General features: G+C 43.4%; 3 protein-coding genes across 18 annotated transcripts; all 3 read right to left on the reverse strand.

The window, feature by feature from the left end:
* Positions 1 to 297: 297 nt before the first annotated feature.
* On the reverse strand, positions 298 to 8099 carry LOC139406085 (interleukin-1 receptor type 2). The gene is made up of 10 exons (XM_071148551.1): positions 7150 to 8099; positions 4981 to 5068; positions 2796 to 3063; positions 2388 to 2559; positions 2075 to 2252; positions 1772 to 1864; positions 1504 to 1569; positions 1263 to 1398; positions 1032 to 1177; positions 298 to 611 (listed from the first exon to the last, which is right to left on the reverse strand). The coding sequence occupies exons 1-10, from the start codon at positions 7276 to 7278 to the stop codon at positions 451 to 453; spliced, it is 1437 nt and encodes a 478-aa protein (XP_071004652.1). The 5' UTR covers positions 7279 to 8099; the 3' UTR covers positions 298 to 450.
* A 1731-nt stretch (positions 8100 to 9830) lies between these two features.
* Positions 9831 to 108472, reverse strand: LOC139401847 (mitogen-activated protein kinase kinase kinase kinase 4). Of its 16 annotated transcripts, none has more exons than XM_071145842.1 (32): positions 108215 to 108472; positions 107845 to 107910; positions 56261 to 56317; positions 46615 to 46740; positions 44802 to 44912; positions 44625 to 44715; positions 44328 to 44458; positions 43925 to 43979; positions 43605 to 43683; positions 43264 to 43439; positions 43088 to 43160; positions 42758 to 42968; positions 41076 to 41237; positions 40889 to 40975; positions 39824 to 40036; positions 34717 to 34872; positions 33001 to 33252; positions 31158 to 31264; positions 28742 to 28890; positions 28365 to 28462; positions 27288 to 27466; positions 27026 to 27143; positions 26155 to 26451; positions 24416 to 24530; positions 23984 to 24151; positions 23741 to 23884; positions 19204 to 19338; positions 18210 to 18310; positions 17908 to 18057; positions 17591 to 17750; positions 17313 to 17452; positions 9831 to 12970 (listed from the first exon to the last, which is right to left on the reverse strand). In XM_071145842.1, the coding sequence occupies exons 1-32, from the start codon at positions 108269 to 108271 to the stop codon at positions 12887 to 12889; spliced, it is 4248 nt and encodes a 1415-aa protein (XP_071001943.1). In that variant the 5' UTR covers positions 108272 to 108472; the 3' UTR covers positions 9831 to 12886. The 16 variants fall into 16 exon arrangements, with proteins under 16 accessions (XP_071001943.1, XP_071001936.1, XP_071001966.1 ...); XM_071145835.1 differs by having other exon boundaries at positions 40874 to 40975; XM_071145865.1 differs by lacking the exon at positions 39824 to 40036.
* Positions 108473 to 117649: 9177 nt separating this feature from the next.
* Positions 117650 to 129767, reverse strand: LOC139402270 (LON peptidase N-terminal domain and RING finger protein 2-like). The gene is made up of 10 exons (XM_071146371.1): positions 128245 to 129767; positions 124689 to 124807; positions 121963 to 122085; positions 120978 to 121139; positions 120645 to 120904; positions 120408 to 120522; positions 119976 to 120097; positions 119473 to 119794; positions 119065 to 119214; positions 117650 to 118951 (listed from the first exon to the last, which is right to left on the reverse strand). The coding sequence occupies exons 1-10, from the start codon at positions 129002 to 129004 to the stop codon at positions 118793 to 118795; spliced, it is 2292 nt and encodes a 763-aa protein (XP_071002472.1). The 5' UTR covers positions 129005 to 129767; the 3' UTR covers positions 117650 to 118792.
* Between the last annotated feature and the right edge of the window lie 14412 nt (positions 129768 to 144179).

Here is a 144179-nt window from a genome sequence, read left to right on the forward strand (position 1 = left end):
ATTGGTCATATACCACACCCCCTCTGGCCTTATTGCTTAACCATAACATGGTTGAAGGGGTCTCATTTCATTCCACCAAAAATAATAATAAAAAAATAATTATTGTCATATGTAGGCCTATATGCTAAAATATAATTTTGTGATACTTCTTACTACCTTGGAATCCCTGTGTGACTGTTGCTGTTGTGGTTCACGGGTCACTGATGAACAGGAGTGAATGCTCTTATAGCCTACCAGAACCTTCTGTCGTTGTCACCTCAGCTCCTTATTCTTTATCAGAAATGGATCACATTCATATAAAAATGAAATATTTTATTTTTGATTTTCATTCAAAAATATGTTTAATAACAATAATACATTGTATACATTCTGTTTAAAGTAAGTCAACTTTTGTATACACTGTGTAACAAAACAACAGAAAAATAGCCATCGAGATCACTTGAGAGGTGTTTATGTGGAGCTAAAAGTAGAGCTAAAAGTGCTGTTCTGTCGAGCCAGGAAGTAGTCAGCCTTTCCTCTGGGTTTTAGGAGGAGGTAAAGGAAGACTGAGACCACAGTCAGGAAACAAACAGACCCTGCTACACCCACCATCAGCCATGTGGACCTGGGGTCTGAGAAAGGGAGAGAGCGAGTGAAACACACATTTCATGGCTTGCTTTGAGTTTCAATCACATAATCAATGGTACATTTAAGAAATAAGGCCTGAGGAGGTGTGGAATATGGCCAATATACCATGGCTAAGGGCTGTTCTTATACACAACGCAACGCGGAGTGCATGGATACAGCCATTAGCCGTGCATGGCGTATTGTCCATATACCACAAACTCCTGAGGTGCCTTATTGCTATTATAAACTGGTTACCAATGTAATTAGAGCAGTAAACAAGTAATTTTGTGTCAAACCTGTGGTATATTGTCTGATATACCACATGCTTTCAGCCAATCAACATCCAGGACCCAAATTGCCTGGTTAAAATTATCAATATGTACAGGTCTAGTGCATGTATCATATGTTAGTTGAGATGGGCCTACCTTCGACTCTGAACTGTGCAATGACCTCCTGTCTTCCTCCCTGGTTTTGAGTGACACACTTCAGCTCTGCCCTTGTATCCTCATCACACAGCTCAATGATGTACAGATTCACCTCAACATAACAACCCCCAGCCACTGTGGTTACCCTGGTAACAAAGCAATAATCTTCATTGAGCTTACTTGCACATTATATGTGTACACAATTAAAGAGACACATGCAATATGTATTACCTCCTCTGACTCATCAGAGCTCGTCCACCAAGGTTGGACGAATCCAATGAATGGCCGTCCACCAACCATGTGACCATTGTGGCGTCCGCTGATTGGCTCCCTGTGAAAACCTGGCAGGATATCTCCAAAACAGAGCCTGGATGTGGTTAGATAGAGGTGGTACAGTTAGAATACTGATGCAAGCCAAAATCAAAACATAGGTTTTCAAGTTAAACAGAGTATGCATATGTGATTCACCCACCCAATGGACTTTCAAAGATTGTTCCATTGGCAGGAGACACAATCTTGGGGGACACAACTGCTGGGGCTAAAAAAGGAAAGAAACAGGCATTAGACAAAGCCAGGACCAAGACTACTACACTAGCCTAAGCATAAGTACACAATCAACAACATAAAGTGATACACGCTAAGTAAGCAATTTATGCTTTTGAAGAGGTGAATTGGTCAAAAATAGAAAGTACTGTTATTGACATTTCTTTTCTGAGCTGCATAACGATAGATCCACTCACATTCCACAGTGCTGAGACCAGGGTTAGGGGTTAGGGTTGTGTCTGGGTCAAAGATGGGCCTGGTGGTCTGAATGTAGGGAACTGGGTCAGGCACTGGAGAGAGAGGTCCACAGAACACACCACCATTACAACACATAGTAGACCAATACAGCCGCACATAAGTCAAGAGCATCATAACTGTCAAAATGGTGGATTAAAAATATTGAGCAAATGATGGGACAACTATGGAGAGGTATTCACAGGATTCAGTCAGTGGGTTCTCAGATAAAGCCATAAAACTGTTGTCGTGCTATGGTATTCCACCTTTTACATTGAGGTTAATGGTCCTGCTGACTGTGTACTGGAGGTTGTTGACGTGGACTCTAAGCTGACAGGTGTAGAGGCCCTGGTCTGCTGGCCTCACGTCTGAGATGAGGATCACATCTTGTCTCTGTCTTTGGTAGCGACCACTGCCAACAGGAAGCACTGTCGGGCTGGAGTCCTATGTGAATGGAAACAGTTGAGTGAGGAAAACTCCAGACATGCTTTAGGTAGATGGTTCATAGCTAGACGCACAAACGACAAAACAAACCCTAAATGAAGTCTGCAATAAAGGTAGCCTATTGTTTGCACACACCTTATACCACTCTATTTCGTCAGTCCTGTTGAAGTCCTTTAAATGAGGACATCTGATTGACAATTTTTTTCCCACGGGTGTAGAGATGGGATAAGACAACTTCTCAATATCAGTTTGCTTGGTCTCATAAACTTGTAGAGTGAAGCTTCCAATTACACATAATGTGTCATTTCTGAAAATGACAGAAGAAAAAGCAATACATATTAAGCACTGATACCACAGGATATAACCTGTGCTTAGGATATGTTAGATATTCCATGACATTGTCCATGTCAAAATATAATAAAGTGTTCAACTGACAGACATCAATATACGACAGGTAGACATATTTACATACTGTACATACTACTGTTAAAGTAAGGAACTAAAGGGAAAGCCTTATGCAAATGGCTGTGATGATTTATCTACCTGTAGATGCAGGAGTACGCTCCGGAGTCAGAAGTTCGAGCTGGGAGGAGCCACAGCTGTCGCTCACGCTGCAGGACCCGCCCCTCTTTCCCCTCGTCAGGGTCAATGCCCTCCGTCCCATTTCCCTTGGCGATGACATAGGTGTAACCCGCCTTGGCCTGGGAGAATCGTCTGTAGAGGACCCTGTCAAACACAACGCAGCTTAGGACCACCGCTTCACCCTGCACACGGAACACCTCCGGCTCTGGAGACACCCTGAAACAGCCATCTGGGGAAACACATCAGTTACCATCAATAAATGTATACATACAGTGCCTTCGGAAAGTATTCAGACCCAATGACTTTTTCCGGTTTCTTTGCAATTTCTCGCATGGAATAGCCTTAATTTCTCAGAACAAGATTAGACTGACAAGATTCAGAAGAAAGTCCTTTGTTTCTGGCCATTTTGAGCCTGTAATCGAACCCACAAATACTGATGCTACACATACTCAACTAGTCTAAAGAAGGCCAGTTTTATTGCTTGTTTAATCAAGACAACAATTTTCAGCTGTGCTAACAAAATTGCAAGGGTTTTCTAATGATCAATTAGCCTTTTAAAATGAAAAACTTGGATTAGCTAACACAACGTGCCATTAGAACACAGGAGTGATGCTTGCTGATAATGGGCCTCTGTATGCCTATATAGATATTCAATTTTTTTTTTTATCAGCCGTTTCCAGCTACAATAGTCACTTACAACATTAACAATGTCTACACTGTATTTCTGATCAATTCGATGTTATTTTAATGGACAAAAAAATGTGCTTTCCTTTCAAAAACAAGGACATTTCTAAGTGAACCCAAACTTTTGAACGGTAGTATTTTTTTTTAAAAAGAAAAAAGAAATCCCTTATTTACATAAGTATTCAGACCCTTTTCTATGAGACTCGAAACTGAGCTCATGTGCATTTTGTTTCCATTGATCATCCTTGAGATGTTTCTACAACTTCATTGGAGTTCATCTGTGGTAAATTCAATTAAATTGACATTATTTGGAAAGGCACACACTATATAAGGTCCCACAGATGACAGTGCATATCAGAGCAAAAACCAAGCTATGAGGTCGAAGGAATTGTCCGTAGAGCTCCGAGACAGGATTGTGTCGAGGCACAGATCTGGGGAAGGGTACCAAAACATTTCTGCAGCATTGAAGGTCACCAAGAACACAGTGGCCTCCATCATTCTTAAATTGAAGAAGTTTGGAACCACCAACACTCTTCCAAGTCATGACAGCCCGCTTGGAGTTTGCCAAAAGGCACCTAAAGACTTTCAGACCATGAGAAACAAGATTCTCTGGTCTGATGAAACCAAGATTTTGGCCAAAATGCCAAGCGTCACATCTGGAGGAAACCTGGCATCATCCCTACGGCGCAGCATGGTGGTGGCAGCATCACGCATTGGGGATTTTTTTCAGCAGCAGGGACTGGAAGACTAGTCAGGATCGAGACAAAGATCAACGGAGCAAAGTACAGACAGATCCTTGAAAACCTGAACGCTCAGAACCTCAGATTAGGGGCGAAGGTTCACCTTCCAACAGGACAAGCACACAGCCAAGACAACGCAGGAGAGGCTTCGGGACAAGTCTCTGAATGTCCTTGAGTGGCCCAGCCAGAGCCCGGACTTGAACCCGATCGAACATCTCTGGAGAGACTTGAAAATAGCTGTGCAGCAACCCTCCCCATCCAACCTCACAGAGCTTGAGGTGAACTGCAGAGAATGGGACAAACTCCCCAAATACAGGTGTGCCAAGCTTGTAGCGTCATACCCAAGAAGACTCACGACTGTAATCACTGCCAAAAGTGCTTCCACAAAGTACTGAGTAAAGGGTCTGAATACTTATGTAAATGTAACATTTCCGTTTAAAATTAGCAAACATTTCTAAAAACCTGTTTTTGATTTGTCATTATGGGGTAATGTGTGTAGATTGATAAAAAAAAATGTCTCATACATTTTAGAATAAGGCTGTAACCTAACATAATTTGGAAAAGGTCAAGGGGTCTGAATACTTTTCCGGAGGCACTGTACATTCTTAGGAATAAGTCATAGACCAGTCACATTCATATATAGATGCAAATGTACGAGAGAGGGAGAGAGAGAGAGAGAAAGAGAGAGAGAAAGAGAGACAGATACACACACACACACTTACCTATCATAGGTAGCGGAGGTAGTCGTAGTCCACAGGCAGAGCGAGCGATGAACAATGCCAAGAGCAGATTGAGGATAACCATGGCATACTGGAGGAATAAGAACATATGTGTAGACCTTGCATCCAGAGTGTTGTTATAATCACATGCTAAATTTGTAATGTTGGAGTGTGTCTGTGAGATCAGGAGAGACACTTTTCACTTGTCTTAAAAATGTAATGTGACATAAAATCCTTTTTGACACACCCACACAGACAGAAGTCGCTGACAAAGGGGTAGCTCTGACGAAAAACAGAACTCCGAGGGTGAAACCCGATATCTATCTATACTGCTGGAAGTTATTAAAAAAAAGTGTGTTGTCAAAGTTTCAGTTCAGTAAATGATATAATAGCAAATGTTCAGCAGGAATGTGATTTGATATAATTCTGAAGTCAGCTGATCTAGTAGAAGAGTACCTGCTCTCTGCTTCTCATGGAGAGACTAATAATATCAGTAATATACATTTATTCTAGAGCTGCACCCAGGTAGACATGGTCTAATATAAATACACAGTGTACAAAATATTACAAACACCTTCATATTCAGTTTGCCTTTAGAACAGTCTCAATTCGTCGGGGCATGGACTCTACAAGTTGTCGAAAGCATTCTGCAGGGATGCTGGCCCATGTTGACTCCAATGCTTCCCACAGTTGTGTCAATATATCTTTCATCTTGCACATTCACCCTCTGAATGCCACACATTAACAATACGTCTCCAGGCTTAAAAATCATTATTTAACCTGTCTCCTCCCCTTCATCTACATGGATTGAAGTGGATTTAACAAGTGACATCAATAAAGGATCATAGCTTTCACCTGGATTCACCTGGTCAGTATATTTAATGTTTTGTACATTCAGTGTATATTGTAATGTAAAAATATTGAATATAGTGAGACAAGTCTTAACAGCAAATATCTAACTACACTAATAAAAACAACAGCAGAACAAACTAAAAGTTGAAATCAATATAGTATTGATGTATAGCATTGACAAAAGACAATTAAATATCTACCTACTATTCCCTTTTCTAAAATTCCTCAGGTGTTCTTTATTCTAAAGTTCCTAAAGTTGTCTTTATTCTAAAGTTCCTAAAGTTGTCTTTATTCTAAAGTTCCTAAAGTGTTCTTTATTCTAAAGTTCCTAAAGTTGTCTTTATTCTAAAGTTCCTAAGGTGTTCCTTATTCTAAAGTTCCTAAAGTGTTCCTTATTCTAAAGTTCCTAAAGTTTTCTTTATTCTACAGTTCCTAAGGTGTTCCTTATTCTAAAGTTCCTAAAGTGTTCTTTATTCTAAAGTTCCTAAAGTTGTCTTTATTCTAAAGTTCCTAAAGTTGTCTTTATTCTAAAGTTCCTAAAGTTTTCTTTATTCTACAGTTCCTAAGGTGTTCCTTATTCTACAGTTCCTAAGGTGTTCCTTATTCTACAGTTCCTAAGGTGTTCCTTATTCTAAAGTTCCTAAAGTGTTCCTTATTCTAAAGTTCCTAAAGTTGTCTTTATTCTAAAGTTCCTAAAGTTGTCTTTATTCTAAAGTTCCTAAGGTGTTCCTTATTCTAAAGTTCCTAAAGTGTTCTTTATTCTAAAGTTCCTAAAGTGTTCTTTATTCTAAAGTTCCTAAAGTGTTCCTTATTCTAAAGTTCCTAAAGTTGTCTTTATTCTAAAGTTCCTAAAGTGTTCTTTATTCTAAAGTTCCTAAGGTGTTCTTTATTCTAAAGTTCCTAAGGTGTTCCTTATTCTAAAGTTCCTAGTGTTCTTTATTCTAAAGTTCCTAAGGTGTTCCTTATTCTAAAGTTCCTAATGTTGTCTTTATTCTAAAGTTCCTAAGGTGTTCCTTATTCTAAAGTTCCTAAAGTTCTTTATTTTAAAGATCCTAAAGTTGTCTTTATTCTAAAGTTCCTAAGGTGTTCCTTATTCTAAAGTTCCTAAAGTTCTTTATTTTAAAGATCCTAAAGTGTTCTTTATTCTAAAGTTCCTAAAGTGTTCTTTATTCTAAAGTTCCTAAAGTGTTCTTTATTCTAAAGTTCCTAAAGTTTTCCTTATTCTAAAGTTCCTAAGGTGTTCCTTATTCTAAAGCGCTAACCCCAGCTTGCTCTATGTATTTCACACAGTTTCCACTACTGAATTGAATCAGTACTCACGTTTGCCCAGGTGACCATGATGGTGACAGTGATGAGGTAGTGACAGTGGCTCTGTTCCAGTAAATCCACACCACCAGAGTTAAGAAGACACAGTGGACCTCTGAGTGTGACATGTTCCTTCTTATACATATGTGACTGTCAGTCAAGACAAGCCGCTTCCGGGAAACTCTAATTCTTAAGATTTCCCTCCCAGCGTAGAAATTTCTGACGTTTCCCAATAAAATGGACAGCTCAGCTCATGATGAAGACATCTCACCACTTCCAAAACAAAAAACCCACACACACACTAACACACATGAGTACAAACATACACAAAGACAATAAGGTATGTTTGGCTTGTACTGTACAAATGTACTCGTATATATTTTCCCAACTTAACCCAATATTGGTTGACCTCAGTTTGATTAACTGCTTTGTAGTAGTAGACAGACATCGGGTATAACTGTTTACATCTGTTATTTTCCTCTTCCCTTAGACATCTTCTGTTTAAACATGTTTGCTTTATGAGAACACAGGCATGTTATACTGTCACACTGAGGAAATAAACAGCAGATTATGCAATCCAGTTCACTCACAAACTGCAAAGATTCAATGATATTCAAGACAGAAGGGATGAAAAGCAGTTGTGTCTGTCTGTGTGGATTGCTGTAATTGTAACTGAACTCCCATAGCTGTGGTGTGTGTGTGTCCGTGTGCATGAGTATGTGTGCAGCCATGTACATGTCCACCATGTGACTAAACTGTTTGTTTTCTTGGTGTTGGGTGTCATATGACCATCAAATTCCCCAGTATACTTACCAGGTGAGTGACAGCACGTATAGTTAGGCGTCTGACTCACTGCATGTCTCAATTCTGTAGTAATAAGCATTCCATTAACCAAGATTAGACTCATATTAGTCACCATGTTGGAAGATGGTAGCCGTCGCCACTGTGCTGATACTAAATGCCAACTAACTCTGCTCTATCTGCTCTAACAAATATTTGTTAACAATGGGGAGTGATGCATCATCTCTAGGGACGGCAGTAGGGTTCAGTGACTTGTATCGACCGTTGACTAAGCGTCATTGCATGTTTTGGGAACTCTCCAACTAGATTGGTTTTGATACGACTCGGCAACATTAACACTGAATCCTATTGAAGAGCAGGGGCTGATATCCCAGAAGCCGTGATGTCATAGATCAAGTCTATTTATTCCTATTCATGGAGGTCACCGGGTGCAGTTGGAGAAAATAGAGAGGGAATAATATATGAAAGAAAGAGGATGACGATGTGTCTCCAGACATAATGGTTTTTCTGAAACAGACAAAGCTACCTTACATAAGTCAAAGTTAAGTTACATTTTCTGTTAAGAAACATGACATTATCGTGACTTCTCCTTTCCATCTGAGCTTTCACACCCACACACCAATCCAGATTCATGTCTACCACCTACACACTCGCCTCAAACAAACCTTAAGAGATACACCGTTACACAATACTTATAACATAGATACTGTATATTAGAGAACAGCTACAGACCTTCATGACACTGGCTCTACCATCCCTAGTACCAAATCTATAAGTGCAGGTCTGGTATATTCCACCCAATTCCTTGCAGAAGTTATGGACAGATTAGTAAACACATAGAATTTATTTACGTGAACAAGGCCATCATAATATAAATAGACAAACAGTGAGCTGCCCCGGTCAATTGTAAGTGCTGTTATTGTGAAGTGGAAACATCTAGGAGCAACAACGGATCAGCCGCAATGGTAGGCCACACAAGCGCACAGAACGGGACCTCTGAGTGCTGAGGTGCGTAAAAATTGTCTGTCCTCGGTTGCAACACTCACTACCGAGTTCCAAACTGCCTCTGGAAGCAACGTCAGCAGAAGAACTGTTCGTCGGGAGCTTCATGAAATGCGTTTCCATGGCAGAGCAGCCGTACACAAGCCTAAGATCACCATGCGCAATGCCAAGTGTTGGCTGGAGTGGTGTAAAGCTTGCAGCCATTGAACTCTGGAGCAGTGGAAACATGTTCTCTGGAGTGATGAATCACGCTTCAAATCAAATCACATTTTATTGGTCACATACACATGTTTAGTAGATGTTATTGCGGGTGTAGTGAAATGCACCATCTGGCAGTCCGACGGACAAATCTGAGTTTGGCGAACGCTACCTGCCCCAATGCACAGTGCTAACTGTAAAGTTTGGTGGACAAGGAATAATGTTCTGGGGCTGTTTTTCATGGTTCGAGCTAGGCCCCTTAGTTCCAGTGAAGGGAAATCTTAACGCTACAGCATACAATTACATTCTAGACAATTATGTGCTTCCAACTTTGCGGCAACAGTTTGGGGAAAGCCCTTTCCTGTTTCAGCATGACAATGCCCCCATGCACAAAGCTTAGTCTATACAAAAATGGTTTGATGAGATCGGTGTGGAAGAACTTGACTGGCCTGCACAGAGCCCTGACCTCAACCCCATCAAACACCTTTGGGATGAATTGGAACGCAGACTGCGCGCCAGGCCCAATCACCCTACATCAGTGCCTGACCTCACTAATGCTCTTGTGGCTGTAAGAAAGTCCCCACAGCAATGTTCCAACATCTAGTGTAAAGCCTTCCCAGAAGAGTGGAGACTGTTATAGCTGCATAGGGGTGACCAACAGGGGAAAATGATGTAGAGAAATATACTCCAGAAAGTCTTTAAATTACTTTAGTTTATTCAAAGAAAAAAAACCTTCAGGAAAATACAGGACTTCCTGTCATACATAGAGAGGACATAAATTAGAGTAGCATGGCAGAAACACTGGATAAAAACACCCAAACCTGACTGACATCCAAGCCTGCAGGAAACGGACTGTACATCACTACAATGTCCCCACAACGCTGGATTAATGTTATGGGAACATCTGGAAAATTAAATATTGCAAGTGTATTCTTTATTGTGTTGTGAGTTGGTTATTTGAGCGAGAAAAACAATGGCATCATTTAGGATTATTGACTAAAATAACGTTCAATACAAAACAAGCAACAAAAAAAACTAAATATGATGCACATTAGTGTAACAAAACATTGCCTCTGTAAACGTTTCAATTTCCTCGACCTAACGTGAGCATTATAATATTGAACCACTGCAGAGTACATAAACTTACAGAAACCATTATTAAGCTTCTTAACCAAGTTAAAACTTAAGAATACAAAATGCTTCAAGTGAGATCAACGAAGTGGTTTTGTCATTTAAAGAAAAACATTTAATGTTGCCATCTTAGCAATTTAACGTTAAATCAGCAAGCGACTGCTTTTCAGATTGCAAAAATGTTAAATCTTTTTCCATTAATAAGAATATCAATAACCATAATCTTAATAAAATAACTTATGCCTCATGAAGGCCTTGATGCAACCAGAAAGACATAGTGGGTCAGCATTGGGAGGCTATTAAACACACACATACAGCATTGGGGTTCGCCCTTCAAACTGGTTTCTTTTTCCATATACAAGAAGTTGGCTCGTGAAACAATTCTGTGACATGTAATTTGCAATGCCTTTCCCACAGCTCTACACACATAATGACATGACTGTTAGTACGAGAAAGACCCAACTCAGAGATCATTGACCCACTGTCGGACACATAGTCAGTGTACAGAGTCTGTCCACTTGGGTGAAATAGCTTTGATCCATCACCACCATTAAAACACAGTTGTGTTCTGTGGGAAAACAAGATAATAGCCTGTTGTTTGTCACCATGGTCAACGAAGGTTAGATACACCACTGTTGTGGGAGAGCCGTAGCAGGGGATATTGCAGTTAATTGAATAGTCTTCTTTACATATCTGTACAGACTATAGCCTTTAACAGTGAAAAAAAGGATTCTGCCCAAAGTGGGTTTCCGTCATGAACACCGTCAGACGAGAGCTGTAGAATCACAATGGTCAGGTCACCTGTGTTCTGGCTCCTGGTGACCAGACTGCTCTCCTCTGATTTGAAACAAGTTGTTTTGTATTTTATTGCCTTCCATTGATTGATAAGCTGACATTGCACAAGATGGACAAATGTACCGTGCTCAAGACGACTTAGCTAAGCGTGGTCATGTTGTTTACAGTTACACTAAGGACTAAGCCCTGTTGGTGAATAAGGTTGATTAGGCTACTGTGAGCATACTGGCTCCACAGAAAACTACTATAGCCTAGCATCGTCTCAACTCAGAGCTGCTCCCTCTCCAGCTCTGATGCACTTTAAAACATTGAGTTTGTGAAAGGAAAATCAACATCTTTAATAGCGGAGTCTTCATTTAGTATTCACTTGTGTTACTTTGAAATTGAACATCGAAATCAATCACTTGTGACAAGGAACACAAATAAAAGTCTCATGCCTTTGACCACCACACAGTATACTTCTTTCTACATTCTTGACACTTAATGCACTGCATTCATGAAAATATACAAATTAAAAACAAAAAGCTGAAATATCAAAAGAACAATAAAACACCGTTTTGTTCTATCCACTGACTAGGAGTCCATTGAGTTGTGCTGACCATGTGTAACCTTTCTGCTACAAAAACATACATCAACACCCCTCCTCTCTCATCTATTGGCCCCTTTACAACCAACCAACCAACCACACACACACACACACAAAATACTATCACCTTACCCTTCTCCTCCACTCTCTTTTATTATATCTGTCTATTCACATCCGGACCATGTCCTCCATCCTGGACCCTCTGATGGTCCAAGCCGGATCACCGAGGGATCCACTACCATGACCACTGAAACTATGGATGAGATTAAATGACATTTTATTATACATAGACATGGTTTCCTTTTCTAACCCACCCACTCTCTCTAACTCCTAAAACACTTCAATGTGTTGTGGGTTGGAATAAAATCAAGCAAACTGGAGACTGTGCAAATGTGATTTTAGAAAATAAGGTAAAATAAATATTAACTCCACATAGTTTCACTTTTTTTAGGGAATTTATAATAAAAAATACTAGTCTGAAGTCCATCCGGATAAAATCATTTTCTTTGACCGCGCCCATTAAAATACTGTAGCTGTCTTAACTCTATCAACACACAGTCCAGCTGAGTCCTCTCAGATACTACCAGATTTACGGTAAAACGCCTTGGCCCCTTCCACCTTCTGTCATCATGGCATCGAACAAATTGGCTCCCTTGCTCGGCTTCTCTACTCCCGCCTCCTCCATGACTGACAGCTTCAACCCCCTCCGCCCCCTTGCAGTCAGCAATCATTGTACCAAACAGAAATACATTTACATACACTACTGTAGCATTAACACTGTATGCTCCACCCCTGCTCCTCCCTCGCTAAGGAAAAGGGTGGGGTGGAAGGGGGTTCCTGAAATACGAGCAGAAGATGCAGAAAGTAGTTAGTAAACTTCAAGCCCACAGCACAGTCAGTTACTAGGAACGACACACACAGAGGTCACAGGTGTTCAGGGCAACGACCCCGCACAGACGTGTCCACAATCAGTTGAGCACCACAGCGGGGCAAACCGTTCCCCCTTTTATTTTTGTTGTTTTATAATCAATTAACTTAATTTTGAACAATTCTCATATCTGGTATTCACGGCTGGGGAGACGGCATCTGGATGTTGTATGTATCCTCAATATAACATGATGCTCCGGGTCGAAGGTCGTAGCTAAGACGGAGATGGTTGGCTTTTGTCCGTTGGCATCACTGAACGTTGGGTAAAACGCGGTTGGTTGGTTTCCAGTGTAGAGGGGGCATGGTCTTTCTCTACCAGCTGAGCAGAGAGGTACGCCCCAGGGTCATAAAGTATACCTGGCTGGCTCCTCCGGACCGCACCGAGGCAAAGAACACCTGCGGATGGAAACACACACAAACACGTCAATAAATAACTAAACTAATAAGTGACACATCATCAGTGATACATCATAAAGGTAGGGGTGAACTTCTTACACAGAGATGCATACGACCATCATGTTTTTCTGATTGAGTCATTTACAATCACTGATCCATTGTAACAAAGGAAATCAAGACGTGTGTCGTAGTGTTAATACTTCGTACACAACGTGTAATGGCGGATGGTTGTAAAGTCCATAGAGGTTTGCTCAGGTGTTCCGCAAGGTTCTATTTTGGGCCCACTGTTGTTCATTTTGTATATCAACAACATTGGGGATCTTATTTAAACAGCGGATGTTAGTTTTTATGCAGATGACACTGTTCTTTATTCAAGTGGTAGTAGTTTATCTTTGGCTTTTGAAAATGCTCAAAGAGCATTTAACATCATACAACAGAATCCAGAATACCATTTGAATGGTATTTTCAAATGCCAGGCATGTTACTAATCATGTCATTGCTACATTGGCTGGACATACTACATGTTGACATGAGTACCCTGATATCGGGGAATTTGTGCCATTCTGAATTTTTTTTTAGATTTAAAGTGTACAAATATTTGGGTGTGTGGGTTGATGATAAGTGTATCATGCAGCCCTCAAGTTCATTACAAATCAAAAATGTCTAACACATCATTGTGATCTCTACAGCGCTGTTGGCTGGTCATCATTGACCTGGCGTAGGCTTAAAGACTGGTATACACTGATTTATAAGACCATATTGGGTAAAATACCATTTTATCGCTGTTGTTTTTTAGTCAGGTCAGTAAACAAATATCTATTACTGTCCCAGTCTCATTTGCTTCTAACAATACCAAAAATTAGAACAGGTCATGGTAGAAATAGTTTTAGTTACTTAGCTCCGTGGTCCTGGAATTCTCTCCTGAACATTTAAAAATTTGATGATCTAGTTCCGTTGGTGGAGTTTAAACACTTGATCGATGTATATATCATAGAAGAGTGTAATTGTTTTTAGGCCAGCTGTTTTTAGTCAAGACTTTCGTGTTTTTAACGTAAAAAAAAAAAATGGTACTGTATGTGTGTTTATAGTTTTGTTTAAATGTTGTGTTGGTGTATGTAAGTTGTTTAGTTGAAACATTGTTCCCCCTGCTGCTATTGGACCAGGTCTCTCTTGGAAAAGAGATGTTATCTCAATGAGAAAAACCTGTATAAATAAAAGGTACAAAATGAATCATAGGAAAACAATAGTGACAACCACCCAGAGAATTCCTGTATAAGCAGTCAGTAATACAACCCCAAACAATGTATGTTAAAGCCCTAGCTATATCAAACATCAAGAAGTCTAACAACTTCCCGAAAGTATTTACACTATAATACAAAGGTATGTGGACACTCCTTCAAATGAGTGGATTCAGCTTAAAAAATAAAAATGCGGGCCTGGGTGGCGCAGTGGTTAAGGGCGCTGTACTGCAGCGCCAGCTGTGCCATCAGAGTCCCTGGGTTCGCGCCCAGGCTCTTTCGTAACCGGCCGCGACCGGGAGGTCCGTGGGGCGGCGCACAATTGGCCTAGCGTCGTCCGGGTTAGGGAGGGATTGGTCGGTAGGGATCTCCTTGTCTCATCGCGCAGAGACTCCTGTGGTGGGACGGGCGCAGTGCGCGCTAGCCAAGGTTGCCAGGTGCACGGTGTAGCCTCCGACACATTTGTGCGGCTGGCTTCCGGGTTGGATGCGCGCTGTGTTAAGAAGCAGTACGGCTGGATGGGTTGTGTATCGGAGGACGCATGACATTCAGCCTTTGTCTCTCCCGAGCCCGTACGGGAGTTGTAGCAATGAGACAAGATAGTAGCTACTACAACAATTGGATACCACGAAATTGGGGAGAAAAAGGGGTAAAATTCTAAAAAAAAAAATAATAATTAAAAAAAAAATGCTACCCCCTTTTCTCCCCAATTTCGTGGTATCCAATTGATTCAGCTATTTCAACCACACCCATTGCTGACAGGTGTACAAAATCGAGCACCCAGCCACACAATCTCCATAGACAAACATTGGCAGTAGAATTTTTCAACAGGACAATGACCCAACGCTGGATTAATGTGTGAGGGCTTGTTGTTGATTCTTCACAAAAAAATACAGTTTTATATCTTTATGTTTGAAGCCTGTAATGTGGCAAAAGGTCGCAAAGTTCAAGGGGGCTGAATACTTTCGCAAGGCACTGTATATCTGATGGTCACAGATACCTTAAAAAAAAGTGGGCCTCAATCTCGTTGCAGTATTTTTGTGCATTTAAATTGCCAATAGATAAAACACTAGTGTGTTCATTGTCCCCAGTTTATGCCTGCCCATACCATAACCCCACCGCCACCATGGGGCACTCTGTTCACAAACCGCTCGCCCACAAGACACCATATACATGGTCTGTGGTTGGGAGGCCAGTTGGGCGTACTGCCAAATTCTCTAAAGCTACGTTGGAGGTGGCTTATGTTGGGGAATGAACATTCAATTCAAAGCTCAGGCGGACATTCCTGCAGTCAGCATGCCAATTGCACACTCACTCAAAAATGTAGAAATCTGTTGCATTGTGTTGTGTGACAAAACGGCACATTTTAGAGTGGCCTTTTATTGTCCCCAGCACAAGATGCACCTGTGTAATGATCATGCTGTTTAATCAGCTTCTTGATATGCCACACCTGTCAGGTGGATGGATTATCTTGGCAAAGGAGAAATGCTCATAACAGGAATGTAAACAAATTTGTGCACAAAATTTGAGAGAAATACGCTTTTCGTGCGTGTGGAATATTTCTGAGATATTTTATTTCAGCTCATGAAACATGGGACCAACACTTTACATGTTGAGTTTATATTTTTGTTAAGTGTAGTATTTGGTGATTCTCAGAAACACTATATTGGGCTCCCGAGTGGCGCAGCGGTCTAAGGCTACAGACACCCTGGTTCGAATACAGGCTGTATCACAACCGGCTATGATTGTCCCATAGGGCAGTCCCATAGGGCAGTGCACAATTGGCCCAGTGTTGCCTGGGTTTGTCCGGTGTAGGTCGTCATTGTAAATAAGAATTGTGCGACTTGCCTAGTTAAATAAAAGCTACAAAAATATTAATTTCTACCAGATAAAGAAGCTGAAAATTATATTGGGATTTTATAACTAACCAATGAGTTCCTTGGAGTTTTTTCAACCTCACATAATGTCTGTACATCTTTCCCATCATTGAGAGACTATAGGAAATGGGGAAACTACGGCTAGACTAGCTCTCTCCACCAGTTTAGCTGCTTCTGCTTTGTGGTTGGTCCCACTCATCTAACATACTAGCTAGTTCAGCTCTTAATTGGTGTGTATAACAGAAATCCAACAGAGGCTTAAAGGTTCCCGAACATGAAATACAAAAAAGGCACCAAAAACCTTATTTTGCCATTCTTAATGAAGCAGGGGGTATAGTTGGTGTATAGCTGTGCATTACTCTGCCTACTCCACTAGTTAACAAAGGAGAGTGAAGGGTCAGAAACTAGCTTTGATGGCCACTTTAGCCTAATTGCTGTCTGTCTAAAAATACCCTATGTTTCAATGGAATGATTGATCGATTGATACTCAGTGAATCGGGTCCCGAGTCTGCTTGGGACACAGGATGAGTCAGCGCTTTGTGACACAGTAACAGGAGACGGAGCTCTGAGAGGGACAGAGTTATTAGTGTAAACAGCCCTCAATCTAGGTAATTACCTCCAAATGTATGTGTGGTATGTGTGTGTGTGGTGTGTGTGTGTGTACGTGCCAGGGTTTCCGTTAGGAAAATGTGGCGCCGGACATTTGACAGGCAGCATTTTAATTTACCGGACATTTGAGAAATTTACCGGACCCTTACGCATTGGTGTGTAACCTGATTAGGGCGTCCACCCACAGGGCTCAGAATGACAGAAATCACATTTAGAATATGGTAATTCATCATAACAGAACATGCAAGTCGAGGATGCAACGATGTGCAGTCCTTACTGAATTCTTATGTGCACTTTGAACATTAGAATAACATATTTACTTTTCCACAGCCAACAAGATGAGTAACGAACAGCAAAATCACTAGCCTATGTCAATCTACTATACTAGAAACGTTTAGGCTACCGATTCTATTGGTCAGCTTGTCGAGAAAGAAATAGCCTATTCAAAACAGACTCTGGGACAGTTGTGGGACGGTAGATCCCAAATTCATACAACCAGTAGGTCTAAGTTACATTTTGACTTTATTTATCTGATTTTCCATTTTTTTGTATCGGATAAAAGCCGGTTATTACCGTCTTAAGGAAACACTGGTTTGTGTATGTGTCTAGGGGTCTAACCTTGTCATTTCTCTCACACAGGAACTTGAGTCTCTGGGCTCTCTTGTGCATGAAGACCCCGTCCAGGTGTCCGGTCTCCACAGACCTGATCTCTATGGCCTTCTCCCCCCAGCCCATAATCTGGTTAGAACGTATGTAGGCTACATAGAAAGACAAAGAGGGGGACAGGGGGGTGAGTGGCTGGTATGACAACCGAGTTAACATGTTCAAACACTTAATTTAAGGACCTATTGTATGAGTGTGTATGTGTATTTGTACGTGTGTGTGTCTCCACCTACCCACAGAAGTGGGCATCTCGCCCCACTGCAGCACCACGTCCTTGGTGATGCGTCCATAGGTGTTGACATAGACACCCTCGTCCTCGTAACACACTAGCAGCTCAATGCCATCTGTGTTGGGCAGGATGATGATGGCATGGGACTGGATACTGGTCTGGATCTACAGAGGGAGACAGAGGGAGAAGGGAGAGAGAAAGAGGGGGAACCATGTTAATTCAATAATGTTAATTCAATAGTGAAGTTATCCATGGAAAATAGAGGAAGAAAAGAAGGGGATGAGGGAGGAGAGGATACACAGACACTAGTGTTTCTTTTACATGGGTGGGCAGGTAGATGTCGTAGACTGCCCCCGAGTCCACGTCAACGGCATGAAATCCGTTACTGGAGCCATAGATGACCTTTAATCTCTGACCTTCCTCCACCGTCAGGTCAACCAGCAGGGGCTTATGCACCAGGTCACCAAACGACTGCAGGGGTCAACCAGGGGGCAAAGGTCATTCACATACAGTAGTGTGTGTCATTGTAAGATTGTCATAACAATTCACAATAGCTGCATAACTGATTGAATAGATGGAAGTGACTAGCTCCCATAGGCATCTTAGGTTTCCTTAATGTTCACCTTGAAAGCCATGAACTTGTGGTAGGGCTTCGGTGCCCATGCATAGACCTCCACCGAGTTCTTCAGGGCCAGAACCAAAAACTTGATCCTCTCGTATTTCACTGGGAAATAAAACAGTTGGGATACATGAGGAAGATGAGGAGCCAACTGACAGGGTTAATTCAGAGCATCCTCAAGACTTTTAAATGACAGTATCAAAATCAAATCAAATTTAATTTGCCACACGCTAAATGCAACCTTACTGTGAAATGTGTGCAAGCAATGCAATTTTAAGGTAATTTGATTAATTGTTCAGCAGACTTGTTTTTAAGTTCTCAGTCCCAGTACTATTATTAGTAGGAAATGTAATTCTACCAAAATACTTTTAGCTGACATAATATTACAGTCTTATTATCTTACTCAGAGAAGTGACAGAATTGGGACATGGAGTTCGCTGGGTAGACCGAGGGTATTTCGTATTAGGAAGCAGTTGTGTACTTTCCCACAAAAAAAGTATATACGATTCTAAGGCTTAAACTCATGGGCAGAACAGCTCTGACAGAGAGGCAGGGTTTCCAACAGCAAATTCAGGACTTTGCCCTGTGACATCACTAATCTGGGGAGATGGAACGTGAGACAGAACATTCTGGTCTCGTCTCTTCCAGGAAGTTCATGTACCTATCATTACAAAACTCTGGACTTTCTCTTCCATGTTGCAGTCATGACATGACGTGCTGTGCCAGTGTATTATGTACCCTACTCTGGCTGTCTTTAAGATAGTGATTCTAACATAGTGGATGAAGACCAACTGAGAGAAAACATTGTTTGGTTCATTTGGAGGGTCATATGAAAAATCAACAGGTCTTTGGTGGTTCCTAAACATGTTGTGCAGACATGACCATAACATCAATTTCTATGAAAAAACGGTCCTAAAAAAAATGCATTTTCTCCCCACATCATAACATCCCATCCTTTTGACCCTACTGGCCAGATGCATGTTGAAGATGGAACGTACCAACTTTGTAGTGCACAGCGCCCTCCAGGTCTCCCACAGTGACCCAGCCCTGTTTCTTCTCCACCTCAGGGTCGTTGTGCAGGATCTTGTTCCTCAGCCAGGACAGATAGTAAACACGCAGCTTGTTCTTCTTGCCTGCACGAGACAGGGTCAGACAAGGGGAATAGTCAAGGGTCTGGGTACCTACAATGCACCTACGATACAGTATCTAAATGTAATGGCACAGGGGTGAAGTTTCCCTTAGGTACAGATCTAGGATCAGCTTCCGCTCTCCAAATCTACCATTAGTGTGGGCCAAACTGACCCAAGATCAGTGTGTAGGGGGACCTTCATCCTACTTCCATATATATGGGTGGAGAGAGGTTGTTTTATTGTACAAACTTATTGCAATGAATGGAGGTATACAATATATACAAAAACTGTGTGGACACCCCTTCAAATTAGTGGATTCGGCTATTTCAGCCACACCCGTTGCTGACAGGTGTAGAAAACCGTGTACACAGCCATGCAATCTCCATAGACAAATATTGGCAGTAGAATGGCCTTACTGAAGAGCTCAGTGACTTTCAATTTGGCACCGTCATAGGATGCCACCTTTCCAATAAGTCAACTAGTCAAATTGACAGGCGTCGGCTGGAGTGGTGTAAAGCTTGCCGCTATTGGACTCTTGAGCAGTGGAAACGTGTTCTCTGGAGTGATGAATCACGCTTCACCATCTGGCAGTCCAACAGACGAATCGAAGTTTAGCGGATGCCAGGAAAATGCTACCTACCTGCCCGAATGTGTAGCACCAACTGTCAAGTTTAGTGGAGGAATAATGGTCTGGGGCTGTTTTCCATGGTTCGGGCTAAGCCCCTTAGTTTCAGTGAAGGGAAATCTTAACACTACAGCATACAGTGACATTCTAGATGGTTCTGTGCTTCCAACTTTGTGGCAACAGTTTGTGGAAGGCCCTTTCCTGTTTCAGTATGACAATGCCCCTGTGCACAAAGCTTGGTCCATACAGAATTTTTTTGTTGAGATCGGTGTGGAAGAACTTGACTTGCCTGCACAGAGCCATGACCTCAACCCCATCGAACACCTTTAGGATGAATTGGAATGCCGACTGCAAGCCTGACCTAATCGCCCAACATCGGTTCCCAACCTCACTAATGCTCGAGGCTGAATGGATGCAAGTCCCTGCAGCAATGTGTACAACATTAAAACCTATTCAGTCTGTCTACAAACAGGCTCTCAAAGTGCTTGATAGGAAGCCCAATAGCCATCATCATTTCACATCCTTAGAAAGCATGAGCTCTTGAGTTGGGAAAATCTTGTGCAATACACCGACGCATGTCTTGTATTCAAGATCCTTAATGGCCTGGCTCCCCCTCCACTCAATATTTTTGTTAAACAGAAAACCCAGACATATGGCAGCAGATCCACAAGGTCTGCCATGAGAGGTGACTGTATAGTTCCCCTAAGGAAAAGCACCTTTAGTAAATCTGCATTCTCTGTGAGAGCTTCCCATGTCTGGAATACACTGCCATCAGACACACATACTGTAACTGCACCACATATCACACTTTCACAAAATGCTTGAAGACATGGCTAAAGGTCAATCAGATTTGTGAACATGGTCCCTAGCTGTGTGTTGCCGCTTTCCATGTTGTCTGTTGTCTGTAGCTTGTGAGGTGTGGAAACACTTTGTTGCTTTTATGAATTTTGTCTTGCTGCTTTTTGTTTTATGTTGCTCTGTCTGTATGCTACGTCTTGCTTGTCCTATGTTGCTCTGTCTGTATGCTATGTCTTGCTTGTCCTATGTTGCTATGTCTTGCTTGTTCTATGCTGCTATTGTCTATATTGTAATTGTTTTTAATAACCTGCCCAGGGACTGCGGTTGAAAATTAGCCGGCTGGCTAAAACCGGCACTTTTACTGAAACGTTGATTAATGTGCACTGTCCCTGTAAAAATAAAAAATAAACTCAAACTCAATGTTTGAATTAGAGAATTGAATTATTTGTTTCAATTGTGATTGACATTATGGATACTAGAACAGAGGAACTGACAGGGTCTGTATTTTTGCACAACCTGTACTGTATATATTTGACAACACGTTGCAACATAATGGAAAACTGTGTTTGTGAATGTACATTGAGGTTGTGGAAATTTTAAAAGACAAATAACATTTTCGGTGAATTGACCAACAAGTCGTCACACACAACTTTCATATTCATCTACTGAGAATGATGCAGTACAACGACAATGGCTTGAAGGATAAAACGTAAGTATTTCTATCTACGCTAAAAATGGAAGAAGCAACGTCAAGTTGTCTCCACGTCTCATGAGCATGGACCCGTTCTTTCCTTCATTGCAATATGACATCAAACTGACAGATGACACTGCAATCAGACTGCAATCAGTGTTTCCATCATGGAAATCTTTGTGTGTGTATGTGTGTGTGTGTGTGTCAGTGGACATGCAATACATGTATACATTGAGTGTACAAAACATTATGAACACCTGCTCTTTCCATGACATAGAATGACCAGGTGAATCCAGGTGAAAAAGATAGGATCCCTTATTGATGTCACCTGTTAAATCCATTTCAATCAGTGTAGATGAAGGGGAGACATGGATTGTGCATGTGCCATTCAGAGGGTGATTGGGCAAGACAAAAGGCACACCGGTTTGCATCAACAACTTCAACCCTGCTGGGTTTTTCACACTCAACAGTTTCCCGTGTGTATCAAGAATGGTCCACCAGCCAACTTGACAGAGCTGTGGGAAGCGTTGGACTCAACATGTTCTTAACGTTTTGGACACTCAGTGTATGACGTCCTACACTAACTGGCCATTTACTCAATTTCCTCTGTTGTGACATCCGACGCAACACTGTGTGACACAGACCAGCGAGCGTTGGATGGTTGCTACAGTCAATTATGTGACCACAGCACAGGAAAGAGAAGCAGGAACCTACAGTCAGACACTATGTCTGCTTTGCACGAACGGTCTCAGAGAGATCACTTAGACCCCTTACATCTGTGTGCATGTCTGTTTTTCCATCAATCAATCAAATGTATTTATAAAGCCCTTTTTACATCAGCAGACGCCACAAGTGCTTATACAGAAACCCAGCCTAAAACCACAGATATAGAAGCAGGGTGGCTCCCTAGAAAGGCCAAAACTCCCATGAAAGGCCAGAACCTAGGAAGAAACCTAGAGAGGAACCAGGCTATGAGGGGTGGCCAGTCCTCTTCTGGCTGTGCCGGGTGGAGATTATAACAGAACATGGCCAAAATGTTCAAACGTTCATAGATGACCAGCAGGATCAAATAATAATAATCACAGTGGTTGTAGAGGGTGCAACAGGTCAGCACCTCGGGAGAAATGTCAGTTGGCTTTTCATAGCCGAGCATTCAGAGTTCGAGACAGCAGGTGCGGAAGAGAGAGTCGAAAACAGCAGGTCAGGAATAAGGTAGCACGTCCGATGAACAGGTCAGGGTACCATAGCCGCAGGCAGAACGGTTAAAACTGGAGCAGCAGCACAACCAGGTGGACTGGGGACAGCAAGGAGTCATCAGGACAGATAGTCCTGAGGCATGGTCCCAGGGCTTAGGTCCTCCGGGAGAGGAGAGAGAGAATTAAAGGGAGCATACTTAAATTCACACAGGACACCGGATAAGACAGGATAATTACTACATCAGATATAACAGACTGACCCTAGCCCTCCAACACCTAAACTATTGCAGCATAGATACTGGAGGCTGAGACAGGAGGGGTCGGGAGACACTGTGGCCCTGTCCAATGATACCCTCGGAAAGGGCCAACCAGGCAGGATATAACCCCATCCACTTTTCCGAAGCACAGCCCCCACACCACTAGAGGGATATCCGCAAACCACCAAGTTACTACCCTGAGACAAGGCTGAGTACAGCCCACGAAGATCTCCCCCACGGTACAAACACGAGGGGGGCCGCCAACCCGGACAGGAAGATCACGTCAGTGACTCAACCCACTCAAGTGACGCACCCCTCCTAGGGACGGCATGGAAGAGCACCAGTAAGCCAGTGACTCACCCCTCGTAATAGGGTTAGAGGCAGAAAATCCAAGTGGAGAGAGGGGATCCGGCCAGGCAGAGACCGCAAGGGCGGTTCGTCGCTCCAGTGCTTTTCCGTTCACCTTCGCTCCCCTGGGCCAGACTACACTCAATCATAGGACCTACTGAAGAGATGAGTCTTCAATAAAGAGACCAAATCTGCGTCTCTCACATGGGCAGGCAGACCATTCCATGAAAATTGAGCTCTATAGGAGAAAGCCCTGCCTCCAGCTGTTTGCTTAGAAATTCTAGGGACAATTAGGAGGCCTGCGTCTTGTGACAGTTGTGTACATGTAGGTATGTACGATGTATGTACATGTAATGCTTTGTAGGTTAGCAGTAAAACCTTGAAATCAGCCCTAGCCATGTACGTGTAGTAAATGTGTACAATAGTGTGTGTCGCGCACGTGTTTGAATGTCTGTATTCCCATCTATGTATAGTAACTGTGTGTGTGTACCTGATATAGTGACCAGGACGTTGAGTCCCTCTAGTACGTCCATCTGTTGGAAGCGGCGTCGGCTGATTAGGGGGTAGACCTTCCCCTGACCACTACGGTCCAGCAGCATCAGACCACTCTCTGTGCCCACCAGGAGGTTCACTCCTACACACACACAGTTTGGCATTTAGATTGCTGTCACCTGGTAGTGAAGACTAATATTACTGTGATAACTACATAGCAGAGATAATTGTGACCACTCACCCCAGAGTGCTGCACACAGGATCTCAGAGTTAAACCTCTTCTTATACTTGCGGATCTCTGGGGTGTCGCTTTGTGGTCGTGTGTTGACAGGGTTCACATTGACCACGGAGCCTTTACGTGACGGGTCCGCCCTCAGTGCCTCTGCCAGCCTGGCGTCGTTCCCAAAAGCTGCAGAGGACAAGGAAGGGATTCAGTTGGAAATACAAACTGATTATGTATTACTACCATATATATTCAGTTCTGTATATTTAGTATACGTTTCTATAAATGTTCTATATTTAGTATACATCTCTATAACGTTTGTTTGGAATAAACGGGTGTTCTCTGGTGTTGCCTCAGAAGCGAACACAAGGTTTGTTGACACTGGAGAGAACCCCTCAGATACTGCTGGTCGCCCAATAAGAGGGCTGGGAGCTGGTGGGAGGAGCTTACCCAGGTTATTGAGAGCGGCGCCGGATGGAGAGACCTGGAGGAGGCGTGGATCAATAAAGGGAGTGAAGGAGGAGGAGGACTTGTGCTTCTGCATGCTGTTGCTGGAAGAATGGCTCTAGAGAAGCAGGTAAATAGAATAACATATAGACATATATAATCATTATGTCATTGACTTACCAGCCAACTCCTAGACCAAGGCTACAATGGCAGCAGTTTGTGTACGTATAAACATGAAACGCCATTTCCCATAGCTCCATAAATACCACAAAACAAAAAAATAGAAATACAGAACCAAGAAACTGGGGCAGGTGTAAGGAGCATAGAGAAATCAGGTACAGGAAAAACAATTCACAAAATCACACAGTGAATTAAAGAGAAACAGGCAAAAACAAGAAGTATCTATAGTGGTGGGTAAAATAGATGGAATGTTCAGGTAATAACAAAAGTTGAGGAACAAAAACATATCTCAAGGAATGGCTTTTCATGGTAAAATAATTACCTGTGTTTATTCCTGAAATATGCTATGTTGTAGCCTAGTCCAACGAGGGTTTCTGGAATATGTCTTTAATCATCTGTGACTAAAAGCCACAAATAATAATCAAAATGTGCCTCCGAGGAGATGTAAGCCAGCACAAACCTAGTCTAAAACAAAAAGTATAAAAAATTATAAATTATGTAAAATTCCATAAACTTGGTCAAAATAAAATATGTTTTAGGGGGGAGAAACACCACACCTACAGAGCTTGGAGGAAACTAGAGTAGTTGTTGCACTCAGAAAAGGTGGCCAGAGAGAGATAACCACTAGGTGGCCAGAGAGAGATAACCACTAGGTGGCCAGAGAGCAGGAGAGATAGAGAACACCACTAGGTGGCCAGAGAGAGAGAGAGAGAGAGAGAGAGAGAACACCACTAGGTGGCCAGAGAGAGAGAGAGAGAGAACACCACTAGGTGGCCAGAGAGAGAGAGAGAGAGAGAGAGAGAGAACACCACTAGGTGGCCAGAGAGAGAGAGAGAGAGAGAGAGAGAGAGAGAGAACACCAGTAGGTGACCAGAGAGAGAGAGGGAGAGAACACCACTAGGTGGCCAGAGAGCGAGAGAGATAGAGAACACCACTAGGTGGCCAGAGAGAGAGAGAGAGAGAGAGAGAGAACACCACTAGGTGGCCAGAGAGAGAGAGAGAGAGAACACCACTAGGTGGCCAGAGAGAGAGAGAGAGAGCACCACTAGGTGGCCAGAGAGCGAGAGAGAACACCACTAGGTGGCCAGAGAGAGACAACCAGTGGCAGTTCTGGGGGGGGGGGGGGGGGGGCAGTGCCCCTGTGACAACAATTTTGGACCCCCTTGTGGCCCCCCTAAATGTGGAGTATGAAATCATTTTTACATAACAAATTTTTGCTATCGTTCTTTTTTTTTTTACATCCGTTACTGACCCCTCTAACAGTACAACTGGCCCCAGCTTGGCCCCCCCCAGTTGAAATGGTCTAGAACCGCCACTGGAGACAACACCAGATAGAGAGAGAGAAAGAGAGAGAGAGAAAGAGACCACCACCAGGTGACCAGAGACACCACCACTAGGTGGCCAGAGACACCACCACTAGGTGTCCAGAGAGAGAGAGAGAGAGAGAGACAACACCACCAGGTGGCCAGAGACAGAGAGAGCACCACCAGATGCAACCAGTTCCTAACAGACCCAGGCCTGAGGGAGGACCATGGGCCAGAAGGAGGCTAAGAGGGACATACCTCCAGTAGCATGCTGAGCTTGTCCAGGGGGCTCTGGGGGGACATTGACATGGTGGGGCTGGTCAGGCTGGAGGAGGAGGGGGAGGAGGAGGCAGAGGAGGAGGGGGAGTGGTGGCTCTGCTGGATCAGGTCAGGCAGGAGGTGAATGCGGCCTGCAAAGCCATTTCTCTCCTGGTGGCCTTGGAGAACGGGGTGGCCCTGGAGGGCAGGGTGAATTAGCCCGGGGCTGGGGACAAAGCCAAGGACAGGGCCTTGACCAGGGCTGGGGACAGGTCGCTTTTTGCTGTCACCTGCACTCTGGAAGTAAGAACAGGGGCACACTTTGGGTCTAAGTTTCTTTCCCTGAGGAGGAGGGATTCTATTGGCTACTTGTGTTAAGGGAAGGCTAGTCTACTGAAGTAGTCTACTGAAGCTACAGTCTACTACTGTAAGAGACTTCAGACTCATTCATTTGGGGATTAAGTAAAAGAGAATTGTCAATAACAGAGACCAACAGTGTAATTTTACTCTATATTATTTCTAGGACTTTAGGACTTTATTGGAGGCATTTTATGATGTTCAATCTGTTGCAGGACTATGCTGTCGTCCAATGGGCGAACCAGTGGTTAATACTGGGAGTGGGTGCATTTCTTCAGGTTAACAAAGCCCTTTCCATTCTAACCCTGACCCATTGGCTTCACCAGCAACACAAAGTAAACAATGAGAGAACAAATAACAAAGCAAGGTCCAACACAATATTAAACACAGTGGATAAACCATAAAAGGACAAATGAGTGAAATATCACAATAAAATAACTAAAAGGGTTTACAGTGTGTGACTGATGTGTTGTTATAAGAGAGGTGGATGGGGTGGCCTGGGTGTTGGCCTTACCGGTCTGACGATCAGAGTGCCATCTTTACAGGGTGTGGTTTTAGCGTCACTCTCGCCCTCCTCGTGAACGATCATAGTCTTCACGGACTCCGTCTCCCCGTTGCTCAGCCTCAAAGAGCTGGAGGTGGCATAAACAGAGAATCAGGAAGAGATTGTTCTAATCACATTCATTTTCCTTCACACGCTCAAATGTCATTGCAATATGATGTCATTGTGAGTAGGGATAGGGTTGGGGTTCAGGTACAGGTCCTCCAATACGTACACAGCCCGAGAGTCCTCTGGTCCTGAGGTAGACTCCTCCCCCCCCTCCTGGTCCACCTCTTCATCATCATCCTCATCTGTGGTGCCCGACTCTTCACTGGATGAGGAGTAGTCCGTCACCTTGTGGGGGCGTGGAACGTCCTCCACTGCACGCAGCTCTTTGGCCAGTGCCGTCAGGTCCTAGAAAGAAGGGTGGGGGTCAGAGGTTAGAGGTCAAATTCGGTTTCCTTCCCCTTCTCTCTCTCTTTCAGTCTCTCTCTCTCTCTTTTAGCTCTCGTTTTCCGGGTTGTGGATTTGTTGCCGGGTCATTCGCAGGGTTAAATGCAGGAGACAGGATGCAGGAAGCTGCTTGGGGAGGAAGTGAAGTCACAGGTGCTCCAGCCAATGAGGAGTGGGCCAGTAGCAAAGCCAACAGGAGATTTAACTAGGCAAGTCAGTTAAGAACAAATCCTTATTTTCAATGATGGCCTAGGAACAGTGGGTTAACTGTCTTGTTCAGCGGCAAAACAACAGATTTTTACCTTGTCAGCTCAGGGTACCCACTAGGGTACCTGCCGCCACATGAGTAATAACACACTGCTGCCATAATTCCAATCTGTCCACAAGGCTGGAAGAGGTTAGTGAGTCATCAGATGACAAGACCAGACCCGAGCATACAAGGAAGGAAGGGGCTGCAAGCATGAGAGAGATTGAATGATCCAATAGAAAGAAATATAAGAAGTATGGGGGAGGAGACGTTAAAAGGAGCATGAGTAAAATAGCACCAATCAGGAGAGAGGCAAGTCATTAGTACAGAACCCTTCAGCCAATGAGATTGTCAGTACAAACACACACTATTTCACTCTAGCTTACCATTTCCCCCTACAGAATTCACATGAGTACCAGTAATCCACAGCGCAAAGGGCGAAACACACAAAGAACTATGTCAGATCATTGTAAAACCATCATTCCCACTCAAAACTGTTATTTCCACCGCTTTTTGAATTGTCACAACACTTGGTCTCGTTCAACACCAGTTAGTACACTAGCTAGTACACTAGTCAGCTAGTCCAATAGTTTTACGGGGGTAAGATCTCACCACCGGTTGGTTAGGTCTGACCAATTCCTTCCTCTCCTCTGGGGTTTTCCCAGCATGCTCTGGGCGCTGAAGGGGAGAACCCTCAGACTTTGATGAGGCTGAGAGGGGGACAGCGGGGATACCGGTCAGTAAACTAAAGAGCTATGTGCAGAATTTTTTGTAGTGTATTCAATGGCTAATGTACTCTAATGAATCATATACTGTAATCCAATGCTGCAATGTGGTGCTAAATGTATTATCATTTGATTACCAATAATTGGGTACTTTGTATACAATAGTTATGTGTGTGTGTCTTGAGAGTGTGTATGTGAGAAACTCCTCATGAGACTATGCATGTGTGTGCGCGTGTGTGTGTATCAGGGGAACATAAGACTCACAGCGGGCTCTGAATCTCTCCCCTGAGCCGCTGTGAGAGCTGGAGTTACTGGAGCCAGAGGAACTGCCAGTACTACCACTACTACCACTGCCTGGCCTGGGGACCAGCTTCTCCACCCGCTCCCACAGCAGACGCGGCTCCGCTGCAGCACTGTGGAGAGAGATTATAGACACACATACTTTACATATAAGCAAAATATATACAATACCAGTCAAAAGTTTGGACACGCCTACTCATTCAAGGGTTTTAAGTTATTTGTACTATTTTCTATTTTCTCTCATTGTTGAAAAACAAATGATAGTCCGGCTAAGCACAAACCAGATGGGATGGCGTATCGCTGCAGAATGCCTTGAATTCAAATAAATCACCAACAATGTCACCAGCAAAGCACCCCCACACCTCCTCCTCCATGCTTCACAGTGGGAACCACACATGCGGAGATCATCCGTTCACCTACTCTGCGTCTCAAAAAGACACGGCGGTTAGAACCAAAAATCTCTCATTTGGACTCATCAAACCAAAGGACAGGTTTCCACCAGTCTGATGTCCATTGCTCGTGTTTCTTGACCCAAGCAAGTCTCTTCTTATCGGTGTCCTTTAGTAGTGGTTTCTTTGCAGCAATTCAACCATGATGACCTGATTCACACAGTCTCCTCTGAACAGTTGATGTTGAGATGTGTCTGTTACTTGAACTCTCTGAAGTATTTATTTTGGCTGCAATCTGAGGTGCAGTTAACTCTAATGAACTTATCCTCTGCAGCAGAGGTAACTCTGGGTCTTCCTTTCCTGTGGCGGTCCTCATGAGAGCCAGTTTCCTCATAGAGCTTGATGGGTTTTGCGACTGCACTTGAAGAAACTTTCAAAGTTTTACTGACCTTCATGTCTTAAAGTAATGATGGACTGTCGTTTCTCTTTGCTTATTTGAACTGTTCTTGCCATAATATGAACTTAGTCTTTAACCAAATAGGGCTATCTTCTGTATACCACCCCTACCTTGTCACAACACAACTGATTGGCTCAAACGCATTAAGGAGGAAAGAAATTTCACAAATTAACAATTAACAAAAGCACACCTGTTAATTGAAATGCATTCCAGGTGACTATCTCATGAAGCTGGTTGAGAGAATGTCAAGAGTGTGCAGATCTGTTATCAAGGCAAAGGGGTGGCTACTTTGAAGAATCTCAAATCTCAAATATATTTTATTTGGTTACTACCTAATTCCATATGTGTTATTTCATAGTTTTGTTGTCTTCACTATTATTCTACAATGTTGAAAATTGTAAAAAAATAAAGAAAAAACCTGTAGGTGTCCAAACTTTTGCCTGGTACAGTACATTTTAATAGGCAGACATATAGACGCATACATTTTCATAGACACAGACATGCACACAAAGTCTCACAGGAGATGAAGCTCAGCATTATAGAGAATTGCTAAGAGAGAAAAGGTGTACACACACACAAATAGGAGACAAGGATATGTATCACAAGGCAGAGCAGTGAGTAATGTTACATAAAAGCCTCCCACACAGTATCCACACACAGAGTAGACCAGGACTCCACAGAGAACAGACAGAATCCACACACAGAGAAGACCAGGAATCCACAGAGAACAGACAGAATCCACACACAGAGAAGACCAGGACTTCACAGAGAACAGACAGACACAGTATCCACACACAGAGAAGACCAGGACTCCACAGAGAAGAGACAGTATCCACACACAGAGAAGACCAGGACTTCACAGAGAACAGACAGACACAGTATCCACAGACAGAGAAGACCAGGACTCCACAGAGAACAGACAGACACAGTATCCACACACAGAGAAGACCAGGACTCCACAGAGAACAGACAGACACAGTATCCACACACAGAGAAGACCAGGACTCCACAGAGAAGAGACAGACACACAGTATCCACACACAGTAGACCAGGACTCCACAGAGAACAGACAGAATCCACACACAGAGAAGACCAGGACTTCACAGAGAACAGACAGACACAGTATCCACACACAGAGAAGACCAGGACTCCACAGAGAAGAGACAGACACAGTATCCACACACAGAGAAGACCAGGACTCCACAGAGAAGAGACAGACACAGTATCCACACACAGAGAAGACCTGGACTCCACAGAGAAGAGACAGACACAGTATCCACACACAGAGAAGACCAGGACTCCACAGAGAAGAGACAGACACAGTATCCACACACAGAGAAGACCAGGACTCCACAGAGAAGAGACAGACACACAGTGAAGAGGTTTTACATTACAGTACTGAACACTCGAAAAGAAGAGGAGAGGAGAGGGGGATGGTGAAATAGCACAATAGAGGGGGAGACAGACAGAGAGACGGACAGAGAAAGACAGAGAAAGGGCAGATAGAAAAAGAAAGAGGGACATGAAAAGGTACCTGCTTGCTTTCCTCTGGCTCACCGGGTTGCTAGGTGTGGCATTGCCATGGAAAGGGGAGTCCCTGCATGACAGTACTGGAGACCTGGACGTTGTCCTCACAGGAACCTTCCATACAGACAGATGCCAGCTCTCACACAAACTCTACGGACACACACACACTCGGAGCGCATGTATGCACGAGAGAGTGTGACATAGGGGTGCCAGGAGCACAAATGCTAGACACACTTTTAAGACATCCTTACAAGGTCCCGACAACGTTTCTACAATGTCCAAATGATGTTCCCCCCATACCCACACTGTGTAAAGTCACCCCACTGAAAGAGTTAGGTCTGATACACAGCAAAAGACAACATTATATCCACACTCTTCCCCTTATCAACCCCTGACTTAACACAAACACCGTTGTCAGGTTATATTATTGATTTGTTAGCATTCCTCTGTAGTAGTTTCCAGGGGACAGGAGGGAAAATAGCCTAAGAACAGGGTGCAGCATCCAAAGCAGAGCAGAACAAACAGCCACTCCATTCAGAAGGAATACTAACACTGACATTGATTTGAGACACTAACAGAGACTCGTTTGGGAAGTGGAGGGGGCAGAACAGGAAATTACATACTCATACCTCACCAGGGAAGAGGAAGTGATGTTTGATAGGTAGGCCCTATGTGAAGAGAGGACAATAATTCCACCTCTAATTTGTGCAGATGGGGGGGGGGGCAACGTCTAGATTTCAACATGATGAATATTTTCCTAGAACAGACAGAATCCTACCCCTCATTTGTGATAGCCTCCAGCGTCCCATTCATTTGGGAGCATTTCTAAAATGCTGAGATGTAAAAGCACTCAGCATTCAAGTGGTTGCTGCTGCAGCTTTCTTTCTCTGCTATTTTTAAAACAGTCTCCTTCTGAGGTCTGGGAGGCTGAACGAGGGAGGGTTCTGTGAGGAGAGACAATAGAGGGGGAATAGAGAACAAAAAATGGACCTCTAATCCTTTCATAACGTTCTGCTCTCTCTGAATCCTCTCAGCAGGCCAGGGTGAGGAGGTGGTAGAGCCCTGCACAGGCTTGAATTTTAAGTCAGAGCCCGAGCCATGTCCGCGACGTTAAGGTCCGATTGATTTTGACAAATTGAAGGCCCGGCCCTGCTCAAAACTCGAAATCAGAAATAACTTCCTCCATTAGTAAATCCATTAGCTGCTCCTCTCTGTCCGTCACTCGCTCATGCACTCTGTTCGCTCTGCATGTGCTTTTCTCATGGCGGCTCTGGGTCTGAGAGTATCCATAGCAACGGTTCCGCTTGGGCTGCTCTGCTCGGGCTGCTCTGCTCAATGACGAGACAGAGAGCAGTTAGCTGTTAGCTACTTTCATCACTCAAAACTCAAGCAACAATGATTTCCAGTGAAATAATCTCTCCTGTTTTATATTTTACTAGGTTGAAGCACTTCTGAAGCCATGTTATGATCTTAGTCAGATATGACTGTACAGCGCAGCAGAGCATGAGCAAATGGCTCAGCTTCAAAATGTTAGTGATCAATTTAGTGATACCCGAGCCCTGCCCGTACCCTAGTTACTGATGAAAAAATAAGCCTTACCCTGCCATAACCCGATGTATAATGTTGGGGCCCGTCGGGCTTGGGTCGGGCAGCAGAGCTCAAGGAAGAGGTCGCCCCATCTTAGTTATTACTGAGACAACGTCACTCTGCTCATTCCCTCCAGTATTGTCCTCTCCAGCATGGACATCTAGTGACTACCAGTCTACCTGTCTACAGTTCAGACTTCCTAGTAAAGTCGTCAAATGACTAACAGTCTACTCTCCTTTGCCAGGGGATAGGCCTGTTCTTACCCTGGGAGGGGAGTCGTCTGTGGGGGCCTTCTCGAGGGGAGTGGCTCTAGGCTGCGGGTGGGGCTGCAGGTCAGTGTGTGCGGGCGATGATGATGATGATGTTGATGGTGCAGGTTGATGGTGCTGCTCCTGAGAGCGTAGGTTGAGGTGTGCAAAACCAGGGATGATGGGCTCACTGAAGGAATGAGAGCGTGAGACAACAGGGGGAGTGGCGATGCTGCTCTTTAGAGCAGCCAGGTGGGACCATTGGACCTTCCAGAGACAGATAGACAGACGGGGTTCATCAGAGGGGAAGGACACATTGGTAGGAATGGGGGAGGAGGAGGGAGACACAACAAGAGAACAAGACCACAAACACAGGCGGCAGACAGTGATTGGATACGGAAGCTTCAGGAAGCATAAAAATGGGTGGAGCAGTCATGCAACCAATATGAAGTCTTAGGAAGACAGATTTGATTGGTTCACATCACAGACAGCCAATGACAGCTCTACCTGTTTTGGTGCTCATGATGCTTCAGTCTCATCACCAGTTGTGAGAATGAGCATGGATCATATAAACAAGGCATACACAGATGAGCTAGCATCATGCATGGACAGACACAATCACACATACTCACATATTCAAGGATACTTTTTTGGTGAAAAGTAACTGAGAAGAGTATCATCCAATAGGAACATATCAATACTAGGTTTATAGCTGAAATTATTCCATGTCCTATTACCTTCAAATATGTACTGAGAAGCCCTCAGACATGAAGCTCCTTAGAAAGAGACATATCCCTCAACAAATTAGTATTTTGTAACGAGCCCATGTCATCACGCTTCATATCTGTCTCTAATGACGTGTCACTAACGAGTGCAGTGACTAATGCATTCAAATGGCTCAGCTAAAAAATGTAGCAATCAATTACATCATCATCATTGCCACCAAATTCAACAATGTTTCATCTAATCACCATGACATTACCCAAAAAAAGAATGTTGCCCTGAATGGTGAACTGTAACAATGACTGTATTCATGCTGGGCTGGTTGAGTCTTTCTCCCTGAGCAGTTGAGATGAGAAATATACTGAGTCACTGTGAAAACAGAAAGATGAATTCTGGATGTGTTTGTGTTGTTTAGCACACAGTCCCAATGTAACAGCTATACTTTTATAAAGAATTCACCATCTCAATCAACAACCTGGCAATGCATACACTCACATACACACACACACTCACATAATACAGAAGGCAGTCAGAGGTAGAGTGAGTGTGTGAAGCTGGTATTGAACAGTGAGTGGCCAGATCAGAAGCAAGCAGCCTGGACTTCATACTAACACAGGGGTGGAGGATAGGCTGTCACCCAGGGAAGCATCAAAGACATTGGAGGAACCCATTAAGGGACCAGAAAGTTCATCTATGTCATCATTAAGGGACAGAGAACAACGCCCACATTTCTCCGCACAGTGAAAGAATTCAGCTAGAACGGAGGCTAGAACAAAGGGAGGGGGAGAACAGAAAGATAGTGAATACAAAAACAGTCATCTACTGTAGCTAGTTAGACACCACTACTGATACACAACCCGGAGAGAGAGTGAGAGAGAGGGAGAGAGACCGCCCTGTTAGACCTACTTGGAAAGAAGAAGGGATTGGAAAAATAATTAAGGAAAAGGACAGTGTAGCGAAAGGAGGAATAAGCTACTGCCGGTAGGCCATCTTGGTTGCCGTGGTTACCTGGGCTTCCATCGGTCTGTGCATGGCGGGCGGGGCGGCCACGGGGGCGTTTCCATTAGCGACGGTCTCTGCGGCGCGGGGAGGAACTGGGGGCTGGACCTTAACCTGGGCAGCCTGAGGAGATCCTTGGATGTTCTTACGGTACCTCTCATCAGCCTGGAGGGACATACAGCAAGGACAGAGAGAGGGACAGAGTCATTTACCGTCACCAGGCCAAAGAGGATTGAGCCACAGCAGCAGTGGGAGGGGTCAGTAGTTAGATCAGTTAGGACCACCATGAAGACAGGCACACTAGCAGGGACTAGAAAGCATTACCACAACATGACAACCAGAGAGAGATATTATGACATGAAGAACAACAGGGGAGGCTTGTTCATCATGTATTAGTGCATCAAAAGAGGCCTACTGGCAGAACACAGTCAACAAACAAGACCTGTTTAGTATTGCACCTGATGATAGGAGGGACAGGTTAGTTTCAACCATTCAGCTGACAAAAGCCAGACTCCAGACCACTGTCCTCCTGACTCTTTCCCTGCAGGTGATAATGTAAGCAGCAGGTCAGACCAGTAGAGGGTAGAACTAGGGATACACAGCAGAGCAAGGCAGAATGAGCTGCCTCTATATCAAACTGGGTCATTAGCTCTAGGATAGCGACAACAGCAGCATTTATTAGAACTGCTGAGGTGACCCCCCCCCCCCCGGAACAGAGTGGTCCATGTTACTATACCCTCGAAAGGGCTTCAATGAGGGGAAATAATACTTATGTAATCTTTATGTCTGTTAGGAAAACGTGGCAATCATGTTAACGACATTGTTTTACAAACCTCTGGGGCGGTGGGGAATGATGACTGAATAATGGCATTATGTGTGTAAAATGTTAAGAAGTGTGAGGTAGAGAAGAGTCTTCACAGTAGAGTCTTCACAGTAGCCTACTTGGTGTGGGAACTGCTGACTGATATTAACTTGCAGATGACTGTTGACACATTAACCAGGATTAAGTAGCAGGGCAATTTGTGACTGTTGCCGTTGTAATAAGTGGCTGTATTGGAGGGGGAGTGGTTTCTCCTCTCCTAGGCAATTAGCCATTTTTAAACTTGTTTTATTTCACTTTATTTAACCAGGTAGGCTAGTTGAGAACAAGCTCTCATTTGCAACTGCGATCTGGCCAAGATAAAGCATAGCAGTTCGACACATACAACAACACAGAGTTAAACATGGAATAAACAAAATATACAGTCAATAATACAGTCGAAAAAAAGAAAACACAAAGTATATATACAGTGAGTGCAAATGAGGTACGATATGGGAGTTAAGGCAATACATAGGCCATGGTGGCAAAGTAGTTACAATATAGCAAGTATACACTGGAATGGTAGATGTGCAAAAGATGAATGTGCAAGTAGAGATACTGGGGTGCAAAGGAGCAGGATAAATAAATAAATACATTATGGGGATGAGGTAGTTGGATGGGCTGTTCACAGATGGGCTATGTACAGGTGCAGTGATCTGTGAGCTGCTCTCACAGCTGGTGCTTAAAGCTAGTGAGGGAGATATGAGTCTCCAGCTTCAGTGATTTTTGCAGTTCGTTCCAGTCATTGGCAGCAGAGAACTGGAAGGAAAGGTGGCCAAAGGAGTAATTGGCTTTGGGGGTGACCAGTGAGAGATACCTGCTGGAGCACGTGCAACGAGTGGGTGCTGCTATGGTGACCAGTGAGCTGAGATAAGGCGGGGCTTTACCTAGCAGAGACTTGTAGATGACCTGGAGCCAGTGGGTTTGGCGACGAGTATGAAGCGAGGGCCAGCCAACGAGAGCGTATAGGTCGCAGTGGTGGGTAGTATATGGGGCTTTGGTGACAAAACGGATGGCACTGTGATAGACTGCATCCAATTTGGTACCGGCAACAGGTACCGGGAGGTGTGCTCTTTACCTCTACAAGGAAATTAGCAAGTGTTAGTACTTCAGGCTCCCATTTTTTAAGCGGGAGCTATCAGCGGCAGCTCGTTGCAAAATTAAGAGCGTCGACGAAAAAACAAGGATGGTTCTGCCGAGTTGTTCTGCATAGTCTTTTGTAGCTTTGACAACTATGTACTTTTCTATACCTATTTGCTCCTCTCCATGTAGGCTTTACAGACACTCCCCACCCCTTGGCTGTAACCCTTTTAATTTAGTGTACCATGGGCACAAAACCACAAAATTCCTGGTCTCTGGCAGCATTTGGAACTATGCTGCCATTCAGACCCTTGACTTTCTGGCCCTGACGGAGAAATGGATCACCCCAGAGAACACTGTTACTCCAGCTACTCTCTCTTCATCTGACTTCGTTTTCTCTCATAGTCCAAGAGCATCTGGTCATCGTGGAGGTGGCACAGGGCTATTAATTTCTCCTAAGTGGGGATTCTCTTTTCTCCCTCACTCACCCTCATTTAAATTCCATGCTGTCACTGTCACGTGTCCATTTCAAGCTTAACATTGTTGTCATCTATCGCTGCCTTTGATTCATTTCTTTCCAACTTCCTTTCCCCTCCTTGCCTCTTTTGAACGGACCCTTTCTCAGTCCCCTCCCACCCTTTCCCAGTCCCCTCCCCTCCCACCCTTTCCCAGTCCCCTCCCACCCTTTCCCAGTCCCCTCCCACAACTAGAGGCTGTTCGCCTACTAATCTCACTGCAACCAACCTCCAGGTCTCTCTGATCACTACTTTGTTTCTCCCTCTACTCCAACCCTAGCCACAGCCCCTACCCAGATGGTCATGCGCTATCACAATCTTTGCTCTCTCTCTCACTACTCTCTCCTCTTCTGTCCTCTCTCCCTTTAGATAAATCCTTCTCTCCTCCTGTCCCCTGATTCTGCCTCTTCAACCCTCCTCTCCTCCCTTTACGCATCCTATGACTCACGCTGTCCCCTTTCCTCCCAGCTGGCTCGGCCCTTCCCTCCTGCTCCGTGGCTGAGTGACTCATTGCGAGCTTACAGAACAGGGCTATGGGCAACTGAGCTTAAATGGAGGGAAACAAAACTTCCGGAGGACCTATCATCCTTTCACTCCCTCTATACCTTCTCTTCCTCTGTATCCGCTGCTAAAGCCACTCTCTATAACTCTAAATGTAAAGCTTCTGCTTTACTGTTTTAATCCCTAAATTCTCCACACCCTCCCTCTCCCTCTGTACCAATGACTTTGTCAACCTCTTTGTAAATAAGGTTGATGACATCCGCTCCTCATTCACTCAGCCTATTGTGTCCAATGGTCCAACTCACACAGAAGTACCCTTCGCCTTGACCTCTTTTTCCCCTCTCTCTTCAGATTAAATCCTGCAACTAGTTAGGTCTGGCAGTCTGACAAGCTTCCCTCTCGACCCCATCCCATCCTCCCTTCTCCAGACCATCTCTGGAGACCTTCTCCCATTCCTCGAATTCATCCCTGACCACTGGCTGCATCCCCTCTGACTTCAAAATGGCCAGAGTCACTCCCCTCAAGAAACCAACACTCGTCCTCTCTGACGTCAAACTACAGACTGGTATCCCTTTATTTTCAACACACTTGAGCATGCTGTCTCTGGCCAAATCTCTAACTAGATCGCTCAGAACGATTTTCTTGACCCTAACCAGTCAGGCTTCAAGACATCTGACTCAAAAGAAACGTCTCTTCTCCGTGTTACGGAGGCTCTCTGCACTGCCAAAGCTGACTCTGTCTCCTTTGTTCTCATCCTCCTAGATTTATCCGCTGCCTTCAAAAACAGTGAACCATCAGATCCTCCTCTCCACCCTCTCAGGGCTGGGAGGTCTCAGGCTCTGCACACTCTTGGATTGCATCCTACCTGGCAGGCAGCTCCTACCAAGTGACGTCGAGAGGATCTGTGTCTGCGCCACGTAGTCTCACAACTGGTGTCCCCCAAGGCTCGGTTTTAGGTCCTCTCCACTTTTCTCTATACACTAAGTCACTTGGCTCCGTCATATCCTCACATGGTCGCTCTTATCATTGCTATACAGATGACACTCAACTTCTTTTCTCCTTCCCCCTTCTGACACCCAGGTGGCGGCACGCATATCTGCGTGTCTGGCAGATATCTCAGCTTGGATGTCGGCCCACCACCTCAAGCACAACAAGATGAAGCTGCTCTTCAACCCGGGGAAAGCTTCCACACTCCAAGTCCTCTCCATCACAGTTGACAACTCCACGGTGTCCCCCAGAGTGCAAAGAACCTTGGTGTGACCCTGGACAACACCCTGTCGTTCTCTGCAAACATCAATGCAGTGACTCACTCCTGCTGGTTCATGTTCTTGAACATCCGTAGAGTACGACCCTACCTCACACAGGAAGCGGAGCAGGTCCTTAACCAGGCACTCCTCATCTCCCGTCTGGACTACTGCAACTCGCTGTCGGCTGGGCTCCCCACTTGTGCCATCAAACACCCCCCTTACTAGCGCTGACTTAGCTGATAGAGTATGTATTTTTCCTCAATAAAGTGATTGTGATGTGTGTGATGTGGTTGTCCCACATATCTATCTTAAGATGAATGCACTAACTGTAACTCGCTAAGAGTGTCTGCTAATGTAAATCCCAAACAGTACTCTTCACTGAATATTTGATTGGACAGATTGGGGAATGGTGAAATGCTAATAGACTGCCATTTGAATGTAGAACGAATATGGGTCAGTAGTTTAGACAGGGCTGTATCTGCATTTTCTACACTGAGTGTACAAAACATTAAGAATACCTTCCTAATATTGAGTTACTTACATCCTCCCCCCCCCACATTTTACCCTCAGAACAGCCTCAATTCGTCAGGGCATGGACTCGAAAGCGTTTCACAGCGATGCTGGCCCATGTTGAGTCCAATGCTTCCCACAGTTGTGTCAAGTTGGCTGGATGTCCTTTGGGTGGTAGAACATTCTTGATACACACAGGGAACTGTTGAGTGTTGTCTCATCCTGAGCAAGAATAGTAATATGACCAATAAAGTGAAAGTCCCTCACACCAGCAATCAAGCCACACACCCCACAGAGATGCACACCCTACAGTAGATAGTATTCTTAAAGCTGTTTATGTCAGCAGCAGCACAAGCAATGGTAGCATTCAGCAACAGTGTCATGGCAACGAAGCTGGGTTTCACCTCTCCGATTGTGGCGGGGCCTTTGGGGTCAGAAGTCAGTTGCTGTGGGGACTTGGTCTTCTCTTGAATCAACAGTTGCTGTGGGGACTGAGGCCTGTTGGTAGCTGGCGGCAGGGGTTTGGGCTGCTGTTGGAGAAGCAGTAGGTAGGACTGATCCTGCTGTTGGAGCTTCTGGGCCATACGCTGCTCCTCCAGCTCCTTCCACTTGTGCTCCTGAGTGCAGGGAGGTGTGGTGGTGCATCATCTAAACTTGCCATGGTGTGTGCTGTTCTATTTTAAGGAGTTCTGTAGAATGAGGGCTGGTGTCTTAATGGAAGAAGCTGTATCCATGTAACCAGGAAACTGATTAATGGGTTTGTATTTTCACCGGGGCCCAATTATTCTAAGAGTTTGAATGCTTTGAGAATATTGACTATTCCAGTATAGCCCAAATATTGGTTTAATATGTAAAGGAAAAATGACTGAGCTAAAAGTTGATGATGAGTAAGAAGACATGGTGGGGGACAGTAAGACCGTGTAACAGAATCAATGACACACAATGGTGGTGTGGAAGGATGTGAGTGATCATATCCTCACATTATCTAATGTCCTCTTCTCAAACCCCTGGAGGAACATAGGCCTTCAACAACATACACAACATAAACACGTTGCCACGCAGATCCGCTAACACACCGTCTCAGCAGAATTAGGAACATTGGGAAAGAAACAATGAAACCCCTCTCTTCCTGTAGATAGGACACATCCTGGTGACATCATCACTTAAGAACTGTAATAAACACTGACTTCCACAACTTGGCCCAGAGAATTCATAACCTCCAAGCTCAATAGTTAGCTTCCTTCAGATCTGCCATACTGTGACATACTCTAACCAGATTTTCTTGAGACAGTTAGAGTAGTGGTACTTCAATAAATCTAAAACTTGCTAGCCATTCTCCAACACCCTACTACAGAGCGAAACCCATACATTACAATCCAATGACTTAGAAGGCTAGAAGAACAGATGGATAATGGAAGATATCTAGATGGATAGAAGTAGATAGATAGGCTTACAGAGTTTGGTCTCACCAGCAGCATGGCCTGTTCGTGGAGCAGCTGCTGCTGCAGGATCTCCAGGTGCCTCTGCTCCTCCTCCAACTGGCGACGGATGTACTCCTGACAATAAAAACACACACACAGACACACAGGTCATCAAGTGTCAGGGAAGACTACATGTACTATGAAGGAGAGTGTTGTCAATGGAGAATTCTCCTACCTGCTCGCGGTCAGCCCTCCTCTTCTCCTCCTCTGCTCTCCTGCGCTCCTCCTCCTCTTTACGCCGGCGTTCAACCTCCTCCATACGCCTCTTGTCATCCTGCTCGCGTCGCCGCTGCTCACGCTCCTGCTGCCTCCTCATCTCCCGCTCGCGACGCTGTTGCTATGGACATCCACAGGGGGCGACAGAGAGCAGGTATCAGGAGCACTGACATCACTATCAGTTAACACACGGAGCTAGTTAGCGGTCTTGTTTATGGTCACCATATCTGGCCATTATGAGATAAGCTAGCCATTACTTGTTGTGCTGGTCTTGCTTCCCAGGGTTCACAGTTGGTTAACTACGCTATGGAGGTGCCAAGTTTTACCTGTAGGCTTATCATCACCATATCAAATTACAGTATGGCTGGCAGTCTCTTAAAAATGGGCTCATTAGCATTGATTTATTAAATCATCTCTATAAGTACAGTAAGTAGCTCTACGCCAGTAGAGTAAGACCTGCAGGACACTGTGTGTGTGGTCCCTAGTTTTATTAAGTACACTATGGTGGTCCCTGGCTGCATCCTGAAGTAGCATGTCTCCATTTTTAACCTTTCAACTTGCAGATGGGGATATCTAAAACAGGAGCACACATTCTCATGCCCCTTAGTCAACTAGCCCAAGAGGATTTCCTGAACCTACAGTATAATTCAGAAATGCATTTGCTCATTAATCATAAGAAAGCTTGAGGCTGTCAAGTTGTATGTGAAACTGTATGGGAACATGTGTGATTTTGACCTACTGTACATGGAAGGATATATTTTCTGACTCCATTTTACAGGTTGTGTGTCTTTTAAAGAGGTTCCAAGCTGAGACATTAGACATGGTAATATCATGGGGACTACTGCATTTAGGGCATAGGTCAGAGAATTGGTTGTGCTGATTTCTGCAGACTAAAACAACAGACAAGCAGAAGCTGTCTCCCTCCAACATGTTCTAAAGTCTCTCTGGCCCAGGTCTCCCAGAGAGGCTGAGATGGAGACAGAGCTCTCTGGTCTTCCTCTGGAAGAGATAACGGCCAATTAGGGAACACAACCCAGAGGCTGTACACAAACACACTAATCACTACTGAAAACACAACACAGAGCAGTGAAACGTCTGTGGGGAGTGTGTTGACTGTTCTAGCACGGTCACAGACATGTTATGCATACATGAACAATTTATGGGTGCAGCCTGCAAAGTAAAAGGAACAAACACACACACACACGCACCATTAAATGTAATGAAACAGCGGGGAGCAGGTCTCGAACCCTCGACCTTCGTCTGGCGCGCTATCGAATGCAGGGTTGATTTCCGCGCTTATAAACCCAGGGTCGCTACACTACTCCCTCCTTTCAAAGAGCGCGTCCTCGCGCTAGCTTGCGACTCTACGTCTTACAGGAACACGCTCACCGGCCAATCACACGCACTGTCGTGGATGCGAGGTCCGATCCCACTTCTGACACCAATGTAATGAAACAGCGGGGAGCAGGTCCCGAACCCTCGACGAGGTCCGGCGCGCTATCGACTGTGCCGCAAAAGCATGCTCGTGCGGCAGGGTCGATTTCCGCGCTTATAAACTCAGGGTCGCTACATAAACAGGGTGGAAGAACACACACATACACAAACTTAGACACACACAGACACACTCGCTCTCTCTCATACCTCCTCCAGCCTCCTCCTTTGCTCTTTCTGCTGCTCGATGCGTTTCTGCCTCTCTGCCAGTAGTTGGCGCTTGTACTCCTCCTGCTCCCGGAGCTGCTGCTCCTGCAAGAGCTGCTGTCTGCGCAGGGCCTCCGAGCGCTCCTTGTTCTCCTGCTGCAGACGGATGAAGTCCCTACGCAGGGTTGATTCCCCTGGCTGGTTCACTATAGAGCTACAGGACAAAGAGATATTTTAATATGGAGCGCTATGGACTGAAAAGACATGTTAGCTAACGCATTTGCTATTAGTATGTTGGCTAGTTTTTTGGATTGATCCATGTGGGTTAGTTACCTGGGCTCCCCCTCCTGCTCCTGAGCTTCCTCCTCTTCTTCTTCACTTCCACTGTACTCATACTCTGTATCATCTAGAGAAGAGAGGAAAGGGTGAGAATGTTTCAAATGTCTTCTGGAGATGTCTTAGAGAAGACTAGTAGTGTGTGTGTGTGTATTAGTATGTCTAAGACTCACCCTTCTCCCCTCTCTTCTTCTTGGTGCGGTCGATGTGGTCTTTGAGCTGGATGCGGACCTGCCTCTCGTTGGGCTGGTCCCTGATGAAGGGGTGTTTCAGCAGCTGGTCGGTGGGGGGGCGCTGGGTATAGTTCTTCACCAGGGAGCCTTCAATGAAGCTGCAAAACTTCTTAGACCTGAGGAGCGGAGAGAAGCCATTTGTTACTTTTATGAGCCTATCTACCAGGCAATGTCAGATGAGCTATTTAGATGAGCGTTTCACCAGTATCATTTTTCCCAGTGGGATTGTAAAATGGTGGTTTAAATGTCTGAAATCACAAGGGCATAGATTAGTTACATACCATTTCTTTGACTTGAGTCGAGGAGGAGGGTTTCTGGGGATGAGGAAGAGCGCTCTCATTGGATGCATATCACACAGTGCTGGAAGACAAGACAAAACAAACACCACCAATTTCAACCAGGTTAGCTCGCTGGAAAAAAATAGTACTGTAGAAGTCCAATAGTAATGTTTGGGGGGGATTTTTCATTTAACTAGGCAAGCCAGTTAAGAACAAATTCTTATTTTCAAAGACTGCCTAACCCGGCCAAACACTCCCCCCCTGGACGACGCTGGGCCAATTGTGCGCCGCCCTATGTGTGGTAATAGAGTGGCTGTACTTACGAGGAGCTCCCTCAGCCATCTCTATAGCTGTGATTCCAGTGGACCACAAGTCACTCTGCAGGAGAAAACACACTATGAGAGATATGGACACAGCTACCATTGTGTGTGTGTGTGTGTGTGTGTGTGTGTGTGTGTGTGTGTGTGTGTGTGTGTGTGTGTGTGTGTGTGTGTATGAATATATACGTGCATGCATCTATATAGGATGGTAATTACCACCCTCTCTGGTCATGACAACATCTACCCCAACCTGCTACTGTACTGTCTGTACTGTCCCATCAGCCTACACAGCCACATACAATGGCACAAACGCAAGCAGCTATCATTCAACTAACTTTACATACAACTGGACACTGACAGCCATTAGCAGATAGTGAGTGGTATGGTGTTATTGAGTGCATCTTACTCTGTAGTCGTACGTGGCGTCTGGGTTCTCGTCGCAGGCAATGACCTCCGGCGCCATCCAATAGGGTGTCCCAATGAAGGTGTTCCTCCTGCCCACTGTCCGGTCCAGCTGGGCGCTCACACCAAAGTCCACTGGAGGAGGGGGAGAAGACCAGTCAGAACCAGTTCAAACTAGTTTCGTCCCATGTATCATGTTTCAAACAAGCCTCAGTTTGAATCAGACTCATTTGAACCAGTTTAAACCATTCTAGCCTCTTGCATCAAATCATCTCAAACCAGTTGAAACCAGTGAACTCACCCAGTTTGACCTCAGCGTTCTCAGTCAGCAGCACGTTCTGGCCCTTGATGTCACGGTGGATCACATGGTGGGCGTGCAGGTGAGCCAAACCCTGAGGAGAAACACAGACCATCATGAGACCACAGATACCAGCATGCAACAGCAAGGGGAACGTGTAGGAAGTAAAAGTAGACTCACCCTGAGGATCTCACGGGAGATGTAGGCGATCCAGTCCTCCTTCAGTGTGTTGCCCTTGGTGTTCTTCACCAGGTCTGTGATAGAGCCTGCACCACAGAACTCCATCACCAGCTAGAGACCAATAGAGAGAGAGCGAGTTAGTCATGTACACATAAGCGTGTCGCGCACACACACACACACACTATGCAGCCATAACAGTGTAGATGTAAAAGGTTAGAGACGCAGCTGTGAAAACAATAGTCGTGGTACCAGTGGTGGAAAAAGTACCCAATTGTCATACTTGAGTAAAAGTAAAGATACCTTAATAGAAAATGACTCAAGTAAAAGTGAAAGTCACCCAGTAAAATACTACTTGAGTAAAAGTCTAAAAGTATTTGGTCTTAAATATACTTAAGTATAAAAAGTAAATGTAATTGCTAAAATATACTTAAGTATCCAAAGTAAAATTATGAATATTTTACAATTCCTTATATTAATTAAACCAGGCGGCACAATTTTCTTGTTTTTGTTATTTGCAGATAGCCAGGTGCACACTCCATCACTCAAACATAATTTACAAACAAAGCATGTGTATTTAGTGAGTCCGTCAGATCAGAGGCAGTAGGGATGACCAGGGATGTTCTCTTGATAAGTGTGTGAATTGAACAATTTTCCTGTCCTGATAACCATTCAAAATGTAATGAGTACTTTTGGGTGTCAGAGAAAATGTATGAAGGAAAAGTACATCATTTTTTAAAGAATGTAGTGAAGTAAAAATTGTCAAAAATATAAATAGTCAAGTAAAAAAATAAAACTGCTTAACTACTTTTAAGTATTTTTACTCAAGTCATTTACACCACTGCATGGTACTTGAGTCTAGCGAGAGAACCCCTCACTCCCTTTCCCTCCCTCTCTTTCTAAGTAAAGCAGAGATGGGTGGCAATAAACTGGGAGTAACCCTGTCCTGGAGAAACCTATAGTTAAATCCATCTCTCTCGCTCCATCCCTCCTCCTTCCCCTATCTTGCTGGTCGCTCGTTCTCCGCAGCACCTCTATCTCTGAGAGATAAAAAGCCCAGAGTCTGAAAGGGGCCATTAAAGGTAACACTAGCAGGCAAACACACAGGGACTGACCGGGGAAGGAGGGAGGAGAGAGATATTGTTGACCCAGAGAGAAAGGAGGAGAGGAAGGGGGAGTTCAAACCACCCAGCCTTTAGGGAAGACTGTTCATTTTTTAAATTGAACCTTGATTTAACGAGGCAAGTCAGTTAAGAACAAATTCTTATTTACAATGACGGCCTACCAAAAGGCCTCCTGCGGGGACAGGGATAAAAAAAACACACGTCACGACAAGAGAGACACCGCGATATTACATACAGAAAGACCTAGGACAACAACATAGCAAGGCAGAAACACATGACAACACAACATGGCAGAAACATTATTGGGCACAGACAACAGCACAAAGGGCAAGAAGGCAGAGACAACAATACATCACACGAAGCAGACAACTGTCAGTTAGTCCATGTTTGAGTCTTTGAATGAGATAGAGATAAAACGGTCCAGTTTGAGTGTTTGTTGCATCTCGTTGGAGGTGGAGGGAAGGGTGGTTTGAAGGGGATATATCTGTAGCCACTCATTCATAGATGGTTGTAGTGAGGAGGACTATGGATGGCGAGGTAGGTAGAGTGAGGATGGTACCTCCTATTTAACCTAACTAGCAATGTCATCCTATGACACCGGCCTTATGCTGGAGGTGTCTAAGTAGTTTAGGCTTGAGTTTTAGGTAGATGTATTTGGGACTGAGGGATAGACTAGGTAAATACACACTCACCCATAGCTGGTCGTCATGTCCTGGTGGGCTCTTCTTGATGAAGGCTCCGTAATAGGTGGCTATGTTTCTGTGGTGGGAGTACTTCTTCAGCATATTAATCTCCAGTTTAATCTCCTCTTCTTCATCCTAGACTCACACACACACACACACACACACACACACACACACACACACAGAGTAAGAGAGAGAGAAAAAGAGAGAGAGAGAGAGCGAGAGAGAGAAAGCGAGAAAGACCATTAATAGAGCTAATAAATTCCCATTGCCCTGGAGAAGGGGGGGGGGGGGGTAATTTTATGAAGTAATGGAGCGAATCATAACAAACAAAACAAATATTCATTGTTCTATTTGTCCCGGACAGGGAACACGTCCTAGAGACATGTGAACTGATAACAGTTCATCTGAGAGCCCCCGGTGACAAACAACCAACCACACACACACCCTAATGAGCTCTTTGTTTTGTGTATGATGGTCGATGAACTGACACTCCATAGGTTGTTTACCCCTCATGGCATTTCCAGAGGGGAAGTTTGTTGTAATCATGACAACAATAACAGAAACAGACTGCTATTTATTCAACCAGATTGAGCCTGGTAAATACCACCATTTATTGACTTTCAGTCACAACGAGAATGTTGACGAGCATGGAAGTGAAAATGGCACGTTCTATATCGTAAATGATAATGGAGCCAAATAAACCAATATTATCACACAGGCGCGCACACACACAGTGTATGATTCACTCATAAACCATTCTGGCTGGTAATGCATTGATTTAGCAGTGGTAAAGAATTGATTTAGCAGTGGTAAAGCATTGATTTAGCAGTAGTAAAACATTGATTTAGCAGTGGTAAAACATTGATTTAGCAGTGGTAAAACATTGATTTAGCAGTGGTAAAACATTGATTTAGCAGTGGTAAAACATTGATTTAGCAGTGGTAAAGCATTGATTTAGCAGTGGTAAAGCATTGATTTAGCAGTGGTAAAACATTGATTTAGCAGTGGTAAAACATTGATTTAGCAGTGGTAAAACATTGATTTAGCAGTGGTAAAACATTGATTAAGCAGTGGTAAAACATTGATTTAGCAGTGGTAAAACATTGATTTAGCAGTGGTAAAACATTGATTTAGCAGTGGTAAAGCATTGATTTAGCAGTGGTAAAGCATTGATTTAGCAGTGGTAAAACATTGATTTAGCAGTGGTAAAACATTGATTTAGCAGTGGTAAAACATTGATTTAGCAGTGGTAAAACATTGGTTTAGCAGTGGTAAAACATTGATTTAGCAGTGGTAAAGCATTGATTTAGCAGTGGTAAAGCATTGATTTAGCAGTGGTAAAACATTGATTTAGCAGTGGTAAAACATTGATTTAGCAGTGGTAAAACATTGATTTAGCAGTGGTAAAACATTGATTTAGCAGTGGTAAAACATTGATTTAGCAGCGGTAAAACATTGATTTAGCAGTGGTAAAGCATTGATTTAGCAGTGGTAAAGCATTGATTTAGCAGTGGTAAAACATTGATTTAGCAGTGGTAAAACATTGATTTAGCAGTGGTAAAACATTGATTTAGCAGTGGTAAAACATTGATTTAGCAGTGGTAAAACATTGATTTAGCAGTGGTAAAGCATTGATTTAGCAGTGGTAAAACATTGATTTAGCAGTGGTAAAACATTGATTTAGCAGTGGTAAAACATTGATTTAGCAGTGGTAAAACATTGATTTAGCAGTGGTAAAACATTGATTTAGCAGTGGTAAAACATTGATTTAGCGTCACTTTGTATAACGCTCCCTCAACATGTGGTCTTCCTGTTGCTGGGATGACCTGTCATTTTTTTTTACTCATTGTCTTATTAATGAAGTAAGCAGGAATGAGCAGGAATGAGGCAGGAATGAGGGAGGACAGAGGTCCTTACGGTCAGATTTGAAAAATGGAGGGCGAGCTTTGTAGGCGTCTCTGTGTGTGGAGTAAAGGTAGGTGGTCTAGATTTTTGTAGCCTCCACTTGCTTAGCTGACATTTCTGGTAGATTTAAGTTTTCCTGCATTAAAATCGCCGGCCACTAGGAGTGCCGCCTCTGGATGAGTATTTTTGTTGTTGTTGCTTATACAGCTTGTTGAGTGTGGTCTTGGTGCCAGCATCGGTTTGTGGCGTTAAATAGACGGCTATGGAAAACATAGATGAAAACTCCCTCGGTAAATAATATGGTCCATAGTTTATCATAAGGTATTCTAACTCAGGCGAGCAAAACCTTGAGACTTCCTTAATATTAGAGATTGCGCACCAGCTGATGTTAACAATAAGACACACATCCATTGAGCTTAACCGACGCTGCCGCTCTGTCCTGCCGGTGCATAGAAAAACCAGCTAGAATATTATCCGTGTCCTTGTTCAACCTAGATTCTGAGAAACATAGGATATTAGTTTTTCAGGTCCCGTTGATAGGATAGTTTCAAACGGAGAACAAACTGGATGAGCTCCGTTTGAAACTATCCTATCAACGGGACCTGAAAAACTGTAATATCCTATGTTTCTCAGAATCTTTTTTTGTGATTGTTGTACATTGGCCAATAGAACAGAAGGCAGAGGCAGATTATTTACTTTCTGCCGTAGCTTCATTAGGGTGCACGCGCATCGGCCTCTATATCGCTGTCTCTTTCTCTTCCGGATCAGGGCCAGGTTTCGGTCATAGGAAATGGAGGAGGAGACATGTACAAAAAAAGTTGAGCTCACAAAATAGCAGAATTGGTCAGGAGCATGTGAAACATCCGCTATGCATTTCAGTGCCATTCTTCTCTCAGTCTGCACTTTTCATAACCTCATATTTTCATCACCACATCTTCTATCCCCCAGTTCTCTCATAGTCCGGATGCCATTTTCACAACTCTAAATCATGTGTAGGAAGTGAGATAATGATGGTGGGAGGTGTTAACAAGGGTGGTTCATCTTACAGATAGTATCACACACAATGGAAAGAATAAGGGGGATGGGTCACCCTTTTTAATACCTCCCACCATCATTATCTCACTTTCTACAATAAAGATATTCAGCTAAGAGAGTGAGCCAAGACAGTGAGAAGAGATGAGTTGAGAGAGACAGTGCACGAGAGAGAGAAAGAAGAGAGAGCCAACAAGAGGGAGAGAGGAAAGATGGAGACTGTTTGAATCAGGGCGTTTGCTAATAACTTCTGACTCCTATTGAATCCCAGTGAATTAGCCTCCAAAAGCCGCCTCTCTGCTAGGTTAGCTTGAGGAGCAGGACTCTAGATACTACAGTCCTCTGCTCTAGTACACCTAATGTGATTAGAGGTTATACAGTCACAGAGGCAGGGAGAGGAGTGATAGGGAGAGAAAGAGCAAAAGGAAGGGAGAGAAGAGAGATGGGTAGTGATGGGAAGAGAGCAAGACAGAGAGAGGAGGAGCAAGAAAGAGGGCGGGAAAGCGAGCAATAGAAAAGTGGAGAGCAAGAGAGAGAAAGGAGACAGCAGGCAGGAGAGGTGATGAGAGACGAGTGGCTGAGCGATTTAAAACCCTCCCATTATCCCACTGCACTTCAAATGAACCTTCTGAGAGGAGGAAAGAAAAACAAACTCTTCCCCTTCTCTCTCTTCCACTCTTCTCTATTTCTCCCTCCCTCCCTCGCTCTATGCTGTATGTAGGACAGGAAGTGGTATCTGGGTCAGAGCACATATGCTGAAATGAGCCTGTAGAGTAGAGTGAAGCTAAAACTATACTGGAGCTGTCTGTAGCTCTACTGTAATATGTTATATTCACAGGAACACACGGAACACACATACATGGTAAGGAGCTTGGGCAGAAGTACTGGGTTTACAATACAATGATATGATATGACCCTATAACTGGTGTGCACCACCACTACACATACATAAATGATGCTACCTGGCTCTCTGCTTCTTCAAGTAGTACTATACCATTGTATACACAGTTAAATAGTACTGGGCAATTCCACTGTAACGGGAAAAATGAATGCCAAACAAAAAAACATTGATTTCAAGTTTAACAAACCATACAACTATATGCACAATGACTACTTTGAACAATTTACAAAGTAAATACAATTTAAAAAAATTACTGGAAAAACTCTGCAGATGCAGTAAAATCTTCTGTTACCAAACATTGTATCTGCACAGTTCTTCCTGTAAATGTGGAAATTGTTAAAAGTTGCCTTTTTACAAAGAGGTGTATGGTTTGTTTGTTTTTTAGGAATACATTTTCAAGTGAAAAATCTGGGTCTCTGTTTCCATGCTCTACAAACAGATGTTTTCTGCTGACCAGGAGTTCCTGGATGACGCATATCATATGTACTGAATCCTGTAAATCCACTAGACTAGCCTATCCCCCTGCAGGACAACGATAGAAGATCAAGATTTTCAAAAATAAACATGCTACCACAACCCAACTAATTCCCTCTCTTGGCAAACGCCTAAACCCCAACTGAAGTGTTTATTTTACAAAACAGCTGAACAGGGGAGAAAATTACCCCTTTCGAAAACTCTCTTCACAGAAAAGAGTTGATATGTGAAAGATCTGTAACAAGTGTAGATCACCAGTGGGACTGTATAAATACAAGCCACACGCCAATACTCAGACAGTCTGGCAAACAGAATCCATCTCTCATTCTCTGTCCTCCTACTCACTCCATCCATCCTTCTCCCTATCCTAATCGTTTTTTTCTTTTGCGTTATTGACATAAGAAATAAAAGGATGGTGCTTGGATGTTTTTTTTCTCAATCAGTAAAAGGGTAGGAATATGCTTTGTCATGTAGGCAAATACTGTCTGTAACATTTGCCTAGTGACAATAGTCTGAGTCTGTCTTTCTGTTCACACTTAGTATACACGCACGCAAACACACACACAAACTTCTTACATGCAGTATGCCAAGATAAGAGGAGTGTGTAACGCAAATAGCAATGACACACCAGTTCTTCTTCAACACGGAGTGTAAGAAACTGCTCACATCCAGTGTGTATTACTGTATTGAGCTCAGATTATTGACACCACCTTCACTCTCACTGTAGGAGCCGTTTTGGCCCGTTTATGTGCCATTTTATGTGTTGTGTACACAGTACCAGTCAAATGTTTGGACACACCTACTCATACTTTCTTTTTTTACTATTTTCCACATTGTAGAATAATAATAGAATAATAGTAAAGACATCAAAACTATGAAATAACACATATCATGTAGTAACCAAAAAAGTGTTAAATAAATCAAAATATAGATATCTTTTTTTTACCCCCTTTTCTCCCCAATTTCATGGTATCCAATTGTTAGTAGTTACAATATTGTCTCATTGCTACAACTCCCGTACGGGCTCGGGAGAGACAAAGGTCGAAAGCCATGCGTCCTCCGATACACAACCCAACCAAGCCGCACTGATTCTTAACACAGCGCGCATCCAACGGTTTGAAGCCACCAATGTGTCGGAGGAAACACCGTGCACCTGGAGACCTGGTTAGCGTGCACTGCGCCCGGCCCGCCACAGGAGTCGCTAGTGCGCGATTAGACAAGGATATCCCTACCGGCAAAACCCTCCCTAACCCGGAAGACGCTATGCCAATTGTGCGTCGCCCCACGGACCTCCCGGTCGCGGCCGGCTGCGACAGAGCCTGGGTGCGAACCCAGAGACTCTGGTGGCACAGCTAGCACTGCAATGCAGTGCCCTAGACCACTGCGCCACCCGGGAGGCCCATCAAAATATATTTTATATTCTTCAAAGTAGCCAACCTTTGCCTTGATGACAGCTTGCACTCTCTTTGCATTCTCTTAACCAGCTTCATGAGGAATGCTTTTCTAACAGTCATAAAGGAGTTCCCACATATCATGAGCACTTGTTGGCTGTTTTTCCTTCCCTCTGCGGTCCAACTCATCCAAAACCACCCCAATTGGGTTGAGGTCGGGTGATTGTGGAGGCCAGGTCATCTGATGCAGAACTCTCATCATTCTCCTTGGTCAAATAGCTCTTGCACATCCTGGAGGTGTGTTTAGTGTCATTTTCCTGTGGAAAAATAAATGATAGTGGGACTAAGCGCAAACCAGATGGGATGGCATATCGCTGCGGAATGCTGTGGTAGCCATGCTGGTTAAGTGTGACTTGAATTCTAAATAAATCACAGACAGTGTCACCAGCAAAGCACCTCCACACCATCACACCTCCTCCTCCATGCTTCACGGTGGGAACCACACATGGAGATCATCTGTTCACCTACTCTGCGTCTCACAAAGACACGGCGGTTGGAACCAAAAATCTCAGATTTGGACTCAAAGGACATATTTCCACTGGTCTAATGTACATTGCTCGTGTTTCTTGTTCCAAGCAAGTGTCTTCTTATTATTGGTGTCCTTTAGTATTGGTTTCTTTGCAGCAATTTGACCATGAACGCCTGATTCACGCAGTCTCCTCTGAACAGTTGATGTTGCAATGTGTCTGTTACTTGAACTCTGTGAACCATTTATTTGGGCTGCAATCGGAGGTGCAGTTAACTCTAATGAAGTTATCCTAAATAGCAGCGGTAACTCTGGGTCTTCCTTTCCTGTGGCGATCCTCATGAGACCAGGTTTCATCATAGCGCTTAATGTTTTTTGCGACTGCACTTGAAGAAACTTAAACATTTCTTGACATTTTCCATATTGACTGACCTTCATATCTTAAACTATTGATGGACTGTCATTTCTCTTAGCTTATTTGAACCGTTCTTGTCATAATATGGACTTGGTCTTTTACCAAATCGGGCTATCTTCTGTATACCACCCCTACCTTGTCACAACACAACTGATTGGCTCAAACACATTAAGAAGTAAAGAAATTCCCCATATTAACTTTTAACATGGCACACCTGTTAACTGAAATGCATTCCAGATGACTACCTCATGAAACTGGTTGAGAGAATGCCAAGAGTGTGCAAAGCTGCCATCAAGGCAAAGGGTGGCTACTTTGAAGAATCTCAAATAGAAAATATATTTTGATTTGTTTAACACTTTTTTGATTACTACATGATTCCATATGGGTTATTTCATCGTGTTGATGTCTTCACTATTATTCTATATGTCGAAAATAGTAAAAAATAAAGAAAAGGCCAGGAATGAGTAGGTATGTCCAAACCTTTGACTGGTATTGTATGTTGTCTGTCAAGGGTTATTTCTACTTGTTTTGTACACTAGGGGGCACTATATGTTGGGGTCATGGGTCACGTATATGGGTCTTTCTATAAATAATGGGGCCAATGTGTGACATTGGGATAAACATTTCAAAATGGTTTGAAACAAAAAATAAAAAATATTTTTATGCAGTTCCACGTGTGTACTTAGAGGAAATTGGCCCATAACTCCACCTATACAACAACATTGACCTAGGACTATACATTATTTAAGCAGGGTTCATATAGACATTGGCAAGTCAAATTCTAGGACTTTCAGGGACTTTTTCATGCACTTAATTGTTATTTTCACTGACCTCAGTGTTATACAACTGTATAATTTACATATGGTCTAATATTGAATAGCCCGCCTTCCCCCAAAAAGCATGCAATTAAAAAAATAATAATAATTAAGAATAATGCATTTTTTAGGCTTTGCCAATGCATTGATATTCAAAGTATTACATAAAAAAATGTGTGAGAACAATATGGACATTGCCTGACTAAATAGATTGGATGTATGCATGGCGATTTTTCTGTAGCCCAGTTGCCGACGCAGGTACACATAATAAACCCATGAATAGTGGTAGCATTAATCTCACTATTTGAATCTCACCATTGTTGTTTTTATATTGAGAAAGTGTCCAAAAACCCGGTTCCTTTTTCAATGAAAGGATTTGAATGGTAAAGCCAAGTTGAAGCAAACAGATGTTATCCTCATAATAAACGCACATGATTTTACCGAAACAGAGTACTGCAACACGCTTCAACGGAAGCGGCAGGAAACAATCGAAAGTGGCCACATCTCTCACAAAAACTGACACAAAATGTAATCACGGATAATTATAAAGGGAGCAGGAGGACTTTTCAAGCACCAAATTGAGGAAATGTCAAATGTTCAAGGTAGGCCTATTCCAGTACTTTCTGAGCTCCAAATTCAAGTTCAAGTGTCATTGGGAAAATTCCTTCCTGGGTCAGATGACGATATGTGAAAACATTACAACGTAACTAAATCAGTTGGACACCAAATGCGCATCCAACAAGTATTATGCAAGGTAAGGTGAACTCTTTCGGTTTGAAGCATTCGATTTTTCAATCGCATACATCATTTTGGATTTGTGTGCCCATGAAAACAGTTTTCACCCCGTAACATAAGACACAAAATGTTACGGAGTTAGACAGCATTTCTGAGATCTCTATACAAAAAACTGTCCAACAGCTAGATCCAGGATTGTTACAGGGTTCAAGTTGAATGTCTAATTTAACTGATTAATGCTTAATATACAATATAACGACAACTTACACTGCCATACATGCAAGGACAGAAAATTCATATTTGTCACACGATTGTTGGACAAATCCAGACACCAACCATAATAAACAGGTTAAACATAGGTTTTTAAATCAACTGGTGAAATGTATTGAATATAGCTATGACTCCCCCCCTTATCTTAATGTAATGACATGGAAAAAAATTGCTGATTATTATCAATGACTTAACAACAGCTGTAAAAAGTTGTCCAGTGTAGGAACACACACACACACACACACACACACACACACACACACACACACACACACACACACACACACACACACACACACACACACACACACACACACACACACAGAGAATACACAGTTCTAAAGTATGTCACGCTGCTTGCTTATCAAGTACCACTTCCTCCTGATTCAGTCCATACCTGGCACGAACTCCAGACCTCTGTCTTGCTAGCAGAAGTGACCACTCTCCTGAAGTGTCTTACCAGTCAGCGCCACATGAAAAGCTAGCGATTCACTCCATCCAGCTCCAAACACAAACTCAGCTTTGTGGCATGAAGAGGAAAAATACTACGGAGGTTGAAGCCCTACATTCATATTATAGCTATTTTAGGAGGGAAAATATTGACTAGGGGAATTGAGGAAAGGAGAGAGAGCAAGGGGGAGGTGGAGGTTAATCTTGGCAACTACTACTATCCAGCTATTTGTGTTTTGGTTATATTTAAGACATATCTAGGGCCTCAGATGCAATAAAAATCGACTTGGGGTATGTCACAAATCTACATGGGCTATAATGTGGGTGGCTATAGAGTATCAAACAATGATCAAACATAGCTGGAACCGTGAGTCAAGTACTATTCTGTGATCCCAGCTTCTTCTTTGGTCTTGAAACCAGGTCTGACATGAGTAAAATTACATCCATCTGGTTCTTAAAAAGGAAATGTTCCTCTGAGGAGCCTATTGGAGGGAATATAAAGTCTAGAATAAGTCCAAGGAAGGATTAGACAGTGATGTCATAAATCACTGGATTATTCAGGAAGTAGTAGTATATGAGCACTGGGAACCAACATGGAACTCCTAATGAATGGAAGTGAATATGTGGGAGACAAAGGACTACCAAGTAAAGGTGTGGAGACTGCCAAGTGAAACTGTCAGTCTAACCAGCGCTCTGTTATATCACACACAAAACTCTCCCAATCGAGCAAAGGCTTACCTCTGTGACATCCATGACCTTGATGGCCGCCAGTTGTCCTGTCTTGACATGTCGGCCCTGCAGAGAGAGACAGAGAAAGAGACACAAAGACAGAGAGAGAGACCGGGAGAGAGACAGAGAGTGAGATGAGTGAACAACATTTCAGCCCCGATATGCAAAGTATCCAAGTGACGTAGTTTCAGTCAGAAAGAGCTTGAGCGCTTCATTCCTAACCATGAGTGGACACTACACATGACAATCATGGAAACTATAACGGCAGATATCAGGTACGTAAGTAACAACCCTGTCAATCTTTACGACCCCATGCTAGTCTTTAGTTACCTCAGAATGTAAATCAATCTTCAATTACATAATATTTTCTGTTAACAGAGGAAGTAGTGGAATAGTAAGGGAGGGGGTTAATGAGGGGGTCACAGAGCTTTGCTGGACTGACTGGGAGCACAAGCAGACAAGAAGGATGACTAGAGCAAAGAAAGACATGGGTTCACAACCTTAATAAAAAACCTGCTTGCAAATCAGAATCAAATGCTGAACAGAATACAGTAAGCTAGATATAAGAGAGAGAGATGGAGAATGAAAAGACAGAGAATCCCAGAGTCATGACAGTTATATGGGCATATGTGACTGCTGAGTTTGGGGGTCTGTTTCCCAGCGCCAGTCTGCTTAGTCTTTTCAGTGCCCTGCATGGAACAGTCACCATGACAACGTGTCCTACCACGTTTTTAACGATAGGGATGAGAGAAGGCTGAAGGAAAGAAGGAGCGGAGTGACAGGTCTAGTATGTGTGTCCCTATCCTCAGCACTTGGCAACCCTGCCTGAGTCGAAATGTGTATTTAAAATTACTCAGGCACTGACAAAGACACCCCACTGAGGGCAGGGAACTCAACCAGGCAGCAGCAACACAGGACCGCACAGCACCCCAAGAGGACACTGCCAGCTACCAGACAGACTTTAACACTCCACCCTTGGCTGCCCAGGGATACACCAGACCAGAAATCTCAGCAAGGCCCCATAAATGAACTGCACACTCACAAACCCTCACAACCCCCAATCAAACAAAACTGGACTGCCTATTTGCCTGTTTAATGCCAGGCAGGGCGTAGGGCAGCTGTGGTCCTGAGGGATTCTGTCTGGGAGAGGGGGGTAATCTAATCTGGTGATCTGTCTAATGACTGTGGGGATTAAAGAATGTCTCACCAGTCCACATTCACACACAAACACACATAGGTACAACACAAGAGCAGCCTGTAAGCATAACAGGAAAAGTCCCATCACTGTTACATACCGGTACCTAGATAAAACTAAATTGCAGGTTTATAATTCCTATACTGTTCATATGATGTTCATGCCTTGAAATGGTCTTTCAACAATAATGCAGAATGGTCATCTAACAGCAATGTTATTACCTTGATGAAACCATCATAGTTAGGGATGCACAATATATCGGTGAACATATTGGAATCAGCCGATATTAGCGAAAAATGCCAACATTGGTATCGGCCAGAAATCTAGTTTAACGCTGATGTGCAAAACCAATGTCAAAGCTGACGTGCATACCTATATAACATGACGTAATGACGCCACGTCAAATGTTGCACTGCACTTGCAACACAGCATTCCTAACCTAGCCCACAATGTCTGCTGTGTGGATCGAGTAGTCAACAAGTCCAGCAGTCATTTGAAAGAGTAAGAAAATTTAATTGAGACAACTCAAAGGCGAAATCCATTAACACCAAGATAATGGAATTCATTGCTCTTGACAATCAACCGTTCTCTGTCGTGGGTGATGTTGGCTTTTGCGACTGGTCGAGCACCGGTACACACTAACGTTACCAAGATGTTGTTCAGATGTTGCCCTACCAGAGTTAGAGAGTAATAGAGTCAATGCTCTTAGCTTCCCGACATACTAGGGAACGCCGTTTGGGTCTTTGCGTGTCAAAAAAGATACACGTCAAATAACACTATTTGACATGTTAAATAAGCTTTTAATTTGACACATCAAATAACACAGTTCTATTATAGAATGTTGTGTGTTCTGTAGCACTGTCAAAGCTGAACAACTATCAGTAGCACTGTCAAAGCTGAACAAAAAAGTCTGCAAACAAGCAAACATCGGCCACGAATGTTGGTAATAAAGCATTATTTGTTTGACCGCAACTTCTGGGATAGCTAGCTAGCTTTAGCTTGGTACCTAGATAGCACCAATACAACCAGCCTGAAAACAGTAGAAACTGCAGTCATTTTCACTATTCTTAGCAATGATTTAGGAATCCTTGTGAGTAAGCATTAGCAAGGTAGCCACTTGTTTGCCTATTGAAATTGAACTTCAGTTCATGAAAATAAATAGCAGCCAGCAAGCTTCATCTGGCTAGTGAGGCTCGACCTGACCAGGTTATGTGTTGTGAAGCTAGCCACAATAAGGATTAGGCACAATAGTGGAATTTGCGGTTTGCCTTCAAAATAAAAAGTACCTCCTTGAAAGTGATGCAGAAGGTTACAATTGGTGGATTCATGCCATATTTAGACGAGATAATGTTAAACAAGGTTGAAATGTGAAGCAATGAAATGGGGTATCAGTCTACTCGGTGACACCCACAGAACACAACTGTGAAGAGTTTACGCAAATATTAGCATTGTAGCTCTTTTCGTGGGACTGTGACTGTGTGAAATCACCTCCCCAGTCAGCTTATTGTGTGTATTGACATTCATATTGTACTGTACAGCTTTACCTAAGGATTGGAGATCAATGAAATGGGGTAACAGTCTACTCAGAGTTATCAGACTCCAAAATATCCATGCGGCATTGTTTTTTCTCTGGATAGTGTTCAATACACATAGGTTGACAATAAATGTGGCTCAATTCACAGTTGTTTCAGAGTCCCGCAATAAGAGCTACGATGCTAATGTTCTCTGGGTGTAGACTGATACCCCATGTCATTGATCCACAATCCATAAGTAAGGATGTACAGTGAAATACGTATGCCCCCAACGCATTTGTAAAGTATAATACATCCAGTGTGATTTCAACAGATTTGTCAAATTAACAAATGATTGTCTTTTGTTGATTTTATATAACATTCTAACCTCGTTTAGCATGATCTATTAAACTATGGCATAATTCTACTATTTGTATCGCTATCAATGACATACTTTTGTTTTGAAGGCTAACCGCAAAGTCCACTGTTGTGGCTAATCCTTATTGTGGCTAGCTTCACATAGATGGGCCCGACCACCATTAATCAAATAATAACTGTCTGATAAATTAGGGTTATTGTAGATGATGACACCTAGCTATATAGTTAGCTAGCTAACTATAGCAACTGAAACAGATTGTCGCTTTGCTATATTTTTGGGGAAGAACATTGTTTGCTCCCATGAGCTAGCTAGCTTTTTTTATGACCAGCACTGTAGGTGCATGAGACAACTTTACCAGCACCATAGCATACGTATTGATTAATCGTTGTGACATGAAGTACAAGTGATAGTGTAATCAATGTGTAATAACTACGTAAAAAATGTATGAACGCATTAAATTATTATGGAACATGCAGTCATATTTAGGTCCTGATTGGTCAATAAGCTTATTTGACATGTCAAATAGTGTTATTTGACGTGTATCTTTTTTGACATGCAAAGACCCAAACGGCGTTCCATAGAAATCCTGGTTGAGAATGAAATGACTGAACAAATGAACAACGAAACAGCACAACAAGTAAGTGAAAGAAATAGGTTTTTATTGTGTTTTACTGGTAATGGGGACATACGTAAATGCCAACAAAATAACTTTAGTCAGTGTGTGTGTAACTTTTATTTAACTAGGAAAGTCAGTTAAGAACAAATACTTCTTTAACAATGAAGGCCTACCCCGGCCAAACCCGGACAATGCTGGGCCAATTGGGCGCAGCCCTATGGGACTCCCAATCACGGCTGGATGTGATACAGCCTGGATTTGAACCAGGGACTGTAGTGACGCCTCTTGTACTGAAATGCAGTGCCTTAGACAGCTGCGTCCATGTGTGTGTGTTAACTATTTAACTGTACTAGAATGCTTAAAAGGCCGCTAAAATTGTAAATATTGGTTATCAGTATTGGTTTTTTTTTGGCAAGGAAAATATTGGATATCGGTATCGGCCAAAAGTGTCATATCGGTGCATCACTAATCACAGTGTGAGAAGGGTTGGCTGAAGACCAGTAAATGGCTTCTATCACTCTCTTCTATCACTTCTATCAATGGCTTCTATCACTCTTAACAGCGTGCTGTGTTGCTTTCTGGGGACTGTAATGGACACACACCTGTGTGTGTGTGTGTGTGTGTGTGTGTGTGTGTGTGTGTGTGTGTGTGTGTGGTGTGTGTGTGTGTGTGTGTGTGTGTGTGTGTGTGTATGTATGTCAAGGGGTAATGGATGACTCAGCAGAGCTGGTGTAATGGCCACACATGCAGGAAGAAGATGGATGCTGCCGTTTAATGGAACCTGATAGAGGTTGACCACTGGGCCCTTTCACTCTGGGAAAACATCAGACACACACACATGTACAACAGATGAAGACACACACAATAAATATCCAGTGCTTATTGCCTAATCAGTCTAGACTTATTTCCTCACTTTGAGAATTTGTAGAACACATTTTCTCCCTTTTTAGCAATTTCAAGTACATGAGTGTGTGAGAGAGACGTGGGCGTGCAGAGGTGGCGTGGAAGAAGAAGGAGATAGAGGGAGATAGAGGGAGATGGGGAATAAGAGGGAGCAAAGAAAGAAAGAGGCTGAGGGCCAAGTATTTCTGCGGATCTTAGCGGTTATTCAGATTCTCACACACACACACACACACACACGACCTGAGGGTGACTCGGTGCATATGGTAAGGAGGGTTGGTTAACGTGCCCCTAACTGGAGATCAGAATTCATCACTACCTGTCATGATGTCTGTGTCAGCCTTTGGCTTGTCTCAATGAGTTGTCTCTCATTCACTCTCTTTTACTCCATCCCTCCATCGTGAGGTTTGTTTCAGACCTCTTTGAAGTTAAATAACCCACAAGTGATTGGCACCCAACCATTTCACTCTCAGAGCTGTGTATGTGCTTGCATGTGTGCGTTTGTGGACGTGTGTGTGTGTGTTTGTGTGTGTGTAGGAGTGTGTGTGTTTGTGTGTGTTTATGAGTATGTGTGTGTGTGTGTGTTTATGAGTATGTGCTTGCATGTGTGCGTTTGTGGACGTGTGTGTGTGTGTTTGTGTGTGTGTAGGAGTGTATGTGTTTGTGTGTGTTGGAGTGTGTGTGTTTGTGTGTGTTTAGAAGTATGTGTGTGTGTGTGTGTGTGTGTGTGTGTGTGTGTGTGTGTGTGTGTGCGTGCGTGTGTTCTCTCCAAGGTGAGAGAGGTGATATCGGCAGCACCCAAACCAATCACAGGAGGCCCTCTCCCCTATGACATCATCTGCTCAGGTTCCTCTACTCCACAGACACACAGCCTTGTGTCTCCCTCTATCTGCCTAACACACACAGGTGCACACACAAACAGACGCTCGCACACACACACACAAAGGACAATAATACCCCAGCCATGTGAGTATTTATTTTTTCCATGAGTTCACTTCCCCATCTGCATCTAGTCACAGTCAAATATAGTAAGTATATAAAATAAAATATAACAGATGGGCTTCTGCAGTGTTTCCCCCAGGATTGTTTTCAGCAGTGGTGGCAAAATTATGTTGACACCATCGGAAATATAACTGATTCACGCCACTGCACTGTAGGGAGATGATAAGGAACACAGTGGTTGTGCAATCCTGGCTCTCATTCGTACCACTGCTCACTCTGTTTGCTAAAGATATAGGTTGTAACTTGTCACTCTGATCTTAAAGGGATGGGCTTAACTGCCAAAATCTTGCACTGTTTTCTACTTACCAGCCGCTGCTAAATTAATATCGGGGAAACACTGGCTTCTGAAAAAAAATCCACCCTCAGTTGACTGTGGAAGACCTGCATCTTTGCCCACAAGCAGATCATTTTGGAGTGACTTCCTCCATAACAGTCTCGAAGGCCTCTTTTCCTTCAGCCTTCTTACCCCTTCACCTATCAGTAATCACCAGGGGAAGGAGATGTGGTAATGAAGCCTTCTAGGACTATGGGGACCAGTTCATAAGATAATACTTATGAGAATCTGACCTCTGCCCTCTGACCCCAGCACACATCTGGAGTCCTCATTAAAGGACCAGAGCACAATTTGGCTTCCTGTCTGGTCAACCTCCCAAACCAAAACCCAACCCCCATCCCCAACTATCTTACCTCACCTCTTGTTCTACAAATAGCAACAAATAGAGGAACATGAATTATGCTGATATGCAGTAAATAATCGTGACAGTCCAGGACTGACTGGGACTAGTTAGTACAGATGCTGTGAGAGGAGGACCTATGAGTGTTCTGTGAGACTATTTTTGATTTCTATTGTTGTGTTTGACTGGAGGCAGAGATGGGGGATGGGAGGGGTGTTTGTTCTGACTGTGAGCAGTAGAGAGGGGGGCAGCAGTGTGTCTTCACCAGAGTAGAGGAAAGGGACAGTTAAGGTGAACAAATGGAAAATAAGTGTAGTCATATTGGCAATGATGACAGTGCTGCTACTGATGACGACGATAGTGACGTTAAAAGTCATGGATGCAATGATATCAGTAATGGTGATGACAAGTAGCATTAATGTGTCAGTCTGTTGTTTATGAAGTAGCCAATAGAACGTGCCCATTAGGCTTGGAGTGGAACTACAAGAAACACACAGAAGCCAACACACAATAGGAGGAAATCAATACAAACAAAGAACGCAACAGAACACAAAAGCAGTGCTATCAAGTACAGAACACACCAAACTAGAAAACTGAAAAAGAGTTCAAAGTTGAAAAAGTATTAGAGCATTGGAAGTGTGTCGTTCAGCGTCTCGTGTCTGAGGAAGATGAAAGCAAGATTAGACGTAGCCCAGTGAGCCACTTCCCTCAGGAAATACCAGGAGAGTATAGTCATCCTGGACCAACACACACACACACACACACACACACACACACACACACACACACACACACGTGAAGGCTCTCGAACACGTATATATTAATATTTTTCTGTGTATATCAATAAGCCAATGCAAACAGACAACATTTTTACAAAAATGTAAAATAAAATAGATCATAAATTATGTTTAGTTTTAGTTTATTTATTCTAAACTTTGGGCAAAAAATGTAATCGTTTTCTAATGGGGTTTTTGAGCTTCTGAATCTGGCAGGTAAATGCTGCCAGTAGATGCCGGTGTTTCAAATATGCCTAGCAAGTGCATCAGTATCACTTGGTATCAGTAGCTAATAGGTAAGAAAATCTGAGGGCGAGCACAGAGTGTGACTGGTACAAGCTAGAGCAGCTTGTGAAGTTGCTGGAGTCGTTTGCAATCCACACCGACCAACTTCAAACTGACAGCCAGTTGCGGTGCCTTGCCTTCTCAACCTTGAGGCACACTTGCAGTCAACTACTGTTGTAAAACAGTTGGCACAGGTCCTCCTGAAGTCACTGTTTGAGCGCTTCGCATGCATACTGAATCATCTGGCAGCCAACTTCGATCCAAACCCTGCAGCAGCTTGCCTAATGGACCCAAGTCTGTCTCAACAGAGATGGAGCCACTGATGAGGGAAGCAGAGTATTTTGTACTTCAGCAAATTAGAGAGTACAGCAGTGGAACAGCAGGACACCAGCAAGATGCCAGCACGTTGAATCCAGCAAGCATCTCGACCAGTTCTTCAGAAATATAGCTTAATCACATCGAAGATTGTGTCTGAGGTCACTGTCCAGCCAGAAGCTCAACCTGGCAGGGCATTAAGTGCCCCGTGTGAGCTGCGGAAATACCTGGAAGAGGTAAAGGGGGGTATGTTTACAGAGTCACCGCTCCAGTTCTGCAAGGCAAGGATGGCTGTTTATCCAAAGTTGTGACACTGGATCTGGTTTCTTCCCCTGCATCCTGAGCGTTCGTGGAGAGAATATTAAGCTTGACATCAGGCTTGGCATACCGAATGACCACCTCTATGGAACGCAGTCTTCTTCAAGATAAACCAGAAAATCTTGGTTGGTTGAGGTACTTGATTCTTCTTACATCTACTACTAAAGTTAAAAAATCATTGGATTGGTGTAAACATGGGAAAGAGAGTTTCCTTTTACCATATTTCTTGCACCAGTCTAGGCGCTTATCCTTTAATCCAAGTCACATTAGGATTGTTTAAAAACTTAAACCAAACCTATGCCCTGGACATGGAATTGTATGGAGTCCTCGAGTAACCAAAAACCTAGACCCCTTTAGGGGTGCATGCACCTGGACCCCTTGTCCCATCCCCCAAGCCCAGAGGGTTGCAATAAAGAACCCCTTGTCCCAAAAGCTGGAGGCATAAACACACACACACACACACACAAACTAAGAGCTAACTGTCCATGCAGCTTACTAAGACTGCCTCATACTCTATCTCAGCAAGTAAATCTCTAGCATTATTAGCCCCACAGCGTTAACATGCTATTGCATCTACAATAAGGCTTTATTGATCGAACCAATAATGCATGTCATGATACTTATGTTAATTATGCTAATCATTGAGTTAGCAGAAACAACGATTCATCTCAGGATGATTTTTGGAATGTGATGTTATAACCATCCCTGTACGAGCTACAGTGCGTGCTCACAGACACACACACACACACACAGTGGGGTGACATACAGCAGCTGCATACCACTCCAGCCCACTCCCAGAGACACACACACACTAAGGGGGGAGAGAAGAGACAAGAGGACCAGCGCAGAGGAGGAATTAATGTAGAAGCACTGCATTCCAGATAACAGAACCAAACCAATTTCTATTCTCTTCCACCATCTCCACAACCCTTTCTCACTGGGAAGAAGTGCTATGAATTAGCCCACCATATGGTATGGTTGATTTTCTTACATGTAGACAAACGTATGTATGTATACATATACACAGTTGAAGTCAGAAGTTTACATACACTTAGGTTGGAGTCATTAAAACTCGTTTTTCAACCACTCCACAAATTTCTTGTTAACAAACTATAGTTTTGGCAAGTTAGGACATCTACTTTGTGCATGACACAAGTAATTTTTCCAACAATTGTTTACAGACAGATTTCACTTATAATTCACTGTATCACAATTACAGTGGGTCAGAAGTTAACATACACTAAGTTGACTGTGCCTTTACACAGCTTGGAAAATTCCAGAAAATTATCTCATGGCTTTAGAAGCTTCTGATAGGCTAATTGACATAATTTGAGTCAATTGGAGGTGTACCTGTGGATGTATTTCAAGGCATACCTTCAAACCCAGTGCATCTTTGCTTGACATCATGGAAAAACAAAAGAAATCAGCCAAGACTTCAGAAAAAAAATTGTAGACCTCCACAAGTCAGGTTCATCCTTGAGAGCAATTTCCAAACGCCTGAATGTACCATGTTCATCTGTACAAACGGTATGCAAGTATAACTGGTACGCAAGTATAAACACCATGGGACCATGCAGCCGTCATACCGCTCAGGAAGGAGACACATTCTGTCTCCTAGAGATGAATGTAATTTGGTGCAAAAAGTGCAAATGACCTTGTGAAGATGCTGGAAGAATAAGTAAAACGTAAAAGTAAAACGAGTGCTATATCGACATAACCTGAAAGGCTGCTCAGCAAGGAAGCCACTGAAGCCACTGCTCCAAAACCGCCATAAAAAGCCAGACTATGGTTTGCAACTGCACATGGGGACAAAGATCGTACTTTTTGGAGAAATGTCCTCTGGTCTGATGAAACAAAAATATAACTATTTAGCCATAATGACCATCGTTATGTTTGGAGGAAAAAGGGGAAGGCTTGCAGGCTGAAGAACACGATCCCAATCATGAAGCACGGGGGTGGCAGCATAATTTTGTGAGGGTGCTTTGCTGCAAGAGGGACTGGTGCACTTCACAAAATAGATGGCATCATGAGGTAGGAGAATTATGTAGAAATATTGAAGCAACATCTCAAGACGTCAGTCAGGAAGTTAAAGCTTGGTCGCAAATGGGTCTTCCAAATGGACAATGACCCCAAGCATACTTCCAAAGTTGTGGCAAAATAGCATAAGGACAACAAAGTCAAAGTATTGGAGTGGCCATCCCAAAGCCCTGACCTCAATACAATAGAACATTTGTGGGAAGAACTGAAAAAAAAATGTGTGAGCAAGGAGGCCTACAAACCTGACTCAGTTACACCAGCTGTCAGGAGGAATGGACCAAAATTCACTCAACTTATTGTGGGGAGCTTGTGGAAGGCTACCTGGAACGTTTGACCAAAGGTAAACAAAATTTGGCTAAGGTGTATGTAAACTTTCGACTTCAACTGTATATACAGTAAACTCAGTTTTTCACAATTCCTGACATTCTAAACAAATGATAGTCCCACTAAGCGGAAACTAGATGGGACGGCGTATCACTGCAGAATGCTATGGTAGCCATGCTGGTTAAGTGTTCCTTCAATTCTAAATAAATCACTGACAGCGTCACCAGCAAAGCATCTCCACACTATCACACCTCCTCCTCCTCCATGCTTCACTGTGGGAACCACACATGCGGATATCATCCGTTCATCTACTCTGCGTCTCACAAAGACACAGCGGTTGGAAGCAAACATCTCAAATTTGGTTCATCAGACCAAGGGACAGATTTCCACCGGTCTAATGTCCATTGCTCGTGTTTCTTGGCCCAAGCAAGTCTCTTCTTATTATTGTTGTCCTTCAGTAGTGGTTTCTTTGCAGGAATTTGACCACGAAGGCCTGATTCACAGTCTCCTCTGAACAGTTGATGTGTCTGTTACTTGAACTCTGTGAAGCATTTATTTGGGCTGCAATTTCTGAGGCTGGTAAGTCTAATGAACTTATCCTCTGATGCAGAGGTAACTCTGGGTCTTCCTATCCTGTGGCGGTCCTCATGAGAGCCAGTTTCATCATAGCGCTTGATGGTTTTTGCGACTGCACTTTTCTGTATTGACTGACCTTCATGTCTTAAAGTAATGATGGACTGTAGTTTCTCTTTGCTTATTTGATCTGTTCTTGCCATAATATGGGCTTGGTCTTTTACCAAATAGGGCTATCTTCTGTATACCCCCCTCCCCCCTACCTTGTCACAACACAACTGATTGGCTCAAATGCATTAAGAAGGAAAGAAATTCCCCATATTAACTTTTGACAAGGCACACCTGTTAATTGAAATGCATTCCAGGTGACTACCTCATGAAACTGGTTGAGAGAATGCCAAGAGTGTGCAAAGCTGTCATCAAGGCAAAGGGTGGCTACTTTGAAGAGTCTCAAATATTAAACATATTTTGATTTGTTTATTACTTTTTTGGTTACTACATGATTCCATATGTGTTATTTCATAGTTTGATGTCTTCACTATTATTTTGACAATGTATAAAATACAAAAAATATAGGAAAAACCTTGAATGAGTAGGTGTGTCCAAACTTTTGACTGGTACTGTATATTTATTTTCCGGACTCTGACATGTCTCGTTCTGATATTTCTAAATGTCTTTCTTTTTGGATTATGTGCATATGGTTGAGTTTTTTTAGGTATTATTACTATACTGCAATATTCCCTCTAAGCTGTGTGCGTGCAGCAGCGCCGAAATATCAGAGAAGCACGAGATTGAACTTCACTCAACTTTCTGGAGCAGTGGTCACCAACCGGTCTATCGGGATCGATTGGTCGACCTCCAAGGCATTCCTAGTCGACCACCAAACCTTTATGTAAAAAACCCAACATTAAAGCCTTGTGTTCTATTTTTTTTTATTCCTCTGGCCTGTTTGGCGGTAGGTGTACACAATTCAGCTGCTCTGTGTGCCAGTTAGGCAAAAGGTTGCGATTTTGAACCATTTCAGTTGTCTGAAGGTACAAACTCTGTCTTCCCGGTGGGCCCTGAGAGCAAAGTGTAAGCTTCCCGCAGGTCAATCGAATGCCTCAGAATACCGTGTCTGCAGTAACGTAGCAGGCATAAGAAATCTACACACAAATGAGATTTCAAAATGTTTAAAACAATGATTAGAGAGAGACTGTCAACAAATAGAGCAAAGAGCTGCTGTTGTTATGAGTGAGTTCATGCTTAAATTCTTACTCAGCACTGTCAACACTTTGTATTCAACACCTTTATAAGCCATAAAATGTGCGTTCTTCCCATTTCCACTCAGCGCCACAAGACTGCAGTTGGGTATTTTTTAATATCAAGGAATATTTCACTTTCTCTGTTCATAGGAGTAACAACATGAATTTGTGCATGAGGCAGAAATAATGCGGTGCGACTCGAGTTTCGCCATCAGCTGGAAGACAGAGGCCCTTTTGGTCAGTGTCAGTGGAGGAAAGGGAGAGTGGAGGGCTGTTGAGAGGCAGAACCTCAGTCTGCTGTTCTCCCTCCACTGAGACTGAGCATCAGATTCAGGCACCATCAGCCCAGTAAAATTGAAATAAAAAGATAATTATTTAAATGTATGCTCACTCAGCTGTGCCTCACAAGTAATACAACAACGGCTCTACCATCACATAGCCTACCTCAAATTTTGAAATATATATATTTTTAAACGACCTGAAGAACAATGAATTGGCACGGCAATTCAAGCAATATGCGCTGATAATGTATTGGGCCATAGCTTACTGCACAAACCTCACTGCTACAGTACTGTTTTAAATTGGTTAATGTTGCACAGGCTTACATTTTTTAAGTCATGTTAAAAAAACAATCGGAGCGGTAGATCTGAGTGGTAGATCTGAGTAGTAGATCTGAGTGGTAGATCTGAGTGGTAGATCTCGGCTTGCATTTTGACTCAAAAAGTGATCTTGACTCAGAAAAGGTTGGTGACCACTGTTCTAGAGTTCTCTGTTAACACTATCAACATTTATCTTTACTGTAGCCACTTTCAACGCAACAAAACAAACTATGCAAAAGATTTTGTTGTAGGCAGAATGCATCAGAGTAGGATTCTATTGCATTGACACACACTACTCAGCCCGTACTCTACACAGACCGGTGTGGCATAAACAAATCAAAGATGCAGTAGGCCTATATGGATCTGTGCCATTTACGTTGAACTGGACTGTGTTTACAGCATGAGCGGTTCTGAGTACATGCGCCTGTTCTGAGATCAAAGCGTGAGCTGCATGTAGCCACGTGTGCACATTTTGTTCATATCCTTTGCTAGTTAGTGAGTTATTAGCCCTGTTATAGATAATTTGTAGTCAGCAATAGGGGTGATTGCTTCCCACAAAAGCACAAAACATGTACATTTCTAGACATCTTTGAAAAGAGAGTCAGGTAAAGAGCTTTTTTTGTCTTAAAGGGGCTGTGTTGTATTTTGAGACAGACTTGAATAAGCTAAGTAGCCAATAGGCAGAGGGTAGCAAAATGTGTCTGATTCTCTGTAATAATGGTATGGGAATAATAATGCATTTTATTTTGTAAAGTGGTTTCTTGCGTCAAACAATACAACATTTTCAGTCACCTCCTTGCATAAAGAAGTTAATGTCAAGCCCTGTATGTTTTTTTCAAAAGTCTAATGGAATGTAAGCCTTCATTGAACACCACACATTGGCTGCTACTGTAGGCTGAATGATAGAACAGCTTTTTCCATGTTAAAATGATATGGGATGCATTCATTATGGTAGGCCTACATTATGATCAAATAGCCACAGTAGCCTATATGGTCATTGTTAAAACTGTAACTTAAAGCAGGTACAGCCTCAGTGTTCACAGTAAATGGCGCTGGAAGTTGCACAGAATTTTCACAACATTCAAGTTTGCGCTCAGCAGACCTGAAATGAGCTCAGTGACGAAAAAATGTGAGGGAACATTGCTACACTGCTGGAGCTGGAAACACAAGCATTTCGCTGCACCTGCGATAATATCTGCAAATCTGTGTATGCAACCAATTAATGTTGATTTGACTTGATTTACACACAAACACATGCAACCACCCTGCACTTTAGTGCAGCACCGGTCTATAAAGTCATGTAGAGTCATGTGCAAGAGACTCAGGGGATTACACCACTACCACTCTCCATTGAGGGAGATGGAGAGGTGTGTGGTGAACTGCTGAATGGCCCTGGTGATGAAAACAGGGATGTGGCGAAGCGAACGAATGCTGCTTTGAAATGGAGATGGTTAAAGAAAATGGTCTGAAATGAAGGCGGTTTTAGATGGAGAGATGCTGCTTGCTCTTCCAGCCACAGAGAGAGAGGTAGAAATGTGGAGGTTTGAGATGCAGAGAGTGATCTGGTCTGGTCTGCTGTGTCTTGGATGTTTGAACAGGGAGGTCTGTGTAAGTAGGCCAAGAAAACAGCCCTGCTCTGGGGGAGAGAGAGGCATGAGAGAGAGGCAAGGAGGGGTGTGGGAGTCCTCCAGGTCAATAATAAACCTCTATTGATCGTTGCAGTGCAGCTGCAACAAGCAAGGAGGAGTATCGGCTGGCCTGTAAACAGATAGAAATCTCTTAGTACTGCTGTTCCACTCCCACAGAGCGGCTGGGCTGCTGCTTCTGCTATTCAGGTAAGATCTGTGGAGTTAAAGAATGCAAAAGCATACCACTCTCAGACATACAATATCTATAATATGAGCTTGGGTGGGGAGAGGTAGTGAGGAGATAAATAGGCTATCTATTAGTTGAGGACAAAAATGTATGTTAATAAATTGCAAAAATTGACCAGAAAGAGGCATGGGAGGAGGGAGTGCATGCATGTGTGCATTGGTCTGTGTATGGTGAAAGTGTGTGTTGTGCATGCTATCAGGTCAAGTACTAACTAGTAAGTAAGAAGTTCAATTCTGGGCAGTGGCACAACTTTCCATCACCCAAGGATGCTCAGCCCATTTTTAGATACACTGGGGTTTGAGTTACACACACTGACACGGATACGGTTTATAAGCGGTGACAGACCACGACATGAAAGGTGTTCCAAAATCAGCACTCTGGATAGTGTGAAGTAAATCATCACGCTTCCACCAGACGTACCGCAGAGACACATTCTAAACACCTTCAAATCTAAACATAAGACCGTTTGGAGACGGAAATGGACATCCATTTTGCAGCAGCTTTAAATTATACACTATAACGTAGTGAGTTTACAGACTGGCTGACTGTACATACAGCTCAAATGGCTGTTTTGGTTTCCAAAGGCATGACTGGTATCTTCAACCCAGTGAATATGTTGGGCCCCGAGGCCCTGGTTGCTGCTTTGCTTTCCTATTTGTACTGCCTAGAACCTTATAGGGAAGCATTGCTTCAACCATCTACCAGCCATCAGGAGCGAGAAGCTAGGAAAAGACTGCAGCTCCACTATGCATTCCCTGCTCTATTGTGTGTAGCCTACAGACAGACAGACTGACAGACAGACAGACACACACACACACAAAAAGAGGACCCCCCCCAATCATCCACCCATCCCCATTTCACATTCCTCTTTTGAAGCAGGAGGATCACCAGTGAAAACAGCCAAAAGGGTGGAGCTGGAGAGGCAGGGGCAGTGCTGCTCTCTCTCCCCCCAGTCTCCCCCTCTCCCTCTGGGCCAGACCTGAGCCCTTGAATAAAGCCTGGTGAAGCCTTGAGCACACAGGAGGATTACCGCGCTGTCCAACACTATTATTCATGTTAATAAAGAATGCTATCGTCTGGAGCGCCGCCTCGCCCAGTCAGATCCACCTCGTCCAGAGAGAGAGAGACGGGGAATGTTTATGATTTTATTTCATAGACTCATTCAGAAAGTGTGGATCTGGGATGAGTGAATTATAGAGATAGGAATCAGAGAGAATTCATAAAACAAATGGACTCAAAGGAAAGCTTTCTTATATTAACACTAGGAAACAAAACAATGAGGATTTGGAAGCTGAGGAAGATGGCTACTAAAGCGGCTGCTAGATACAAATCAGATCCGTAGTCCAGAGTTCTTACTAATTACTGCAACAAACTGCCAAAGGAACAAATAGCGTTCCCAAACCACTATGGGCATCCAACTACTGTTCTACTAATCTACGACCTTTGACTCTATTCTCTATGCCGCAAATTAGAGTCTAGTTGGCATTCCTGTTATCCAATGCATGTATGGGTAGCCCAATACGGCGACCAGAGTATGGGGCAAGTAGGTGTGTCGAAAGGAGTGGGTGTATGGAAAGTGAATTGGGCGGATTTGTTGCCACTCAAGACCGTTTTGCGTGGCTGATTGGGCTGCACAACGAGTCGATAAGCTTGAAGTGCTTCCTACTCTGTATCACAATCGTGTCGCTAACGTGGCCATTTTTTTCTCTTACATGATTTTATTTTCGAGTAGGATAGCAGCCTACGCAACAAATAACTAATATCGATAACCATCTAGATGTCACCTTGATGCATACATAGTCTACTACTCAATGGGGAGGGAATGAACGGCAATGGTATGGAAAGTAGCAACCTAGTAGCCAATATCAGGGTGACAGCTGCACAACCATACAACGCAAGTACACCCATTATCAACACTTTTAATAAAAAATAAACAATCGTCAGTTTTATAACTAAAATTCTACAATTATTAGTAAAACTAACAGTGAAATACGACTTAGACTCATCCTATGGCTTAAAAACCGAAGTCCTAACTCACGGTACGGTAGCTCAACGTACGGTGAGTTGTGTCGTAAGAAACTAAAGAAAAAACACCACTCAAACAAAAATGTCTAACCTATAGCAGAGCACTTTCGACTCACCTACTCCTTTCCACATGCCCACTACTTTCCTTTCGACACACCCACCCATACTCCGGTCGCCATATTGGGATGCAGATACCCCCTTCTCATCCAGTGAGGGCTAACTATTATGGAGTCACTGGAGACGCCTATAGAAAGATTGTGTTCAACATTTACATCCTGTGCCTGGGAAAGGGTTATGATACAATAGTCTCAAAGAGCATGTTATCTCCTCCCATCCCATACTGCCCTCTGATCCAACATCAAACCAGATCAGCTGACCGTTTAAGTCACACTGGTAAACACAGTCAGGGTCAGTGAAGGGGCAGAGTATTTAGGTAAGAGGAAAGAGACAAAAAAAGCAGAAAGGAGAAGACAGAAAGGGAGAAAAATTGAGAGAATAGAGAAAGGGAGAGAAATTGAGAAAATAGAGAAAGGGAGAGAAATTGAGAGAATAGTGAAACCTGATTTTGCAATGGAATCTGTACCCTTAGGGGCCAGAAACGGATTCATTTAAACCTGGAACCAATATTAAAGGCTAATCAGAGAGGGGAGGGCAGGTGAAAGCGCTAACTTATCTGTTAGTTGATTGGTTGACTGGTGGTGATGTATTTAGGTTAGTGGCTAGATGGCATTAACACTAACCTACTGCACTGTTGAGCAACCCAAAATACATTACCACCAGTCAACCAATCAACTAACAGATAAACTCACAGCACCGTTAGCATGACCAGATAATGGAGTATCAGAAGAATTTTACACATCAACCATTTCAAGGACAGAAGCCCCATCGGATAGAGTGCAGCCAGCTAGTCATACAGGCAACCATTACGAAACAACACTGATGCATGTATGTTGTCTGACAGAGCTCTGTTTGACTACATGCATGTGCCAATAGTGGTCAGCTGTTCATCCTGCCTGCCTGCCTGCCTGGTATTTTTTGTTTCTGTCTGTGAGAAGCCAATGGCCTAGTTTCTCTGACTGGGTTGTGAAGCAAGAAGAGCACTGCTACCAGTACTGGAGTTATGGGCAAGCCTTGGGGGGCCTGGCCTGCCCTACCGTACCCTCCTTCGTCCAAATAAAATATTGAAATATTTATCATTTATTTGACAGAGACACGTGTCGACAGAAAAACGCATCAATCTCAGATAAAGCATCAGAGCTAGCGAAACAGCACCCCTATGTCTCAGTATGTGTAGACCATGTATCTGATGTTGTCTGGAGTATGGCATGTCATACTCTTTTTGGCCAGACAGCATCAGATATATGGGTTACATATAGTAAGACAGAGGGGCGCTGTTTTGCTCGCTCGGATGCTTTCTCCAGATGTGATAGTTTTAGCAGAGTAGAAGAGGTGAAGCGAGAGGGCTCATTCTGCCAAAATATGTCCAGAATAAGCCTGCCTTTCTGCCTTTGGGACAACAACTCCCATTGTTAGAGAGTGGAGACATGAGCATGTCATCATTATTTACAGATCTCTGGTTTCAGCCACTTGCGAATTGGAAAGGAAAGTTGGCAGGTGCACAGTGCACTGTTCGGATGCTGGCTTCCCCTAAAGTAAATTGATGTTATGCCAAAATTAAATCCTGTCTAAATAAAATCATTCAAAATACTTCACCAGAGAGCATGACTTAGCCACAGAGGATCATTAGCTGTTGATTGTAAATAGGCCTATGCCTATTCGGGTACGCCCACAATTTGGGCATCGCGCATGACAATAGGCCTAGGTGATTATTGAGTTGCAGCTGTCAGTGAAAAGCATCTAAAATGTGTGAAGGTAATGTGTTGAGTATAATTTTAAATGTTGAGACAAGAAGAAGGGGTGTGGGTGTGTGGCTAAGATATGTCTCTCTCCAGAATGCACTCAACTGTCTCCCTATAATCCCTGTGCATTCATTGTTTTATTGTGTTATCCGTTTGCCCCGATTACTTTTTATCAACTCCCCATTACATATGTCACCAGTAGTAAACGTACCGTTAATCCCCATCGTTTGGTTACATACATTTCTGTTAATGTATGTATTAATGACAGTAATTAACTTTTTTCCTTCTCGGAATGGAAACATTGTTCGCAGAGTTCACAACCTGCTACAGTTTGGGTTTATTTCATAGCCATCAATAACAAGTTTGGTAAATGTTTTAATTGTCTTTTGTGTGGAGTGCTCCATGTGATCAATGAGCATGTATCAGGTTTCTCTGCCTTGATAATGTTGAGGGAGTGTGCAAGCCTGAGCATGCATAGAAGTACCTGTCCTGCTGCTTGCAAATGTAGAAAAGTGCCCATTTGGGGAGGTCTATTGTCCCCCCTTTCATGAAAACGGAGAAGGGACTGTGGATCCATCTCCGTTCATACATTTATTTGTTTGTAGGTTAGTCACGTGTTCAGTGATTGGGTCTCAGTGTAGGCAGCAGTCTCACTGAGTTAGTGATGACGATTTGACAGTTTGATAGCTATTTTTCAGTTTCTCAGTCCCAGCCTTGATTCACCTGTACTGTCCTCGCCTTCTGGATGATACCGGTGTGAACAGACAGTAGCTCGGGTGGTTGTTGTCCTTGTGATGCGTCGTGCAGACTGCACCACCCTCTGAAGAGCCTTGCGGTTGAGAGCGGTGCAGTTGCCGTACCAGGCTGTGATACACAATCTAGAGCATCCTGGCGGGCTGTATCTGTAAAGGTTTGTCAGGGTTTTGGGTAACGGGGAAAATTTCTTCAGCCTCCTGAGGTTGAAGAGGCACTGTTGCGCCTTCTTCACCATACTGTCTGTGTGGGTGGACCATTTCAGTTTGTCTGTGATGTGTACGCCCAGGAACTTAAAACATTCCACCTTCTCCACTGCTGTCCCTTCGATGTGGATAGGGGGTGCTCACTCTGCTGTTTCCACGATCATCTTCTTTGTTTTGTTGACGAAGAGTGAGAGGTTTTTTTCCTGACCTCACTTTCCGAGTGCCCTCACCTCCTCCCTGTAGGCTGTCTCGTGGTTGTTGGTGATCAAGCCCACTACTGTTGTGTCGTCTGCAAACTTGATGACTGAGTTGGGGGTGTGCATGGCCATGCAGTCGTGGGAGAACAGGGAGTAGAGGAGAGGGCTGTGCACACACTCTTGTGGGGCCCCAGTGTTGAGGGTCAGAGAGGTGGAGATGTTGTTTCCTACATTCACCACCTGGGGGCGGCCAGTCAGAAAGTCCAGGACCCAGTTGCACAGGGAGGGGTTGAGACCCAGGGCCTCCAGCTTGATAATGAGCTTGGAGGGTACTATGGTGTTGAATGCTGAGCTGTAGACAATGAACAACATTCTTACATACAGTTGAAGTCGGAAGTCTACATACACTTAGGTTGGAGTTAAAACTCATTTTTCAACCACTCCCCAAATTTATTGTTAACAAATTATAGTTTTGGCAAGTCGGTTAGGACATCTACTTTGTGCATGACACAAGTAATTTTTCCAACAATTGTTTACAGACACATTATCTCACTTATAATTCACTGTATCACAAGTCCAGTGGGTCAGAATTTTACTGTGCCTTTAAACAGCTTGGAAAATTCCATAAAATGATGTCATGGCTTTAAAAGCTTCTGATAGCCTAATTGACATCATTTTAATATATTGGAGGTGTACCTGTGGATATATTTCAAGGCCTACTTTCAAACTCGGGGCCTCTGCTTGACATCATGGGAAAATCAAAAGAAATCAGCCAAGACCTCAGAAAAATACATTTTGACCTCTAAAAGTCTGGTTCATCCTTGGGAGCAATTTCCAAATGCCTGAAGGTACCACTTTCATCTGCACAAACAATAGTACGCAAGTCTAAACACCATGGGACCATGCAGCCGTCATACGGCTCAGGAAAGAGACACGTTCTGTCTCCTAGAGATGAATGTAATTTGGTGCGAAAAGTGCAAATCAATCCCAGAACAACAGCAAAGGACCTTGTGAAGATGCTGGAGGAAACGAGTACAAAAGTATCTATATCCACAGTAAAACGAGTCCTATATCGACATAACCTGAAAAGCCGCTCAGCAAGGAAGAAGCCACTGCTCCGAAACCGCCATAAAAAAGCCAGACTACAGTTTGCAACTGCACATGGGGACAAAGATCGTACTTTTTGGAGAAATGTCCTCTGGTCTGATGAAACATAATGACCATCGTTATGTTTAGAGGAAAAAGGGGGAGGCTTGCAAGCCGAAGAATACCATCCCAACCGTGAAGCACAGGGCGGCAGGATAATGTTGTGAGGGTGCTTTGCTGCAGGAGGGACTGGTGCACGTCACAAAATAAATGACATCATGAGGAAAGGAAAATGATGTGGATATATTGAAGCAACATCTCAAGACATCAGTCAGGAAGTTAAAGCTTGGTCGCAAATGGGTCTTCCAAATGGACAATGACCCCAAGCATACTTCCAAAGTTGTGGCAAAATGGCTTAAGGACAACAAAGTCAAGGTATTGGAGTGGCCATCACAAAGCCCTGACCTCAATCCTATTGAAAATTTGTGGGCAGAACTGAAAAAGCATGTGCGAGCAAGGAGTCCTACAAACCTGACTCAGTTACACCAGCTCTGTCAGGAGGAATGGGACAAAATTCACCTAACTTATTGTGGGAAGCTTGTGGAAGGCTACCCGAAACGTTTGACCAAAGTTAAACAATTTAAAGGCAATGCTACCAAATACTAATTGAGTGTATGTAAACTTCTGACCCACTGAGAATGTGATGAAAGAAATGAAAGCTGAAATAAATAATTATCTCTACTATTATTCTGACATTTCACATTCTTAAAATAAAGTGGTGATCCTAACTGACCTAAAACAGGGATTTTTACTAGGATTAAATTTCAGGAATTGGGAAAAACTGGGTTTAAATGTATTTGACTAAAGTGTATATTAAACTTCCGACTTCAAATGTAGGTATTACTTTTGTCCAGATGGGATAGGGCAGTGTGCAGTGTGATGGCGAGCCACTCAAAGCATTTCATGATGACAGAAGTGAGTGAGTGCTACACTGAACATTTAGTTCAGTTATCTTTGCCTACTTGAGTACAGGAACAAAGGTGGCCATCTTGATGCATGTGGGGACAGACTGGGATAGGGAGCTATTAAATATGTCTGTAAACACACCGGCCAGCTGGTCTGCGCATGCTCTGAGGACGCGGTTAGGGATGCCATCTGGGCCAGCAGCCCTGCGAGGATTAACAAGTTTAAATGTTTTACTCACGTCAGCCACTGAGAAGGAGAGGGGTAGCCGCAGTCTTTGTTAGCGATCCGCAACGGTGGCACTGTGTTATCCTCAAAACGGGCAAAGAAGGTGTTTAAGTTTGTCTGGAAGCGTGACGTCGGTATCCGTGACGTGGCTGTTTTTGTTTTGTAGTCCGTGATTTTCTGTAGACCCTGCTACATAAGTCTCTTGTCTGAGCCGTTGAATTGCGACTTCAGCTTGTCCCTGTAATGGCATTTCACTTGTTTGATTGCCTTGCGGAGCGAAACCATCCACGGTTTCTGGTTAGGTTAGGTTTTAATGGTCACAGTGGGTGCGACGTCTCCAATGCACTTATTTATAAACGCACTCACGGAGTCAGCGTATAGGTCAATATTGTCCTCTGAGGCTGATCAGAACATATTCCAGTCTGCGTGATCAAAACAATCTTGGAGCGTGGCTTCCGATTGGTCAGACCAGCGTTGAATGGTTCTCGTCACTGGTACATCCTGTGAGTTTCTGCCTATAAGCTGGGACGAGCAATATTGGTTCATGGTCGGCTTTGCCGAAGGGAGGGCGGGGGAGGGCTTTGTATGCATCGCGGAAGTTAGAGTAGCAGTGGTCGAGAGTATTAGCCCTATGTGTCGTGCAATCAATATGCTGATAAAATTTAGGTAGCATTGTTCTCAAATTTTCTTTGTTAAAATACCCAGCTACAATAAATGCAGCCTCCGGATATATAGTTTCCAGTTTACATAGAGTCGAGTGAAGTTCCTTGAGGGCCGTCTTGGTGTTCGCTTGAGGGGGGGGGGGGGGTGTACACAGCTGTGACTATTGCTGATGAGAATTCTCTTGGTAGGTAGAATGGCCGACATTTGATTGTAAGGAATTCTAGGTCGGGTGAGCAGAAGGACTTGAGTTCCTGTATGTTGTTATGATTACAACAAGAGTTGTTAATCATAAAACATACACCCCCGCCCTTCCTCTTCCCAGAGAGGTGTTTATCTCTTTCAGCACGATGCATGGAGATGCCCGGTGGCTGAACGGATTCCGACAACATATACAGAGAGAGCTATGTTTCCGTGAAACAGTGAATGTTACAATCTCTGATGTCTCTCTGGAAGGCAACCGTCGCTCGAATTTTGTCTACCTTGTTGTCAAGAGAAGGGACATTGGCTTGTAGTATACTCGGGAGAGGAGAGCGATGTGCCCGTTTTCTAAGCCTGAACAGAAGACCACTCCGCCTGCCCCTTCTGTGTCGCCGTTGTTTTTGGTCAGCTGCTGGAATTAGATCCATTGCCCTGGGTGGTGGTCCAAAGAGAGGATCTGCTTCGGAAAAGTCGTATTCCTGGTTGTAATGTTGGTAAGTTGACGTTGCTCTTATATCCAATAGTTCTTCCTGGCTGTATGTAATAAGACTTAAGATTTCCTGGGGTAACAATGTAAGAAAAAAATAAAATACTGCATAGTTTCCTAAGAACGCTGTCACGCTCTGACCTTCAATATCTCTGTTTTCTATATATTTTGGTTAGGTCAGGGTGTGACGAGGGTGGGTATGCTAGTTTTTGGATTGTCTAGGGTTTTTGTATGTCTATGGGTTTTCTAGGTCTAGGTCTTTATATGTCTATGGTGGCCTGATATGGTTCCCAATCAGAGGCAGCTGTTTATCGTCGTCTCTGATTGGAGATTATATTTAGGTGACCATTTTCCCTTTTGTGTTTGTAGGTTTTTGTTCTACGTTTAGTTGCCTGTCTGCACTACTCATATTAGCTTCACAGTTCGTTTTGTTATTTTGTTCAGTGTTCATTCTTATAATAAAGAACGTACGCATACCACCCTGCACCTTGGTCTCCTCCTTACAACGAATGTGACAGAAGAACCCACCACAAAAGTACCAAGCAGCATGGTAAGGAGGAGCAGCGCTTTATGGAGAAATGGACATGGGAGGAGATCCTGGATGGAGCAGGACCCTGGACGCAGGCTGGGGAGTATCGCCTTCCGAAGGAAGAAATAGAGGCAGCGAAAGCGGAATGGCGATATTACGAGGAGAAATACAAACGAGGCAAGCACGAGAGGCAGCCCCAAGAAAATCTTTGGGGGGGGACACATGAGGAGATTGGCTGAGTTAGGTTGGAGACCTGAGCCAACTCTTTGTGCTTACCGTGGGGAGAGTGTGACTGGTCAGGCACCGTGTGATGCAGAGATGCGCACGGTGTCTCCAGTTCGTATTCATAGCCCGGTGCGCTCTATTCCAGCTCCTCGCATTTACCGGGCTAGAATGAGCATCCAGCCAGGATGGATGGTGCCGGCTCAGCGCTCCTGGTCTCCAGTACACCTCCTTGGACCAGGATATCCTGCGCCGGCTCTACGTACTGTGTCTCCGGTGTGTCTGCACAGCCCAGTGCATCCTGTGCTAAAGCCCCGCACTTGCCGGGCTAAAGTGAGCATCCAGCCAGGACGCATTGTGCCAGATCTACGCTCTAGATCTCCAGTGCGTCTCCACAGTCAAGTAAGTCCTGTGCCTGCTCCCCGCACTCGCCCTGAGGTGCGTGTCTCCAGCCCGGTACCACCAGTGTTGGTCCCACGCACCAGGCCTCCACTCCAGCGAAGGTCCCCAGTCCGGGGTCTCCAGTGATGATCCACGGTCCGGTTTTACAAAGGCGGAGAGATCAGAATAAGGAGGGGTGGCTGCATCCAGAACCGGAGCTGCCACCGAGGGTAGATGCCCACCTGGAACCTCCCCTATAGGTTCAGGTTTGTGGCCGGGAGTCCTCACCTTTGGGGGGGGTGGGGGTACTGTCACGCTCTGATCTTTAATATCTGTATTCTATATATTTTAGTTAGGTCAGGGTGTGACGAGGGTGGGTATGCTAGTTTTTGTATTGTCTAGGGCTTTTGTATGTCTAGGAGTTTTGTAGGCCTAGGTCTTTATATGTCTACGGTGGCCTGATATGGTTCCCAATCAGAGGCAGCTGTTTATCGTTGTCTCTGATTGGGGATTATATTTAGGTGGCCATTTTCCCTTTTGTGTTTGTGGGTTTTTGTTCTATGTTTAGTTGCCTGTCTGCACTACTCATATTAGCTTCACAGTTCGTTTTGTTATTTTGTTTGTTCAGTGTTCATTCTTATAATAAAAAAGAATGTAAGCATACCACGCTGCACCTTGGTCTCCTCCTTACAATGAACGTGACAAACACGAAGCGAGGCGACCATCTCTGTTGGCGCCATCTGATATGATGGCGGTGACACATAGGAGGTCCTGTGAAAAAATCCGACCCCCATGGAAATCAAATGCCCATCCAACTGACTCATTCTCATGCCGGCCCTATCTGTTACAGAAATCTATTAACCTCTGTTGTGTTCTAAAAGCACAGGCCTGATTACTGTTCAAATGACTATCCAATAGAGCTACAGTACATGCCCACTGAAGAGAGAGAGAGCAGACACAGAAGTATTTTCTCCTCTTTTCATTCCATTCCATTGGGTTATGGGGGTTAATCCAGAAAGCATGTGTGTTCTTAATCAAGCCATTGGGGAGGTGTGTGTGTGTGTGTGTGGTCCTATATGCAGCTCTCATGTGAGCGCATAGTGTAAAATATCAGTGCATTCGTAAATTAATGTGTGACTGGACACGTGTGTGTGCCGTGTTAGTGACCTTCCTGACTGGACACACACCAGTGCTGGGGTTGTGCTGGCGCCGGTGTTGGGGGACTACCTATGTGCACATTCTCATTCCCATAAAACATAAGGCTTCAGTTGCACTACAGAGCGCAAGGATTGCATCACTGTGGAAACAAGCCAACCTCATAACCCTGATTTAGCTCTGTCGTAAGAAGCAATCTATAAAGGTCGAAGGTCACATCCACACTATTTCTAATCACTTACGTATATATTTATGTTTTTGCATTATTGAGTGGCAGTAATGTGATGGAAAGGTTAAAAGGACAGGTAAAGAGAGAGAGCACTGCGCACACACACACACACACACACACACACACACACACACGTGGACACACACACTACCAACCTCCCAGGGCCTAGAAGACCTCTCATACCAGATCATTTTAAGTGCACTGAGCCATAATGTCAATGCACATGCACATGCCAAGCTCCAATCTCAGAGGATCGTATATAGAGGGTGGTATGGTAGACACCCCGGACAATGACGAATCAGGATTCATGCTTCCTTGCCTCCCTCCATGACTCCATGGAAGTTCTTTGGACTTGTCATTCCTAAAGGAGTGGCTAGGAAGGGTAGGAGCCTGGATAACTATGTGTTCTAAAGAAAGAAGAGCTATTCTGGACCTGTGTCAGTGGATGCTATAGGAAAACTAGCACAGAGCTCCACTAGCCTAGTCCATGACAGCATCTTGACAGGGAGAGTCAAGAGTTTCTGAAACCCAAATTACAAACTCTGTCTCTCTAGGATCTATCCTGCTCTGTCATTTCTCCACATCTTCCAGACAGGAAGCTGCTGTCGGGGCCTTTGGATCCACCAGGCCTCACAGCTCCATAACCCTTCATTTTGTGGGAACGAGGGGGGCGATATCTAAACCACTGGAACTTTTTACACAGGCATTTTTATCACCTCCTCAAAGGGCCGGGCTAAATCTAGGTCTTGTGATGAGGAGGTTTCATATTCACAGCAGGCTGTAACAAAAAGAGTGTCTCTTTGGTACAGGGAAGGGTGAGGCTCAGTTAATTAAGACAGAGCTGTTTTAACCTCCAGTAAAAACAAATGTAAAGAAAAGTGGCGAGTGAGAAACAATACAATGGAGATAACAGTCCTTGTGAAGAACATAATGCCCGGTGTTGTTTCACAGAGATTTTCTTCCTCACGTCACTCCATGGTGGCTCTTCTGACAATGAGCCGCTTCAGAGAAGAGCTTCTCTCCCAAAGCTGAGTAGCTGTATAGACAGCCCAAATGGTTTGATTTGACTTTCTTTGCCAAGAACTGAACGGGGCATAGACAGCAAATGTGACGTGGTCCATAGATGTTGTAAAATAGACCGAGCATTCTGCTCGGGCAATAGCATGGAGAGCCCAAATTGTGTGGGTCCTGTCTTCTACCAAAAAAGAAAGTTTGCACTGTGGTCCTTGTGACACCCATTGAAGCCTTAGCATTGGGAGGTAGTGAAGCTTATCCACCCTCTCTGTTCCAAAATGACCCCACATACCAACATGTCAACACGGAGATATTAATGCTCGTTGTGACACCGGGTCAAACCCCAGCCCTCTTAGTGAGAGGGTGACACATTCAACACACATCCACCTCCAGACCAGGGGCTTAGAGCCAGTTGACGCCAGTGACCCAATAACAAGTCTTCAGCCTGGGTGTACCTCAGAGTCCTGTACTGGTACCACTCACTAAGATGGGGGTTTACAGAACAGCATACAGTCAAAGCACAATGTCATACAAAACAAGCTGACTATCTTGTGTGCTTTGTTAGCTATACACTCAGGAGAAGGCTGAAACATGTTTGTCTTAGATAAAGTATGTATATGTGTATTGTCATACTAATCATACACCCAACCATAATAACTCCAAGGCTAATAATAGCAGACTGCATGTTGGCTGCTATTCAGACCCCTAATGTTGGAACAGAACTCCACCCTGGGTTCTTCCTTCTATAAACATGCACACAGTGCAAAGGTTCTTTCAGTGTGTGTGTGTGTGTGTGTGTGTGTGTGTGTGTGTGTGTGTGTGTGTGTGTGTGTGTGTGTGTGTGTGTGTGTGTGTGTGTGTGTGTGTGTGTGTGTGTGTGTGTGTGTGTGTGTGTGTGTGTGTGTGTTAAAGCAATACATGACATTGTATGTAATGGTGGCCAACTCAGTGGCCTTGTGGTTAGAGTGTCTGCCCTGAGATTGTAGGTTGTGAGTTCAATCCTTGGCCGAGTCATAGCAAAGGCTGTAAGAATGGGACCTGATGCATCTCTACTTGGCATTAAGGAGATAGATTTGGGGTAAGGCACTGCGATAGACTAGCATTCTGTTCAGGGGGTGTACTTGTACATCAAGCTGCTAGCCCTCCTGCCCTGTGTGTGTACGCCTATGAGAGATCATATGTGTGTAATCATGATTTGAGGGCTCAGCATTAAATCCCCTGCAGAAACACAGATTTGAGCATTGATTAAATGTTGTAGGGTCTCCTGTTGTAGAGATCTGTTCAGGTGAACTTGCCTCGCCCTTGCATCATCATTCAACTCTCATCATCAGCCTGTCTGTCCCCAATTCCCCCCTCCTCCACTATGATGTCATCCACTGTGCTTTATCTTCCCAGAATGCTTTGCTTGTGATGACAGCAGACAAACTAAATGAATCCTTCCTAAAAAAAAACTAAAATTGCCCTGGGCTACAGTCCACAAGGAGCGAGAAGTTTGGAAACTGCTGAGGGGTAAAACAGAGTGGTGGTTGGAAGGCACTTCTGAGGACAGCAGTAGCCACTACTCAGCAGGTGGGCAGACAGGAGTCAAATCAGCACAACATGATCTGTTCCTGCCTCACCGGAATTTTACATGACTGTGGTTTTTAGCGGGGTTACCTGATTCTCAGCAATGGAATAGTGCTGGTACAAAAACAACAAACTCCCCTATAAAGCACTGTATGTTCGAGAGGCCAGAGCTCAAAAGTTGCCCCAAAGCAACTGTGCACAACAACAGAGAGACAGAGCTCGCCAAGACTTTGCTATGAACACCACTGAAGCCCTTAACCCTTACCTACTGGGCCTGATACAGATCATCGGATTCACTAGCTCGGTTTCTTGTTTCACTCAGGGGAACCGCCAAATATAGCAGCTATCGCAGCCTGCCTCACAAGTTGCCATGGGACTAAACAACAGTGGTTGTCAAGGGCTTGTTTTAATCAGATGGAGGGGCTGGTGGGGTGTTAGAAAAAAGGGGGAGGGTGAAGGTGGGAGAGAGGGAGAGAGAGAGCAATTACATAATGATTACAGTGCAGAGTGATGCCATGACGATAAAAGAAAGAGTCAGAGATTTACAGAGTAGGAAGAGGGGAGGAGGGAAAAAGAGAGAGAAAGGTAGGGAAGGAGAGTGTTTTATGAGTGCATAGATCTTCCATGCATCCAATGCTTACACACACACACACACACACACACACACACACACGGAAGGAGGAGGGGGCTCACTGTTGCTAGGGCAAACCACACATACACACAAGGAATAAGTTAGCCCTAAATATTTCTAAAACTAAAAGCATTGTATTTGGAACAAAACACTCACTAAACCCTAAACCTTAACTAAATATTGTAATAAATAATGTGGTGCCACAAGAAAAGGATTTAGGAAAATTGCAATTAGCTCACAACAGGGCAGCACGGCTGGCCATTGGATGTACACAGAGAGCTAATATTAATAATATGCATGTCAATCTCTCCTGGCTGAAAGTGGAGGAGAGATTGACTTCATCACTACTTTTATTTATGAGAGGTATTGACATGTTGAATGCACCAAGCTGTCTGTCTGAACTACTGGCACACAGCTCAGACACCCATGCATACCCCACAAGACATGCAGGTCTCTTCACAGAGATGGGAGGCACACAGTACTACATAGAGCCATGACTACATTGAACTCTATTCCACTTCAAGTAACTGAAGCAAGCAGTAAAATGAGATTTATAAAACAGAAAAATACACCTTATGGAACAGGGACTGTGAAGCAACACAAACATTGGCACAGACACAGACACACACAGAGATTTAATACTGTAGATATGTGGTGTTTTTAAAATTGCATACATTTCCTTCATTTTGCGGGACCCCAGGAAGAGTGGGGATCCATAATAAATACAAATACTAGAGGTCGACCGATTATGATTTTTCAACGCCGATACTGATAATTGGAAGACCAAAAAAAGCCAATACCAATTATGGTATTGGCTTTTTTTGGTCTTCCAATTATCAAAAACACAGTGTTGGAGAAGAAAGTAAAAGTGGCATGTAAAAAAGCTCATGTTTAATTTCTTGCTCAGAACATATGAAAGCTGGTGGTTCAATATTCCCAGTTAAGAAGTTTTAGGTTGTAGTTATTACAGGAATTATGACACGTCAACTATTTCTCTCTATACCATTTGTATTTCATATACCTTTGACTATTGGATGTTCTTATAGGCACTTTAGTATTGCCAGCCTAATCTCGGGAGTTGATAGGCTTGAAGTCATCAAGCATTGCTAAGAGCTGCTGGCAAATGCAGTAAAGTGCTGTTTGAATGAATGCTTATGAGCCTGCTGCTGCCTACCACCTCTCAGTCAGACTGCTTTATCAAATATATCAAATCATAGACTTAATTATATATATAATAAATATAATAAAAACAGAAATATGAGCCTTTGGTTATTAATATGGTCAAATCTGGAAACTATCATTTCAAAACCAAAACGTTTATTCTTTCAGTGAAGTACGGAACCGTTCCGTATCTAAAAATTGCTGTTACATTGCACAACCTTCAATGTTATGTCATAATTATATAAAATTCTGGAAAATTAATTACGTTCACACAGTTCGCAACGAGCCAGACGGCCCAAACTGTTGCATATACCCTGACTCTGCTTGCAGTGAACGCAAGAGAAGTGACAATTTCCCTAGTTAATATTGCCTGCTAACATTAATTTATTTTAACTAAATATGCAGGTTTAAAAATATGTACTTCTGTGTATTGATTTTAAGAAAGACGTGGATGTTTATGTTTAGGTACATTTGTGCAACGATTGTGCTTTTGTTAAATCATCACCCGTTTGGCGAAGTTGAAGTAGGCTGTGATTCGATGATAAATTAACAGGCACCACATTGATTATATGCAACGCAGGACAAGCTAGTTAACCTAGTAATATTATCAACCATGTGTAGTTAACTTGTGATTATGTGAAGATTGATTGTTTTTTATAAGATAAGTTTAACGCTAGCTAGCAACTTACCTTGGCTCATTGTAGCCACAAGGTCCTTTTGACGCTGCACTCGCGTAACAGGTGGTCAGCCTGCCATGCAGTTTCCTCATGGAGTGCAATGTAATCGGCCATAATCGGTGTCCAAAAAGGCCGATTTACAGATTGTTATGAAAACTTGAAATCGGTCCTAATTAAATCGGCCATGGCAATTAATCGGTCGACCTCTAACAAATACACACACACCAGTTATGCACAGATTATTTACTGTAATGCATTACTGTTATTTAATATCACCTCTAACCCTGACCCAACCTTAAGCTCTGCAATCATGGGTCTGTTTTTCCCTCATAAGTAAGTGGGATATTGTGCGTGCCTACGTGTGCGTGTGTATGTATGGAAAACGTGAACCTGAACTAATGAGCAACATCAGCTGGCACAGTTGGTCATTGAAACAGTTTCTTGTAACGCCTCAACTGTTCAGCTCTCTAAAGTGGCCATGTCATTTACTTACAGTACTTCAGTACCAACGAGATAAAACAATGTGACCTTCTCACGCGACATCACGAGGCACCTAACGTATGTGCACACATAATATGGTGACTTGTTGGTCATGCAGAAGGCACTATGTCAGTCTCAGTCTTTTCAGTGTGTCTGCCCTATAAATGTGTGTATACGGCAACCACGCACGCAGGCACACGCAACAGACACCAGTCTCAGCCCCGGAGATGAGTACAGTGCAGAAGTAGTTATTTAGGGCAGGGCACTCACCCTCAGCCTTAACCCACCACTGTCTGTTACTGCCACTGTCTGCCCCCTGGCACATAACTAGTACACAGCTACCGCTATGTCGGGATGAGAGAAGGAACAGAGGAGGAATGGGGGAGGGAAATGGGAGATTTAAAATGAAAGAATACAAGAGAAAGAAAATAACAGAGAGAATGAGGGAAAGGTGAAAACTAACAGCCAGCAGGCCAGAAGTCTTGGGACACCTTCATGGGCATGGCCATTCATTCAATAGAGCTAGGGATTCACCATCAGTAACACACCACTATCCAATGATACCCTGGTCCGTCTTCTCTCTATTACACCACCAAGAGCTCTCTCCTCCCCACCCGTCTTCTGCCAGCTGGTCCTTGAGCACAGGCATTTAAAAACCTGCCTAAACTCCTCTACCTCCCTGTGTCCTCAGGGTACGGCCCTGCTCCACATGAAACTGATAGGGGATGAGCAAGACACGCATCTGATGGGCTTACCTGCAGACAGAGAGATGAGGGGAGCAGGTGCTAGCCCTCCATAGCTCTCTGTCTGGCCTCTGCCCTGTGGGCTATGTGGTGAGGGCTGAAAGTGTGTTTATGTTTTGGGGGGAGGGGAGGTTGGGGGTTGAGAGGTAGTTACAGGCCACTTAGTTAAATGTCAGTTAACACCTGACTTTCACTACATAGAACATCTGTTTGGAACTGGAAACAGCAGGTGACCCTTTACACAAAAAAATGATGTGCACACACACTAACCCTCCCTAGAGACAACAGTGCTGCACGACAGAAAGCCAGAGTTTAAATTCAGTGCCATCCTCGGCCCAAACCCAGAGCCAAAACCACGGCAACTCATCGCCATGACAACTATACAACCCCCCTAACCTACCACCCACTCCCCCTCAATCAATACACCCCCACCACCTGTGCAACTGAGCCGAACTTAGTCGGAACTGCAAGGCTTTTGTGGAGAGAGCAAGGAGGTCTTTGTGAATTCAGTTCAATACCTCAGCAGCACCCTTCTGAAGGGAGTCCCAGTTCTGTATACAAGCTGGCTGGCTGGCAGAGAGGAGAGGAGAGAGAGGCAGTTCTGTATACAAGCTGGCTGGCTGGCAGAGAGGAGAGGAGAGAGGCAGTTCTGTATACAAGCTGGCTGGCTGGCAGAGAGGAGAGAGACAGAGGCAAGAGAGAAAGGTGAGAGGAGAGAGAGGCAGTGCTGGCGTGTAGAACACCTTGCTAATGAGTCTCAGTTAAGAGCACAGAGTTGGTACAGACAAAGGAGAGAAGCGAGGAGGAGGAGGAAGGGCGAGAGAGGCTGCCCTTCTCCTGCCAACATGCCCACGGCTGCATCCACAACTACCGCCTACGATGAGACGAGGCTTTCACTATCCGCCTCCACTTCCACTGTAGCAAACATGTTGGTTGTCTATATCTGTGTGCTACTCTGTGTATTCAAATCATTTAAATGTGCATCTGTAGGTCCTATCTGTATAAGTGTTTGTGTGGGAGAGAGTGTATGTGTGTGTGTGTCTGTGTTTGAGAGAGAGCAAGTCAATCTCTCCAAACAAGCATGTGTGTACAGTCAGTGCATGCGAGAGAGTGTCAATATTCAACTCTGTGAATCTGCATCAGAGTGTGTGGGAGTATATATGTGTTAGATAGACTATGAGGATGTATCTTTGTGTGTATATGTGCGTTTGAAGCACCCGTTCTCTCGGGTGTTTAGAGAGTCTGCCCAGCTACAGGAGGAAGTGCTCTGGTACTCTGCTCAAATCACAGGCATTGGTTCTAGTCAGGTGACCTGGGCAGACCTCAAGTATTGCGAATCAGATGAAAACAAACTTAATGAGGCCCACAGTCATTCAGTCAGTCAGTCAAACCGTTCAGTCAGCCAGTCAGTGCAACCAGCTGCCTGGCCCTGACTGTGGAGGAGAAGGGTCTGAAAGGGAAGAGGCTGTCCCCAATAAAGAAAAACAGCCATTACAAGAATCAGGGACAGATGGAGATCACATGGAAGTATGTTAAAGTGTGTGTGTGTGTGTGTGTGTGTGTGTGTGTGTGTGTGTGTGTGTGTAGGGAGGGAGGGAGGGTAATGTGAAGGACAACTTCTAAATAAAATATAAATTAAACTTTGTATTTACAAATAAACTGATAAACTGATCCATTTTAAGTTCAACAAAATAGAAGACAATAGGGGCATGGTCAGAAATGTGTTTCCAGGAGATACAACTTTTATGCAATCCATCACGATTCTCTTTCAGGTAAATACAAAATGCCAATAAAACAAACCAAAGCACTTGTGGGGTGAAACACTACAGCATTGTTTCCCGTATGATTTTTTTCAGCAGTGGTGTCAAGGATTGTATTGTTACTAGCGTTAGCGCAATGACATGCTAGCGGTTCCCATTTATTTGTAGTCATTGAGCCAAATAACTATCAATTTAAAAGAATGTCTCGGCAGAAATAAATATATATATTTTATAACTACATAATGTTTTTTTGCTGCGGTGGCAACAATTTAGCAGCAGTGGACAACCACTGCTACATTAATATAGGGGAAACACTGCTAAATTAATATAGGGGAAACACTGCTACATTAATATAGGGGAAACACTGCTACATTAATATAGGGGAAACACTGCTAAATTAATATAGGGGAAACACTGCTACATTAATATAGGGCAACCACTGCTACATTAATATAGGGCAACCACTGCTACATTAATATAGGGCAACCACTGCTACATTCATATAGGGGAAACACTGCTACATTAATATAGGGCAACCACTGCTAAATTAATATAGGGGAAACACTGATAAATTAATATAGGGGAAACACTGCTAAATTAATATAGGGGAAACACTGCTAAATTAATATAGGGGAAACACTGCTACATTAATATAGGGGAAACACTGCTACATTAATATAGGGCAAACACTGCTACATTAATATAGGGGAAACACTGCTACATTAATATAGGGGAAACACTGCTAAATCAATATAGGGGAAACACTGATAAATTAATATAGGGGAAACACTGCTAAATTAATATAGGGGAAACACTGCTAAATTAATATAGGGGAAACACTGATACATTAATATAGGGGAAACACTGATACATTAATATAGGGGAAACACTGATACATTAATATAGGGGAAACACTTCTAAATTAATATAGGGGAAACACTGCTAAATTAATATAGGGGAAACACTGCTACATTAATATAGGGGAAACACTGCTACATTGATATAGGGGAAACACTGCTACATTAATATAGGGGAAACACTCCTACATTAATATAGGGGAAACACTGCTACATTAATATAGGGGAAACCCTGCTACATTAATATAGGGGAAACACTGCTACATTAATATAGGGGAAACACTGCTACATTAATATAGGGGAAACACTGCTACATTAATATAGGGGAAACACTGATACATTGATATAGGGGAAACACTGCTACATTAATATAGGGGAAACACTGCTACATTAATATAGGGGAAACACTGCAACATTAATATAGGGGAAACACTGCAACATTAATATAGGGGAAACTCTACTACATTAATAAAGGGGAAACTCTGATACATTAATATAGGGCAACCACTGCTACATTAATATAGGGCAACCACTGCTACATTAATATAGGGCAACCACTGCTAAATTAATATAGGGCAACCACTGCTACATTAATATAGGGAAACAACTGCTAAATTAATATAGGGCAAACACTGCTAAATTAATATAGGGCAACCACTGCTAAATTAATATAGGGCAACCACTGCTACATTAATATAGGGCAACCACTGCTACATTAATATAGGGAAACAACTGCTAAATTAATATAGGGCAAACACTGCTAAATTAATATAGGGCAAACACTGCTAAATTAATATAGGGCAACCACTGCTACATTAATATAGGGAAAAACTGCTACATTAATATAGGGGAAACACTGATAAATTAATATAGGGCAACCACTGCTAAATTAATATAGGGGAAACACTGCTAAATTATAAGATAGGGGAAACACTGATACATTAATATAGGGGAAACACTGCTAAATTATAATATAGGGGAATCACTGCTACGTTAATATAGGGGAATCACTGCTACAGGGAATACAGCCTTATTCACAACACAATCTGAATACTGAGAGGGGTATATAGTCCAATGGACACCTGTTGTTATTCGTCTTCTTTTTTTATTCAAGTTCTGCTACATTCATTCATATCTCCCTAAATCCTTGTGCCCACACAGACCAGATAGACTGCATCAGCCTCTAACCCCCCTCCTTATATCCCCTATACCCAGTCCAGATGGCAAATCGCCACCCATACAGTAGAATGCTAAACCCTAAAACCTCAGACAATCCACAACTGTCATTAACCCCACACAAGAAAATGAGTTACACTTCCAAGAGCTAGTACCTGAGGATATATATCCAAGACCTAGTACCTGAGGATATACAGTGCCTTGCGAAAATATTCGGCCCCCTTGAACTTTAAGACCTTTTGCCACATTTCAGGCTTCAAACATAAAGATATCAAACTGTATTTTTTGTGAAGAATCAACAACAAGTGGAACACAATCATGAAGTGGAACGACATTTATTGGATATTTCAAACTTTTTTAACAAATCAATAACGGAAAAATTGGGCGTGCAAAATTATTCAGCCCCCTTAAGTTAATACTATGTAGCGCCACCTTTTGCTGCGATTACAGCTGTAAGTCGCTTGGGGTATGTCTCTATCAGTTTTGCACATCAAGAGACTGACATTTTTTCCCATTCCTCCTTGCAAAACAGCTCGAGCTCAGTGAGGTTGGATGGAGAGCATTTGTGAACAGCTGTTTTCAGTTCTTTCCACAGATTCTCGATTGGATTCAGGTCTGGACTTTGACTTGGCCATTCTAACACCTGGATATGTTTATTTTTGAACCATTCCATTGTAGATTTTGCTTTATGTTTTGGATCATTGTCTTGTTGGAAGACAAATCTCTGTCCCAGTCTCAGGTCTTTTGCAGACTCCATCAGGTTTTCTTCCAGAATGGTCCTGTATTTGGCTCCATCCATCTTCCCATCAATTTTAACCATCTTCCCTGTCCCTGCTGAAGAAAAGCAGGCCCAAACCATGATGCTGCCACCACCATGTTTGACAGTAGGGATGGTGTGTTCAGCTGTGTTGCTTTTACGCCAAACATAACGTTTTGCATCGTTGCCAAAAAGTTCAATTTTGGTTTCATCTGACCAGAGCACCTTCTTCCACGTGTTTGGTGTGTCTCCCAGGTGGCTTGTGGCAAACTTTAAACGACACTTTTTATGGATATCTTTAAGAAATGGCTTTCTTCTTGCCACTCTTCCATAAAGGCCAGATTTGTGCAATATACGACTGATTGTTGTCCTATGGACAGAGTCTCCCACCTCAGCTGTAGATCTCTGCATTTCATCCAGAGTGATCATGGGCCTCTTGGCTGCATCTCTGATCAGTCTTCTCCTTGTATGAGCTGAAAGTTTAGAGGGACGGCCAGGTCTTGGTAGATTTGCAGTGGTCTGATACTCCTTCCATTTCAATATTATCGCTTGCACAGTGCTCCTTGGGATGTTTAAAGCTTGGGAAATCTTTTTGTATCCAAATCCGGCTTTAAACTTCTTCACAACAGTATCTCGGACCTGCCTGGTGTGTTCCTTGTTCTTCATGATGCTCTCTGCGCTTTTAACGGACCTCTGAGACTATCACAGTGCAGGTGCATTTATACGGAGACTTGATTACACACAGGTGGATTGTATTTATCATCATTAGTCATTTAGGTCAACATTGGATCATTCAGAGATCCTCACTGAACTTCTGGAGAGAGTTTGCTGCACTGAAAGTAAAGGGGCTGAATAATTTTGCACGCCCAATTTTTCAGTTTTTGATTTGTTAAAAAAGTTTGAAATATCCAATAAATGTCGTTCCACTTCATGATTGTGTCCCACTTGTTGTTGATTCTTCACAAAAAAATACAGTTTTATATCTTTATGTTTGAAGCCTGAAATGTGGCAAAAGGTTGCAAAGTTCAAGGGGGGCGAATACTTTCGCAAGGCACTGTATATCCAAGACCTAGTACCTGAGGATGCATATCCAAGAGCTAGTACCTGAGGATATATATCCAAGACCTAGTACCTGAGGATACATATCCAAGAGCTAGTACCTGAGGATATATATCCAAGACCTAGTACCTGAGGATGCATGTCCAAGAGCTAGAACCTGAGGATATATATCAATGTCACGACTTCCGCCGAAGTCGGCTCCTCTCCTTGTTCAGGCGGCGTTCGGCGGTCGACGTCACCGGCTTTCTAGCCATCGCCGCTCCATTTCATGTATCCATTTGTTTTGTCTTGTTCCCTGCACACCTGGTTTTCATTCCCCAATCAATCTACATGTATTTATTCCGCTGTTCCCCATCATGTCTTTGTGTAAGATTGTTTGTGTTAAGTGTGTATTGTTGACGCGCCCGACTGGCTTGTTTTTACGTGTTCTTTTTTTACGAAGATGTTTATTTTTAAACATAATTATTGTGACTGTTTTGCGCTTTTGCCTAAATAAAGTGTGCGCCTGTTCACAAATCTCTGCTCTCCTGCACCTGACTTCGCTACCAGTACACACACATATTTTTTAATTTTTTTATTTATCCGTTAACTTACCAGGTAAGTTGACTAAGAACACGTTCTTATTTGCAGCAACGACCTGGGGAATAGTTACAGGGGAGAGGAGGGGGATAAATGGGCCAATTGTAAACTGTGGATTATTAGGTGACCGTGATGGTTTGAGGGCCAGACTGGGAATTTAGCCAGGACACCGGGGTTAACACCCCTACTTTTACGATAAGTGCCATGGGATCTTTAATGACCTCAGAGAGTCAGGACACCCGTTTAACATCCCATCTGAAAGACAGCACCCTACACAGGGCAGTGTCACCAATCACTGCCCTGGGGATTTGGGATATTTTTTTAGACCAGAGGAAAGAGTTCCTCCTACTGGCCCTCCAACACCACTTCCAGCAGCATCTGGTCTCCCATCCAGGAACTGACCAGGACCAACCCTGCTTAGCTTCAGAAGCAAGCCAGCAGTTGTATGCAGGGTGGTATGCTGACAATCTTGGCTCTGACAATCCAAGAGTTAGATCCTGAGGATATATATCCAAGAGCTAGTGAATTACATGCAGTCAGCAGCCACAGGACAATGTCTCTCATCCTAAAAGTGCTAGTATCACCATTCATCGGACAGTGATTGATTGACAACACTAATGGACCGAATACATAGGCCAGGCATACTATCTCCTTGTGTCTAAACCCATCTCAGCTGCCCGGCCCGGGCCCAAACATTATACATCGGGTTAGGGCAGAGTAAGGTTTATTTTTTTCTTCATTAACTAGGGTACGGGCAGGGCTCGGGTATCACTAAATTGATCATTAACATTTTGAAGTTGAGCCATTCACTTGTGCTCTGCTGCACTGTACAGTCATATCTGACTAAGATCATAAAATGTTGTTAGAAGTGCTTTGACCTTGTCAAATATAAGACAGGAGAGGTTATTTCACAGAAAATAATAATGTTCCTTGAGTTTGGTCAGAGTGACGAAAATGAGCTAACAGCTAACTGCTCTCTAATGTCTCACCATTAAGCAGGGCAGCCGAGAAGCCCAAGTGGAGCCGTTGCTATGTCGCCATGAGCAGAGTGCATGCAGAGTGAAGGAGAGACAGATAGAAGCAGCTAATGGATTTACTAACAAGGAAGTTATTTTGGGTTTCGGGCAGGGTTAGGGCCTTCAATTTGGCAGAAGCAATCGGGCCTGGGTAGGGTAGGACCTGAACATCACGGACATGGCTAGGGCTCAGGCTTAAAATTCATGCCCGAGCTGGGCTCTAAGGCAGAGGGTAGCCCTGTGGGATTTCTCCAGAGCTTCTGTCTTTCTGCTACACATGGAGCTGATAGCAGCCGGCCGGCCACGGCGGCCATTTTGGTGTGGGACAGAAGCCTTATCAGTCAGGAGGAGGTCAGACATAGATACAGTGCCTTGCGAAAGTATTCGGCCCCCTTGAACTTTGCGACCTTTTGCCACATTTCAGGCTTCAAACATAAAGATATAAAACTGTATTTTTTTGTGAAGAATCAACAAGTGGGACACAATCATGAAGTGGAACGACATTTATTGGATATTTCAAACTTTTTTAACAAATCAAAAACTGAAAAATTGGGCGTGCAAAATGATTCAGCCCCCTTAAGTTAATACTTTGTAGCGCCACCTTTTGCTGCGATTACAGCTGTAAGTCGCTTGGGGTATGTCTCTATCAGTTTTGCACATCGAGAGACTGAATTTTTTTCCCATTCCTCCTTGCAAAACAGCTCGAGCTCAGTGAGGTTGGATGGAGAGCATTTGTGAACAGCAGTTTTCAGTTCTTTCCACAGATTCTCGATTGGATTCAGGTCTGGACTTTGACTCGGCCATTCTAACACCTGGATATGTTTATTTTTGAACCATTCCATTGTAGATGTTGCTTTATGTTTTGGATCATTGTCTTGTTGGAAGACAAATCTCCGTCCCAGTCTAAGGTCTTTTGCAGACTCTATCAGGTTTTCTTCCAGCACGGTCCTGTATTTGGCTCCATCCATCTTCCCATCAATTTTAACCATCTTCCCTGTCCCTGCTGAAGAAAAGCAGGCCCAAACCATGATGCTGCCACCACCATGTTTGACAGTGGGGATGGTGTGTTCAGCTGTGTTGCTTTTACGCTAAACATAACGTTTTGCATCGTTGCCAAAAAGTTCAATTTTGGTTTCATCTGACCAGAGCACCTTCTTCCACATGTTTGATGTGTCTCCCAGGTGGCTTGTGGCAAACTTTAAACGACACTTTTTATGGATATCTTTAAGAAATGGCTTTCTTCTTGCCACTCTTCCATAAAGGCCAGATTTGTGCAATATACGACTGATTGTTGTCCTATGGACAGAGTCTCCCACCTCAGCTGTAGATCTCTGCAGTTCATCCAGAGTGATCATGGGCCTCTTGGCTGCATCTCTGATCAGTCTTCTCCTTGTATGAGCTGAAAGTTTAGAGGGACGGCCAGGTCTTGGTAGATTTGCAGTGGTCTGATACTCCTTCCATTTCAATATTATCGCTTGCACAGTGCTCCTTGGGATGTTTAAAGCTTGGGAAATCTTTTTGTATCCAAATCCGGCTTTAAACTTCTTCACAACAGTATCTCGGACCTGCCTGGTGTGTTCCTTGTTCTTCATGATGCTCTCTGCGCTTTTAACGGACCTCTGAGACTATCACAGTGCAGGTGCATTTATACGGAGACTTGATTACACACAGGTGGATTGTATTTATCATCATTAGTCATTTAGGTCAACATTGGATCATTCAGAGATCCTCACTGAACTTCTGGAGAGAGTTTGCTGCACTGAAAGTAAAGGGGCTGAATAATTTTGCACGCCCAATTTTTCAGTTTTTGATTTGTTAAAAAAGTTTGAAATATCCAATAAATGTCGTTCCACTTCATGATTGTGTCCCACTTGTTGTTGATTCTTCACAAAAAAATACAGTTTTATATCTTTATGTTTGAAGCCTGAAATGTGGCAAAAGGTCGCAAAGTTCAAGGGGGCCGAATACTTTCGCAAGGCACTGTAGCAGAATGAAGGAGGAGTTGTCTGTGAGGCCAAGGCTCTCTGGGTCTAACAGACCACTCTATTAAGAATCAATCTAGCCTGGTCTCAGAGAGAAGGAAAGAGATAGAGGGTGGAAGAAAGAGAGATGGAGAGACATCTGACTTAGCTAAAGCCTACCACCCCACACAGACATGAGTGGTGTGTCACACGGGAGGCCTATCAGGACACATCGAACACACATGACATGATGAACTGACAGTGACATGGGTTCCCTTGGACGTATGTGCGTGCCTGTTTAGACCTATGACTCAAAGCATACTTAGCCATCCACTGGTCTCCTTCCTATGGACTCCTGCAGGCTTCATGTCTAGCTAATCCTCTCTAGGATAGAGCTGCAGCCACATTTTTAAAGACACAATGTTAATTATGTGAAGAAACTATCCAGTGAACTGTCCACACAGAGGAAATGGCGTTTTCACAGAAACGCACTCGAAAAGATCAGTACTGTTACTGTCTCTGTGAGCTAGAACAGCACTCTATCTACCTCATTTTGAGAATGTATTATTCCATTGCGCACTCTATTACAGAGCATTAACATACTAAGTGCTTTGTGTAACAATCCGTCTCCTCACCCACAGAGAACAGGGGACATAAAGATGCTTATGGTTTGGAAATGAATTACATTGAAGGCGATCAGGACAAACAAGCAGCTAGTGCTTGAGATAATTGTCTTTTGTTGGAGGCACGCGAGCGAACATCAATGCTTGGCCCTTATTGATCGCATCGCAACTCGCCTCACTGCATCTTCATAATCCTATCATGACCTTTATATGGGGGAGTGGGTGGGCATGGTGCATGGAGGGGCGAGGGGAGGGGTCACTAGCTAGTAAGCCAGGAGATCTAGCTGGGTAGATGGAAGGACCAAAGCCATCTTAATAATCAGGGGGACAAGTTAAAAGAGAGAGGGGTAAAAGGACAAGATGGGGGTAAAATCTAAATAAGGGGGTAAAAGGCCCACAAGCTGCTCATTAGATGTGGCTATGAATGGCGAGATAATGGGCCGGCCAGCCAGCCAGGCAGCTGACCTGAGGGCAGTCAATGCTGGGCCAAAGGCCAGGCCACAGTCTATAAAATGAAACTAGAATGCAAGTGTGTGTTATGGACTGAAAGCCTGCTCCTTACCAAGTAGCTCTCCAGAACCTTGTCTATTCTCTTCCGCATCTTCTGTCTGTCTCCATTTATTTATCTCCCTCTTTCTCGGCATGTGGCGTCACCTGCTGTGGGATTACTGCAGCCATGATGCACACCATCCCTTCCCCCATCTTCCTCACTGAGTCATGTAACCTGGGCTGTGAAGTAGGCTAGATTTGCTCAGTGACCAAAAACCAACGACCTTCCACTCAACCTCTCCCATTTAACCTCATTGTTCCTCTCTCTCTCCATTCCTGTTCTCCCGTATTTACTTTCTGTTTCACTTTGTCTTCCCCCTTTCCTCCCTTCTCTACCCCTGTACCCTTTCTACATTCTCATGGACACTGCCCAGGCCTTGCATTCCACAGTGAGGGATGGTCCACTACTGCCAGAGCAGAGGGAGAGAAGAGAGGTGGACCACTGTGTGTTTACAGCTTTTTCCACCTTTCACAGCAGGCTGTCAGGGGGCTAGGCAGTAGGCAGAACCTCTGTGCTTGGGTGGGCAGGCTCTGGTACGGAAAGGAGTACAGCAGTCCCTCTATTAAACTCTTGTTTAGTGCGAGTCGAGCCAGTGGTTCAGTATGCAGTAGCAGTGACTTCATCTGGATAGAAAGCCGGTATGTTCATGAAGGACCTACACCTGAGCAGGTAATAGAGGGGAAACTATGAACACAAACAGTGAGTGAATTAGGTTGTAGCTAACAACATGGACTGGTGAGCACTAGATTACTGTGAGAAGGGGCAAGCCAGTGTTTAATTGACACTTTAGCTCACTGTTTTTTTAAAGGCACGACCAGGGATGATGGTTTGAATCAGCAGAGGGTGGAAATTAAAATCAGGTTAAAATCAGGCCTTCCTTCTTGCCAGGTTTATAGTACCTTTAGCCTTAGACTGCTTTAAGGGAGTGCAGGCGCCCACTACAAACTACATGGACAAGAGTCTGTAGTTGGTACTGCACTGTATCACACCTCCCACCACAGACCATTAACCCTGTTCCTCCAGTTCCTAGTCCTGGCTCACTCTCTCCCTCATCAACCTTATCTATCATCTCTTGTAGACCTTTTGGAGATGGAGGAGGAGGTGGAGGGTCAGAGGAGGGTGAGATCTCTAAAACTGACAGCTTCTGCGGAGCCAAGCCAACATCCCCCTGGCCCATCTGTAAAGTGATCCAACGCTGTCTCTGCCAGTATTTCCTCTGTGATGTACAGCACTGCTGCCCGACCCCAACAAAAGCCCTTGGTCCCGAGGAGAGAAGGCGGAGAAAAAAAGCAGCCACAGTTCAATTAGAAAGATCAGCCAATTACTCCTAAGTGCTTCAAATGAATGAAAAAGATGGAGACTGACACAGAACCTTCCTTCCACAATGATCCAAAAATGTGAACTGGAGTTTTCCATTGTAAACGTAATGATAGCTATCGGATATGATCTTGAGGTGCAGCCATACACGGATGTGTTATGCGTAGGTGTGGGTGAGGCATATATGTATGTGCATAGTAAATTCAAGAATCTCTGACGATGCATACAATAATCTACACAAAAATTGGACTCATTTGATGTCTTTCTCTGTGTCCAAAATCAAAACTCAGAATGACAATGAATCAAACAGTGTGGAGAACTACCTTGTGGTATACACTGTGGCGTGCCAAGCCACCTACTTCTCATCATTACATGGATGACTTCCACCATTTTTCTACTTCCTCACATCTGACTAACATCCAACATCCTCTACAGCAAAGATGACAATGACTAAGTTCCTTAAAAATAACCATGTCAGACTAACTAGAATTAACTGAACTGTTGACCAATAATGGATTATAACGGAGACATTCAAATGCTGCCAACCCATTATAGTTGTAGAATGGACTAGACCAGCCTTTAAAGTATGGGTCACGACCCAAACCTTTTAAATGGTGGGTCGCGGTAAATTTATTATTATTTCATGAATTACTTTAATTGATTTTGGCCAAGTGCAACTACATTCTCTGTTCAGTGCGCTCTCTGCTTAGCAGCGGTGTCTCGGCTCAGTTTGGCAGCGGTGTCTCGGCTCAGTTTGGCAGCGGTGTCTCGGCTCAGTTTGGCAGCGGTGTCTCGGCTCAGTTTGGCAGCGGTGTCTCGGCTCAGTTTGGCAGCGGTGTCTCGGCTCAGTTTGGCAGCGGTGTCTCGGTTCAGTTTGGCAGCGGTGTCTCGGCTCAGTTTGGCAGCGGTGTCTCGGCTCAGTTTGGCAGCGGTGTCTCGGCTCAGTTTGGCAGCGGTGTCTCGGCTCAGTTTGGCAGCGGTGTCTCGGCTCAGTTTGGCAGCGGTGTCTCGGCTCAGTTTGGCAGCGGTGTCTCGGCTCAGTTTGGCAGAGGTGTCTCGGTTCAGTTTGGCAGCGGTGTCTCGGTTCAGTTTGGCAGCGGTGTCTCGGCTCAGTTTGGCAGCGGTGTCTCGGTTCAGTTTGGCAGCGGTGTCTCGGCTCAGTTTGACAGCGGTGTCTCGGCTCAGTTTGACAGCGGTGTCTCGGCTCAGTTTGACAGCGGTGTCTCGGCTCAGTTTGACAGCGGTGTCTCGGCTCAGTTTGGCAGCTGCGCGAGTGGGTGGAAGATGCCCGTGTGCTTCACGATTTACCAGATCTTTTTTTGGGCAGTTTTCTTGAAGATCACTCTGCGACCCACACACTGTAGTGCTGTTGTTCAGCAGCAGATGAAGTGCTTTCAGCCACTGGCTTGTCATTCCCACTCGCCATCATCGAATTGACACAAACTAGCCAGTTCTGACTGAGCTCAATTGTCATGGAACGCAAATACAGCAATGAGTTTCTCTCTCTTGGTTTAATACAAACTTTGATAAATAACAAGGAGCGCCAACAATGTGTTTTGTGCAGGGAAGTGAGTCTCTCAAAACGAAACAAATTAAAAACGACAGGTCTTGACCAAACATCCACAGTATGATGGTAAACCCAGGGAGTTCTTTCAGAACAGGGCAGAATGCTTCAGGAAACAGTGCTTCTACAGTGGAAAAGTAAGTCAGCTAGCAAGGCATTTTTGTCATTTTATAACAGGTGATGACAAGCAGAAATAAGGGAGTGTACTATCTCTCATAGTAGTCAATGTGAGTTTCTCTTTCAAACAATCCCCTTGTACACAGCTAATCGCTAGCTAGCTAATGTTAGCCAAAGCAAGCTATCTAGCTACTGATAGTGCTACCCTAAGTAACAACACAGATGAAGATGAAAAAAATAAAAACTGTTGCTGTTAAAATACAAGTAATCATTTTTATTCTGAACTGGAATACATTGATTGACGCAAGCTGCTTTTTGAGGCAAACACACTCACACACTCTGGGTTGCTCATCTACAGCAGGTTGCGGTCTCCTGCCTGGCTGAGAAAACAGTAGATGTTCTGATCCAGTTTGATGCAACTCTGGCATACTTAAGAAACAAGTAAAGTAACAGACTCAATGCTGAACATGACCTCAGGGTTACACTGTCAAAAACTGAGCCCAGAATAGACCTGCTTGTTGAAAACTTCCACCAGTCACACACCTCTCATTAGGACTGTGTGTTTTCTGGTCTAATCGGTGTGATCAATCAGTTTAGTCCAGTTCAGAATTAAAATGATTTATTGTATTTTAACAGCAACAGTTCCAACCTAGACAGCTATGTAAGAGTGTGTTTAATAGGGAAAGAAACATGAGTAGCTATTTATATGGGTTTTTCATTTAATTGTTATGTTGCATTTGTTAATGGGCATAAGGGCAATGAAATGTACCGATATTCCGTATAGTTGCGTGTTTTGTAAGCTTGGATCCCAGGAAAACTGAGAATTTCCGATGGGTCCCATGCTGAAAACGTTTAAGAACCCAGGGGTTCACACGAGGGAATGCCAGATTTCCTTGCTGACTGACTGTTGGCAGTGTGGGTAGGATGTTTTTAGGACCAGATAGTGTGAGACATGCATGCTGTTTTTCCATTACAACTCCTGCAGGGACTTACCCTCAAAACAAAAGCACCTTTGATTAAGGGATGTCTCTTTCTCTCCCTCTCCCTCTTACCATCTGAACAGCTGCAGTCCACACAGCTACAAAGGCACACAGCTGCCATTGGCTAGTCTGAGTATGATGGCCAATGTGAATCGAATATACACATGCAGATCCTAACACAAACACACAACCATAGATCAAAACATGTGCAAACTCCAAACACACACACCTAGCCACTAAATGAATGTGGTTCATGGAAGAAAAGCTTGGTTTATTCCTGCCAAACTTGCAGCATGTGAAATGATTCACTAAGACTTAAGGAAGTTAAACTCCAAAAGTCAAGGCCAATTTGTGTTACAGAGCATTTCTAAACGGCCTGGCTCCCAGTTAATGACATGGTCTCACTACTGCCATGCCCGCCATGCGCTAGAGCAAAATTACGCTTTTTAAACCCCCAAAGCATATAGACTTATTCTTCATGCTGTGTTGTTTCCAGAGACACAAGCCAATACCAGTGGAACTCAGAACAGTCTATGGCCTCTACTAGCTCACCAAGACGTGCATAAGCAGTCTTCAAAGTGTGCATTGCATAGTAGTAAAACACACACACAGGAATGATTAGGCTTTATCCATCGGCAGCCTTAAGGGCCTTCACGATATTGGCAGACAAGTCAACATGATTTGACTTCTCTCCACTCTGCTATATATAGTAAACACATATATAGCCTATGCATCCTCAAATGCAAATTGTTTGTGCCACTCCCCAGAGCTAACATGCTGACCAGACCACCATCGCGCTAATTTTGATTTTGTTCACCCACACCAGACACGATCAGGACACGCAGTTTGAAATATCAAAACAAACTCTGAGCCAACTATATTAATTTGGGGACAGGTCGAAAAGCATTAAACATTTCCTTGGGTCCTTGGTGTCAACATCACCAACAAACTAACATGGTCCAAGCACACCAAGACAGTCTTGAAGAGGGCACGACAAACCCTGTTCCCCCCTGAGGAGACTGAAAAGATTTGGCATGGGTCCTCAGATCCTCAAAAGGTTCTACCACTGCACCATCGAGAGCACTGGTTGCATCACTGTCTTGTATGGCAACTGCTCGGCCTCCGACCGCAAGGCACTACAGAGGATAGTGCGAAAGGGTCCAGTACATCAATGCGGCCAAGCTTCCTGCAATCCAGGACCTCTACACCAGGCGGTGGCAGGGGAAGGCCTAAAAAATTGTCAAAGACTCCAGCCACCATAGTCATAGACTGTTCTCTCTGCTACTGCACAGCAAGCGGTACATGAGAGCCAAGTCTAGGTCCAAGAGACTTCTAAACAGCTTCTACCCCCAAGCCATAAGTCTCCTGAACCCCTAATCAAATGGCTACCCAGACTATTGTCCCTAAAAGGAAGACTTCCTGTCAGCACACACCCAAATGCAAAGTGGATGGTTTTAGACAGAAGGGTCATTCCATATGATTTCAATCACCTTCTGATTTCACCCCTTTTGATTTGAATGAAGCCTTCCATACATGGTTGCCCATGGTAGAAGTGGTCAGAAAGTGACTTTTTGGACCTGAATGACAAAACATTCATGAGATAGAGGTGCTCAAAGTTGACCCATTTGGCATATCCCACCCTTCATCACTAAAAAAGATAATCACTTCAGCTTGCTATCATTTTAAAGCTTATAAACAGGGTTGTCAAACTGCTTCATGATTTCGTTGAGAAAAAAAGTGTTCATTTTGTTTTACAAAATTTAAGCTTTAAAGTTAATTATCTAAATACGAGTCATCTCCCCTAAAAAAAAAATATGTTCAAATATGTTGTAGCTTCAACCCTATTTACATCATCTGGGGTGTTTGTTGTGCCTGCACACGCTTGAAAGAAAAGGTGGTGGCCAAACATGTATGAAAGGTTTCATTCAAATCAAAAGGGGTGCAGTCAGAAAGTGATTGAAATCATTTGGAATGACCCAGAATCAAGATAATGACACACTACAGAAAACTCATGGTTGCATCTTGATGTTGACCATCTTGATGTCAACCTTCTGAGGAAGGAGCGGTCTGTATCTCCACTCTCAATGTCTTCTGGTATGATTATTACATGTTTTTATCATACCCTGCTGCTGAACAGCTATGTAGGGCTAATGGAGGTCTGCTTTGATCACTGTGTGTGAATAACAAACCCCACCAAGGGACCAGGGGATATTGACTCAGTCCTTTACTAGGCCCCTGACTGTGATCTGCAATGAATCAGACCTGGTCAGCCCAGTCATGGTATACAGTAGGGTATAGTGTAAATTATTGTGAATCCATATGTTTGTTGGAGTGTTTCCATCAATTCATGAATAAAAAAAACACTATTTATTTTATTGAACCTTTATTTAACTAGACAAGTCAGTTAAGAATGGGGGTGCCACAGGGTTAAATTATTGGACCGACTCTCTTCTCTGTATACATCAAAGATGTCGCTCTTGCTGCTGGTGAGTCTCTGATCCACCTCTACGCAGACGACACCATTCTGTATACTTCTGGCCCTTCTTTGGACACTGTTAACAACCCTCCAGGCGAGCTTCATTGCCATACAACTCTCCTTCCGTGGCCTCCAATTGCTCTTAAATACAAGTAAAACTAAATGCATGCTCTTCAACCGATCGCTGCCTGCACCTGCCCGCCTGTCCAACATCACTACTCTGGATGGCTCTGACTTAGAATATGTGGACAACTACAAATACCTAGGTGTCTGGTTAGACTGTAAACTCTCCTTCCAGACTCACATAAAACATCTCCAATCCAAAGTTAAATCTAAAAATGGCTTCATATTTCGCAACAAAGCCTCCTTCACTCATGCTGCCAAACATACCCTTGTAAAACTGACCATCCAACCGATCCTCGACTTCGGCGATGTCATTTACAAAATAGCCTCCAATGCCCTACTCAATAAATTGGATGCAGTCTATCACAGTGCCATCCGTTTTGTCACCAAAGCCCCATATACTACCCACCACTGCGACCTGTACAATCTCGTTGGCTGGCCCTCGCTTCATACTCGTTGCCAAACCCACTGGCTCCAGGTCATCTACAAGACCCTGCTAGGTAAAGTCCCCCCTTATCTCAGCTCGCTGGTCACCATAGCAGCACCCACCTGTAGCACGCGCTCCAGCAGGTATATCTCTCTGGTCACCCCCAAAACCAATTCTTCCTTTGGCCGCCTCCCCTTCCAGTTCTCTGCTGCCAATGACTGGAACAAACTACAAAAATCTCTGAAACTGGAAACGCTTATCTCCCTCACTAGCTTTAAGCACCAGCTGTCAGAGCAGCTCCCAGATTACTGCACCTGTACATAGCCCACCTATAATTTAGCCCAAACAACTACCTCTTTCCCTACTGTATTTATTTTGCTCCTTTGCACCCCATTATTTTTATTTCTACTTTGCACATTCTTCCACTGCCAATCAACCATTCCAGTGTTTTACTTGCTATATTGTATTTACTTCGCCACCATGGCCTTTTTTTGTCTTTATCTTCCTTATCTTACCTCACTTGCTCACATTGTATATATACTTAATTGTCTACTGTATTATTGACTGTATGTTTGTTTTACTCCATGTGTAACTCTGTGTTGTTGTATGTGTCGAACTGCTATGCTTTATCTTGGCCAGGTCGCAATTGTAAGTGAGAACTTGTTCTCAACTTGCCTACCTGGTTAAATAAAGGTGAAATAAAAAAATAACAAATTCTTATTTACAATGACGGCCTACCCCAGCCAAACCCGGCCAACGCTGGGCCAATTGTGCGCCACCCTATGGGACTCCCAATCACGGGCGGTTGTGATATAGCCTGGACAGGGTCTGTAGTATTTGTATTTATTATCAGCTACTCTTCCTGGGGTCCGGCAAAACTAAGGCAGTTATATCATTTTTTTAAATTACAATACATTCATTACAGAACTTACAACACACTAAGTGTGTGCCCTCAGGCCCCTACTCCACTACCACATATCTACAAGGCAAAATACATGTGTGTGTGTGTGTGTGTATAGTGTGTATGTTATCATGTGTTTGTATGCATGTGTCTGTGCCTATGTAGTGACGCCTCTAGCACGGAGATGCAGTGCCTTAGACTGTGCCACTCAGAAGAGGGCTCAATTGCCCAAATGTTCATTTAACAGACTATTTGTTACGGATCAAAAGCATATTTTAAATGCTTTTATATATTTTAAAGTATTTTACATATGTAAATATTAATATAACAAAAATAATATGGTACAATTGATTTGGCTTTGAGTTTGCACTTTTGGGATTATCCCGTTGCATAGACTGCCAGGCAAGCTAAATCAAGTGAGGATCAAATTGGCCATTCAAAAGTTTTTAAGCAATACACTTGAGCAAGGTCTTATAATTTTCCATCGGCAACCATTTGTGACCAATAAATCAGGTGACAACAGGTCTGGACATATTCTCCCAATCTCCCTTCCGTTCTACCAGATAACAGCAGCTTCAAAACAACAGGATGTGATGTAGTCTGCTCTATCCACTCCGGTGAGACGTGATGGCTGTAGCTAGATACTATCGGCACAATTTTACATTTTGTCATATAGCTGACGCGCTTATCCAGAATGACTTACAGTAAGTGGTGAGTGCATATATTCTAATCTTTTTTTCCGTACTGGTCCACCGTGGGAATCGAACCCACAACCCTGTCCATGCTCTACCAACTGGGCTCGGGACAATCGCTTCCACATCGAATCCCATACTTTGCTAATCGACTAAGTGGCATGTCAATAGCTCATCACTGCATTGGATCTGAATACAGTATGCGCAACGGTGCACACCCAGTAGCGCACGGGGAGAAGTCGGTCAGGCGCCTATGATAAGGATCGCCAGACAAATTAGAGCTGGTTTGGCTTGTTAAATCTGATGGGTTGCAGTTAGTTAGTCCTAACACAATAAAACACAAGACAAAATCGTTAAGAAAAGGAAATGCACATGCCTAAATCTTTAGGCTATACCTTACATCTCAGCGCAGTAATAATCCAGTCCGCAACTGGTCCAACCGTCTATAGGCTATTTGCCACTTCTCTCAAACTGGGAGAAAAATACATGTTTGCGCTACAGTTTCCGCCTATTTTCGGTGGTCTCTGACAGCCTACAATAGGCTATATATTGCCTATATGAAATTGGGAAACGCAAACAAACCTTGTATACTTGTCCATACGTGCCATTGCCGACCACTTCCACCAGTTCGAAAATACCAGCTGGGTCCTGAAAATTAAATTAAGAAATGGTTAACATTTATCAAATAACTTTGTGAAAGATGGGTGGTTTTCATAGTATCATGGCCAACGTTACAACCCGTTCAATTATGCAGTAGCGCCAGATTTGCCTCACATGCCAGTGCATTGCCAACAAAGGAAAGATAGAGGAATGTATTATCCTCCTATCCTACCAAGAACAACACATCCCATTTGTAAAACATTTTACGCTGGTTTAGCCCATGGTTGCGTCAATAAATGGATTTGGACAGCAAACAATGTACATCCTCAGAGATAAGATGTATTGCACTCACCCGCAAAGAGGCAAGGTCTATGTCAACTAGACTTTTAGCTGGAGACTCGTTCGCCATTTTTCAATAATACATAGAAATTGCTAAGTCTATTTTATTCCCTTCAAGTTGATTGTGTGTATGCAATGTCGTATCTCATTATTGGAAGTGATCCCTTATTCCTTGTGAATGTAATTTCGATCCAAAACGGGTTGTTCTTTGTACTCCCGTCGTTGTCGAGCCTACGCGGTTACTCCATATTGAGCTACCGCGGCTGGCAGTGCAGAGTGCTGCTTGCTTTCTCTATTATCCCCCTGCCTCCCTCTCTCTTGTTGTCGCTCTCTCACTCACTCCCCTGTAAAGCATCACCAACAGAGGAAGCTGAATCGGTCAGGGCCTGAGTGGCAGTAGAGAGATAGGGGGAGCAGCGGCTCCCTCTCCCCAAAATAAATGAATCCAAACATGCTGAATGTATGTGCCATGCTGATTAGCTCACAATAATGTATTTTTAAGCATTTTTTTTTAGTCTTCATAAAACGACATCCATTTACATTTTAGCAGACGTTTTATCCAGAGCGATTTACAGGCGCAGTTAGGGTTATGTGCCTTGCTCAGGGGCACATTACCAGATTACCAGATTGTTCACCTAGTCGGTTTGGTGATTCAAACCAGCGACCTTTTTTGGTTACTGGCCAAACACACTTAACTGCTAGGCTACCTGCCATCCATGCATATAGCCTGCCTAAAACAGGTATGAACAATAATATAAACACAACATGCAACAACTTCAAAGATTTTACCAAGTTACAGTTCATATAAGGAAATAAATAAATTAGTCCTTAATCTAAAGATTTCACATGACTGGGAATACAGATATGCATTTGTTGGTCACAGATACATTTAAAAAAAGGTAGGGACATGGATCAGAAAACCAGTCAGTATCTGGTGAGACTATCATTTTCCTCATGAGCATGACACATCTCCTTTGCATAGAGTTGATCAGGCTGTTGATTGTGGCCTGTGGAATGTTGTCCCACTCCTCTTGAATGGCTGTGTGAAGTTGCTGTTATTGGCGGGAACTGGACAGGTCGATCCAGAGCATCCCAAATATGCTCAATGGGTGACATGTCTGGTGAGTATGCAGGCCATGGAAGAACTGGGACATTTTCAGCTTCCATTGTGTACAGATCCTTGCGACATGGGGCCGTGCATTATCATGCTGAAACATGATGAGGTGATGGCGGCTGATGAATGACACAACAATGGGCCTCAGGATCTCGTCACGGTATCTTTGTGCATTCAAATTGCCATTGATAAAATGCAATTGTGTTCGTTGTCCGTAGCTTATGCCTGCCCATACCATAACCCCACCTCCACATGGGGCACTCTGTTCACAATGTTGACATTAGCAAACCGCTTGCCCACACAGCGCCATACACACGGTCTGTGGTTGTGAGGCCGTTTGGACGTACTGCTAAATTCTCTAAAACTATGATGAAGTGGCTTATGGTAGAGAAATGAACATTAAATTATCTGGCAAGAGCTCTGGTGGACATTCCTGCAGTCAGCATGCCAATTGTCAATCTGTGGCCTTGTGTTGTGTGACAAACTGCACATTTTAGAGTGGCCTTTTATTGTCCCCAGCACAAGGTGCATCTGTGTAATGATCATGCTGTTTAATCAGCTTCTTGATATTCCACACCTGTCAGGTGGATGGATTATTTTGGCAAAGGTGAAATACTCACTAACAGGGATGTAAATTAATTTGTGCACAAAATCTGAGAGAAACAAGCTTTTTGTGTGTATGGGACCAAAGTGTTTATATTTTGTTTACAATGTATCAATAAACCATTTATTATATTACAGTATGGTGTAACTCATATGTTTATGTGCTCTCTCTCTCTTCTCTCTCTGCTGTCTGTTAGATTAGGCTTTCGGCCAGTTTTCTCTTATCAGTTAACGCTTATCTTATTGCGTCAAGATGTCCACCATTGTTCCTGTACCCAAGAAAGCAAAGATAACTTAACTAAATGACTACCACCCTGTAGCACTCACTTCTGTCATCATGAAATGCTTTGAGAGGCTAGTTAAGGATCATTTCACCTCCACCTTACCTGACACCCTAGACTCACTTCAATTTGCGTACCGCCCCAATAGATTCACAAACCATGCAACCACCATCGCACTGCACACTGCCCTAACCCATCTGGACAAGAGGAATACCTATGTAAGAATGCTGTTCATTGACTATAACTCAGCCTTCAACACCATAGTTCCCTCACCCATAGTGAACCTCGCCCTGTGCAACTGGGTCCTGAACTTCCTGACGGGCCGCCCCCAAGTGGTGAAGGTAGGAAACAACACCTCCACTACACTGATCCGCAACACAGGAGTCCCACATGGGTGCATGCTCAGACCCCTCCTGTAATCCCTGTTCACCCATGACTGCGTGGCCAGGCACACCTCCAACTCGATCACCAGGCACCGACTCTTCAATGCAGATAACACAACAGTAGTTGGCCTGATTACCAATAATGACAATAACCTCTCCCTTAACGTCAACAAAAAGCTGATCGTGGACTTCAGGAGACAGCAGAGGGAGCACGCCCCGGTCCACACAGGACCGCAGTGGAGAAGGTGAAGAGCTTCAAGATCCTCGGTGTACTCGGCATACACATCACACTCCCCCATTCTCATCGACGGGAATGTAGTGGAGCAGGTTGAGAGCTTCAAGTTCCTTGGTGTCCACATCAACAACAAACTAACATGGTCTAAGCACACCAAGACAGTTGTGAAGAGGGTACAACAAAACCTATTCCCCCTCATGAGACTGAAAAGATTTTGCATGGGTCCTTAGATCCTCAAAAGATTTTACAGCTGCACCAGAGAGCATACAGACGGGTTGCATCACTGCCTGGTATGGAAACTGCTCGGCCTCCGACCGCAAGGTACTACAGAGGGTAGTGCGTATGGCCCAGTACATCACCGGCCAAGCTTCCTACCATCCAGGACCTCTATACCAGGCGGTGTCAGAGGAAGGCCCTAAAAATCGTCAAAGACTCCAGCCAACCCTACCTGCCATCAAAGACTCTTTAACAACCCTACCTGCATGTACATAATTATCACAAATACCTCAACACTGGTGCCCCCGCACATTTACACATTGACTCTGCACAGGTACCACATATACACGTATACAGCCCCGCTATTGTTATTTACTGCTGCTCTTTAATTATTAGTTTTTTTTATTTAACTCTTACTTTTTTTAACTTTACATTTTTTTGGTATTTTCTTAAAACTGCATCGTTGGTTATGGCCTTGTAATTAAGCATTTCACTGTAAGGTCTACTAGACCTGTTGTCTTCGGCGCATGTGACAAATAAAATTTGATTTGACAATCTGAAACGGTCCACCCACACAGACAGTGTGGTGAAGGCGGTGCAACAACGCCTATTCAACCTCAGTAGGCTGAAGAAATTTGGCTTGGCCCCTAAGACCCTCACAAACTTTTACAGATGCACAATTGAGAGCATCCTGCCGGGCTGTATCACCGCCTGGGATGGCAACCACTGGGCTCTCCAGAGGGTGGTGCGGTCTGCCCAACGCATCACTGCCTGCCCTCCAGGACACCTACAGCACCCGATGTCACAGGAAGACCAAAAACAAAATCAAGGACATCAACCACCTGAGCCACGGCCTGCTCACCATGCTATCATCCAGAAGGCGAGGTCAGTACAGGTGCATCAAAGCCCAGGACCCGAGAGACTGAAAAACAGCTTCTATGTCAATGCCATCAGAATGTTAACTAGCCATCACTAGCCAGCTACCACCGGTTACTCAACCCTGCACCTTAGAGGCTGCTGCCCTATGTACATAGATATTACATCACTGGTCACTTTAATAGTGAAGCACTAGTCACTTTAATAATGTTTACATACTGTTTTACTCATTTCATATGTATATACTGTATTCTGGTCAATGCCACTCTGACATTGCTCATCCTAATATTTATATATTTCTGAATTCCCTTCTTTTACTTTTAGATTTGTGTGTATTGTTAGATACTACTGCACTGTTGGAGCTAGGAACACGGGCATTTTGCTACACCCACAATAACATCTGCTAAATATATGTATGTGACCAATGCAATTTTATATCAGTCTATCACAGCGACAAACTGTAACGTCTGCTTCCAACTCACTCTCAAACACATAGATCCCCTGAAAGCAGCCCACAATCCAGATCCCAATCACCTGAATTTTAATCACCTGTTCACACACCTGTATGTCATTATCACGCACTATTTAGTTCAGTTCTTTGCACCCCATCATTATGAGGTGTTGTTTGTTTTGTGACACACTTCTATTCGGAGAGCTGTTTTCCCCTGTAATTTAATCCTCCTGTGTATGATAGTGAGGCAGGCAGAAACTAACTACGCCTTTTGCCTATTCCCTGCCTGTACTGTAGCCTATCAGATTTCCTGTTAGCAACCAATTGACTGATCTCCCGGATTACTAGCCTTTTCCCTGCCTGTACTGTTAAACTTTTGGACCCCCTGTGTATGACCTTCTGCCTGCCCCTGGACCCAGCTACCTGCCTCCCCCTGTGGTCCTTTACAAATAAACACCTGCTGCACTTGAAACCAGCTCTCTGTCTCCTATCGTGTTCATTACACAAACAGTCTGTCATTCAGAAAAGGAACTCTTGTCGCCTTAGTGTAGACAATATTTACAATGATAAATGAGCTAAACGGCTGAATCGTCCTGAATCAATGCATCCTCTCAAAACAACCAACATCAACCTACAAGAACACCCTCCATCTTTCTCAGAGGCCTGTGTTGTAGGCTACACAGTAACATTGTGAATGTCACCAACTGCCAGCTCTGTCAGATGAGTTAATTAGAGCATGTGAAACGGAAGCAGTGATAAATATTTCACCACTGATGTCAACCCTGGTATTTTTCTTGGGTTCTGTCCCCTTTCCTGCATCATGTCCCATTGCTTCCACCACCACAACAGATATCAGCAGAAATTTTGCAAGCTCCTCTCATGTCATTCACAATGGCTGAATTGTCAGTATGCAGGCAGTCCCTGTGTCCCAAATCCTGGTGCTCTTTACACAGATCAGTTCCCTACATGTACCCCGTGACTCAACTAAAACAGGCCCAAAATGTATAAAGTATATAACAGTAGTCTTCGATGATGAAGAACTAGGTTAGTCTAACTGTCCCGTCAACATCACAGTACTAAAGGCTGTAACCGTGTTTATCTTGATGCCATCGTTAAAGTGGCTCCCTAGTTCTCATGGCCACAGCTGCCTATACAATGTGGTGACGTCACAGTTCCTCTAGCTGCCAGAAATAGGACATGCTGGGTATTGTTTGACCAGGCTGCTTAGGCCCTGGACTGTGGGAAAATGTATTGAATTATGTATGTTACATGCCACATGACTGGTTCACTGCTGTGGGGATGTAATAGTGGGATTCTGGAGTGTGTGGGGTGGAGGCTGGTAGGTGATGTAATACAAGGTTGAATTATATTTCTCTGGCATCACATGGCTGTTATGATTTGTTCATCTCAGTCAAAAGGTTTTTCATTGCAACATAAGAACATTTCATTCTGTGTTTGCACTGCGACATCACTCATACTGCAGTCTATTGTTATTCTCTCATATACACTGAGTGTACAAAATATTAAGAATACCATGACATAGACTGACCAGGTGAATCCAGGTGAACGCTATGATCCCTTATTGATGTAATTTGTTAAATCCACTTCAATCAGTGTAGATGAAGGGCAGGATACAATTTAAATGAGGATGTTTAAGCCTTGAGACAATTGAGACATGGATTGTGTATGTGCCATTCAGAGGGTGAATGGGCAAGACAAAAGGTGTGCCTTTGAACAGGGTGTGGTAGTTAGTGCCAGGCACACCGGTTTGTGTCAAAAACTGCAACGCTGCTGGGTTTTTCACACTCAACAGTTTCCGGTGTATCAAGAATGGATGGTGGACCAAAGGAAATCCAGGCATTTTGACAACTGTGGAAAGCATTGTAGTCAACATGGGCCAGCATCACTGTGAAACTCTTTTGACACCTCAGAGTCCATGCCCTGACGAATTGAGGCTGTTCTGAGGGCAAAGGGGGGGAGGTGCAACTCAATATTAGGATGTTGTCCTTAATGTTTTGTACACTCTGTGTATAATGTACCTTCAATGTCAATACCCTATACATTACAATGATGTGACTTTCCAAATTGTATTCCCTCATAAAATCTAAATTGGCAAAATGGAAATAAAACAGTTGTTTCGCTCATGCAAGCAGGTCCAAAAGATTCCCATAATGTCTCATCAATAATTGCAGTCTATAAAAGTACAGTAAAGTTCCATATTTGTGCATTCAGACATAATATTTGAACATTGTCTATCCCAACAGACCTGTCCTTCTATCAGAAAGATACTCTAGATGGTTGGGTAAACAGAAGAGATTCAACTGTGTGTGTGGTCTGCCCCAGCAACAGTGAGCCCCCTCCTCCTCCCATCCCTCCATACACACACTGTGACCCAACTGAAGCCGTCGATCAGGTCAGACCAGTGCCAAGCAACATCAATTAACCTGGGGGGGGGGGGGAATGCCAGGCAGTGTGTGTGAGCACCTACTTGCCTCAGGGAAGCAAGAATGGAAAACGAGCAGACACATTGAAGAGGCAGGAGGCACCGACTTGGGAGGGCAAATGAACGGATACTCAGAGCGATTAAATTCTTCCCATTTTTACAGCCTTACAGTTAACTACCTTCACAACCTGTGGTGTTTGATAAGTCACACCTTGCTCACACACATGTGAAGTGAAACTCATAGCTGTGGAGGCCCACAGTAATGTTTACATGGTGGCAGTGGAGAGTTGCAGTAGATGAGTCACACCGTGCTCATCTACTTCTTCCTCCTCCAGCCACAGAGAAAAGCAGAAAAGAGGAACCGTTTGCATAATTGGGCAGCAGGCAGGGGCAAACAGGCATTGTTGGTTCTGGACCTGTACAGCAAACAGGTGCATGTGTAACTAAAAACCCTCAGCCAATTTCACACACCTCCAGGGGATAGGTTCATTACAAAAATATAATCAAAATCAAATGGGATGCCATCAAATAATATCTCATGGGATCTGTTGGTTCAAGCATCATGCCAAGATAAAGTGATCAGAGGTTACGGTTGCAGGCTTCTGTACTGTCCGGCAGCACTGAGGGAGTGAGTGCGCACCTGCGTGTTTGAGGGTGTTGGTCATGTTATTTTGGGAAACAGGAAAGGGCTGCAGCAGGATCAGCCTGAAATTACAGTTGGATGATGCCACAACAGAAATATCACACAACAAATATTTTACAGAGACCCCTCAACCCTAGTGCTTCTGTCTCATGTATAGACACGTATAGAGATATACCTTAAACCATGTATAAACATACATAGACTGTAAGCTATACACATTCTCAAGCTGATTGATGTAAACACACTGCACAATACACACATACTTCAAATGACTCTATTGGGCCATAGATTACTGTTCTGAATCAATATGTTCACCTTATGAACAAGGCCTGATGTTGACATTTGTGCTGAGCATCTAGGTGCCCATCAAAGTCAGATTGGGGTGTGGTCTATCTGTCGGTCTGTTGTTACAAAGGGAGAACATGAGCTGTTTCTGCCTGTATGTCTGTCTCAACTCAGCACCCCAAAAATCCACACAGTGACTCATCTACTGTAACTCTCCACTGCCACCATGCGGTCAAACATTACTGCAGGCCATCATAGCTATGATCTCAACTTCACTTTGCCCAGCAACAGCCACACTGTGGAGTCTATATAAAAATCACCTCCAATGACAGGGCCCAGGAGAAAAATGAAAAACCTTAAAATTCTGTCATTCCCCCTGAGCTGCTCATATAAACTGTACCCAAAAACAGAAGGGTGACCCAAACTAAATCTCAATGTCTTGGAAAATAAATGATCCTCTTCCTTTGTGTTAGAAAACTAACAATAGTGTAGTCTTTCTACCTATAGCCATGTAGCTGGTGGCCCTTTAACCTGAGCAGGCCTCACTCCAGGCCTGTGTTAGACTGCCCTTCAGTTTGGGTCTGGAGTTATTCCTGAAGATGAAAAACTCCTGACCCTAAATCTTCATTGGGCAAGCATAATTTGGAGTCAATCTATAGTTGTGTATTTTTCTAACCAAGGGCTGAGATTTGTATGGACTTATTGAGACCCAGGCTGTTATGGCTGGTTTATAAATCTAACAGACACTGCCTGAAGTGAAACAGTCCCTGTGAAGTTACGTAAGCAGAGCGTCCACATCAAGGCCAGAAAGTAACATTCCATAAACCCTTCCAGGATAAACAGACAACAGCAAGTAAACAGGTTATAAAACCAGACATTTAAGTAAAACAAGCCAAATGGAGCCGCAAGAACTATAGTCCAAGAATATTTCCTATTTAATCTATCACATACGTACCAGGTTGATAGTAGAGACAACACTAAGAAAAGGACTCAAAACGTCTCGCAGTAGACACGTCTTGGGGTATTCTACAAAGATTTAAATAAATACTTGAGATTTATCTTCCTCGATGAGTCATTTGCATGTAACGTTCTCGGTCTCCTCAACATGCTCTTAATCTGTTTTGTACTGTGGCTTAAGTTGGTTCAGCTTCCTATTCAGAGACACTATATACACAAAAGTATGTGGACACCCTTTCAAATTAGTGTATTCGGCTATTTTAGACACACCGGTTGCTGACAGATGTATAATTTTTTTTTTTTTTAAATAGAGCACACTGCCATGCAATCTCCATAGACAAACAATGGCATTAGAAAGGCCTTACTGAAGTGCTCAGTGACTTTCAACGTGCCACCGTCATAAGACAACTGTAAGTGCGGTTATTGTGAAGTGGAAACGTGTAGGAGCACCAACGGCTCAGCCCCGAATTGGTAGGCCACACAAGCTCACAGAACAGGACCGCGGAGAGCTGAATCGCGTAGCGAGTAAAAATAGTCTGTCCTCGGTTTCAACACTCACTACAGATTTCCAAAGTGCACTAATGTACTACTAATGTTTAGCGATCAGGCCTGGCTCGCAGTCAGCGTTCCAATTAATCCCAAAGGCGTTCGATGGAGTTGCGGTCAGGGCTTTGTGCAGGCCAGTCAAGTTCTTCCTCACTAATGCTCGTGGCTGAACGGAAGCAAGCCACCCACTAGATGTTGGAACATTGCTGCGAAAGCCTTCCCAGAAGAGTAGAAGCTATTATGGCAGCAAGGGGGGGGGGGGGGGTCCAACTCCACATTAATGCCCATGATTTTGGAATAAGATGTTCAACAAGGTGTCCACATACTTTCGGTCATGGAATGTCACATCGCAATGAAATGACGATAGCTAAATCTTTCTTTCTGAACACTTCAAGGAAAACAATCAGAAACCAAATACATCTCAGGCATCTCTTATTCCAGAAAAAAATGCTATATCTTCTTTTATAAATAAACAAGTCATAACACCAGCCAAAAGAGGAGCTACACATGGCATACAGATCAGGAGAAACAACTAAATAATTACACTTAAATAAGACATTGTAAAGGCCTCAGAGAGTTAACATTGATAATCACAGTTAAATCATCCAATTCACATTGACCATACATCATATACATAGCAGAAGAGAAACAAGACATGAAACAGAATAGTTTAACCCCATTTCCTTCCCAGAGACACTTACAGTACATACATTACCATTGTTGTTTTGGACTATCATTCAGATTATCATAGTTTGATTACATGTTCATTTACAATGTCAAGTTACAGTAGGGAAATTGTTTTAAATGTCTTAATTTTACTGAAAGTAAAAAATAAATGTAAAAAAAAAGTTGCATTTAGATTATGTCTACCAATAAGTGAGTTTAACCCCAAATCTCTTACATTTAGTTATATACCAATTTCAGGACTCTTTTGCATTTCTTTCAGATGCACTACTCCTTCACCACTCTATTGGGGCACATGCCTGGGCAAGACGCAGGCTTAAGGTTCTGCATCTATTTCCCTAGTCATGTAGAAATGAATGCAGAAAAGCCATTTAAACAGGAGCACATTCTCATATGTAGACCTTCTACTCCATTCGGTGGTTTCTATCTCTCTGGGTCTTACATGTGTCTCTCACCATAGTCAGCAGGGATTGAACAGAAACAGAACATCCAAACTAAAGACAATTTAGTATTATTTTTCAGTCATACAAATTATTTTTTGGTACGTGTCAGGTCTTTTTTAAATATTTGTTTTTATACTAAATGTACAATATTAAGAAAATTGGATAAGTCACACCATCATGGACTCGACACAGTTATGTGGTCAGCTTAGTTCTGGTGCATCATGACAGTCACCAGTTATATTATCTTGACCTCTTATTCCCTCCCTAAGAGAGGGGACAGAGTAAGCTGAGAGATAGCGTGACATAATTCAGTCAACCCTAATGTCTAAGGGAGTCAAAGACATTGCCCTCATATCAAGTCTGATGAGTGGGTTTAATGAACGAGTGAATGACCATGCATGGTCCTAGCAGTTGTGGTGGCGGCTGAGCGGTCATCGGGGTCTCTTGCGCGTGACGAAGATAAGGACCCTGCGGATGGCGATGAGGCGGTCCTTGAGGGAGGGCATGGCCAGGATGGTGAGCTGGGCACGGTTGTCCAGAGGCAGCACAGCCAACAGCCACCAAGCCCACGCTGGACCACTGGGATTACTCTGGAGGGAGGGATAAATGCAGCCCATTCAATCCCTATATGGCATACAAGTGTGATTCTCACCAGGTGTGTGTGTGTGTGTGTGTGTGTGTAATGGTTAGGTTAGTGTCATACCTGTGGGTCAGGGTCCTTCCCGGGCAAGTGTCCAAAGTGGCTGATTATCTGGCTCTTCATGTTATCTTTGAGGGAGGTGAACCAGCCACTGGCCTGGTCGTACACAGAGACATAAAGCTTCTGCATCTCTGCTAGTTCCTGGCCCTCCACCTGACCACAAAATATATAATGCAGTTAGCACACAAAGTACACACACAATGGAACACACACGGTTGGGATGGAAGACTGAGGATCACATACACACTCCAATCATACACATATCAAACACACACACACAAAACTTACAAAAGTGAGGATATGAATATCTATCAAGATCTATCCAAATACCTCTAATGCACTCTTTGTATCCACATGCATGCAAAACCTTCCTCACACACAGCATTAGCCAGTACACACCAACACACACACCTTCTTATCCTCCAGGTACTCAATCTTGGCCGTGTTGTATCCGTCTCTCTGACCGTGGCTCAGCACTTTGAAGCGGGACACTCCAATGGTGTCGACCACGGACCTCCCATCGGGGAAGAACTTGACATCCCGGACCTCCAGCATGCAGCCATAGTCAGCGAAACCCTTCAACTCGTCAGCGATGCACATGCCAAACCGCTTGGTTCCGGTCTCCATGGAGCGGCGGATCATGAGGCGGTAGCATGGTTCGAAGACGTGCAGTGGACAGGGGATGGTGGGGAAGGCCATGGTGCACACAAAGATTGGTACTTCCTGGTTCAAGCTAGGGTGTAAGGAGGGATATGAGATTGGTCAGCAATTAGCTGAAAAAGCAGGACTGTTGAAGTGCAGTTAACTCACTGACGATGCTACTACGCGATTAATTTACCATAAAATCAATAGCTATGTAAAGTGATCAAATCTGTGTTTGTGTGCTAATGCGTTTGTGAGTGCGAGAGACTCACTTCGACAGTTCCTTCATCTCCTCCTCGTGGATCTTCTTCCTCTCCGCCAGCTCATCTCCAAGGTAACGCTGCAGCACCTCCTCCATCAGCAGCGTCTTGTTGTACCCTCTAGTGGCCAGATACTGGTATTATACAGAACACAGAGGAATAGGATGTTACATTCACATTCTACTGGATCATCCATGTCTTTGGTGAATTATCCTTTAAATTATATATTGTCCCAATATACTACTTCACTCTCTGTGTCGGAGGAAGCTTTGTGCTAACTTTTTTTGGTCACGCTAAACCATCCCTCAAGACACTCAAACACAGAACAGAGATTATATTGTATTACAGTCAGCCCTAAGCCATCATTTTTCATAATCACCAGGTCTGCCTTAAGCCATCTATCCACATATAGAGTACAGCTACTTCCTGTGTGTGTGTGTTTACCTCTGAGAGGTTCTCTTTGCAGAGAGGGCAATTGGGGTTGTGGTCCAGACAGCGCTCCAGACACTTGAGGCAGAAGGTGTGTCCACAGGGGGTGGTGACGGGCTCATAGAACAGCCTGGAGGAAACACAATAACATAGGCTTTATCAGTTGAAGTAATTGTCAGTATTGACTGAAAATCAAACACTGAGTGGCTAATCGTAAATGCATAATTGTGTGGTGGTTGGTGGTCCTCTTACCTCATACAGAGGGAGCACTCCATATCTCTACTGTCGAGCAGGTCTGCAGCCACTGTCCTCCTCCCAGGGGAAGCAGCAGGAGGTTGAGAGGAGGAATAGGCTTCATCTGGTCTGGGCAGTTTGGAGGGGGCGTTGAAGGCTGGGCTGTCCCCACTATGTCTCCTCTTGAGGCCTCCTGGGGGGGCAGGTAGGGCAGCAAGGACACTGGCCAGGCTCTTGGCGTCTTCTAGAGAACTCTTACTTGCAATAAACGCTGGGTCCTGGAGAGGAGAAGAATGGAGTTACTATGAGAAGTAGGTGTGTGGGGAGGTAAGTGTGTGTGTGTGCGCCGACCAGAGAAGAGCAGCCAGGCCTCTGTCGGGTGGTGAGGGGGTGTAGAGAGCTGAGCAGGGCGGGAGGCTTGAGGCGGCGAGTGGAGGGACCACCCTGTAGGGGATGTAGGGGAGTGGGCTGACCGTCCTTTTCAAACGCTGACGAGAACAGCTCACTAAGCAGCTACAGAAACACACACTGTCAGTCAACACGCTCATACAATGTCATAGCATTCATAAGTAGCCAGAGTTTAAAAGGGAATATGGTGGAAATACAGGACAATGGCTCAAACTGGACAGACTGTCTTGACATAGTTACAGACCTAGTGGTGGAAAAAGTACCCAATTGTCATACTTGAGTAAAAGTAAAGATACCTTAATAGAAAATGACTCAAGTAGAAGTGAAAGTCACCCAGTAAATTACTACTTGAGTAAAAGTATTTGGTTTTAAATATACTTAAGTATCAAAGTAAAACGTAATATACAAATGAAGCATGTGCGTTTAGTGAGTCCGCCAGATTAAAGGCAGTAGGGTATGTTAATAAGTGTGTGAATTGGACCATTTTCCTGTCCTGCTACGCATTCAAAATGTAATGAGTACTTTTGGGTTTTAGGGAAAATGTAGTGAAGTAAAAGTTTTAAAAAATATATAAATAGAGTACAGATACCACAAAAAACGACTTAAGTAGTATTTTTACTTTACACCACCGGACAGTACATATTGCAGTGTATTTGTAACAGCAGTGGAGCTACTAAAACAGGCCACAGTGACAGCAGGGGATAGGCCTGGAATAGCTCCCCAGCTAAGACAGCTGGAATGGGGGCATTGCGTCATCACCTAGTGTGGAGCGGCGCAGGATTTAAAACAAAACTAATCCGGTCTGGTAAGCATAGAGACAGATTTACACTGTCATATCGTACATAGTAATACTGCATTTTTATATAATTGATATGTGACATTAAGGGGCAAGTAAAAGGACAAAAGTTTTTTTTAACTTGTGTATTACCTTCTGAGCTTCCAGCTTCACCGTCATCCAATCAGGCTTGAGCGCTACACACATGAAGTACTCTTTTAAGGCCTCATCATTGTAGTTGGCTTTACTCAGGGCTGAGGCCTTGATGTAGTGGGCCTGGGAAAAAACACAGACAAGAGGGTGTTTTGAGTAGGGAAACACCAAAGTGAGTAGGAAATATTATGATGGCATTTCAACTATACCTCTAAAGTACACTGCTCAAAAAAATAAAGGGAACACTTAAACACAATGTAACTCCAAGTTAATCACACTTCTGTGAAATCAAACTGTCCACTTAGGAAGCAACACTGATTGACAAAAAATTGCACATGCTGTTGTGCAAATGGAATAGACAACAGGTGAAAATTATAGGCAATTAGCAAGACACCCCCAATAAAGGAGTGGTTCTGCAGGTGGTGACCACAGACCACTTCTCAGTTCCTATGCTTCCTGGCTGAAGAGGACTGGCCATCCCACATATGCTCTCTCTAATTCTCTCTTTCTTTCTCTCTCTCGGAGGATCTGAGCCCTAGGACCATGCCCCAGGAATACCTGACATGATGACTCCTTGCTGTCCCCAGTCCACCTGACTGTGCTGCTGCTCCAGTTTCAACTGTTCTGCCTTATTATTATTCGACCATGCTGGTCATTTATGAACATTTGAACATCTTGACCATGTTTTGTTATAATCTCCACCCGGCACAGCCAGAAGAGGACTGGCCACCCCACATAGCCTGGTTCCTCTCTAGGTTTCTTCCTAGGTTTTGGCCTTTCTAGGGAGTTTTTCCTAGCCACCGTGCTTCTACACCTGCATTGCTTGCTGTTTGGGGTTTTAGGCTGGGTTTCTGTACAGCACTTTGAGATATCAGCTGATGTACGAAGGGCTATATAAATAAATTTGATTTGATGTTTTGGTCACTTTTGAATGCTGCCGGTGCTTTCACTCTAGTGGTAGCATGAGACGGAGTAGTGCAGCTCATTCAGGATGGCACATCAATGCGAGCTGTGGCAAGAAGGTTTGCTGTGTCTGTCAGCGTAGTGTCCAGAGCATGGAGGCGCTACCAGGAGACAGGCCAGTACATCAGGAGACGTGGAGGAGGCCGTAGGAGGGCAACAACCCAGCAGCAGGACCGCTACCTCCGCCTTTGTGCAAGGAGGAGCAGTCGGAGCACTACCAGAGCCCTGCAAAATGATCTCCAGCAGGCCACAAATGTGCATGTGTCTGCTCAAACAGTCAGAAACAGACTCCATGAGGGCCCGACGTCCACAGGTGGGGATTGTGCTTACAGCCCAACACCGTGCAGGACGTTTGGCATTTGCCAGAGAACACCAAGATTGGCAAATTCGCCACAGGCGCCCTGTGCTCTTCACAGATGAAAGCACGTTCACACTGAGCACGTGACAGACGTGACAGTCTGGAGACGCCGTGGAGAACGTTCTGCCGCCTGCAACATCCTCCAGCATGACCGGTTTGGCGGTGGGTCAGTCATGGTGTGGGGTGGCATTTCTTTGGGGGGCCGCACAGCCCTCCATGTGCTCGCCAGAGGTAGCCTGACTGCCATTAGGTACCGAGATGAGATCCTCAGACCCCTTGTGAGACCATATGCTGGTGCGGTTGGCCCTGGGTTCCTCCTTATGCAAGACAATGCTAGACCTCATGTGGCTAGAGTGTGTCAGCAGTTCCTGCAAGAGGAAGGCATTGATGCTATGGACTGGCCCGCCCGTTCCCCAGATCTGAATCCAATTGAGCACATCTGGAACATCATGTCTCGCTCCATCCACCAACAGACTGTCGCTCCATCCACCACAGACTGTCCAGGAGTCGGCAGATGCTTTAGTCCAGGTCTGGGAGGAGATCCCTCAGGAGACCATCCGCCACCTCATCAGGAGCATGCCCAGATGTTGTAGGGAGGTCATACAGGCACGTGGAGGCCACACACACTACTGAGCCTCATTTTGACTTGTTTTAAGAACATTACATCAAAGTTGGATCAGCCTGTAGTGTGGTTTTCCACTTTAATTTTGAGTGTGACTCCAAATCCAGACCTCCATGGGTTGATACATTTGATTTCCATTGATAATTGTGTGATTTTGTTGTCAGCACATTCAACTATGTAAAGAAAAAAGTATTTAATAAGAATATTTCATTCATTCAGATCTAGGATATGTTATTTTAGTGTTCCTTTTATTTTTTTGAGCAGTGTATATTCAAAACACTGATCATCTATAATCTGAATATTGTTTCAGTGAGCGCCCTAAACGACCTAAGAGAGAGAACCATTTAAAAACAGAGGAAACATGGGAATATAAAGGTCATTCTTGTCATAACCCCTCGGTTATATTTCCAGGGGCTCTTCAACCTGGTAAGCTCTTCCCTATTGACACTAGTGCCTGGTTTTCAGGTCTATATGATCTATTTTGCATGTGTATCAGCTGCTATAATTTGCATATTAACATACACAAGCTTGTAGCATCCAACCTCACTTACGAACAGACTTGGCAGCATCCGATAATACTTTCACACATACACTATACATGCTCAGGACTGTATGTATTGGGTGCAGACTGGGTCAGACTGTGGTTGTGGAGATGTGATGGGTAGTTCATGACACGACTAGAGACAGGTTAAGCCAAGGCCCAGATATTCAGACACCATCTTGTGGTCTAGGTCTATACTCTACTGGGTTAGGTAGATTGAGTTACATATCAATTTCTCTCACCTTTGGACAGAGAGGTTTGAGTCTGCACAAGCTCTCTGCGTCCTGGATGGCCTGGCTGTAGTTCCTACTGTCCATGTGCAGCTCAGCACGCTGTCCCAGTAGCCTACCTATAGATGGCGCTGTAGAACAGAGAGAACACAGGAAGAATGACAACATTTCATTTTACACCTTTCCACACAGGTACAATGTTGTCAGTGTATACAAGACCACAAAGAACAGTATCAGGTACTATGCAACAATATGTCAACTTATTTAATGTGTCTTTTCTACAGAAATGTAATTCGACATTGGATGTTATTCACCCCACACAGTACGAGTAGGGAACACTGGACCAAACCGGAGCATTTCCCTTGAATCAAAATACTGCACCATAGTCGACCATGCAGTCTGTGCCAGGAATAGGTCTACAATGACATGCAACAACCTTCTGGCTAGTGGCGAGGGAAGGGGAGAGAAGAGAGGGTCAACATTCTATTCCTGATGAATGATTCTGTCCTGTGTGGCTCAGTTGGTAGAGCATGGCGTTTGCACACTACTATAAGCAACTCTGGATACGAACATCTGGTAAATTACTCAAATGTAAAAAGTTGAGGCCTCCCGAGTAGCGTGGCGGTCTAAGGCGTCACTACACACCCAGGTTCGATCCCAGGCTGTGTCCCATAGAGTGGCACACAATTGGCCCAGCGTCATCCGGGTTAGGGGATGTCCTTGGCCCATCGCACTCTAGCAACTCCTTGTGGTGGGCCGGGCGCCTGCAGGCTGACTTCAGTCGTCAGTTGAACGGTGTTTCCTCCGACACATTGGTGCAGCTGGCTTCCGTGTTAAGCAGGCGGGTGGTAAGAAGCGCAGTTTGGTGGGTCATGTTTTGGAGGACGCATGACTCAACCTTAGCCTCTCCCAAGCTCGTTGGGGAGTTTCAGCGATGAGACAAGATTGTAATTGGATACCACGAAATTGGGGAGAAAAAAAACGGTATTTTAACATGTAAAAGTTTATGAATCTTTGGCTCAGTGGATGATATGCCGCCTCTGTGGGTAAAAACAGTCTGCGTCACCCCCCCTCCTGACTTAAATAAGCAGGTCAGTAGCTGACATTAAAGCAAAAAGAATGGGGTCAGTCAGAGCTTCTGTGCTATGCTGTTGCGCTGGCCTCTACTGAAGCACCAAAGGGCCTCTGACGCTGGCTCGCTCTCATTCCTGACTATGCCTAAAAGCTCTCTCTGTAGTAAGGGTCAGCACAGGAGTTTTTTCTAGGGAGTTAGGCTAATTACGGGCCCAAGTTTATCCTGGTAAAACTCAGGTCACAAGGTTGGGGAAAACAACTCCTGGCCATCTATATGGAGTGAACTGTCCAGGGCTGACCTGGTGTTTCAACTTTAAATCAAATAAAATTTTATTGGTCACATACACATGGTTAGCAGATGTTAATGCGAGTGTAGCGAAATGCTTGTGCTTCTAGTTCCGACTATGCAGTAAAATCTAACAAGTAGACTTTAGGAGTGACCTGCATGCCTGCATCTTGCCTAAAATGAGAAACACGTGGAGCATGTTGGAGAAAATAAAACTAACTGGGGCCTGTCTGTGGTAAATACTGTTTTTCATTCAAAAGGGGAGTGAATTTGAAAACCTAAATGAATAATACCTTAACATACCTTAGGAATAATAAAAAATAGTAGTGGACTACCCTTTAATTTAAAATGTAGTGTCTTTTAGAGAGAAGGGTAATGCATTAATTGTCATGGTAAAGCTTTCATAAGAGTCCAACTTACATCAGGAGTTGCAAAAGAGGACTTGTTTTTACTGGGTGATACCACTCGAGGAAATACAAGCAACTTATTCCACCATTTGAAACACAGGTATGTAATACAGCGTGACGGATGAATGCCGAAAACTTAGGAAGGAGGCCAACAAGCACCATCACAAGAGAAAACAAAGCCCAGGCAAGAATCCATTACGGAATTGTTTGCACACACACAACTCCATATGCAACACAATCTCACCAATGGAATGAAATAACAGATGCCATAACGTACAACATTGCATTTTGATTGTGTTTGGAGCAAATAAATGCAACAATTACCAAATGCCAATATACTAATGGACTTGTACATGGTTTGAAATACGGTTACATTTAAAAATCAGCAATAAATGCAAAACTAAATGAATGTTTAAAAAAATAGGTCTCTTTTGTAGCAGCATTATATCATCTTAGAAATCATATGCTGGATCACCTGCTAAGCAAATAACTTTCTTTGACCTGGTGTAAAAAGGGCGCTAATGGAGAGTAACTGTAATCTTGCTAAAACCAGCCTCTCTACGTCCTTGCAGCTGGCTGTGTAGAAACGTGGGTCGTGTGTCTGCCAGGCTAGCATACATGCTGACCACACTGCCCGTGTTGCTAAATAAATTTACACATACATGTTATTCAATAATTTCATCCAAACTGCTAGAGAGCGTATGCGTAGCCAGGCGCAAAAATAGAACGTGGTTCCATTTGACGCCCTGAAAGTCCCACCTCTCCCATCTCCTTATTGTTTTTTTGGAGCATATACCCACGTGGGTGATTGAAAGATGAACTGAAGTACACATTCCTGTCAAAGTTGGTTGCCAACCACCATATAAAGTCCACAGAATAATAAGACTGAAGGACGAGAGATTACTATAAACTAATGAGGTTTCCCCTTTTATCTGAGGATTAATTGTTGGAGTAGAAAACACACAATTGTGTGTGACTCAAAATGGGTGAAAATTCTACAAAAGATCCAGAAAAAAAGGACCTTGTGCATTTCAGGTAAAATAACAACCCAATGTTTATACCCAAAGACAAATTAGCTACCAACAGCAAGCTAGCTTGCTAAATGTTTCAGAGACCATGTTGCCTAAGGCAGGTTGACATTTATTGTCATGAATCTTGCTCTGGAGGCAGAGCAATTTTCACTAGATGGGCCAGCTGCTAAATCAAAATTAGCTATATCATAGAAATTCTAGAAAAAAACTATTTGCTTTTTGGCTTTAAAAAGGTGCAAAATGTTAGCTAGTGACCATTCTGCAGAGCTGCCTCCAGGTCAAGATTCATGACAAATGCCAACATGCTTACATCCAATAATGTAATATGTCCCAATAAAATGCCTACTTATTCTACATAGCCAGTGAGGAAAAGACAACACGTAGTCCAGTCATTTTAAATTGAACAGCATAACCAGTGTGAATATTATTAAATAAATCCATGGGCTATGTGACTCAGAAGAAGTAGAATGTGGGTTTGGCAATAAGGGGGGGGGGGGGGGGGGGGGGGGGGGGGGGGGGCTACTGGGTTTAAGAAAGGATTTCTTCGAGAACTGAAATGGGTACAGTGTCACCCACTATCGGTGACACAATGTAACCTTTATTTAACTAGGCAAGTCACAATGCGGAGTAGTGAAAAGTAGGTAATCTAGACTCCCAGATATTTGGTTTTAAATAGGTAAAAGGGAAACATAAAATACACAATCTGTTCTAAAACATATGAATTCGACAATTGCTTAGTCAAACTCACTGTAAATGTTACATTATCTTACCCAGTTCTACGGCTTTGTTGTATTTGTCCAGGGCATCAGTGTAATCGTGCTTCTTTCGTGAGCCCTCACCTTCTATCCAATGTCTCCTGGCTTTACTTTCAGAGTCGAAACATTTATCCAACAAACTACTGAGAATGACGTTTACTCTAAACCCAATGGACAGGATCTGTCCGTCTTTTTTGTTCAGTTTATGTTTGCATTGTATGCAGTCTTTGACAGTTTCTTCTTCTAAACAATGTTTGCAAAACGTATGGCCGCACTCCAATGTGGTTGGTTCTGACAGTAAACACCTACAAAGGCGGCATGAAAACAAGTCCAAGGGTTCTTCCTCAAACGTCCCATCGGCCTCAACCACATCGTGTCCATTCCCACTATTATGACAACTCGTTGCCTTCGAATTAATGTTTAACGTTAGCTCCTTCTCGCGAAGAGTCCGTGCTATGTTTTCAACCAGAAGCTGCAATTCGCCTGGCCGAAGTTCGCCAATGTTGGCCGCGGTGCAGTACGAGTCAAGCGCCTCTGCTATCCGCCCGGTCTGGGCCAAAGCGTCAGCTTTGCGCAAACAGAGGCCCCGGTCTGGATGCTGGAGGTCCGCCAGCTGAGAACTATAGATCTCCGCAGCAAGGTCGTAGTCACCTGCCCGGTTTGCTTCCTCTGCCACCTCGAGCATTTCAGGGCATATACCCGCTGCTCCAGGGTCGTATACCGGGTGGACAAACTGCGCCGACTGGTGAGATTGGATTACCGTCTCCATGTTCATCTTGGAATATTACACATAGCAAACTGTGTTCAAAAACACTCCTTCTCACAAAACGTCGTCAGACTAACGTTATAAGGGTACATGTGCCATCGTGAAAGACTCCTGTCGTCTTCCAAGAGAAGAGCTGGTTAGGCCTCATTACACGACAGCCGAATAGAATACGCACCAGTCATTTGCTAAAATGTCAAATTAGTTTATGTAGACTTCCCGTTTTTCAAACCCGATATATTCGGACTCTGTGTTACAGCACTGTAATGCCTATTTACCTACCCAGCTTTGCTGAATAAACCAGTTCAGTAATTCACGAACTGAGGAAGTAACGTTAAACGTCGAGTCAATCCTCTTGTTTGGCTGACAACGGCATAACGCCTCCCCAAATAACAGCAAGTAACGCTAGGTATGTACTTCTAGTCAGCTAAACATTGTTGGCAACTCAAATCCTTCATCGGAGGTTGGCAGGCTTTAAGTCATTAAAGGCAAAAGGACGGTTTCCTGGGAGTAACGTTCTGTGGAGCAAAGTTCCGAGTGCAATTTCACGTTACCTGTTTTTATGTAAGACCCGAAACAACCCAATTAATTTCCCTAGCTGGCTAACCTCTCGCGCTCACTGTTGCTGGAAAGCTTAGTTAGTTTCTCTGCCCGGGTCTTGACATTCAAACTTTTATTGTTCGGTTATAACAATTGATGCCAAAATACTATTAAAATGAAAGTATCTGGTCCTCGCCGTACTCCATAGTGTTGCTCAGTTAGCGACTTCAAATTCAGCTATGATGGTTCGCCGAACGAAGCACGTGACGGTAAGTGTGAAATGTTATTGGTCCATTAAATGGCTCACTTGTATAACATATCAACATTGCATAACTCCCACTTAACACTTAACGTCAGTGTAGATCGCCGGGCACTCAGTTCATGTAACAACCTGACATTTATCATCGTTACACTATGTTTTAGAGAAATATATCTGACTAGAGAGACTATCCAGGTATGGTAATAGACTACCTAGACCTAGTTGTTTCATCTTCATTAGAATTGCACTGGTTATATCACTGTTCTGAGGGGGAGGGGTGCATTGTTTTATGTAATCCTTTATATAAGAAGCAGAGCTAGAATTACCCTTACATTTGTTTGAGAACACTGCCAAAACGTAATTGCAGTGATTTAAAAGACACAGAAAACAGCTAAAGGTTATTGCTTTAGATAAAGAAAATGATGTCCAAAAGGATATACAGTACCTCTCAAATGTAATTTAGGCAGCAGGCTATTTGTATACTATAAATAATCTGTTGAATAATTTGTGCAATCTATTTTGTTGTGGTTCAAAAAAGCTTTGTCATTCTTATACTCTTAGCATATGGATTTGTATTATTATTTTTTTTTCAATGTCTATCATACTGAGTGTAGTCCTATCCTTTGAAAATGTGGGTAGAATTACGGGTGGATGTCAGAACATTTAGCCATTGTCAAAACATAAACTTTAGCCATTATTCAATATGATAAATATGATGACAAGAATATGTCCACTTCAGGTAGCAGGCTACTACTAAGTAGCTACAAATAAGAACACAAATCATCATATCTCAGAGTCAATGTGTAATTGCTGTGGATGACTCTCCCTAACTATCTCTTCCTCTCTCCAACTCTCAGCCAGGTAACAATGTGTATGTAATTTCAAAGTTGCATAAGGATGACCTCAGCTTTTATGATGACTCACATCTCCCAACATTTCACACACTTATGATGCTGCTGCTCTACCAATCTTAATGAGGGGATGGTCTAAACTTAACAAAGAAAATAGACATTTGAACATTAACAATCACAGGGAAGATAAATCCTTTATCTTTAAGAAAACATGTTTTATTTTAAGGTTACAAGACACAGATGTTGCACACCTCAGGGTAAACTCATTACTTCTCTCATTTTGTATGACCTGTCTAGTCTATGACATAACCCATCCGTCATAGGAAGGAACACAGTGTTCCCTGTTAAGGAGATCTATTGCTCACGTCTGATTAAATACTTAGGGTTATTTTCATGTTATGCACTGCATAACAATGTATAACAGTTTTATAACAGGGCACACAAACTCAGGCAAAAGCAGAACAGGGCCTTATGGTCTCCTCTGGTCAGTATGCATGCAGAAGTCAGAGAGGTGAAGGAAAGCCCAAACCTCCGCTACAAGAACCATTTAATCCCCGTAGCACAATAATCCAGGGCCAACCTGAGATTCTGGTTAAGAAGAGTAGTCCGTAGGTTTCCCCTAAGGAAGAAACTCACTATTATATGCGTTTCACCACATTCATCACAGTTAAGTAATGAGTATTTACACAGTATCTCATGAGTCACCATGACTACTGTAGTAATGTTATAAAATGCTGACATAAGAGTTAGATTTCATAATAGTTGGCATAAAATAATGCCAAGAGGTGCTGAACTTGTTTGAGCAAAATGGCAGATTTGAGCCAGTAATACAGTTGGGGTTATTGACCATATCATTTACTGGTATTTGGAGACCACAAACACAGAACAGGTTTTGACATTATCAGGATAATGTAGGATGTTTATGCCTACACTCTTAGGGGGGGAAAAGGTGCTATCTAGAACCTAAAAGGGTTATTTGGCTGTCCCAATAAGATAGCCATTTGAATAAACCCTTTTTGGTTCCAGGTAGAACGAACCCAAATAAATTATACCTGGAACCAAAAAGGATTCTCCTATGGGGACAGCCGAAAAACCCCTTTGTAGCCATTTTTTCAAAGTATTAAGAAAAAAGAAAAAATACATTTGGGAAAAGTCCCAGGTGCCACTTACCTCGAATTAAAAAACAATCTGGAGCATCAGACAGGAAAGTTGTTCGCTTGGCATACCTGTTTGGGTAAAACAGTGATAATGCAATACTGACTAATTTGCCCTTCCCTAACACTTTATGCAAGGTTCATCACCTATGTTGTGTGGATGCCGTATTATACTGTATATATTAGATTTATATAGCGCTTTTCTACCAACTGAGGTACTCAAAGCACTTTACATAGTACCTTCAATGTGCACTACCAACCTGGGTGATGCATGGCGACCATTTTTGTGACACAACGCTCATCACCCATCAGGTGAGGAGTGATATGCCAATTAGAAATGAGGGGAAGGATTAGGTGGCCTTGATGGAATGGGGCTAGGTTGGGAATTTAGCCAGGACACCAGGGTTAACACCCCTACTCTTAAGATAAGTGCCATTTTTAATGCCCAGAGTGTTAGCACAACCATTTAACATCCCATCCGAAAGACTGCACCCTACACAGGGCAAGGGTGGTATGCTGCTGGCAATTGTTTTAAGTCATAAGTCAAACTAATCACAACCTTTTTACCATTTGAATTTACTACAAACACATCAAACTTCCAAATGATATTTCATGACAATAAGAAAACACATATCCTTTAGAATACATATTTATAGATGTAGAAACCTAAGGCAGTGACAAGTCACTGATTTATATTGCCCATCTTGAAATACCAGTAAAATACATTTAACGTGTAATATCATTAGAAATAGGCATAGAACAAGTCTGAGGTGTATACAGTCCATCATAACAGGCTAGACCATTGAAACAATCAGTTAGTCTACACAATGCTAACCTGTGGAGATCAGGGCCTGTATCCACAAAGCATCAGAGTAGGAGTGCTGATCCAGGATCTGTCCACATAATCTTATTCACTATGATTTAAAAAGGTAAAAATGATCCTAGATCAGCAGAGATCCACAGCTGTAGTTCTGAGGGGTAAAAGTAAATAAAAAGCACCCTTTCTATCGACACTATACTGACACAATGTTAAAAAACGGAAACATTAACATATAATAAAAAGGTACACAGTCAGACCATGTATGTATTAAACAAGCCTGCAAATGGATAAAATGAATTCGCAAAATAATTTTGAGTATAATGGGTTCCCTGTGTTTGGTTTTAGTATGTTGCCATTGGCCTGAAATTGAGAAGTCTCATGATCAAATTTAAAAACTGATGGTGTCATTAAGGTGTGCTGGAAAAGAGCTTCAGATAGTGGACAGTCCGTGTCCACTAACAATTGCTGATGAATCCTCTGACGTCTTCAAAGACTGCTGTACTATAGTCTGTGTTATAGGAAACTTTATCATATATCAATGGTTTTGGTAATAGTCCGAAACAAAGAAAGAACAGGGCAAATCTGAAAGGAAAGGGTTGAGGCCTCATCCGCATGGTTTTTGATAAAGCTGTTCCCAGACAATCTCTCAGTTGTTTAGTTCAGTGAGAGATGCAATCACCACCTCCCCCTGAAGATATAATGTTTAGAACTAGGGGCTTTTTGTTGAGCTTAAGAGGCAAACAGTGCTATGGGAGAACAACAATCATGTTGGTTTTGCACTTCTTTAGCCTCAAATTGCCAGCCGTGACCACTTGATGAGGTGATTAGCCAGGGTTGGGATATGCCTTCAGTGGCTACACGTGATGTAACCACTTGATGAGGTGATTAGCCAGGGTTGGGATATGCCTTCAGTGGCTACACGTGACGGTCAGGTCTGGTAACTACGCTGACAGAAACTTGAGGCTGAAGATAGCTATACTTCCTCTAAAGGCTTAGTTCAATCAAACCTGTACTCCAGTATTTGCCCATTAGCTATTTTTCCCATTGTCAAATAAAATGACAGATTTTACATTAAAAACATTCTACCACCAGCCCAGTTAGATACCCTCACAGGTAGATACTGTACTTCCAGAATACAATCTCTCACTCTCATTCTCTCATTCTCTCATTCTCTCATTCTCTCACTCTCTCACTCTCTCTCTCACTCACTCACTCACTCACTCACTCACTCACTCACTCACTCACTCAGGAAGTGAAGGCTTAGCCACTAGTGCATTGGGCTGGCCCCATATAATCCCCTCTAATCAAGGCTATGCCTATTTCATTGCTAGATTTTTTTTGAATTTGTGGAATGCCATTGGCATAGTTATTGTTTTGATTGTCATTGACTGCAACGTAATTGAATTGACACTACATATGACATTTATATATATTTTTTTTTAAACAGAATTTCTTCCATCTCCTTTTATTATTGTTATTGCTTGTCACTACTAATGTGAATGGTTTTTTTTTGGATTGCGGTGGCATTTGGGCATGGCAATTTGGGGGAAATCAACTTAATTAAAAAATTGATACAGTACCAGCCAAAAGTTTGGACAAACCTATTCATTCCAGGATTTTCTTTATTTTGACTATTTTCTACAATAACACATATGGAATCATGCAGTAACCAAAAAGTGTTAAACAAACATTCTTTGCCTTGATGACAGCTTTACACACTCTTGGCATTCTCTCAACCAGCTTCATGAGGAAGTCACCTGGCGTGCATTTCAATTAACAGGTGTGCCTTGTTCAAAGTTCATTTGTGGAATTTCTTTCCTTCTTAATGCGTTTGAGCCAATCAGCTGTGTTGTGACAAGGTAGGGGTGGTACTGTATACAGAAGATATCCCTATGTGGTAAAAGACCAAGTCCATATTATGGCAAGAACAGCTCAAATAAGCAAAGAGAAACGACAGTCCATTATTACTTTAAGACATGAAGGTCAGTCAATCCGGAAAATGTTAAGAACTTTGAAAGTTTCGTCAAGCGCAGTCGCAAAAACCCTCAAGCGCTATGATGAAACTGGCTCTCATGAGGACCGCCACAGGAAAGGAAGACCCAGAGTTTCCTCTGCTGCAGAGGATAAGTTCATTAGAGTTAACTGCACCTCAGATTGCAGCCCAAATAAATGCTTCACAGAGTTCAAGTAACAGACGCATCTCAACATCAACTGTTCAGTGGATTTTTGCTTCCAACCACCGTGTCTTTGTGAGACACAGAGTAGGTGAACGGATGATCTCCGCGTGTGTGGTTCCCACCGTGAAGCATGGAGTAGGAGGTGTGATGGTGTGGGGGTGCTTTGCTGGGGACACTGTCTGTGATGTATTTAGAATTCAAGGTACACTTAACTAACATGACTACCACAGCATTCTGCAGCGATACGCCATCCCATCTGGTTTGCGCTTAGTGAGACTATCATTTGTTTTTCAACAGGACAATGACCCAACACAGCTCCACGTTGTGTAAGAGCTGTTTGACCAAGAAGGAGAGTGATGGAGTGCTGCATCAGATGACCTGGCCTCCACAATCACCTGACCACAACCCAATTGAGATGGTTTGGGATTAGTTGGACCGCAAAGTGAAGGAAAAGCAGCCAACAAGTGCTCAGCATATGTGGGAACTCCTTCAAGACTGTTGGAAAAGCATTCCAGATGAAGCTGGTTGAGAGAATGCCAAGATTGCGCAGAGCTGTCATCAAGGCGAAGGGTGGCCACCTTGAATAATATAAAATATATTTTGATTTGTTTAACACTTTTTGCTTACTACGGGATTCCATATGTGTTAATTCATAGTTTTTACTCTACAATGTAGAAAATAGTAAAAATAAAGAAAATCCCTTGAATGAGTAGGTGTGTACAAACTTTTGACTGGTACTGTATATATATATTTAAATGTATTTGGGTACATCTTCCCATACTAAGTCAACTAATATGGCAGCTTAATTTTAAGCTTCTTTTTTTTTACAATTATGATAACATTGGGCCCCCAGTAATAGGTGTAAGTAACACCAATGATGAAATTATAGGTCATTTAGGATTTAATTTTCTTGAATGGAGGCCACAGATGCTCAAATCTAAGGTCATTAACCCATTACAAGACATTTACTCATTAACACCAGTGACATAACACTTAGAGACACAAACATTTGTAAAAAGATTCAAAAGTAGTTTAATAGCCTTCTTTGTTTGTATTGATCTACAATATATTAAATATTATTGTTTACATTGTAGCATTCAAGATAATAGATATCTACGGGAACAAGCCAATTTGCTTACCTTCAGAACTTTAAACTATGCATAAACACCAAGTTTTGCACGATAATGGACTTGCATTATGTTTTATCATCAACAGTTCAATATTAACAAAAACATGTATGATGTGTAACTATTTTACATTTTAAAATGTTTTTCAGGGTTGCAAAAGAGAGAGATGCAAATGCCTACGCAATTCAACAACAACCCATATTTGTTTTTGGGCAGAATCCCATTTTTTTCTTCTGTAATTCACTCAATTGAGGGAGTGAATACATACAATGTTCTTTTACGGTTGTCCATATCCCCAGTCCGTTTCACCACATGCAGTCCCAGCTGGACGAGGTAACCGGCCCCGCATGTCCCTGTTCTCTCTCTATGATCACCTGTCAGATTCTCTCCCACCTGCAGCACGGTCTCCTCACATCCACCATGTGCAGCACAGCACGTGGCAGTTAGGGTATCATTAAATAGCACAGCCTCCCAGTCCTACTGCCTGTGTTTCACTGAGGTTATGAAAGAAAACGCAACAGCAAAACATCCACAACAACCATCTATCCCACTGAGGGGCTGAGTGGGATGATTGTTTAATGAGTTCTTCTCTCTCACACTCACGCAGGCACACATACACACAGCTGCAGTCAGGGGGTTTAGAGTGCTCATGGTGTTGTTGCTATGGCAGCAGTGTTCAGTTGATCCCCAGTGTAGCAGGTGTCAAAAATAAACCTAATTTTATATTATGCCATATTCTATCCAGGTGAAATAGCAACACATTATCCTTGAGAATGACACATCAAATGCTCATCAATTTTACAAACCTTTTTCCATTACCTTGAGCATTTAGAGGTAATTGTATTTCCTGCCAAAAGCAATCATTATAAACTGTGACGTATGTTTGTGTCTATAGGCTACATGTTTTGTACTGGTGTTGACTATCTCAACCTCCTCAGAGCAAAATAGCATGGTAGCATATTTCAGCCACACCCGTTGCTGACAGGTGTATAAAATCGAGCACACCGCCATGCAATCTCCATAGACAAACATTGGCAGTAGAATGGCCTTACTGAAGAGCTTAGTGACTTTCAACGTGGCACCGTCATAGGTTGCCACCTTTCCAACAGGTCAGTTTGTTAAATTTCTGTCCCGCTAGAGCTCCCCCAATCAACTGTAAGTGCTGTTATTGTGAAGTGGAAACGTCTAAGAGCAACAACGGCTCAGCCCTGAAGTGTTAGGCCACGCAAGCTCACAGAACGGGAGTGCTGAAGCGCATAGTGCGTAAAAATCGTCTGTCCTCGGTTGCATCACTCACTATTGAATTCCAATCTGCCTCTTGAAGCAATTTTAGCACAAGAACTGTTCGTCGGGAGCTTCATGAAATTGGTTTCCATGGCCGAGCAGCCGCACACAAGCCTAAGATCACCATGGGCAATGCCAAGCGTCGGCTGGAGTGATGTAAAGCTCACCGACACTGGACTCTGAAGCAGTGGAAAAGCGTTCTTTGGAGTAATGAATCACGCTTCAACATCTGGCAGTAAGACAGATACATCTGGGTTTGGAGGATGCCAGGAGAACTCTACCTGCCCGAAGGCATAGTGCCAACTGTAAAGTTTGGTGGAGGGGGAATAATGGTCTGGGGCTGTTTTTCATGGTTTGGGTTCCTTAGTTCCAGAGAAGGGAAATCTTAACGCTATGTCATACATTCTAGATGATTCTGTGCTTCCAACTTTGTGGCAACAGTTTGGAGAAGGCCCTTTCCTGTTTCAGCATGACAATGCCCCTGTGGACAAAGCAAGGTCTATACAGAAATTATTTGTCGAAATCGGTGTGGAAGAACTTGATTGCCCTACACAGAGCCCTGACCTCAACCCCAACAAACGCCTTTGGGATCAATTGGAACTCTGACTGCGAGCCAGGCCTAATTGCCCAACATCAGTGCCTGACCTCACTAATGCTCTTGTGGCTGAATGGAAGCAAGTCCCTGCAGCAATTTTTTTTAAATATATATATTTCACCTTTATTTAACCAGGTAGGACAGTTGAGAACATGTTCTCATTTACAACTACGACCTGGCCAAGATAAAGCAAAGCAGTGCTACAAAAACAACAACACAGAGTTACACATGGGATAAACAAACGTAGAGTCAATAGCACAATGTTCCAACATCTAGTGGAAAGCCTTCCCAGAAGAGTGTAGGCTGTTATAGCAGCAAAGGGGGAACCAACTCCATATTTTTGCCCATGATTTTGGAATGAGATGTTAGACGAGGTGTCCACATGCTTTTGATCATGTAGTGTATGTAGTGTCCTGGGACATGGACCACAGAGACTGTCATATTTTTGAGTCAGTAACATTTCAGTCACATAGTTCATTAGACTGTTATGTCCCTCATATGAAATAAATTAGGCTTTGATGAGATAGATGAAAAATCTCGCCAGAGCTCAAGCAGACACTAGTGCTTGTTTAGGACTTGTGCCAAGAGCTCGTTAACCTCTTAACATGTCCATTATCTGATTCTAAACAGAGGAGGTTTGTCTACCACCATTTTACACCACAAGATGGCACCATGTCCTTTACTTCCTTATTCCAGTTTTGTTTTCATTTGACATTTTAAACCCTTTTATACCGTTGGATGTAAGACAATAAACCATTTAGTCATCGACAGATAAGTAGGTTCCAGCCTGGCATAAACTGAGAATATGACCTTTGTTGAAGAGAGAAGTGTTCTGTCATTGACTACGTTTGTTATCCTTGCCCAATCAATCTATATACAGTTTAACAGAGTCATGATGACAGCATCACAGTGTCAAATTCCTGGAAGGAAGTTTTATGACCGTTAATCAACTGGATCATATCTAGACTTGGTTCTTCCCTATCCGGACTGACTCACCCCTAGTTAATGTTGTACATAAAATATATTGTCATGGAGACTTGGCAACAGAGGTGGTTATGTGACCAATGGAAGTTTACATGGCTGACTAGACAAACATTTTAAAAAACTAGAGTCGATGTCACCGCCCCTGCGGAAATTTAATTAGCATAATAAAAAAATCACCATAACAATCTGTCTGTTTAAACTAGCGATATCTGTCTCAATCCACCGCATCCTCCGATGTCGCACTTCCGCGTCTGAGATGAAAGGTGACAGGGCTAGACTGGTGTTTGTCAGACCATGAGACTTCCCAAAAATCGTTCTTATCACAAGACATCGTCTGTAGCACCTGAACAATTATGACCCCTCTATGGAAAGATGAGACTCCCCACAAGTGTCTTGGGACTGGCTGTACCGACTACAGACAAATCTGTCAACTCCTGACAGTAGCGCTCAAACAGTTTGGGCTACCCACTAATATGACCCCTCTGTGGAAAAGGTGAGACTCTCATAAACACTTACATGTCGGTTATTTTGCTCTAGGACGGACACATGCCTCACAGATCAGCTTTAATTTTGCAGATAGATTGTGGCTTCTATCAATGTAATTGTCTCCATCATTTCCAGTCCCAGATATATATTTTTTGTAAATATATATGTAATTTTAAATATATATATGTTTTTAATATATTTTCCTTATTTATTATTTTCCTGTAACCCTACCACACCTCCCCTAATTGGAGTGAACAATGGACAACAATACTTACATATACAGTGCCTTGCGAAAGTATTCGGCCCCCTTGAACTTTGCGACCTTTTGCCACATTTCAGGCTTCAAACATAAAGATATAAAACTGTATTTTTTTGTGAAGAATCAACAACAAGTGGGACACAATCATGAAGTGGAACGACATTTATTGGATATTTCAAACTTTTTTAACAAATCAAAAACTGAAAAATTGGGCGTGCAAAATTATTCAGCCCCTTTACTTTCAGTGCAGCAAACTCTCTCCAGAAGTTCAGTGAGGATCTCTGAATGATCCAATGTTGACCTAAATGACTAATGATGATAAATACAATCCACCTGTGTGTAATCAAGTCTCCGTATAAATGCACCTGCACTGTGATAGTCTCAGAGGTCTGTTAAAAGCGCAGAGAGCATCATGAAGAACAAGGAACACACCAGGCAGGTCCGAGATACTGTTGTGAAGAAGTTTAAAGCCGGATTTGGATACAAAAAGATTTCCCAAGCTTTAAACATCCCAAGGAGCACTGTGCAAGCGATAATATTGAAATGGAAGGAGTATCAGACCACTGCAAATCTACCAAGACCTGGCCGTCCCTCTAAACTTTCAGCTCATACAAGATGAAGACTGATCAGAGATGCAGCCAAGAGGCCCATGATCACTCTGGATGAACTGCAGAGATCTACAGCTGAGGTGGGAGACTCTGTCCATAGGACAACAATCAGTCGTATATTGCACAAATCTGGCCTTTATGGAAGAGTGGCAAGAAGAAAGCCATTTCTTAAAGATATCCATAAAAAGTGTCGTTTAAAGTTTGCCACAAGCCACCTGGGAGACACACCAAACATGTGGAAGAAGGTGCTCTGGTCAGATGAAACCAAAATTGAACTTTTTGGCAACAATGCAAAACGTTATGTTTGGCGTAAAAGCAACACAGCTCATCACCCTGAACACACCATCTCCACTGTCAAACATGGTGGTGGCAGCATCATGGTTTGGGCCTGCTTTTCTTCAGCATGGACAGGGAAGATGGTTAAAATTGATGGGAAGATGGATGGAGCCAAATACAGGACCATTCTGGAAGAAAACCTGATGGAGTCTGCAAAAGACCTGAGACTGGGACGGAGATTTGTCTTCCAACAAGACAATGATCCAAAACATAAAGCAAAATCTACAATGGAATGGTTCAAAAATAAACATATCCAGGTGTTAGAATGGCCAAGTCAAAGTCCAGACCTGAATCCAATCGAGAATCTGTGGAAAGAACTGAAAACTGCTGTTCACAAATGCTCTCCATCCAACCTCACTGAGCTCGAGCTGTTTTGCAAGGAGGAATGGGAAAAAATGTCAGTCTCTCAATGTGCAAAACTGATAGAGACATACCCCAAGCGACTTACAGCTGTAATCGCAGCAAAAGGTGGCGCTACAAAGTATTAACTTAAGGGGGCTGAATAATTTTGCACGCCCAATTTTTCAGTTTTTGATTTGTTAAAAAAGTTTTAAATATCCAATAAATGTCGTTCCACTTCATGATTGTGTCCCACTTGTTGTTGATTCTTCACAAAAAAATACAGTTTTATATCTTTATGTTTGAAGCCTGAAATGTGGCAAAAGGTCGCAAAGTTCAAGGGGGCCGAATACTTTCGCAAGGCACTGTACATTTTACGGACACAGTGTATTTTACATTAGTTATCTTTTGCTTGTTTTTAGTCCCAGCCCTCAGCAGGAGATTGTTTAGTTTTTTATTTATTTTATTTCACCTTTATTTAACCAGCTAGGCTATTTGAGAACAAGTTCTCATTTACAACTGCGATATGGTCAAGATAAAGGAAAGCAGTTCGACACATACAACAACACAGAGTTACACATGGAATAAACAAACATACAGTCAATAATACAGTAGAAAAAGTCTATACAGCATGTGCAAATGAGATAGGATAAGGGAGGTAAAGGCAATAAATAGGCCATGGTGGTGAAGTAATTACAATATAGCAATTAAACACTGGAATGGTAGATGTGCAGAAGATGAATGTGCAAGTAGAGATACCGGGGTGCAAAGGAGCAAGATAAACAAATAAATACAGTATGGGGATGAGGTTCTTGGATGGGCTATTTACAGATGGGCTATGTAGAGGTGCAGTGATCTGTGAGCTGCTCTGACAGCTGGTGCTTAAAGCTAGTGAGGGAGATATGAGTCTCCAGTACCAAAAATAAGTGATTAAATACATGTAAAAAAAAATATATATAAAAATAACAAATGTTTTCTGATCTTTCTTATGTCTCTCAGATATAGGACAGACACTTCAGAACAAACTTCTTATAGATTATTTTGGGGGACTATCGGTTGGTTGTTCCACATAGTGAATCTGTTTTTCAATGTGTTTGTTTGGGCTAATAGCTGTATGGCCCAAAATATTTGTTCATCAAAAAAAAATCTATATATTTTTGGGATACTTCAAACGATCTTAAAATTCTAAATAGCTAAATGATCCTTGGTATAACCTTAAACGTTGGTTCCGTTGGTGCTACTACGGTGCTACTACGGTGGAAAGTCCAGACCAGGTCTCCACCGTGCACATTCCCCCTAATATGCCGATTTGGCTCTCACCTTCTCCAAAAAGAAGGCGACTCAATTACCACCCCATCGACGGGGCGATTGTGCGATAAATCTCCTGGTAGACGCTGCACTTCCCAGGAGTCATGTGTATCCCCTCTCACAGGCGGAGACGGAGGCTATGGAAACATACAGTGCCTTGCGAAAGTATTCGGCCCCCTTGAACTTTGCGACCTTTTGCCACATTTCAGGCTTCAAAAATAAAGATATAAAACTGTATTTTTTTGTGAAGAATCAACAACAAGTGGGACACAATCATGAAGTGGAACGACATTTATTGGATATTTCAAACTTTTTTAACAAATCAAAAACTGAAAAATTGGGCGTGCAAAATTATTCAGCCCCCTTAAGTTAATACTTTGTAGCGCCACCTTTTGCTGCGATTACAGCTGTAAGTCGCTTGGGGTATGTCTATCAGTTTTGCACATCGAGAGACTGAATTTTTTTCACATTCCTCCTTGCAAAACAGCTCGAGCTCAGTGAGGTTGGATGGAGAGCATTTGTGAACAGCAGTTTTCAGTTCTTTCCACAGATTCTCGATTGGATTCAGGTCTGGACTTTGACTTGGCCATTCTAACACCTGGATATGTTTATTTTTGAACCATTCCATTGTAGATTTTGCTTTATGTTTTGGATCATTGTCTTGTTGGAAGACAAATCTCCGTCCCAGTCTCAGGTCTTTTGCAGACTCCATCAGGTTTTCTTCCAGAATGGTCCTGTATTTGGCTCCATCCATCTTCCCATCAATTTTAACCATCTTCCCTGTCCCTGCTGAAGAAAAGCAGGCCCAAACCATGATGCTGCCACCACCATGTTTGACAGTGGGGATGGTGTGTTCAGCTGTGTTGCTTTTACGCCAAACATAACGTTTTGCATTGTTGCCAAAAAGTTCAATTTTGGTTTCATCTGACCAGAGCACCTTCTTCCACGTGTTTGGTGTGTCTCCCAGGTGGCTTGTGGCAAACTGATTGTTGTCCTATGAACAGAGTCTCCCACCTCAGCTGTAAATCTCTCCAGTTCATCCAGAGTGATCATGGGCCTCTTGGCTGCATCTCTGATCAGTCTTCTCCTTGTATGAGCTGAAAGTTTAGAGGGACGGCCAGGTCTTGGTAGATTTGCAGTGGTCTGATACTCCTTCAATTTCAATATTATCGCTTGCACAGTGCTCCTTGGGATGTTTAAAGCTTGGGAAATCTTTTTGTATCCAAATCCGGCTTTAAACTTCTTCACAACAGTATCTCGGACCTGCCTGGTGTGTTCCTTGTTCTTCATGATGCTCTCTGCGCTTTTGACGGACCTCTGAGACTATCACAGTGCAGGTGCATTTATACGGAGACTTGATTACACACAGGTGGATTGTATTTATCATCATTAGTCATTTAGGTCAACATTGGATCATTCAGAGATCCTCACTGAACTTCTGGAGAGAGGGGCTGAATAATTTTGCACACCCAATTTTTCAGTTTTGGTTTGTTAAAAAAGTTTGAAATATCCAATAAATGTTGTTCCACTTCATGATTGTGTCCCACTTGTTGTTGATTCTTCACAAAGAAATACAGTTTTATATCTTTATGTTTGAAGCCTGAAATGTGGCAAAAGGTCGCAAAGTTCAAGGGGGCTGAATACTTTCGCAAGGCACTGTATGTCTCCGAATCCCTGTGTCAGGGGTACATTCGGTCCTCCACTTGACCCACCTCCTCAAGTTTATTTTTGTGACGAAGAAGGATAGGGTCTGCGCCCGTGTATTGACTATCGGGGTCAGAACCAGATCACGGTGAGGTATAGTTACTGCTTCTTCATCAGCACGGGGTGCGCTTCTTCACCAAACTAGATCGCAGGAGCGCTTACAACCTGGTGCCTATCCGAGAGGAAGACGGCTTTCAGTACCACCTCGGGGCACTATGAGTACCTCGTCATGACGTACGGGTTGATGAATGCGCCATCAGTCTTCCAAGCCTTTGTAGACGAGATGTTCAGGGACCTGCATGGGCATGGTGTAGTGGTATATATTGATGACATTCGGATATACTCTGCTACACGCG

The sequence above is a fragment of the Oncorhynchus clarkii genome, chromosome 3, assembly GCF_045791955.1.
Source record: "Oncorhynchus clarkii lewisi isolate Uvic-CL-2024 chromosome 3, UVic_Ocla_1.0, whole genome shotgun sequence".
NCBI lineage: Eukaryota > Metazoa > Chordata > Actinopteri > Salmoniformes > Salmonidae > Oncorhynchus > Oncorhynchus clarkii.

Bases quoted from the DNA above. Each gene is read 5' to 3' on its own strand.
- LOC139402270 (XM_071146371.1), bottom strand. From the start codon at position 129,004: ATGAACATGGAGACGGTAATCCAATCTCACCAGTCGGCGCAGTTTGTC. The intron at 122,086-124,688 runs GTGAGAGAAATT...GTTTTTTCCCAG, and splicing joins TCAAACCTCTCTGTCCAAAG to GCCCACTACATCAAGGCCTC. The intron at 120,523-120,644 runs GTAAGAGGACCA...TGTTTCCTCCAG, and splicing joins GAGTGCTCCCTCTGTATGAG to GCTGTTCTATGAGCCCGTCA.
- LOC139406085 (XM_071148551.1), bottom strand. From the start codon at position 7,278: ATGTATAAGAAGGAACATGTCACACTCAGAGGTCCACTGTGTCTTCTT. The intron at 1,399-1,503 runs GTGGGTGAATCA...AACCACATCCAG, and splicing joins AATCTTTGAAAGTCCATTGG to GCTCTGTTTTGGAGATATCC. The intron at 612-1,031 runs GTAGGCCCATCT...TCCCTTTCTCAG, and splicing joins TGCACAGTTCAGAGTCGAAG to ACCCCAGGTCCACATGGCTG.
- LOC139401847 (XM_071145835.1), bottom strand. From the start codon at position 108,271: ATGGCGAACGAGTCTCCAGCTAAAAGTCTAGTTGACATAGACCTTGCC. The intron at 43,980-44,327 runs GTAAGATGCACT...TTTCTCCTGCAG, and splicing joins ACGCCACGTACGACTACAGA to AGTGACTTGTGGTCCACTGG. The intron at 33,253-34,716 runs GTAACCACGGCA...TGTCTCTGGAAG, and splicing joins ACAGACCGATGGAAGCCCAG to GTCCAATGGTCCCACCTGGC.